Raw genomic sequence first — 142,136 nt, forward strand, 5'->3', positions numbered from 1 at the left:
TTGCTGTACATAGTACCGAGTGAATTAAGATTTCAGTTTTTTTGTTATAAGAGTGTGGGCTATCAACTGGGCACTAATGCGAGCATTGATTTGCCTCCAATAAGCAAATGAGGTACAAGACAGTTCCAGATCATTAGAATTACCTAACCACACTTAAAAAAAAAATGTGACAGTTACGATGTCAAAGCCTATGATTATTAAAAAAAACGCTGTTTTTACTACCGTCATTGTAAGAGTTAACGGAAGAAGGCTACAACAGGTTTTTATCAAATTTCAAGGCGTTGAGCGTCAGGTGACAAAATGTCCGCAGTAAAGTCACACGAGGCTGCTAAAACATTTGCTTCGAGAAGGAGGATTCCTCTATAGGCTTACCTAGATCAACAAACAATAAATGGTGAAATGGCGGAGAGAGTAGAGATAGCTTTTGCGATGAACGCTACTTGGTAAAAGAAAGAAAGGGATAATTCTGAAAATAACCGAGGTGGAATAGATATACCCCGGCCAAAATCCTGATTCTCCCTCTCTGTCCCACTGTTTTTTTCTTGGTGGCACTACGCTCTAAGAGAACGTCACAAATCGCTTGTTGTTTTTCTTCACGAGTGTTATAAATAGTGGCGTTTGTTTCTCATTGACGCTTAAAGCTACTGCCACCTTCAACAGTTCTGTTCAAGTCTTCGCTGACCCGAACAATCAGACTACACTACGTACAAGCAAAAAGACAGTGCAGAGGGAACATCATTACTATTTTGCATCATGGGGAAACAGCCTTAGTCCGTGAAACAAAGCAACAGGACGAAAATGTAAAAAAAAAAAAAAAAAAAGAAAAGTGCAATGAGAGCAGTGTTGGGTCACGCGAATAACTTTCCAGAAAATTATTTTCAGGGACAGATAAACATTTTATTTGTTATGACGTATCATTTGATGTTTAACTGTGGTCAAACTTCTAAGAACCCTTTCATCGAGCGCATGCTTAAATTCATACCCTAAGGAAAGGGAAACTAAACGAGGGGAACTAAAACTTATTGAAAAGACTCGAAAAATCGAATTTTATTCCTTTCAATTTCGCAGAGGATGTCATAAACAATGATCACCTATAACTGCATCCGACCAGAAAATCACAAAGCATGAGCTTCGAATCCTTCATTTTTCAGGGTTATCCCTAAACAAGATGTTACCGGGCTGAGTTCCATCATCAAGGCCCGGTTGTTCAAATATTGGATAACGCTATCCACTGGATAAATCGTTATCCGGTGGATAGCGCAGTACGTCTTCTTAACAGTTATCCACTGATTTATCCGTTGGATAGCGTTATCCACTCTTTTGAAAAACGGGCCCAAATCTATAACAAAGGACATTCTGTTACTGAATTTTTATTTTCACATGAAAACAAAGTCAAAGAGATTACAATAACTTTCTGAGTCAATACTGTGCCTAACTCGCTACAAAAACTGTCCCTTTAAAAAGGGCTTGGTGAAAGAAAAAATCCAACTCCAGGAAATTTAAAAGACCCAAGGATCTTGACATGATATCAAAACTCTCTTCTAAACACCAAAAACCAAAAACTAAAAACTATAATAAAGATGATGAATATGAAAGCGATCTCCGCTGTAATGAAGTTAACATGAAGTATATATATATACACATATATGATTGTCATATATTCACAGCTATAAACTACAAACTTTAACATTCAATTTGCATAGAAACTCCCTTTGTGCTATTATTAACCGACAAAGGAAATTGCAACTTAAAAATAAATTCAATCTTACGATGAAAATGAAACGTTCATAAGATTCATATTGAAAAACATCACGAACACGATCTCTTGGCGAGATAAACTTCTTCGCTCTACAAAGAAAGAATTGAAGAATTCGCCACAATTTTTTAACTGAGGAAGTGCGCACTACTCCTTGAGTCTTTTGCAATACTTTAACTACTTAAATCGTAATCAGAAAACGGGAATTAATGTTTTAAAATTAAATTGTAAGTCACAAGCACAATCTATCTATTCTGCAACACAGTGACAGACAGTATCGTTACATGCGGAGATAATCAGGACGTTTAAAACCAAGCTATATCGCTGAAAATACTGAGGAAGTTGCCAAAAACCATCAACAAGGATCTTGTCTCTTCTACAAACAAGATAAAAGGTGTCTGAAAAGTAAATAGAAAATATTCATTTTAAAATAGGTTCGAATACACTCTTAAAGTAAGACCTGTTTAACACACCGATATTTGTGTATCAGAAATAGAAGGAGTCATCGCAGAGAACAATTAACATTTTCGATGCAAGCTATGCGTGGCAATAGCACTGACGAGCAAATATTCCTTTCACTCATTTTGTTATACACTGTACACAAACTGAGATTGATATCACGTCATTATGTTTTTCATTACACATCCTTGGGAAGGGTTTGGTTAGTCTTCCTTCAAACCAGGATATCGTTCTTCTGCTCGTTGCAAATCATGCGTTGTTATTGCGTGACTAAAAACAAAAGGCATAAGAGCCGTTGCAGTTAGCTGCTCAGAGCACTAAAATTGAATGGCAGAAACTTATAGCTTGGCATCGATGATCACTTCCCTTTGTGCAAGTATGATCTGGGCTTAATTCGAAACATATCATCAATGAATATTTGCCTACTTACATTTGACAATATCCAAACTATCTTCAATTTAATTCAAGTCTGACGTCATCCCCAATGAGCACAAAGGGTGCCCAGTACTTTACATCGCTGAACTCTTCAGATTCTTTCATGGTCTTCATTGCTTGGTTAAGAGCTTCACTTGAAAGCTTCCCAGTAACCAATTCTTCATAGAAATGTTTCATAAACACAAGAGTAGCCTCGTCATCAATCGCCCACAGAGACATGAGAACAGAGCGAGCACCGGCACCCAAAAACGCTCTTGCAATTCCAACAACTCCCTCAGCCTTAATCTCTCCACGACCACTGTGGCAACAACTTAACACAACCAGCCTTGCCCGTATCCGAATATCCAGCACATCTTTCATTGTTAGAATAAAATCCTCTTCAACAAAGGGCTGTAATGAGCAAGTACCTCGTGGCGCTAAGGCAATTTCGCCTGTTTCCATTCGGCCATGTGCAGCAAAGTGCACCAAGGCAACAGAAGGAAGTCGCCTCAACACTTCATCTTTTTTTGCTTCTTCACCTATAAGCGGATCAGCACCAAGGATTCTGCCGATTATCACCACTTCTTTTCTTGCATATGGCAGTGAATCGAGCTTCCTCTCCTCGAAAAGAACCCCCTCCAAACATGGATCACCCACGAGTAAAGCACTTTTCTTATTGTGGAAGTCGTCTGGGTAATCGTTTATCAACTTCAAAGTAGTCAGGGATGGAATCGTTCGAACTCGGAAAGAGTCGCACAAATAATTTGACTCGGAATCCATTAATGCAGCAAAAGGGATTGACCACAATGAACTCTCGGGAACAAAGATAAGTTCATGGCCATTGATGAGATCACCAATCGGCTCAATGATAACGTCGTACAACATTCGTAAAGCAGTTTTCGGGGAGCATTCAGGAGAGAAATCAGCATGACCTGACCTTTTCTTCACCAATTCTTCAGTGCAGGACTCATTAAGAGAGCGATCTTCGCATTTAATAACACCTCTTTTAAACTCTCCTGATACTGTGTTCATTAAGCGTCCAATAAAGGTATCGACGTCTTCGAACGAGCTATAATTACTTATTTCAATACTTCTCAATTGAATGTCTTGGAAGCTGTTAATAAACCAGTGGAATATCTTGCGTTCCTTGTTATCCACAGCCATAAAAACTGTATTTGAAATAGCACCGCTTTGAAGGACCTCAAAATCAGAATCCCCTTGAGTGTGAGGCCGAGGCTGTATTTCTTCCAACCCATACCTATAGCAAATGAGATCATTAAGAGCCTGTGCACGTCCCTGTTCAGCAGATAGAAGCGCATTTAAAATTTGTTTTTGTTGTAAACGAAGACGCCACAAACAAGTATATGCGTTTCTTTGCATGTCGCGGAAGCTAATCTTGCAATCATCTCTGAACCGCAGTTTGGCTCGGATAGCGTCAAAAATTACCACACAAGAACGATACAGGTTGACAGCTCTTTCTAGATCTTCCAGCCCCCAATACACATTGCCGAGATTGCCGTAATTCTTTCCCTCTTCAGCCTTGTTTCCAACTTCTTGGGCAATTTCTAAACTACGTTCATAATACTGAATGGCACTTTTGCAATCTTTTAGGCTATGATAAGCATTGCCGAGATTTCCGTAACTCTTTCCCTCTCCTGCCTTGTCTCCCACTTCTTTGGCAATTTCTAGATGACGTTCATGATACTGGATGGCTCTTTCGAAATCTCCCAGGTTATGATAAGCATTGCCGAGATTGCAGTAACTCTTTCCCTCTCCAGCCTTGTCTTCCACTTCTTTGGTAATTTTTAAATGACGTTCATGATACTGGATGGCGCTTTCGAAATCTGCTAGGCTTTCATAAGCATTGCCGAGATTGCAGTAACTGGTTCCCTCTCCAGCCTTGTCTCCCACTTCCTTGACAATTTTTAGATCAATTTTGTGACACTGGATGGCTCTTTTGAAATCTCCTAGGCTATGATAAACAACGCCGAGATTGCCGTTACTCTTTCCCTCTCCAGCCTTGTCTCCTACTTCTATAGCAATTTTTCGATGACGTTCATGATACCGGATGGCTCTCTCGAAATCTCCTAGGCTATGATAAGCATTGCCGAGATTGCAGTAACCCTTTCCCTCTCCAGCCTTGTCTCCCATTTCTTTAGAAATTTTTAGATGACGTTTATGATACTGGATGGCTCTTTTGAAATCTCCTTGGCTATGATAAGCAATGCCGAGATTGCCGTAACTCCTTCCCTCTTCAGCCTTGTCTCCCACTTCTTTAGCAATTTTTAGATCACGTTCGTGATGCTGCATGGCTCTTTCGAAATCTCCGAGGCAATGATAAGCAATGCCGAGATTGCCGTAACTCCTTCCCTCTCCAGCCTTGTCTCCCACTTCTTTAGCAATTTTTAGATGACGTTCATGAAACTGGATGGCTCTTTTGAAATCTCCTTGGCTACGATAAGCATTGCCGAGATTGCAGTAACTGTTTCCCTCTCCAGCCTTGTCTCCCACTTCTTTAGCAATTTTTAGATCACTTTCGTGATACTGCATGGCTCTTTCGAAATCTCCGAGGCAATGATAAGCATTGCCGAGATTGCAGTAACTGATTCCCTCTGCAACCTTGTCTCCTACCTCTATGGCAATTTTTTGATCAATTTCGTGACACTGGATGGCTCTTTTGAAATCTCCTCGGCTATGATAAACAACGCCGAGATTGCCGTAACTCTTTCCCTCTCCAGCCCTGTCCTTCACTTCTTTGGCAATATCAAGATCACGTTGATGATATTGGAAGGCTCTTTCGAAATTTCCCAGGCTATGATAAGCATTGCCGAGGTTACAGTAACTGATTCCCTCTCCAGCCTTGTCTCCCACTTCTTTGGCAATTTTTAGATCACATTCGTGATAGTGGATGGCTCTTTCGAAGTCTCCCAGGCTATGGTAAGCATTGCCGAGATTGCAGTAACTCTTTTCCTCTCCAGCCTTGTCTCCCACTTCTCTAGCAATTTTTAGATGACGTTCATGGTACTGGATGGCTCTTTTGAAATCTGCTAGGCTATCATAAGCATTGCCGAGATTGCAGTAACTGTTTCCCTCTCCAGCCTTGTCCCCCACTTCTTTGGCAATTTTTAGATGACGTTTATGATACTGGATGGCTTTTTCGAAATCTCCCAGGTTATGATAAGCATTGCCGAGATTGAAGTAACTGTTTCCCTCTCCAGCCTTGTCTCCCACTTCTTTAGAAATTTTTAGATGACGTTCATGACACTGGATGGCTCTTTCGAATTCTTTCGGGATCTTTTGGACAGGTCTTTGAGGTAGCTGTTTGTTGATATGTATTTTCTAAGGTTTAAAGTTAGAAATATTGAAATCGTTCAATCGTAACTTTTTAACCCTTGACTAAACTATCCTTAATTACGTTTCTCGATGGCTTATTATATGAGCCAGACTTGCATATGGTGCTATTCGATTTATCTAACCAAGCTAGCTGGACGTGGACTGAGGATATTTTATGTTTCTGAGCCTCTTGACTAATGAGATGAAAACTGTCTTGACCCAGTGGACGTTGTTCGAGGTTCACAAATGGTAATATATTTGAAGTTAGCAAAACACTTACCTTCGGAGTCTAAGAAAATTGACTAAATGAATTCAATAATGATGAATAGTCAATAAACAATATCAGAGTGAAAGAAAAACATGTCAACAGCGCTCTGGCAACGACTTCTGCGAAACACAACTGGCTAACCGTCTTAGATTTTAGACATACTCCAGGTATCACAACATAACAACTGCCTTCAAATATATATCTATCGCTCCTCCATGCAAGTGTCACTTTCTGTGTTACCTCTTGGTTTTTATTGAATTTTAAAGTCGTAAACGTTCTCTTACCTCGAAATGAATTCTCGTTTCATCTGTGCCATCAGTTAGTTCATTATCACACTCGCTCCACAAATCAAGTAACTTCTTATTGTTACTGTTAACCTTCAAAGGGTCAAGTCAAATAATTTGCCTTCTAAAGAGTTTCGGGTCAGTTCTGTTTACACTAAAATTTCAAAGTCAACCCGGTTAATAGCAGCATTCACTCCGGTGCTACGAAAATTGGCAGTAGCGGCACTATTGGCACCGCCATCACCAACATTATCTCCACTTCCAGCACCACTACCAGCACAAGAAGCACTGCCAGAATTATCATGAGCGCCATTAGCATTTCCATTGCCACCGCTGCTGCAACCTCAAGCACAACTGCCAGAACCACCGCCAACACCAATGCAAGCTTCCCTGCCACAGCCCTCAACACTGCCTGTGCCATTTCGTAGGCAACTCTCAGCACCAATACCAACCACTGTCACCGCCACTGCCGGTGCACTACGAGTGTGTGGAGTCAGCCGCACATTTACATGTATTCAATGTAAGCCCTATTAGACAAATCCTTTACCTGAATGGGCGAGTTTAAAAAATTCTCTGTGTATATGAACTACTCTTCCATTCCTCAATTTTACTTGGGCAAAAAATTAAAGCGACAAACTAGGGTTTATAAACTGACAACCCAGAAGCCCGGGTGTATTTTTGCCCAAAGTGGAATAGGAGGTTAGACAAAAATTGTGTCGAAGATTCTCATGGCCTAGATCAGTTGTGTTGATGAATATATTAGCTTATATGTGAATGTGCGCCCGACTCCACACACTTGCGGTGACTGGAGCTGGCAATGACATTGCCAGTGGTGCAAGCAGTAAGGTTTTAACTCCAAAGATAGGACTTGAAAGCAAAGGGAATACAGAGCTTTGTGTTTAGGCTTGAGGTTCGATAGGAATTTAGAGTTGTTTGGCACATACTGTGTATAGTGGCAAGAGCTGATATGTGGCCGTCCGAGGGATGTCAGGGAATAAGGCTAACGCACGCACACGGCACGTTCTAACACGCTAATGGCATGACAGGCTTACCGTGTTGATATGCGCATAAAAACAATTGATTCTGGAAAGCATGGTCGTAGCAATTTTTCATATCTGGCTGACACCGGTAGATCTTTGTTTTTAAACACGCTAATTTTTTTTTTTTTTTGACACGCTAAGTTCCTTTGTTTCCTTAACACGCTAGCTTTTCTTGTACAACCCAGCTCACTTTGTTGCTTGTGTTTGTCAGCTCCTTAAATGTAAGAATGGCGTTTAATTTGTAACGTATATTACTTATAGAGTGTGGGCGAAAATGAAGATCTTCTTTCCTATTCAAAAGTTGTAATAAAAGGGAAACATTTTCCTCAGGATTTTCATAAAGATTCAGTGAGCACGACGTGTTTCACAGGGTCCAAAGGAGCTCAGTTTGAACAAATAAATTACTTTTTCAAAAAAATTAATTCTTACCTTGTAAAGTATTAATCCCTATCGCTTCAAGCAGTTAGTAAGCCCAGTACAGAATCTCTGTGACTACTTTAGCAACAGATTTCCGGCTCCATGTCTCGTGAACGACGTGGTCGCTTTTCGTCACTTTATGCAAATCGGCATTTTTTTGAATAAATAACCGCTAGTTAGCCGGCGCAAAACGAAGGCTCCCGAACGAAGCCGCGTATTATTTACTGTACGCCGTTCTTGGCATCTTACCAGCTCTTAGTCTTTAGCACTGCTCTATATACCTTGCGTAACGTAACTGTAACGCGAGGATAATTAAAATTAAAGTTGTCGAAGGTATGAACGAGTTTTTTAGTTCGTAAACTGAGCAAATTTCAAGTTTCAAACTCCTCTGGACCCTGTGCGTGCATTCAGTTGCTTTTGGTTTCCATAGTTACGTCATTTACACTATAGAACGTTTACACTTCGTAGTCGTTCATTATCACGATTCAAAATGCAATCACAAAGTCATGAATTCTCATACTTTCTGACCGGCGAAAAAGATTCAGAATCCCTGGCAGAAGATTATTTTAGCCCCAGACCAGTAGAAGAGGAAGATGATCAACTGGACGAGTACGGATGAAACAGATTAGGAGATTGACTCCGATGTTGACTCTGACTTTCCGGAGTATGATGCATCTGAGTGATCGAAAATGCGTTCATTTTCGGCTAAAAGATGTGGATGTGTACTTGGAGATCACGGAGATCTATGCAGCTCTACTATTAAAAATTGAAGGCATCGTCGATTGCCGAAACAACAATATAAATAAATAATGCCTCGGAGACTAATAGAACAGACAAACACGGTGAGAACACAATTTACCATCAACGAAGTAGCCATTTGCTTTGCATCATATAGGTTGCTCTTATCATTTTAAAAAGCTTGTGCTTGCTACCGTCAAAAGTTCATGCACGATTTCAAGAGCAGAGAACTTTGCTCGTTCGGCCCGTGTTTTGCAAGCTGTTTTAAGAAAATGAACACAGTTTTAGATGATGGACAACAAGTTATGTTTGGCGATTTAGCGACCGAAGTTGCACTGGATATTAAGTATCGTATCGGTGAGCTAAAAAGCCTTACAGCTTAGGACGTATTTCTTGTATAAATCGAAAGCAACTTTTACTTTGAGAGGCGTGTTATAAAATTGACATGGTCACCGTGTTATATTGTGCAAAGTTGCAAACAAGATCTTAACAAGTTCCTTTGTGTCTACCGTGCGAAACAAGACAATTGCTGGAAATTAATGAGGCAAGTAACCAACACGCAGCTAACGTGTTAAAAGCTAGTTCTTTTGTTTTAGCGTGCGAGCGTGCTGTGCTTATGCGTTCACCTTATTCCCTGACATCCCGTGGAGGGTCATATATAATTAAGGGTATCATTCAGATAAACGTTTGAACCCAGTACTGTTTAAGATGATTTTTGTTGTTATTGGCCGTCTTCATGACAAAGTCGTCCGGTTTCTCGAATTCGTTTATTTATCAGAGTCAACAGCATATGGGAACCACCTACTTTCCGCTTTTTTACGTGAGTAATTAAATGAAAGGAGTTTCCAAAGCAGTATTGGCTTTTTCTACATTCGTCAAAGGATACTGCCAATCCTTCCTGACACCAGGTAATGGCCTCTTGATACAGGTGTTGCTCTACACATGCGCTGGCCCCTAAAAAACAATTTTATCAAGGAAGATCATTTTTCCCATTGCGGATACTAAAACACCTCAACTTGTACTTCTGTTTTAATCTTACAAATCGTAATTTAAGGCATTACCCAGACCTTGAAATCCTTGTGAAACATCGCAGTTTAGATAATAGATGTGATGATACAGCAGCTTTTTTTATTAAATTATCAGAACTTACAACTTTATCTGAAACACTCTAAAAGTAAGAGGATTACTTTTCAAACTGAGAAATTTGGAATTTTCATTTTGCTTTTGGAAGAGGGTCTGTCAAAAGCAAAGTCAAAAATTAAGCCATTACAATTAAATTGTTAAACGATCCAAGAAGATCAGTCAACGTCGAACCCCAAGCAAAAGCTGTTTGCTTGAATGGTCAACTGGTCAAGAGTCCAACCTTTTGGTCATTCTCGGAGACTATTTCTGCGTGTCTCAGGAAATGCATAGAACTTACCGATTTCTATTGCTTCGATGAAAGTTGGTGCCAATTGAACAGACACTGTAGCATCATCCAAAGCTTCTTGAAAATTTCCTAAAAAAATAATTTCATGTGAGTACGGAAGTGCAAATTCTCAACTTTCAGAATTGGATTCTACTTTAAACGTAGCAGCTAATAATGTTTTCTCAGTGCTGGGTAAGTTGCCAAATTAGCGAGAAAGTCTTGCAAGAGCATCTGAATTTCGTTCTGTTTGTTTTTCATATATCTGATTGGCTAGTTTGAGGTTCACAATTTTGTGTGTCAGGTGTTATTCCATCTTTCAATTAGCCAGTGGGCGAATAGAAAATCGGCCAGAACGCGTGATATTGATGACGGGGCCGTGCTTGAGCCCGTCAGAGTCATGTCAGTACTACCTTCCTATATTACCTTGATTGGTAAGCAACAAAATTTTTCCTTCACGCACACGATTCAAACTGTAAACGACTGCATTAAATCTCTGTCAAATGAATACAAAACTGGTCAAAAACGATTGATAAATTCTTACCAAGAAGAAGCTGAGCCGCTGCTCTTTTGCTATAGAGTTCGGCGTTTAGTTTGATATCTTTGCAGTACACTTGCAGTCCCTTCGAGTAAAAGTGTACTGCATCGTTGGTTTTTCCTTTGCTGTACTTGTTGTCACCTTCTTTCAAGTACACCTCCGCCATTGCTAACGGAAAAGTAGAAAACATCCATGATATAGAACATAACTCAATAGGGATGCACAAATTAGTAGCCAGACATATACAGTTGTGCAAAATACCTAGGAGAGCGAAGTTGAACTGGCTTTCAAACGTTGAAGTCATTTTGTTGACTTGAAAAATATGTCTGCATTTTTCCTGTTACATGATCGCCAGGCGGCACAGATTCCTTTGTGTGCCTCTCTTCAAAGGATAGCGTAACCCTAATTGACTCGATAACCATACCTCATTGAATAAGTTGTGCTTATGTTAGTCGTTATTCTTACCTTTTAAGGTTGCATCATCAAATTGCGATGTACCATCTGACGGTGAAACGGCCAAAACGTCTATAACGAGAGAAAAATGATCAGACAAGTATACGGAGGATAAGGATCTTTCTGATCTCTCTGTTGGCCTCCAATCATTGAGGCATGATAGCTCAGCCACTGAACAGTTTCAAACCTAAATTGTACCAAACCAGCGGTGCTGTAAAAAATCAAATACGTTGCAACATTTTGCTAACATAGACAAACACTGATAAGTTATTCAAAACAACGTGTATCGGGGTATTTGGAGAAATAGTCAAACTCGATCTCCAGTGTTTGATATATCTTTTTCATCAGAACTAAAATAAGATGTAGAAGTGGCGAAATAAGATTTTGAATAAGTCAGCCGTTTAAAGAAGATTCCCGACCACGCACCACGGTACTGACATGCTATGTTATCAAACACTGATTAACGAGTTTAACGAACAGATATATATTGATCTTATCGACAAAATCAGCAAAAACATCAGGTGCTGGACTCTAATCGAGGCGTGAGTGAGAGGAAAAACGATAGAGACCCGAAGATGAACAACAGAAAAGTAGATGAAGAGGAACTTATTTACCTGGAGAGAGGTACTGGGGACACTGGAAGCGAAAAAAGATCGCTCTGGTGGTCCCTTTTGATAACTTTAGGTAGCCAATTGAAAGGCACGAAAAGGACAATATTTTTAAGTTTTTGTTTTTGTTTTTTTTTTGCTTTTATGTTCCTTACGAGATCACATTCAATATTCTATATACTCTGAGAAATATGCTATCCTAAAAGTTGGGTTATGACAAGCAGCTGATAACTTGATACTTCCAGATTTTTCTCTCAGCATGAGAGTTTTAGTGTGGAACTGAGTTTGCCTTTAATTAAAAAAATGGCATCTGAAACAAGAGAATAAATCACACAATAAATTTGTGTTGTAACTATGACTTGTAAGAATACTTTCCTCACCTGCCTGAATATCATCAGCTAAATTCAGTTTTTGGTCACCGGATCTGACCTGACGTTCCTCTGCAACTGGAAAACAAAGCATCACGTCCATGGTGAAAGCTGATTACTCTTAAAAAACAAGACCTTTCACGAGCATTTCCCAACTGGTTTTAATTTTATTTTCAATCACGCTCGAGCGAAACTGTCAAATATTGTGTTTTGTCAATCAAGCCTCAAACTGGAAATGATGATCATGGGACATTTTCTAAAACAGAAAGTTAACTGTAATTAACCTGTTTTTCTTTCTTACCGTCTGTAAATTTTTCATCATCAAGGCTCACCTCACCACCTTCCGCCATCACTGCAAGAGAACCAAAGACTCTAAAACTTCGTGATATCAATCTTAGCGGCTTTGGTTGTATTAAGCTTAAATCGAAAAGGAAGGGTTTTCAACATTTACGCCTGCTTTGATTTGCAGAGCATACCTTAGTCCACAACCAAGCCATAGCCATGATTCCTGATTAGTTTAACTATTAGCCCTTTTAGCCGAAAATCCAACACAATCATTTCTTAGTTCACCCGTCGTTGGTCGATTTTTCATATTAATTTTTCTGATAATGATATAATTGGGCGAAAACAATAAAGACATTTTAGCCGGATTCCACAGTTATTTCTTGAAGAAACTTCAAGGTTTTCACTGAATATGAAACTCCCAGAGAGTATATCGAGTCGCACTGTAATTGGAAAGTTAAATTAACTGGAAATTTAATCAAATTAACTCCTCTCATCATTGTATTACAGCTATGTATACAAGAGTGGATGTGGATCGGCGCATTGGGAATTATCACCTCTAAAGTGTAAAATCGATAATTCTAGGGGCTTGAAGGCTCCCCTAACTAACATCCAAACGCAGACCACACGACGTCAGGTGTTCACCATAAGGATCTTTTGAGCGAGGCTAAATATAATTCAACAGCCAATTCTCTCAATTTGACACCATTGCTCAACGTCGGAATATAATTACAGTGCAAAAGAATATGTATTTCAAAAAACTGCTGAGAAACCCTTTGGCCAAATTAACACGCGTTACTAGAATCGCTTAAAGATAAATGCGTGGACAGCTGTATTTGTGACAACGATAAAGATCATCTGAGCTCGAAGGTAATAAACACTTCTGCTACAACCAAATCCTCGCCTTTCAAGTTGAACCATGTCGTAATCAAAAGTGTTCTTATCACAGCCTAACAAAAGTGAATATGATGTGTCCACGATGAAACTTCCCCTAAAAAGATCCAGTTTCAAGCACTACTATAGTGGGCCTTCTCATACACTCCGGAATTTTTTTAAAACATCTCAAGGGTAACAGGGAAATTACCCCGAAATTGAGGAAATGGGGGATCCCCTCCATTAGAAACTGAAACCGGAACTCACGAAATTCGACTTTGGTTTATCATCCAGATATTTGGAAATTTCGTCCTAGAAACCTTATTGCCCTTTTTTTTTTAATATAAATAAATAAAATGTAAACGCAGTATTTGGTTTCCCCCTACGGACTAGCTAAGAGTTATTTCTGCGATATTGGCAAGGAAAAATTTGCAGTATGGTTTTGCTGACAGGTAATGATCGACAATGTGTCAATACTGGCAGTTTTCCATTAATTCTACCCAAATCCAGAATCTAACAGTCAGTTTTGGTGAATAACAAATATATCATCAGCATCTGGAATTGTTTATTCTTTTGTTAGATCCACGGTAATCGGTGAAATACCCGCGAACGATTTATCCAAGGATTTACGTAGGTAAAGGTGCAATGAACATATGGTTTGATGTGTTAGGGCTGATGACTACAGGAGATGTAACTAAATTTGTTATTCATCTGCAGTTTTCCTCGCTCTAAAGACGATTGCTATTAACGTGACCTTGCGTAAATTAAAATGTATCCCGACTAAGATACAGTAATGAACGCGATCAATGTCCTCGACTCTTCACCGAATAATTAATATTTAATGTAAACCTATACTGCTAAGCAAACACCAACATTTTAGGACTTCAAGACTTCAAGAATTCAAGAGAATTCCACTATCTTAGTGGTCTTCATTGAAAGAGGTGTTTCACTAAACGAGGTAATATTATAAATTTGCGGACACGTGTAACTGCAACCAGGTGTATGTCGCTGAGTTTTAGGGGAATCCTACCACACCCAAAAATTCTTACCCCAGAGTTTCCGAGTTCTTTTTTAGTTACCTTCATGCAGGATTCTGGAAATATCTAACTGCAATTATGGACTTGCCTCGAGGTACCTACGTTTGCGTCGCCAAGTCAGGACGGCGACATCATTCATTACATCTGCAAAATCTTACCTCGGCGTTTCCGACCTTCTTTTAAGTTTTCTTACCAGCCTTACCAAAGAGTCAGAGAGAAAAGCTAATGTAATAAACCCACAGCAACAGTTCCGCTTGTGAGACAATGCACATATCCACAGTTAACCGTTGGAAGTGAGCAAACAATCTAACCAACCATTTACGTAGAGAAAATTTAGAATGAAGACATGGGATGTAATTACATTTAAATAAATGAGAACTTTACTCTGTAAAGTGATAATCTATCGTCTGTACAACCCTCGACATGTTAACTCAGGTCTCTTTCCAATTAGTAAGTTCATCGACCAGATTTATGCCCATTTAGTAAAAATTTAATGTGGCATTGTGGATCTGAATAAACTTAACGAAGCCAATTTCACATCTCCGCCGCCTAAGAATTTTGACAATGACTATTTGCCGAGAAACAAAATATTGTGGGTAAAATTACAATGCTAAAAAAAAAAAATTAAAAGCCGCGCTGATATTGTGAGCTGACAAAATTCACCTATTTCTCAATTCATTCAAAGAAGGATTTTTCAAAACAAGAAAAAATATCTACACTAGCGGACATCTGTAATTGCACCTACGTTTGTGTCTCTGAGTTATCAAGAGGGCGATATTATTCACATATACCACAACCAAAATCTTACCTCGGCGTTTCCGACCTGTCTAGTTATCTTCACTAGTCTTTACAGCAAGACTTTGGAAATATCCCACTGAAGCTATCAAAATGTACTTGCCTAGAAAGCATATTCAAGAGGGAAATTTCCCAATATTTTAAGGGGGCTCCCCTATTTTTAGAAACTGAAAGGGGAAATCTTCGTCACAAAAAGCATAACTCTATTAGTAAGCTCATTTTATTTTTTCCGCAAATTTACATAGTGAAAAGAAGTTTCAATTTTGTTGTATGGTTTGCTTTATTGATATCAGGTTTGCACGTAACTAATAAAATAAATACCAATGGACGGATTCAATTTGTTGAAGTTTCTAAGTTTTAAAAGCGAAATCGAATGTTAATAAGTGAAATGGGGACTACAGCGGAAAACTTGACGTCACTGTCATGAATTGTTGTAATTTGAATTCGCTTCTGAGCTTTTGAAACCAATTAATAATTTATTTCTAATCATGTTTGGGTTTTATCTTAAAGAATAGCTTTCTTGTGTTTCTTGTCCGTTGAGTGTGGTTTTTTTAAAGATTCATAGAGATTGAAACGAGGTCAGCCATTTTGTTTTTGTTAGTCAAACCTTGGACCGATTTTCTAGTCTTACAAACTTTTTCCCTTTTGAGTTACAAACAATTTTGAGTCACTAATTGAAAGCAAAAGAAGAGAACAGACACAGAGGAAATTATCAGTTATGATATCATTTGCTGTCTTTTCGTGTAAAGCTTTAATAGGTCATGAGTTTAAAACTTCGCCTGCGATTAACGACCCCAGACCGCGTGCGTTATTTTAAATATCTTCAGCTGACCGACTTTAGGCCCACAGTAAACCGTTTAATATGAGCAAACAATCGAACCAACCGTTTATGTAGAGAAAATTTGGAATTAAGATGTGGTTTGCAGCGTTACGATTGCGGACCTGAGATGTAATTACATATAAATAAATGAGAACTTTACTCTGTAAAGTGATAATTTATATCTGTAGAATCCTTTACATGTTAACTCAGGGCTCTTTCCAATGAGTAAGTTCATCGACTAGATTTACGCCCATGTAATATAAATTTAATGTAGCATTGTGGATCTGAATAAACCTAATGAAGCCAATTTCACATCGCCGTCTGAGAATTTTGACAATGACTCTTCGCCGAGAAATAAAATATTGTGGGTAGAATTACAATGCTGAAAAAAATTAAAAGCCGCGCTGATATTGCGAGCTGACAAAATTCACCTAGTCTTCAATTTATTCAAAGAATGATTTTGCTAAAGAAGAAAAAATATCTTCATTAGTGGACATCTGTAATTGCACCTACGTTTGTGTCACTGAGTTATCAGGAGGGTAAGATTATTCACATATATCACAGCCAAAATCTTACCTCGGCGTTTCCGACCTGTCTAGTTATCTTCACTAGTCTCTACAGTAATACTTTGGAAATACCCCACTGCAGCTATCAAAATATACTTGCCTAGAAAGTATGTTTGAAAGGGAAACTTCCCTATATTTTTAGGGAGCTCCCCTATTTTTAGAAACTGAAAGGTGATATCTTTGTCACAAAAAGCAAAACGCTATCAGTAAGCTCATTTTATTTTGTCCGCAAACTTACATAGTGAAAAGAAGTTTCAATTTTGTTGTATGGTTTGCCTGATCGACGGATTGTTGAAGTTTCTAAGTTTTGAAAGCGAAATCGAATGCTACTAAGTGAAATGGGGACTACAGCGGAAAACTTGACGTCACTGTCATGAATTGTTGTAATTTGAATTCGCTTCTGAGCTTTTGAAACCAATTAATAATTTATTTCTAATCATGTTTGGTTTTTATCTTAAGGAATAGCTTTCTTATGTTATATTCAAAAGGGACATTTCCCAATTTTTTTAAGGGGGCTCCCCTAGTTTTAGAAACTGAAAGGGGGAATCTTGTGTCGCCGAGTTATCAGGAGGGCGAAATTATTCACATATACCACAACCAAAATCTTACCTCGGCGTTTCCGACTCGTCTTGTTTTGTTCACTAGTCTTTACAGAAAAAAACTCGACGTCACTGTTATAAATTGCTGTAATTTTAATTCGCTTCTGAGCTTTTCAAACCAATCGATAATTTATTTCTAATCATGTTTGGATTTTATCTTAAAGAATAGCTTTCTTGTGTTTCTTGCCAGTTAGGCGTGTTTTTCTAGAGATTCATAGCAATGGAAACGAGATCAGCCATTTTGATTTTGTTAGTCAAACCTTGGACCGATTTTTCTAGTCTTACAAACTTTTTGCCTTTTGAGTTACAAATAATTTTGAGTCACTAAATGAAAGCAAAAGTAGAGAACAGACACAGGGGAAATCATCAGTTATGATATCATTTGCTGTCTTTTCGTGTAAGGCTTAAATACGTCATGAGTTTAAATAAATTTCCCAATATTATTAGGGAGCTCCCCTAATTTTTTAACTCGTGAATTGCGCATGTGCAACATGAGTTTATAGCGGGTAGTGTGAAAATGAGGTCGCTCGATCGCTCTTTGGGCTGTAAACATTATGCAAATGAGCTACGCTCGTTAGCTACTTTTAAATTGCTGTCCATGTTTTTTAAAGCTCCTTGAACTCGTATAAGACCCTCCTAAAACAGTCTTATTTTGTGGACAGAAAAATTTGAAAGCTCAGCTATTCACAGATTTTCTGTGCAAAATTGCAGACCAGACCAGATTTATGCCTGTTTATATTTAATGTGGCATTGGGATCTGAAAAAACCTAACGAAGCCATCTGAGTCGCCGTCTGAGAGTTTTGACAATGACTCTTCGCCGAGAAATATACTATTCTGAGTGATATTACACTGCTAAATAAAGTTAAAAGCCGCGCTTATAGTGTGAGCTGACAAAATTCACCTACTTCTCAATTCATTTAAAGAAGGATTTTGCTAAACAAGACAAAAAAACACACACATGAGCGGACATTGCACCTACGTTTGTTTTATCAGGAGGGCGTGATTATTCACATATACCACAACCAAAATCTTACCTCGGCGTTTCCGACCTGTCTAGTTTGCTTCACTAGTCTTTACAGCAAGAATTTGGAAATATCCCACTGCAGCTATCGAAGTATACTAGCCTGGAAAGAACGTTTCAACCTTTTAAAAACACGTCAAAAGGGAAGTCACATTATAATTAGTGGGTTTCCCTACTTTTAGAAACTGAAAGCGGAAATCTTTGGGATCAATATTTGTTTCTGGGCAACCGAGCTCGATATCGATTTGTCGTACTCGATTACCATTCCTGCTCGATAAGCAAATGGACCACATTAGAGCAGATTGAGTTCGTCGAGCTCGTCTTTTTAATCGAGCACGATATAGTTGAATCGAACTCGAATAGAATTGACTGCATTTCGAGCTCGTTGAACCGAGGTTGGTTTGAAATGGTACTCGAATTGCTATTCGAGTACGGTGAACATGAATCGAGCTCGGTTGCCCAGATACTAAATGTGGTCCTCGTTTGCTTATCGAGCAGGAATGGTAATCGAGTACGACAAATCGATATCGAGCTCGGTTGCCCAGAAACAAATATTGTGTTTTGTGTTCTTGTAGAAAACGCGGATATCTTCCTCAACTCTATGCTTCGTCTGTATTCATCTAAAAAATAATTGAAGTAAATATATTAAAAATGAGTTAATAACATTGAAATAGGGTACGCTGATTTTTTTCCCCGTCAGCCATCAAATTTGAACACGTTGAATGAGCAAGTTTGGGCACATCAAATCAACTTTAGCATACACGGTCTGTGCGGTTACGAAAGAGGTAACTTTCATCTCAGAAAATCTTAGGGGAAGACTAACGGCGGAAATAAAAGACTCGAGTGTATGCCTGTGTTTCAGAAAGTAAATACTATTTCTATCTAATCAAACGTGATGGACACTCGAAACGTTTGAGAGTCAGTCGCCTTCGGCTCGTGATTTGGAAGACCTTCTGACTCAGGGACGTTCTTTCAACATCCTTTGTGGGTCGTTACACCCGTAGACCGATAACCCAAGAGCGGTCTAGTAGACTAAGGTGGACTCAAACTATAGCGATAAATGGCATTTTTTTTTTACCTGTCAAGTACAATTTCTCGCCCAACCACCATTTCACGCGTTTGCAACAGCTTTTTGCGACAAAATTTTCAAACTGATCAGCTTTTCTCACACAACAAGAAGAGTTTATCAACGATCCTTAGTAATTAAAATTTTGTTCTTTCAATATTTTCTTATATTATTACAGTGAGGTTGTTGCATGTTCTTCTTGCTCAGAATTTCGTTTCACCATCCGCGGAAACGTTGACGAATCGCTACATCTTGCATTTTTGGGTGATCAATTGATGACGCCAATTAGCCGGTTGAGACAAAAAATATTACAGGAAATATAAACCACAAATTTTGCAATTTCTGGCAATTTCTGTCGGCTGGAAGAAGAAAATTTTTCACATCGACTATAGATATAATTTCAGTTATTGAATGAAAATCTTACCCGCAGCCGTACACAAGCTCGTCAAAATTACCCTTTATAAATAATTATCAAGAATGGAACGTAACAAATACAAAACAATACAACAATCACGAAAGTTAATCGTGCAAATCCTCCTTGTTGCCTGTCAACTTTCTCGATGCCAGCTCCTCGCCGCTGCTGTTCGGAGAGCAAACTGCTTACTCTTCGCTTCCTCTTTACAAAACACAAGATAGTGGCACAGAAATACGACACAGCCAAAGTGACTAGGCTTCCTTCCACAACCGTAGAATCTTATTATTTGGTTCCTCTGTTGTTAAATCGGGAGCACAGTACAGTCCTTTACTGTATAAACGAAACTTTCTGAGGCCCGCAGCAGGAAGAATAAGGTGAGCGCAAGGCCATAACGGACCGACTATCAGAGTCTTCCGCACTCTCACATATGTAACTTGGTTTCTGTAGTACAAAGGCCTTGTAACTGCCAGAAAACGAAGCAGGCACATTATAAACACTATAACAAAAGACCAGCTTAGAAAAGTGGTGGAAATGAACACAGTTACTGAGCACAAAGTCTCGCCTCCAATCCACGAACAGGTTGCATAGGAGATGTTAGAGAATGCAAGCGTTGTGATTGGGATCAGGAGGTCGCTGACAACCAGAGTTCTGACAACAAGATGATACTTGTTTTCTTCTAGGCCTGGAAGCCTCGATGTTGCTATTGCTGCCACCCAATTTGCAAGGAATGATAAGAATTACACAGTGGCCATCGAGACAAGTTCTGCTTCATTGCTGCAAATCATTCCTGATGTCAAAGGAGCAGTTTGATTCCCGGTTGAATTCATTTGTTTAGCAAGGCTCTGTTGACCTTCTCTTCAAAGCAAACAAGAATTTAACGATTATGAAGTATCAAGAAAAGAAACCCCTCGAAGAAGTTTCCTCGCTATCTGATGACTTTCACTTCAAACATGTTCAAAACTAAATGAACTCCACGTCCAAGTTTGAGTTGGCCAATGAGAAGAACGTGATCCGACCTTTGCAGTTTAACACAGATAACAATTACGCAGCATTATCTTTAATTTCTTTGTTTACCTGCCGACTAATCATTAGTCTGCTTGCGACCTTTCTTGAATAAAAAATGAGAAAAGCTTTGAACATTGTTTGTTTAAGATCGTCCCACTGACGTGCCTTGTTTTCGACTCAGATATTACCAACCCATACAAGTCTGCCTGCTTTTATACATTATCCATAGAGTTTACTTTATGAAAGTAAAATTTTGTTTAGTTGATGATGAGAAATTTAAAGTTCTGGAGATGTTATTGCGTTTAAAGAGGCGTCGAATGGAAGACTTCGACTAAAACAAACACCTTTGTGAAAAATGACAAGCTTGTTAATTATTTCTTTGATCTGAAAGGCTTGGTTATTTGAGACAAACAATGCATTAATCTGTATTTTTCCACCACGAAAATGCCCCTTTCAGCGGAGTAAATTATCAGTTTTCAGCTCGAGAAAGGGAAGTACGAGGCTCAGGGTCTTAGCGATACTTAAAAAAAATCTCTAATAGATTCCTTTCAAGTAAAACATAATATAATTTGCTCTTTTCTTCAAAACCTGAATTCTATCAAACAATTTTTTTCTACCTGTCTCTCCAAAATAAAAGATTTACCACAACAAATATTGCAAGAATGAATCTCATGGCAAAAACAATATTTTCACCTGCCCAAATAATTCGAAGAACAAGTTTCTTGACGAAGAGGGAAATCACGTTTTCGAATTATCACTTCAGATCTCAATACACGATTTTCACGCGAAGTAAATATCCCAGAATATCCTAGAGGAGGTTATCAGATAACAAATAAACACTGGAACGTTGAAATCGAAAGAAAATGATGTTTCAGGGTAAATGTGAATTTTCAAGGTTGATTCCGAGAACGCCTGATTAAAGTCATTGACAACTTTTACAACGGTCAATGTGTGTAAGAAATAAATTTTAAGCGTGAACGCCAAAGATATTGTATTCTATCAACAGTCAGTTACAGCTTTACTGGAAGCTTTTTTTCACCTTCGTTAACTTTCTGTACTTGATCTGGTTTTTCTTCTACGCTAGCATATTAGGAACCAGTCTTTATCGGATCCGATCCTTTTTCCTCCAGGAGATAATCAGTGGGAGAGAAATTTAAAAAGGATCGAAGCTGAAACGATTTAGACGAAAGAGGCTCGATTGCAGAAGATTTCCTGATGTGGATGGAGAGAGATATCCCAGGTCTCCTCAACGCCCTCATTTTGGCCTGACACATAATACGTGACAAGCCAATATTACGTGACAAGCCAATACATAATTGCGTGACGAGCCCAACAGCAGCTGCGAGACAATTCCCCTCACATGAACAAACATGGCGTCTCTGAAGGACTCTAACTTTCGCCTTTATCAAATAACTCGATGGATGGTTTACATTGCACTATTTTTAGGTCACTCCTTCTATTATTTCTCGTGGAAGTCTTACACCTCCGCCATACCGGCTTTAATACAAGACCTTAACTTGAAAAAGAATGAACTCAGTGTAGTAACGAGAGGTTCGCAGCGATGTATATGTCGGAAAATTTACGGGCGGCTTTATTATCAGATACTCGGAGTCCTAGAACGATGTCTACGACGGGAATGTTATTAACTGAGATGATAAACATTCTTATTGGATTCACTGGGAACGTCTGGCCTTTGACGTTTCTCTGGAGCATGAATGGTCTGGCTCAGGGTTGTGGTTGGCCGCCTTGTACTAAATTACTTAGAGAATGGTTCTCTCCTTATGAGGTGGGTAATCACGTAAGAAACTTGTGGATCGAAATTTTAAAGAAGTAATTGGAAACATCTATCTGTATTTTTTGTATTTAAACACAGTAGCTTCAACAGAAAATTTTAAACTTGTTTAATTATCACGGGTAACAATCACCAAGCTACCGTAGTCAAGTTTTTAGCGAAAAAGTTTGATGTATACTTATTGATAATTTTTTTGATATGATTTCAGTGCAGTTTATTGTAAGAATTATGATCACCGTGTTAATATCAGAACTCCTCCAAATCTGACAGAAACACAAAACTAAACATTGAATTAAGCCACATACATGCATGTATAAATCACAAATTTAAAGAAGAATGTTATAAAGAAGCAGTAAATGGTTTGAACCCAGAGGTAAAAGTTGATAAAGTATTCTGATCGTCTGAGTGAGAGTGATCTTGATCAATGTAATTAGCAATCTAATTAGCAATGGCAGACATTCCAACAACATTCCTCACAAGTGCAGTGGGTACTCACTAAACAGTGTTTTGTGAAATTTTTTTGTTTTTTTGGTTATTTTGTTTGTTTCACTTGTTTAAAATTTATTTAGACATTTCAGTTTGTAATAAGACACTCTGTATATCAAAAACACATTAAATACCTAATATTCCTTGGGCTTTTATAAGCAAACTAGAAATTTTGTAGGCTTCAATTTAAATGTACAAAAGGCTTTATTGCATTTAACTCCTTCAAACCTCATGATTCTCCTTTTCAATTAGCTTTTATATTATAAAGTGTGATACTTTATCCCTTTGTCCCTAAAGTGATTAGAAACCAAGTTCTCCTCACAGTAACACCCTGAATCAAGCAATCACCAATTAAAGAAGCTTGTGATTGTTAAACAAATTCTCCTCATCAGTGCAATAGATATATAGAGAACAGTAATATGCATATGATGGTATAAATTAGTTATTTAAAGCCAATTTCCGTGGAGACTCACACAGTCATATAAACTATTCTGACTTTTGCTTTCCAGATCCACCAAGCTCCCCACGGAATTTAAACCTCAAAATCTATGGTGTTTATCCATTTACAGATGTCTGGATACTGTGGTCATCTTCCAACTATACTGGTGGTTTACCTGTGAACTACTCCATCAAATTGTGCAATGACAATCCTGACAACTCATGTCAGAAAACTGCCTGCAGGTTGATCAACATAAAAGAATGCCAGCCTGTAAACATTCTCAGCACTACAATGAATTTCAAGTGTATTCTGAAAACTTTCTTAGATGCCTGTGTCTATAATATTTCTGTTATGGCCACAAATGCTGTTGGAAGTGCACAAAGTCTAATTTACCTGCCATTTATGTCTATAAGTTCAGGTATTTTTTTCAAAGTGCTTCTTCATTAATTTAGGACAATTTTAGTATTGCTAATAATATCACAATCCCCATGATAATGATTTCAGTCATTAAACCTTCAACTCCTAGAATCTGATTGTTAATTGTCTCATCCAGCTCAGTGTTACACATTTCTTGGTGAATTAGTTACAAGAATTTGGTGTTAGATCAAGATGACAGCTTCTGCCTGATAATTTTGAGTAAATTATCTCATTACCTGTTTGCTGGATTAAATATTTTGATAATTTAACAAGACGTTACATGTTATTGTCACTGCTGGAAAATTAAAAGGTTAATGTTTGTCTTTCAGTTACACCCAAGCCTCCTGAAAATTTTAGTGTTGAGCGCACAGATAAAGAGGGTGAATTACGTGTGCGTTGGAAAGCCAGACTATCTTGGGATCTAGCCTACCAAAATTATACAGTGCTCTATCATGCCAAAGGGGAGATTAAAAATAGGGTATGTTTAGGTAAACATTTTCTGACTAATTTTTCACACATCACCCATTGTAAATGAAATGTTACTGACTAAGAGAACTGTCCTCAAAGCTTTAATAAAATTAAATGAACAAATCCAATTTACATGTCAAGATAAAAAACTGCATCAGTAATTTGTGAAGAAAGAGAGGGGGGAGGAGAGGAGTGGGAGAAGTTATAGCTCAAGACAGGTGAATGAAAATTGGCAGAAAGAGTGGGAGAATGAAAATTGGTAGAGAGAGTGGGAAAATGGAACGAAAACTTGTGGTCTCCTGGTCTGAGAAACCTATGTCAGTAGCATAAAAAATTATTTAAAAATTGTTTTTTATGTATTGATTTATTTTTCATGTTTCAAAATGGCTATTCACTGTTTTTATTGTATGCACAAGTCAAACTATTTATTCATTCAGGTGGACTTTTATTTCTTTAATCATCAGGGCCAATTTTATCATGATTACTAAATTAGTTAATGTCATTATTATTCAATTAAGAGAATACCAAAGTAATTTTTTAATTTAATATTAATGCACATACTTTTTAAATGTTTGTTTCATTTCAGACAAGCACTAGATCCAATAAAGAATTTACACTGCTTACTGGACTGAAAGACTTTACAGAGTATTATGTTTATGTTGTGGTCAGATTAGATGAATCAGCCTGGAGTGAAGCCATTGGGCCAAAAATTGTCAGGACAAAAGCAGGCTGTATGTCTTTTTAATAGTTGTTGCCCTTGTATCTATGTAGTCCAGGCCATAATTTCTCATTTCTTCTACAACCCACACTGGGTTACAGAAATGTTCCCTGTTATTTGCAAACTGTTGAGTCACCTTGCACATTGTCTAAATATGAATCATTTTCATGGGTGTATTTCTTGGTTCATGGTTTTTCTTGAGAGTATAAAGTGCCATGTACCTATCATTATGCTCATTTTTCTCTTTTGCCATTGGTCACTCTGACTGTTCTTTTCTAAGGACTTCCTTATCACCTTCTCCCTCTTGTCTTCCACCTTCTTGCACACATTGCCTCTTTGTTTCTTTTCTCATCAGCCTAATTGTCTCGTGGGACCTGTTTCTCTAGAGCAAGTTCAAGCACCCTAACCAGTCCATTTTGTTTCTTTAGCTGATAGTTTTGTTTGTATAGTTTTCAAAACTTTTGAAACTCCCGTCTGGAATGAAAACAGAACAGCCATAGGGGCCCATAAAGTACAAGGACCTTTGAGAAACAGGCCCCTGGCAGGTCACTTCCCTAAACTATACCCCCATTTACTGACCTTTTCTTGATCTTGCCTCCTTTCCCTTCACTCTAATTCCATCCTTTCCTTTTACAATCTATTTCTCTCTCTTTTCCTTAACTTCACTTTAACTCTCCTCCCTTCATCCTTTGCTCCAATTTTTTTCTGTCTTGATTAACCCTCTCTCCAATCTCGCAATCCTTTACCATATTCTTCCATTCCCTCCACCCCTCTACAGCTGTAGATGACATCAATCATTTTGATTACAGATCCAGTCAATCTACCAAAGGTGATAAGAGATTATTCGTTATCCTTTCCGGGCAATTCTGGTCTCAGGAATGTATCAGTGGAATGGGAGGTGGGTTTTAAACCTTAATTCTTGATACCTAAAATTTCTTTTTAGAACACAATCATGTCTGGGTGTGTACACTTCAAACTGGATTTTTTTCAATTTGAAAATTGTTCATCATTGAGTTTGCTATACTTCAATTTGAAAATCATTCAGGCACAAAACTTGTGGTCTAAGGCTAAAGAATCGTGGTAAACTCATAGTTTACAGGCTTTATATTTTTCTCTAATGATTGAGATAATCTGAGCGATTTTTTCTTTTGGGAAAGGCTTTTCTGAAAAAAAATTCAATATATTGTCTGAAGTAAAGCAAGAGTTCATGGGTTTTGTTTTATCTATCCACTGTGATTAGTCCAGAAAAAATTATGCCATTTTCTTTACTATTCAGATGCAAAACTAGAAACCAATGGTGCCTTGGCTACACGCATTTCCAAGGCTTTTAACACTTTAATTGTTTTTACTTTGAGTTCTGATTTGCTCCTTGTGATTTTTTGTTCCATGATTGGGAAATTTAATTGTTATCACTGGTACTTGGTTTTGGTTTTTACCACACTCAGATGAGATGGGGCCCTCTTGGCTGCCTCGTGAAATAACTTGTTTGTTTGTTCTTTGCTATTATTCATCATTCAATCTCTTTGGGAGGGGAGTGCTTCTCATAGTGATGTCTGGTAGTAGAGATTTGATCTAATGCCACCATGATGATGACAAAAGGTAATTGTCTCTCAGCCGGCAGATACCTCATCATGGCGGGGCAATCCTGGTCAGTATGTGATTTCATGCGCATACCATGTTGGCCAGAGGAAAGTTAAAGGTTGTAGTTATACTACTGATGCCAAAGCAACCAACATTACTTTACCAAGATTGGAAAATGCACACAGCTATGATGTCTTCATGATCATGCGTAATATGGAAGGAAAGTCCAGCACACGCAGATTGTTTCATGTCATTAAGAAAGTGCAAGGTGAGTGATGAAAAAGAGCAGAATGTCATGTAGGGCAAATGCAAATAAAGTGCAAAGCATGAATCTTCATTGCCACTCACCCCTTGATATGATCCTTCTTTGCATAAATGTGGTATTACCTGCCTGAGTGTGATTTTTATGAGTTCATTGTTTTGGCACTGGTGACTTTACTCAGGATTATGAACCCTGGAATGTAGAAAAGTCAGCATATTTAACCCTTTACACCCTAACTGGATCATTATGCATATTCTCCATTCTGTTTTCTATACATTACCTAAGTTCTAACAAGGAGAATTTGTAAAACCATCAAGAGCTTCGTTAGTTGCTGATCATTTCCTTTATTCTTGTGACTTAAACATTTGTTTCAGGGGTGATATTGTAAGGAGAAATTAGAACCTTGTCACTCTTAGGGATTAAAGGGTTAAACCTGATGGGTGACAACCTTGAAAACTATGAACCAAACAAAAGGAACCTGGACAATAAAATAACAAAACTACAGCTCAAAGGATTACAAATATTTTGCTGAAAATACCCACAATAATAATTACCTACGCCTATCAGAAAAAACAAAGAAACTTATAATAATAATGAATGTTCTATAAGCACAAATACAATGACGAAAAATTAGAAGACATGACAATTACAGTTTTTCAAGTTTCTAGACACATCACCTCCTGTATATACAGTAACATTAACCTACACGCATGTGTTCTTAATATAACTGGGAAAACACAATCAGAAAACATTTGTAACTTTTCATGTTGTGAAAATACATCTTACCCAAAGTTTTGATCAGTGATTGTGATAATTTTTTATTATTGGTTTAGTTGTGTGAAAGTTTTTTTTTGAAATAGACTCCTCAATCACTGCTCTCTCTTTTATTCCTCAGAGACCCAAACGACAACGACCCAAGAAAGAAAATTAAGTAGCGTAGAAATTGCCGGGCTTACTATTTCAGTTCTCGTAGGATGTACGATAGCTGGAGTTGCTGTTTACTTTGTAAGGTATGAAGATGAATTTCTGTTGGTTTTTAGGGTGGAAGGAAGGGAAGGGGGGGGTAAGACAGTAAGGGATGACAGTGTGAGAGGGCAGGGAGCTCAGGAACCAATCAATCCCCTATCCCTGGCGGGATGGAAGTTTTTTTTTTGAGGGGGTGGGTGGGGGGGAAGAGATCACACGGAATTTAAAGGAAACAGAGGGGACATCAGTCGTCGTCGCCAACAGAGTATGAAGTGGGGGGTAGGATAGGTATAGAAAACTGACTACTAATTAACTGCCAATGATGAGGGTGTAGATCATAAGAATATTACAGAACCTTAAGGAAGGATCACGTAAGTCTTACCGTGACACAATCAAAATCCTCCAGAGAGGGTGGCAGAAAAGTATTGGGAGTGAAGGATAAGGAAACAGATGCAGATATGGAGAAAGAAACTGACAAAGGTGTTTGATTTTGATAAAGGAATAATGAGAAAAGAGACAGAGATGGAGAGGGAGAAATAGATGAGAAGGAAGGAAGGAAGGAAGGAAGAGAGAAACGAAGGAATGGAAAGAAGAGAGCAAAAGAATAAGAAGGAATGTGAGAGCAAGGGATTGAGAGGGCGAGGGTAGAAGGGACTTGTTTGGAAGGAAGCTGAAATAGAAATGAGGGTAGGCTGTGTGGGACAATGAGAAAGTATTGGTAACAGCACAGTATTCCAAAATATTCCAGTAATTATCTCACAGGACTTTATCATTATCTTTATCCAACGTTTTTTTTTTTCCTAATGGTAGAAAATGGGGACGCCGGCAAACACCTCTGATGCCCTTGCAGGACATTCAGCTAGAGGTAAGTATTTTTTAGAAGGTGGGGGGAGGGTTTTCCTTTGGTGTCTACGTGTGGTTAATAGAGGCAGAATTGAATGGCTATATGAAAACATCCTTCAAGGTACAAAAATAGTCATAATAGCACTTTTTTCTTAGATGTTTAGTCGAAATATTTGCTCAAACGGTTCATGCGTCTTGTTTTACTTTTTTCGTTTATTTATGCGCTTATTGATATATTAATTTCTTCCTTATACTCATGAGAAGCATTTGCGGATTTGTAGAAGGAAGTTCGTTTTTACGTCGGAAAATTGTCTTCAATAGTTGCGTCGGTGTATTCGTTTCTGTTCACCAATAGCTTAGACCATGTGGATTTAGTATCGGCGAAGTAGCGCGGTTTGTTCATTTCTTCCGCATACTTCTATGATAAAACCGTTGAGTTCCCACACAAGCGCGTTTAATATCGTGTTTTTGTAGCACAATTCCGCTCAAAAGCATTTGTCTTATTCACATTCGTTTTTGTGTCATGAGCTGGGACTGTCTGTGTTTCTAATTACAAACTAAGCAGTGTCAACTTCAATGATAGTCCGTGTTGATTATCACCAAGTCACTTTTGGATCCTTTTTATTTTCCAGCCGCCGCCGGTAGAGTATGACTACATCGCTGAAGCGGACAGCAAAGACGCTAATGGGGACTACAGTCAACTCTATGACAAGTAGTATTGGTGTGATTGATATCGGGTGACTGTCACACGCGAATAAGTGTTTTGAAATAATAACTGTTGATCCTTTCTCTCCCAAAATAAGATTCCTAATGCTCAGTTGGATATAAAGAGTTAAAAAAATACCAGAAGACTGGTTAGCAGAGGTGACTGGTTAACAAAAATGACTGACAAGGATTAGTGGACGAGCAATCCCTGCTTTTAGGCGAACTCTGGGTCCGTCAGTGGAAAACAAATTGATGTCAGTGCGCCGCGCGGAACTCTGGGAGTCAGACGCCCTAGCATCCATTTTTTTCCTCTAGTTGTGTTTTATCCGCACGACGAACTTCTCCGTAATGCAGGGATTGCTCTTAGTCTAGGCAACAAGTGAAGATTAAAAAAAATAGCGAAAAACAGAAAATAAAACGGCGATGCAATATATGTTGGAGGCTTTCGTGGAGAATCAGTGGAACGCTTATATTGATCTGTTGGTTCAAAATGATTGGAATAGTTTTAAATGCTGTGCTTGGACTGTGAAGCGAAAAAGCTAGCAGTCACATTGAAACAAAGAATCTGTTGGCTTTACGAAGCAGTCACCTCTGCCACCCAGGGGGAAGATCAATTAATGAATCTTCTCTGTGAAAACTTGAAGCTTCCGTTTGAAATAGTTTTATAGCGATTCCAGAAGAATTAAGAAAAATTTTAAAAGGAAAAATTCGTGGCACTTAAGATAATCTTTGTTCCTCTAAATTACCTCAAGAATTAAGGTAAGCAGAGAAAAAAGAGATTAACGAAAAGTTTCGGTTCGTTCTAAACGAATGAAAAGTCTAATTTTTATATATCTTTAACTATCTGAAAAATTGCGTATAATCAGTTCATGAAGTTATATAGTTTCTAATTGAGAAGCTTCCTGAAGTTTTTACTACAACTCATTTCTATGCTAAAATTCACTCGTAAAATCTTAGAAAAAATGAATTGCACATTCGTATGTGTCGGAAAAAAGATTTTTCATAAATGTTCAGATTGATTTGCGAAACGATGCTTTTCTCTGTATTTGCTCTTTATAAAAAATTCAACCACGTTAGGCATTTTTCCAACCCTCTTCAGTGCATTCTATGTTATTTCGCGATTCAAAGAGAAGAACACTGGCTCTAGATCTTATTTCGAACGGCTGTTTTTATAGATCCTTAAATTATTGTAGTAGTTTTTTTTATCTCATATTATAATTTTTATAGCGATTAGAATCTTATTATATAAGAAAAGTTAATTAGAGTCAATTTCAATTGAGTGTCTTAAAGTAATCCGAAAATGCATTAGTTTTGCTTTAATTCGGTCTATGTTTGGTCCAAAAAACTTGCGTCACTCTCAACCAATCAGATGCAAAACTGAAGTTAATCATGACTACGTCGCCCACGTTTTCCCGCGCTTTGGCAGTTTGCCTCGTTTAGTTTGAGTCCTCTGTTCTAATTAGTCATTTGGTTTTGCGACACTCAATCGAGAAGCTCTCTGAAAGTTACTTTTCGTAATGTATATACTTAGAAATAGTTATAAGCCCGTAGTTTAAGATCCATGATTTGGTGGAATTCCTCAATCTCCTACCCCAGGGGTCTCCTGGTCCCGCATTATCTTTTCCCTTTGATATGTTCGACCTCCGCTACCTCAGAACTCCATTCAAGATGAAGTTTAATTAGCAGGATCGTACCGACTTATACGAATTACATTTGTACTGGCACAGTTTGTGCATAGAGGCTTTGTAAACTTCTTTTTTTTCTTTAATAAGTTAAATTTTCGAGTTACTTTTCTCTGCTCTGCTTTGCTTTTGTCGACATCAAAGGAAAGAAAGATGAAAATGAACAAAGAAGCTGGAGAAAAAGCGTTTGATTCAAAATAATATTTTTTGTGAATAAATTTTTTTAATCATCAGTTGCTGTTGCTGTGTGTAAGTCTCCTAATTGACGTTAACTCCCAGAAGTGATTCACATGAAACTTCTCTCTACAGTATCCTTACATTGTTTAACAAACAGGTATAATGAAAATGCTCAAAGTCATCAGGAAAAAGTTGTTGTCTGATCTGTCTTCAAATTCTCGTAACTAATTTACAAGGAAATGTGTAGCAGCTAAAGGGGAGAAGTCACAATCAGATCTTAAAGAGTTGAATTACTGCTCTGAGCAAAACCATATACTTTAAAAGCGAAAAAGCTTATGGTCCCATCCACCCTGTTAGCAGGTTGCAACCTGGGATAATTTAGCATGTTGCGTTGGTCTCGCGTAACGCGGTGAACAAGTTCTAAGGATTAAGAATCATATAGTGCGCTCGTAAGTGACCATGCGCCCCTCCCAAGAAAATCATCTTCAGTATAGAGGATTCCACCCTGCAAATGTTTAAGCCACTGGAGATTTCAACCACATCTGCAAGGGCCTTTGCTTTATTAATCCGTTATAAATCTCCCATTTTCCATTTGAGAAATCATCTTACGGACTTCCCATAAACTACAAATCTTAAAAAGAGAGTATTTTCTGGAGAATACTCTTTTATTATATCTGGCGACCATGGTATTCGATATACTGGGATAAGAAAGACACTCAGGGGGAAATTAAGGAGAGACTTCCGTTTATGTCCACTATAGTATTAAGGTGGTTTACTGAGAAGTATCCATATCTATACAAGAATTTTATCCATAATTCCAAAGTGCTGACCACATTGTTTGACGTGTGCGCTACACTGCGTCACATCCCGTTGTATTTAAATCATACCAGTGATACAATAACTGGTCAAAGTCTCTTTACTAAAATTTACAAGCGGTCACCTCTATCAATAAAGCGGTCGGGGTCACTCTTTACCAAGTCCCAACGGCCTGTTTGCATTGTTCCCCACCCGTATCCAAAGGTCACTTACAGCACAACCACTCATATGAACTAAAAATAATCTTTTAAGTAAAATGTAATCCATGTTTATCTACAAAATCAATGTCAGTAGTAGTTTTGAGGGAGTTTTTGGAAATTAGTAATCAATGATGGTCATTTTTGTTGTTTTAATAATACACACTTACATCGTTCTAATGTCACAAAAACTTGATCTTGATTGATTTATACATGTTCGTGATATTTCACGTAAGGAAATTCGGAAAAGTTCCGTGATGACATACCAAGATAAACGGAACTAACTTCAAATTAAGGGCCGGGAAATATCATTGTAAAAACCAAAATAGATAACCCTATTTGGCTCAGCTGTAGTTCCTCATCCATATAAGGAGCTGGTCTCAAACTTCCCCATAACGTTAGCAAAGTAATGACGATTGAATGCGCGCACACGATTTTAAACTTGAACCCTTAGGTCGACGCGTGTGTGAAAACGTTCGAATGCAAGAATGGAAAGTTCTATTTTGAGAGCTCAAAATGTACCCGGTTATAGCATAGGAAAACTTGATCCAGCCACGCAGTCTCGTGCGTTTGTCTACGGGTACTTTTTTTCGGGTTAAGGCAAGCTTTGGGAGAATGCCTTACTGGTAGCTGTGCATGCCATATTATAACGGCAGTTGTACTGTTAAAAAAAGTGTTAAAAGGGCAACGAGTACATCTTACACTCTCAAACCGAATGCAGTTACGTTGCCTCTGCTTCACTTTTAAACGCCTATATTGAAGTCATCCGTTGCTTTGTTCCTATTAGTACGAGGTTTGTTCAAGATAAACGTATAACCAGTAACAGGTCCGTTCTGCGCAAGTTACACAAACAGCAAAACGAGACAATTTAGTTACTTTGTTTCTCTATTTCTTTCTTAGACAAAAATAAACATTTCAGCTCGGCCACCTTGAAAAAAGCAAAAACAAAACAGGCCACTAACCTTCCTGAACACCAAGATCTTTGATAGGAAGAACTCAATGGGGTGATACCTTTTACTGCAAACAGTTAATTTTTTTTCTCATTTTAAAAGTACCGCTTAACCCAGAATGACACAAAATAACGCATTCTATCGAAATGAAAAACATCTACGGTGATTTTTCTCGCGAACAACGCTTAAAGTTTGTCAATTTTTTCGCCCGATGTTTTTTTATACCGATAAGGACCGGTTAACCCCATTGAAACCCTTTGTTAATTGTTGATGAAATAACTTTAAGCCTGTGTCTTTTACCAGCAGTAAATTTCAAAATAATTGACCGAGGACTTTTCACTATTAAAGACCTTTATCATTATAAAAAGAAACACGCCCATCAGCTCCAACCACAAATCAACCAGGAGCCCATTAGCTCCTGCTACTCTATGTAAATAAGAATTTTTTGGGGCCACGGTTTTAGCTAGAACCGTGGTTCTTGTTTTATAACTGCTGTTCGCAGAGTGCGGCTGCTCACTAGTTTAGTTTTAAAAAAAAATACGTTAATGGAGCAAAGTCATTTATCTTCAGCGTTCGGTTTTTGAACTTTCACTGCTCTGCAGAGTTCATTAATGTGACACTTAAACTAAAATCAATACATTTACCAATGTTCTCCGAGGTCAACTTACTAAGATGTTAAGCTATAAATATGACTATCAGACAATTTGTTACCCTTGTCACTTCATTGTTAAATGTCCAGTACAACAATAATTACGCCTTTTTTGTAGGATGTAACAGCTCAAGAAAGAACCTTTTTTAGACCCTTTTAATGTATCTAACACTTCGTCTTCATCTTTCCACACTGATAATTAGGAATGTCTGTTATTTTCGAAACTTCCCGAGACCTTCTAACGCTTTTATTCATTTTCAGGGACTTCGACACTCATCCGGTATTCCAGGCCCTACCGGTCTACCAGGGAGCTGCATGAGGTCAGCGTCATCCAACACCACTACCCCCACAGTATTTTGCGCACCAGGTAAACAAGGTCTTAAAGCAATGAAAGGGGACAACGGAAGCCGTTGATTACCGGGCCACCCTGAACCACGAGGAAACAGAGGCCCACGAGGAAATAGGGGAAACAAAGACCCCATAGGAAAAAGGGTGACATCTGGAATGTGTCCCTCAGTGCACCAGTTGGGTGAATAGAAGTGAGTGGTTCGATTAATATCCCCAGGTCCATTGTGATAGGAGAGAATTCTCACAAGTCTTCAGTGTGGAAGAAAGCGATGCTCGCGGGCAGAGAAGATACAAATACACTTGTTGTACACTTGGACTGACCAATGGTCCTTGGAAAGCTCAGCAAATGAGCTGAATGAAGACCAAAATAAACAGCCAACAAGCAATGACTCGACTCTCAACAAACGATGGACGGAAATTTTGATCGATGACAAATTTGAAGATAGTATCTCTGAAGAAATATGAGATACGACAAAAGGGTTTTTTATGCATTGAAGAGAAGACACGTACAGTTAACTACTTTTGGGATAACAGTTCTTGACTATCCGTGCTATACATACATACACTTTCTGTCAACTCGAATTTTCAGAGTAGCTCTGTTAAGCTAATGTCTTCGAGGAAGAAAAATATTTAAATCAATTGAATCATTAAAGTACACTGATTAAAATTACCACTAAAAGTTCGTTTTCTTTTTCTTTATGTCTGTCTTAAAATCTTTAAACGATATCATTGCTCTCATACTGTTTGGGAGCGAATTCCATATGTTTGCTGCTTGATATCGGATGCATTCAAGTCCGTAATTTGTTGTTCTAGGTATAGGTAAGGTCAGAATATTCTTTCCTCTAAATGAATAACTGGAGTTACGAAGAACGAATAGTTCTTTCAGATATCCAGGATACCTAGAAACAAATAAGCTCTTGAAAACTACCTAAGAATTTTGTGAAGTCTTCCAGTGAATAGGGATGCTATCTTTGCTTCCTTTAGTAGTTCATCATAACTAGACATTGAATCATTGAAAATAAATCGTAAAATATGTTTGTTCAAAGACTCCAATCAATCACAATTTCTAGTGCCACAAAAATACCAAATAAGAGAGTAACATTGAAGGTGTGGAAGGATAAAAGCCTTGTATAAACCGTATGATGACATTTCTGGTAATGATATTTTTAAATCTCTTGAGAACACTTGATTGTTTGTTAACCTTCTCACATATCTGTGAGATGTGACGATTAAAACTCAAATTCTTGTCAGTAGTTACACCCAATAAATCGATTGAATTCTTAACGGAAAAAGAGAATTCATAACTACTGTACGCGCTAAGCACCATTGCTTGGTGCTTGTGCGGATTTACAATCATTCTATTGCGCTAGCGCTCATACCAACTGTTAGCAATTTCAAGTTCGCGTTCCAGCTGTGTGTTTAGTGTTTCTAGGTCCTTGTCAGACGAGTACAACCGTTGATCATCGGCTCAAGCATTCAGGTTTGCCTGCTTAATATGGTAGAGTAAATCATTGATGTGAACATTGAAAAATATGGGACCAAGGACACTTCCCTGGGGGACTCCTTTTCTCACCAGTTCCCATTCAGAAAACATGTCTCCAGTTTTTACACGTTGTATTCTTGTGGAAAGGTAGCTCCTCAAGATTTTCTCGTTTCGCTTAGACTATAAGCTTTGAGTTTGGCCAAAAAAGAGCGTGAGGGATGCTACCGAAAGCTTTTGAAAAGTCCATGGAAACAATTGCTACAGTTTCTTTACTATTACGACTTCTTCTTCAGTCTCCTGTCTTTTTGTAATTTGGTCTGTATGCAGAGATGAAATCTGATAAGATATCTTGATAAAGGCTCAAGTTCTTTTGCTAGGATTCGTTCAAAAATGTTATTAGGGCCGGAAGAGCAGTTACGGGTCTGTAGTGCTTTGACAGGGGTTCATCATCCTTTTTAAATAAAGGGGTCACTTGTCCCATTTTCCAGCGTGAAGGATAATGACCTAGACTAATTGAACAGTTCAATAGTTTTGCAAGAGGCTCCAATATTACAGATGCAGACTCTTTCAATAATCGTGGAGGTATCACGGTCACAAGATTTACGCGTATTCATTTCTTACAAAAACTTCTCCACTTGCTTTGAATTAGTATGTGCAAAATCGAAATTTAGTATTATTTCCGAAGAATGGTAAGTTAGTATAGAATGAACGCTTGGATAAGTACTGAAATCAGTTCCGAAGTCCTCCTCATTTATCTATGCTGCTGCATCAGCGACATGAATAAAATAGCTGTTGAAAATATTTGCTATCTCATTTTTTTCTTTGATAAATGCCTCGTTTTCTTCCAGTGAGATGTCGTTTGCTTGCCTTGATTTCTTTGACTGAAGAAAAGGACGATAAGAGTTCCAAAATTCATTCAGATTTTCAGTTTCGGATTTATTAAGAAAATATGACCTGATCACTTTCCGTCTTGAGGAAGTACACTTATTCCTTTGCTTTTGGTAGAGAGCATAATCTGCATCTGTGCGATCATGTGGATGGATTTGCGCCATTGTTCGTAGAAAAACTCATCAACAAGTTAGAAATTATTGCTTCTGGCGTAGACATTACGTTTGATATAATCTTCCGTAGAAATTATAGATAAACAGTCATACAGAAACCAAACTGACGCGCAGTCGGCTTTGTAGAAGCATTGCACTAAGAGATAGGCGGGAAAATATTTGCCTCCAAATCACGTTATCTTAATTTTTAAGAAATAAGAACATGTATCATGATGCCATATTTACCATAATGACGATTAACTGTACATAATAGGCAGTGAATTAAAATTTCAGTTTTTTTTGTTACAAGGATGTGGGCTATCAGCAGGGCACTAATGCAAGTATTGATTTGTCTCCAATAAGCAATTGAGGCAGAAGGCAGTTTCAGATCATTAGATTTACTTAATCACACTCTCAAAAAATGTGACAGTTACAATGTCAAAGCCTTCGACTATAAAAAAAAAAAAACGCTGCTCTTACTACCGTCACTGTAAGAATTAACGAAAGAAGGCTATAGAAGCTTGAGCAGCACTCACACTTGAGTGTTTGGAAAGAGAACACCCCGAGTTGCCGAATTCTGGACCATTCATTCCAGCGCCGATGTTTCTAGGCTTTCAATTTCAAAGCTTTGGGCGTCAGGTGACAAAATGTACTAGTAAAGTCACAGGAGAGGGGAGGTGGCTTCTAGTCTGACCCTTAGGATCTATCAATTTCACCTAAGTTATTTTTAGACAGTCAATCAAAATGGAATTTAATTTTCCGAGAATTCCTTAACAGGCTTACCTTACCATGCTTATCATATTTATTTTGTTGCATTATGGGAAAACAGTCTCAGCCCGTGAAACAGAGCAACGGGACGAAAAAATAAAAAAAAATTCACTACCAGCGGTGTTGGGTTACGCGAACAACTTCCAAGATAATTATTTCCAAGGACGGATACTGACATTCTATTTGTTATGACGTATCATTTGATGTTTAATTGTAGTCAAACTTCTACGAACCCTTTTATCGAGCGCACACTTAAAGTCATACCCTAAGGGAAAGGAAACTAAACGAGGGGAACTAAAACTTATTGAAAAGATTCAAATTCCCCTCGAGAAATCGAATCTCATTCCATCCAATTTCGCTGAGGGTGTTGTTAACAATGATCACCTACGACTGCTTCCAACCAAAAAATCACAATGCATGAGCTTTGCATCCTTCATTGTTCGGAGTTATCCCTATACAAGATGTTACAGGGCTGAGTTCCATCATCAGGACCTGGTTGTTCAAAGGTTGGATAACGCTATCCACTGGATAAATCGCTCTACGGTGGATAGCGCAGTACGTTTTCTTAACAGTTATCCGCTGCATATTGATTTATGTTTTGGATAGCGTCATATCCACTCTTTGAACAGCTGGGCCCAGATCTGTAACAAAAGGACATTGTGTTAGAGAGTTTTTATATTCACATGATAACAAAGTCAAAGAGATTACAATAACTTTTCGAGTCAATCACTGTTCCTAATTCGTTACAAAAACTGTCCCTTTAGAAAGAGCATGGTGAAAGAAGAATCCAACCCGAGGAAATTTGAAAGAACGAAGGATCTTGACATGATATCAAAACTCTCTTCTAAGCACCAAAAACAAAAAACTAAAAACTATAATAAAGATAATGAATATGAAAGCGATCTTCGCTGTAATGAAGTTAATATGGAGTATATATACATATATGATTGTCATATATTCACAGTTATAAACTATAAACTTTAACGTTCAATTTGCATAGAAACTGCCTCGGTGCTGTAATTAACCAAGAAAGGAAATTGCAACTTAAAAATGAATTAAATTTTACAATGAAAATGAAACATTCGTAAGATTCAAATTGAAAAACATCACGAACACGTGAGCGAGATAACTGCTTCGCTCTACAAATAAAGTACATAATCCTTTGAAATAAATTACGTGAACAAATCTTCGAAGTTTAACTTCTGTCAACTCATTCCAGAAAGAATAAAAGAATTCGCCACAATTTTTTTTAACTGAGGAAGTGTGCACCACTTCTTGAGTCTTTTGAAATACTTCAACTACTTCAATCGTAATCAGTAAACCAATTAATTTTTTAAAATTCAATTGTAAGTCACAAGCACAATCTACCATAGTTCACCTCCTATTCTGCAACGCATTGTTGTGTCTTTCATACTCTGTATCAAGGAATTAAAATAAGGTTATTGATACAAAAGTTTCAAACTTAGATTTCGCCTTAAAGACCTAACTCAGCAACTCGTTCAGTTTTTTTTTCTACTGACAGACAATACCATTACATCCCGAGATAATTAGGATCTTTGAAAACTGAGACATTTTGTAAGCTATATCGCTGAAAATACTGAGGAAATTCTTGTCGTCGGAGAACTTGGTTTCAAATCGTTGCCAAAAACCATCAGCAAGGATCTTGTCTCTTCTAGAAACAGGATAAGAGGTGTCTGAAAGGTAAATAGAAAATATTCATTTTAACATAAGTTTGAATACGCTCCTAAAGTAAGACTTGTTTAACACACCGATATTTGTAGAAGTATCAGAAATCGGAGGAGTCAGCGCAGAGAACAATTAACATTTTCGATGCAAGCTATGCGTGGCAACAGCACCGATGATATACATTGTACATTTTGATATACATTGTACACAAACTGAGATTAACATCACGTCATTATGTTTATCATTACATATCCTAGTTTTGGTTAAAGTCTTCCTGCAAACCAGGATATCATGTTGCTGCTCACTGCAAATCATACGTTGTTAATGCGTGACTAAGAACAAATCATCTTTAAAGGCATAAGGGCCGTTGCAGTCAGCTACTCAGAGCACTAAAATTGAATGGCAGAACTTGTAGCTTGGCATGATAACTTCCCTTCACGCAAATATGATGTGGCTTCATTCAAAATATATCATCAATTAATAATTGCCTACTTACATTTGACAATATCCAAAATGCTATCTTCAATTTAATTCCAGTCTGACGTCATCCCCAATGAGTACAAAGGGTGCCCAGTACTTCACATCGCTGAACTCTTCAGACTCTTTCATGCTCTTCATAGCTTGGTTAAGAGCTTCACTTGCAAGCTTCCCAGTAACCAGTTTTTCATAGAAATGTTTCATAAACACAAGAGTAGCCTCGTCATCAATCGCCCACAGCGACACGAGAACAGAGCGAGCACCGGCACCCAAAAACGCTCTTGCAATTCCAACAACTCCCTCAGCCTTAATCTCTCCACGACCACTGTGACAACAACTTTTAAGTTAAAACACAACCAGCCTTGCTCGTATCCGGATATCCAACACATCTTTCATTGTTAGAAGAAAATCCTCCGTAACAAAGGGCTTTGATGGACAAGTACTTCGTGGCGCTAAGGCAATTTCGCCCGTTTCCATTCGGCCATGTGCAGCAAAGTGCACCAAAGCAACAAAGGGAAGTCGCCTCAATACTTCATCTTTCTTTGCTTCTTCACCAATAAGCGGATCAGCACCAAGGATTCTCCCGATTATCACCACTTCTTCTCTTGCACATGGCAGTGAATTGAGCGTCCTCTCCTGGAAAAGAACCCCCTCCAAACATGGATCACCCACGAGTAAAGCACTTTTCTTATTGTGGAAGTCGTCTGGGTAATCGTTTATCAACCTCAAAGTAGTCAGGGATGGAATCGTTCGAACTCGGAAAGAGTCACACAAATAATTTGACTCGGAATCCATCAATGCAGCAAAAGGGACTGACCACAATGAACTCTCGAGAACAAAGATAAGTTAATTGCCATTGACGAGATCACCAATCGGCTTAATGATAACGTCATACAACATCCGTAAAGCAGTTTTCGGTGAGCATTCATTAGAGAAATAAGCATGACCTGACCTTTTCTTCACCAATTCTTCAGTACAGGGCTCATCAAGAGAGCGATCTTCGCATTTAATAACACCTCTTTTAAACTCTCTTGATGCTGTGTTCATTAAGCTTCCAATAAAGGTATTGACATCTTCGAACGAGCCATAATTACTTATTTCAATACTTCTCTATTGAATATCTTGAAAGCTGTTAATAAACCAGTAGAATATCTTGCGTTCCTTATTATCTACAGGCATAAAGACTGTATTTGAAACAGCACCGCTTACAAGAACGTCGAAATCAAAATTCCCCAGGGTGTGAGACCGAGGTTGTATTTCTTTCAACTCATATCTAAGACAAATCAGATCACTAAGAGCCTGTGCACGTCCTTGTTCAGCAGATAGAAACGCATCCAAAATTTGATTTTGTTCTAAATGAAGACGCCACAAACAAGTATATGCGTTTCTTTGCATGTCGCGGAAGCTAATCTTGCAATCATCTCTGAAACGCAGATTGGCTCGGATACCATCAAAAATTATCACACAAGAACGATACAGGTTAACAGCTCTTTCTAGATCTCCCAACCCCTAATAAACATTGTCCAGATTACCGGAACTCTTTCCCTCTCCAGCCTTGTCTCCCTCTTCTTTGGAAATTTTCAGATCACTTTCATGATACTGGATGGCTCTCTCGAAATCTCCTAGGCTATGATAAGCATTGCTGAGATTTCCGTAACTCCTTCCTTCTCCAGCCTTGTCTCCCACTTCTTTGGCAATTTTCAGATGACTTTCATGATACTGGATGGCTCTCTCGAAATCTCCTAGGCTATGATAAACATTGCCAAGATTTCCGTAACTCTTTCCCTCTCCAGCCTTGTCTCCCACTTCTTTGGCAATTTTCAGATCAATTTCATAATACTGGATGGCTCTCTCGAAATCTCCTAGTCTATGATAAGCATTGCCGAGATTGCAGTAACTCATTCCCTCTCCAGCCTTGTCTCCCACCTCTTTGGCAATTTTCAGATGACTTTCATGATACTGCATGGCTCTCTCGAAATCCCCTAGGCCATGATAAGCATTGCCGAGATTGCAGTAACAGATTCCCTCTCCAGCCTTGTCTCGCACTTCTTTGGCAATTTTCAGATGACTTTCATGATACTGGATGGCTCTTTTGTAATCTCCTAGGCTATTATAAACTATGCCAAGATTGCCATAACTCCTTCCCTTTCCAGCCTTGTCTCCCACTTCTTTGGCAATTTTCAGATCACTTTCATGATACTGGATGGCTCTCTCGAAATCTCCTAGGCTATCATAAGCATTGCCGAGATTTCCGTAACTCGCTCCCTCTCCAGCCTTGTCTCCCACCTCTTTGGCAATTTTCAGATCACTTTCATGATACTGGATGGCTCTTTTGAAATCTCCTAGGCTATAATAAGCATTGCCGAGATTTCCGTAACTCTTTCCCTCTCCAGCCTTGTCTCCCACTTCTTTTGCAATTTTCAGATGACTTTCATGATACTGGATGGCTCTTTTGAAATCTCCTAGGCTTTGATAAGCATTGCCGAGATTTCCGTAACTCGCTCCCTCTCCAGCCTTGTCTCCCACTTCTTTGGCAATTTTCAGATGACTTTCATGATACTGGATGGCTCTTTTGTAATCTCCTAGGCTATTATAAACTATGCCGAGATTGCCATAACTCCTTCCCTCTCCAGCCTTGTCTCCCACCTCTTTGGCAATTTTCAGATGACTTTCATGATACTGGTTGGCTCTCTCGAAATCTCCTAGGCTATGATAAGCATTGCCGAGATTTCCGTAACTCTCTCCCTCTCCAGCCTTGTCTCCCACCTCTTTGGCAACTTTCAGATGACTTTCATGATACTGGATGGCTCTTTTGAAATCTCCTAGGCTATCATAAGCATTACCGAGATTTTCGTAACTCACTCCCTCTCCAGCCTTGTCTCCCACTTCTTTGGCAATTTTCAGATGACTTTCATGATACTGGATGGCTCTTTTGAAATCTCCTAGGCTATCATAAGCATTGCCGAGATTACAGTAACTCTTTCCCTCTCCAGCCTTGTCTCCCACTTCTTTGGCAATTTTGAGTTCACTTTCATGATACTGGATGGCTCTTTTGAAATCTCCTAGTCCATAGTAAGCATTGCCGAGATTGCAGTAACAGATTCCCTCTCCAGCCTTGTCTCCCACTTCTTTGGCAATTTTCAGATGACTATCATGATACTGGATGGCTCTTTTGAAATCTCCTAGGCTATCATAAGCATTACCGAGATTTCCGTAACTCACTCCCTCTCCAGCCTTGTCTCCCACTTCTTTGGCAATTTTCAGATGACTTTCATGGTACTGGATGGCTCTTTCGAATTCTCCTAGGCTATGATAAACATTGCCGAGATTGCCATAACTCCTTCCCTCTCCAGCCTTGTCTGCCACCTCTTTGGCAATTTTCAGATGACTTTCATGATACTGGATGGCTCTTTTGAAATCTTCTAGCCTATAGTAAGCATTGCCGAGATTGCAATAACAGATTCCCTCTCCAGCCTTGTCTCCCACTTCTTTGGCAATTTTCAGTTGACTTTCATAATACTGGATGGCTCTTTTGAAATCTCCTAGGCTATCATAAGCATTACCGAGATGGCAGTAACTCCTTCCCTCTCCAGCCTTGTCTCCCACCTCTTTGGCAATTTTCAGATCACTTTCATGATACTGAATGGCTCTTTTGAAATCTCCTAGGCTATCATAAGCATTGCCGAGATTGCCATAGCTCTTTCCCTCTCCAGCCTTGTCTCCCACTTCTTTGGCAATTTTGAGATCACTTTCATGATACTGGATGGCTCTTTTGAAATCTCCTAGTCCATAGTAAGCATTGCCGAGATTGCAGTAACAGATTCCCTCTCCAGCCTTGTCTCCCACTTCTTTGACAATTTTCAGATGACTTTCATGATACTGGATGGCTCTTTTGAAATCTCCCAGGCTATCATAAGCATTACCGAGATTTCCGTAACTCACTCCCTCTCCAGCCTTGTCTCCCACTTGTTTGGCAATTTTCAGATGACTTTCATGATACTGGATGGCTCTTTTGAAATCTCCTAGGCTATCATAAGCATTACCGAGATTGCAGTAACTCATTCCCTCTCCAGCCTTGTCTCCCATCTCTTTGGCAATTTTCAGATCACTTTCATGATACTGGATGGCTCTTTTGAAATCTCCTTGGCTATCATAAGCATTGCCGAGATTGCCATAGTTCTTTCCCTCTCCAGCCTTGTCTCCCACTTCTTTGGCAATTTTCAGATCACTTTTATGATACTGGATGGCTCTTTTGAAATCTCCTAGGCTATGATAAGCATTGCCGAGATAGCAGTAACTCTTTTCCTCTCCAGCCTTGTCTCCCACTTCTTTGGCAATTTTCAGATGACTTTTATGATACTGGATGGCTCTTTCGAAATCTCCTAGGTTACAATAAGCATTGCCAAGGTTGCCGTAACTCTTTCTCTCTCCAGCCTTGTCTGCCTCCTCTTCGGCAATTTTCAAATGACTTTCATGATACTGGATGGCCCTTTGGAAATCTCCTAGGCTATAATAATAGTTGGGAAGATTGCCGTAACTCATTCTCTCTCCAGCCTTGTCTCCCACCTCTTTGGCAATTTTCAGATGACTTTCATGATACTGGATGGCTCTTTCGAAATCTCCTAGGCTATGATAAGCATTGCCGAGATTGCCGTAACTCTTTCCCTGTCCAGCCTTGTCTCCCACTTCTTTGGCAATTTTCAGATGACTTTCATAATACTGGATGGCTCTTTCGAAATCTCCTAGGCTATGATAAGCATTTCCGAGATTGCCGTAACTCTTTCCCTCTCCAGCCTTGTCTCCCACTTCTTTGGCAATTTTGAGACGACTTTCATGAAACTGGATGGCTCTTTCTAAATCTCCTAGGTGACGATAAGCATTGCCGAGGTTGCCGTAACTCCTTCCCTCTCCAGCCTTGTCTCCCACTTCTTTGGCAATTTTCAGATCACTTTCATGATACTGGATGGCTCTTTCGAAATCTCCTAGGCTATTATAATCATTGCCGAGATTTCCGTAACTATTTCCCTCTCCAACCTTGTCCCCCACCTCTTTGGCAATTTTCAGATGACTTTCATGATACTGGATGGCTCTTTCGAAATCTCCTAAGCTATGATAATCATTGCCGAGATTTCCGTAACTCTTTCCATTTCCAGCCTTGTCTCCCACCTCTTTGGCAATTTTCAGATGACTTTCATGATACTGGATGGCTCTTTCGAAATCTCCTAGGCTATGATAAGCATTGCCGAGATTGCAATAACTCTTTCCCTCTCCAGCCTTGTCTCCCACCTCTTTGGCAATTTTCAGATGACTTTCATGATACTGGATGGCTCTTTTGAAATCTCCTAGGCTATGATAAGCATTGCCGAGATTTCCGTAACTCTTTCCCTCTCCAGCCTTGTCTCCCACCTCTTTTGTAATTTTGAGATGACTTTCATGATACTGGATGGCTCTTTGGAAATTTCCTAGGGTATGATAAGCATTGCCGAGATTTCCGTAACTCTTTCCCTCTCCAGCCTTGTCTCCCACCTCTTTGGCAATTTTCAGATGACTTTCATGATACTGGATGGCTCTTTCTAAATCTCCTAGGCTATGATAATCATTGCCGAGATTTCCGTAACTCTTTCCCTCTCCAGCCTTGTCTCTCACCTCTTTGGCAATTTTCAGATGACTTTCATGATACTGGATGGCTCTTTTGAAATCTCCTAGGCTATGATAAGCATTGCCGAGATTTCCGTAACTCTTTCCATCTCCAGCCTTGTCTCCCACCTCTTTTGCAATTTTGAGATGACTTTCATGATACTGGATGGCTCTTTGGAAATCTCCTAGGCTATGATAAGCATTGCCGAGATTTCCGTAACTCTTTCCCTCTCCAGCCTTGTCTCCCACTTCTTTGGCAACTTTGAGATGACTCTCATGATACTGGATGGCTCTTTGGAAATTTCCTAGGGTATGATAAGCATTGCCGAGATTTCCGTAACTCTTTCCCTCTCCAGCCTTGTCTCCCACCTCTTTGGCAATTTTCAGATGACTTTCATGATACTGGATGGCTTTTTTGAAGTTTCCTAGGCTATGATAAGCATTGCCGAGATTTCCGTAACTCTTTCCCTCTCCAGCCTTGTCTCCCACTTCTTTGGCAATTTTCAGATGACTTTCATGATACTGGATGGCTTTTTTGAAGTCTCCTAGGTTGTCATAAGCATTGCCGAGATTTCCGTAACTCTTTCCCTCTCCAGCCTTGTCTCCCACCTCTTTGGCAATTTTCAGATGACTTTCATGATACTGGATGGCTCTTTTGAAATCTCCTAGGCTGTCATAAGCATTTCCGAGATTGCAGTAACAGATTCCCTCTCCAGCCTTGTCTCCCACCTCTTTGGCAATTTTCAGATGACTTTCATGATACTGGATGGCTCTTTTGAAATCTCCTAGGCTATCATAAGCATTACCGAGATTTTCGTAACTCACTCCCTCTCCAGCCTTGTCTCCCACTTCTTTGGCAATTTTCAGATGACTTTCATGATACTGGATGGCTCTTTTGAAATCTCCTAGGCTATCATAAGCGTTGCCGAGATTGCAGTAACTCTTTCCCTCTCCAGTTTTGTCTTTTACTCCAATAGAAAAACGCAAATTGTTCGCATAGAGGAAGATATTTTGGACAGCTTCTTGAGGTAGTCGTTCGTTGATATTTATATCCTAAGGTTTGAAGTTATAAATATTGAAATCGTTTATATGCCTTTTTACCCCTTGGCTTACTTATCCTAAGTTACGTTTCTTGATCGCTTACCATTTGAACCAGACTTGCCTACAGTGCTACTCAATTTATCCAACCAAGCCAGCCGGGTGTGGACTGCAAACATTTGTAATTGAGCCTCTTCACTAATGAAATGAAAACTGCCTTGACCCAGTGGACGTTGTTTTAGGTTTACATATGATAATATCTTTGAAGTTAGCCAAACACTTACCTTCAGAGTTCAAGAAAATTGAGTAAATAGATTTAATGATAACGAATAGTCAATAAACAATATCAGAGTGAAAAAAACATGTGAACAGCGCTCAGCTAATGATTTCTCTGAAACACAACTGCTCAACTGTCTAAAATGTTAGACATACTCTAGGTATCAAATACATAACAACTACCTTCTTAAGTATATCTATCGCTCTTCCATGCGAGCGTCTCTCTCCGTGTTACCTCTTAATTTTCATTGAACATTCATTAAACATTCTCTTACCTCGATTTTTGCTTTTTTTTTGTCACGGTTAGTGTTAATCTCCTTATGAATTCTCGTTTCATCTATGCCATCAGTTGGTTGATTATCACACTCGGTCCACAAATCAAGTAACTTCTTATTGTTATTGTTAATCTTCAAAGGGTCAAGTCAAATAATTTTCCTTCTAACGAGTTTTGGGTCAGTTCTGTTTACACTAAAATTTCAAACCTAACCCGATTCATGGCAGCATTCACTCCGGTGAAATGAAAATTGGCAGAAGTAGCAGCGGCGGCAGTGGCACTAATTGGCACCACCATCGCCAACATCACCACCACTTCTAGCACCACTGCCAGCGCAAGAAGCACTGTTACTATATTTCCATTGTGATCGCTAGTGCAACCTCAAGGACAACTTTTCACTGCCTATGCCATTTCGTAAGCAACTCTCAACACTAATACCAACAACTGTCACCGCCACCGCTGGTACAATACGAGTGTATGGATTCGGCCGCACATTTACATCTATTCAATGTAAGCCCTATTAGACAAATCCTTTACCTGAATGGGTGAGTTTAAAAAACTCTCCGTGCATATGAACTACTCTTCAATTCCTTCATTTTACTTAGGCATCACATTAAAGGGTTAAACTAGGGTTTATAAGCCGACAACCCAGAAGTACGGGTATATTTTTGTCCAAAGTGGAATAGGAGGTTAGACAAAAATGTGCCGTAAATTCTCATAGCCTTGATCAGTTGTGTTGATGAATATAGAAGCTTATATGTAAACTTGCGCCTGACTCCGCACTCTTGCGGTGACTGGAGCTGGCAATAACATTGCCAGAGGTGCAAGCAATAAGGTTTTAATACCAGTGATAGGACATGAGAGAAAAGAAATCACAGAGCTTTGACTTTAGGATTAAGGTTCGATAGGAATTTGGAGTTGTTTGGCACCTACTGTGTTTTATGGTAAGAGCTGATACAATTAAGGGTATTATTCATGTAAATTTTTGAACCCAGTACTGTTTAAGATGATTTCTGTTGTTGTTGGCCGTCTTCATGACAGGTCGCCCGGTTTCTTTAATTCGTTTATTTATTAGAGTTAACAGCATATGGGAACCGATTACTTTTCGCTTTTAAACATGGGTAATTAAATTAAAGGAATCTCCAACGCGATATTGGCTTTTTCTACATTCGTCAAAGGATACTGCCAATCCTTTCTGACACCAGGTAATGGCTTCTTGATACAGGTGTTGCTGTACGCATGCACTGGCCCCTAAAATAAATTGAAAAAAATTGTATTAAGGAAGGTCATTTTTCCCATTACGGATAATAAAACACCTCAACTTGTACTTCTGTTTTAATCTTACAAATCTTAACTTTGGTGTTGTCTCGCAATGAACGCAAGCAAAGGAAATTTACCAGACTCGAGACACAGTATAAGAGACTGGTGAAGAAATTGAGAGTTGTACATGGGTACGCGTAGATATAGAATTTCTCTCCGAGGGGTCAACGCGATAGCCTATTAGAGAAGACAAGGGAAGAGGTGGGGATATCGGGTTGAACACTCGAGGAGAAGTTTCATATCTGCGAGCAACCACGTATTATTTTGTTTGTTATATAAACATGATAGTCTTTATTGACAATAAAAGTCGACTTCATTGATGAATGAAAAAAAAAAAAAAAAAAAAAAAAGAGGTCCTCGATGCTCGAAAAAAAGTCAAAGTGCGTGGGCAATAAGGCTTCTCGCAATTTTACACGTGTGCTGTTAGGGCATTAAATTGTGAAACGATTTAAGAAGATCAGACAATATTGAACACCAGTACAAGACGTCCAACCTTTCGGTCATCCTCGGAGACAATTCCTGCATGTCTCAGGAAATGCATAAAACTTACCGATTTCTATTGCTTCAATGGAAGTCGGTGCCAATTGAACAGACACTGTAGCATCATCCAAAGCTTCTTGAAAATTTCCTAACAAAATAATTTCATGTGAGTACGGAAGTGCAGTTTCTCAACTTTCAGAATTGGAGTCTACTTTATACGCAGCAGCTAATAATGTTTTCTCAGTCCTGGGTAAGATGCCAAATTAGCGAAAAAGTCTTGCAAGAGCATCTGAATTTCGGTCTGTTTGTTTTCGACCTGTTTTTCTTGTATCCGATTGGCTAGTTTGAGGTTCACAATTTTTAGTGTTAGGTTTTATCTCATGGCTAGAAATCGAGGTCAGTCAGCGGCTGATGTCGCGGACGCAACACGAGCTGCGTTTCACCTTACTGCGTCTGCGCATCCCACTAAAATCAAACATCAAAAGATGTCGGAAATTACCTTTTACAAAAGCGCTCGATAGATAAATCCCCAACTTCCATTTTAAAAATGAATTAAATGGAGGTGTATCAGACATTTTGCAGCGCTGATAACTTCTTTATTATTTTCTTTCCGAGATATTGCTTGAGAAGCTGTTAAAATCTTGTCCAAGTAAGAAGCTTACTATTTTTTTTTGCAAGTCAAATTATTTTCGCGCCAATGCTGCAATCTATGTCAATCTTTGAGCCTTCAGTAGCTGCCCTGTAGCGGTATTGTCCATAACAGGCTAGGTTACTATGTTTTTTACAAAATGGCGATCGAAGAGTTCTTTGATATGTTTTCAGATTTTATAATTTTAGTTTTTAAGTCAACGTCTCTACTGGAAACAAGACCTATAAGAAAAAAATGTTTTTGGACTTTTGGAAGTCGTTTGGCAGCGTGGATTCATACTTTTATGACTTGAAATAGCCTTCAATTAGAAGGTTGGCTTTCGAAGAGATTGAACAGACGTGGGCAATTGATAAAACAGCCCTTGTTGTGGCTGCAGGAGAAGCTTTAGCTGACCAACATAAGCCATTTTAAGACACTTAGGGCACCAAAAAGGTTTAAAGTTTCTTCGACTGGGGCAGATCGTAACGAAATCGTAAGAGTTTGAGAACGGAGGTGAGTGATCTGGACACTCTTCTAATACATTTCAGACGAGGGCATTTTTAGTACACGCTTCCACGCTTACTGTGTCTGATTTTCAAAATTTTCCCATAGAAAGCCTTATGCAGCCGCCATATTTAAACTCCGTAATTTGTCTTTTATGCGCATGCTTAGCCGCCATGATGTCTTCGATTTCTAGCCATGTCATCTTTCAATTAGCTAGCGGACGAATAGAAAATCGGCCAGAACGCGTGACGTTGGTGACGGGGCCGTGCATTGAGCCTTTGACTGAGATTGCTGCAAACGCAACAAAAGGTTTCCTTCACGCACTCGATTCGAACTGTAAATGATTGTAATGAATCCCTATCAAAATGAATACAAAATTGGTTAAGCATGATCGATCAGTTGTTACCCAGAAGGAGCTGAGCCGCTGCTCTACTTCTATAGAGTTTGGCGTTTAGTTCGATATCTTTGCAGAACACTTGCAGTCCCTCCGAGTAAAAGTGTATTGCATTGTTGGTTTCCCCTTTACCGTACTCGTTATCGCCTTCTTTCAAGTACACCTCCGCCATCGCTGGCAGAAAATTAAAAAACATCCATGATATAGAACATAACTGAATAGGGATGCACAAAATAGTAGCCTGACATAAACAGATGTGTAAAATGTCTAAGAGAGCAGCATTCTGAATTGGCTGTCAAACGTTGAAGTCATTTTGTTGACTTGCAAAATATGTTTGCATTTTTCCTGTTACATGATGACTAGGCGGTACAGGTCCTTTTGTATGCCCCTCTTAAAAGGATTGCGTAACCCTAATTGACTCGGTGACCACACCTCGTTGAATAGGTTGTGCTTATTTTAGTTGTTATTGTTACCTTTTAAGGTTGCTTCACCACATTGCGATGTACCATCTGACGGTGAAACGGGCAGAACATCTATAACGAGAGAAAATTAATCAGACAAGTATATAGGAGATAAAGATCTTTCTGATGTCTCTGTTGGCCTCCAATCATTTTGGCGCGATAGTTCAGCCACTGAACAGTTTCAAACCTAAATTGTACCAAACCAACTGAGATGTAAAAAATCAAATACGTTGCAACATTTTGCCAACATAGACAAACACTGAATGAAAGTGATCCTCGCAGTAATTTGCACTACTTAGGCAGTAGTGAAAATAAGGCCTGAAAAAAATTTCACTTTCATTCACTTCTTTATCCGCAGTTCAAATATATGACTTTCATATATTCTTAACCATTTATAGACAAACACTGATAAGTTAATTTAAAACAACGTGTATCGCGGTATTTGGAAAAATACTCAAACTCTATCTCCAGTGTTTGATATATCTTTTCCATCAAAACTAAAATTAAGATCTAGAAGTGGCGAAATAAGATTGTGAAAAAGTACGCCGTTTAAAGAAGATTTCCAATCACACGCTACGGTACCGACAGTGTTATTAAACACTGATTAACGAGTTTAACGAACAGATGTGTGTTGATCTTATCGACAAAATCAGCAAAAACGACAGGTGCTGGACTCTAATCGAGGCGGGAGTGAGAGGAAGAACGATAGAGATCTGAAGATGGACAACAGAAAAGTGCATAAAGGGGAACTGATTTACCAGGAGAGAGGTACTGGGGAAAAATTGTAAAAAAGATTGTTCTGGTGGTCTCTTTTCATAACGTTAGGAACCCGAAGGTACGAAAAGGACAATAGTTTTTCGAAGTTTTTGTTTTGTTTTGCTTTTATGTTCCTTACCAGATCACATTCAATATTTCATATACTCTGAGAAATACGCTATCCTAAAAGTTGGGTTAGGTCAAGCAGTTCATAACTTCATTCTTCTAAATTTTTCTCTCTGTAGAAGAGTTTTGGCGTGGAACTGAGTTTCCCTTTAAATTCAAAAATTGGCATCTGAAACATGATAATAAATCACACCATAAATTCACGTTGTGACTATGACTTATAAGAGTACCTTCCTCGCCTGCTTGAATGTCATCAGCCAAATTCAGTTTTAAGTCAATGGATCTGACCTGACGTTCCTCTGCAACTGGAAAAGAAAGCATCACGTTCATGGTGAGACCATTACCCTTAAAAAACAAGACCTTTCACGAGTATTTCCCTTGTGGTTTTACTTTTATTTATCATCATGCTTGAGAAAAACTGTCAAATAATGTGTTTTGTCAATCAAGCCCCAAACTGGAAATGATTATCATGTGACATTTTCCAAACAGAAAGTTGACTTTAATTAAACTGTTTTTCTTTCTCACCGTATGTAGATTTCCCATCATCAACATTCACCTTACCACCTTCCGCCATCACTGAAAAAAGAACCAATTACTCTAAAACTTCATAATATCAATTTTGGGCACAATCTTACAGGCTTTGGTTGTAAATCGATAAGGAACGGCTTTCAACATTAATGGCTCTTTTAGCCGAAAATTCAACATAATCATTACTTTGTTCACCCGTCATTTGTTGATTTTTCGTAATTATTTTTCTTATAATGATATAAATGAGTGAAAACAATCAGGACCGGATTCCACAATAGTTGCTGAAAGAAACGTCAAGGCTTTCACTGAAAATGAAACTCCTAGAGAGTAAGAGAGGAGGGGTTCATTCGGTGAATTAGGGCTATTATCGCAGGGTTGGTAACATGGATTATGAACTACAACAAACCTCTGTTATTCAGAGTGAACTGAACGAACTTGACGCACTAGCGTTAGATAAGTCACATGACCTGTCAACCTAAAGGAAAAAACACGCTATTTTAGTCCTTAACAGCAAAACTAATGAGCCATGCACAATCAGGCCAATGGTTGAGAAATATGATTGTAAGAGCACAAGATTCAATACTTGGAGACAGAAGAACATTTTTAATGGGTCAACAAAAGTGTAAAGAGCTAACGACATCAGTCATAATGTTCGAAATGTTTGAAAAAAGGTTAAGTAAAGTAAATGTTTCTAATCCAAGGAAGAGTTTTTACGATTCCCCTGGTTAATACGGTTTCTAAGGTTCGCCATAGCACACGCTATGCGTGCGTGTGCGCCCATTGGTACCGAGAGTTTGTCAAGTGAACTTCGGTTGCACGAAGATAACTTTTCAACCGGAAAAAGGAAAAGATCACAAGATTCGCTTCCTGACAAAGCCTTATTTGGAAAGATTGACTCCTTAACCATTTTCGCAAAGAGGATTTCAAGGGACGTCATCCCGTGTACTATGGGTCTATCAAAAGACATCAAGTCGCGCTGTAATTGGGGGTTAATTTAGTTTGAAATGTAATCAAATTTAACTCCTCTCCTCCCTGTACTACAGCTACATATACAAGAGTGTAGGTGGATCGGCGCATTGGGAATTATCACTTCTTGAGCGCAAAAGCGATATACCTCGGGGCTTGAAGGCTCCCTAAACTAACATTCAAACGCAGACCGGGCGACGTCAAGTGTTTATCCTAAGGATCTTTTGAACAAGGCTAATTTAACACATGTTACTGGAATCGCTCAAAGATAAATGCGTGAACAGCTTTATTTGCGACAATGTTTAAAGATCATCTGAATTCGAAGGTAATAAACACTTCTGCTACAACTAGATCCTCGTCTTTCAAGTTGAACCACGTGGTAATCAAAAGTGTTCTTATAAAAGCCTGAGTGAAAGGAACATGCAAACAAGAAAAGACCCATTTTAGAGCACTACTATAGTGGGCTTCTCATACGCTGTGGAAGTTTATTAAAGATGTCAAGCGTAACTGGGAAATTTCCCCGAAAGTTGCGAAAAGGGGGTTCCCCTTCATTAGAAACCAAAACCGGAACTCATGACGTCACGCATTCCTCCACAAAAAAAACTACTAAGGTTTATCATCCAGGTATTTGGAAATTTCGCCTCAGAAAGCTTATTGCCCAGGTTTTCTGAATTTAGTTAAATAAAATGCAAACGCAAATTTTATTTTGGTCCAATGGACTACTAGCTTAGAGTTATTTCTGCGATATTGGCAAGGGAAACTTTGCAGCTTGGTTTCGCTGACAGAAAATGAACGACAATGTGTCAATACTGGCGGTTTTTCTTTAATTCTACCCAAATGAAAAATCTAACTGTCAGTTTTGGTGAACAAAAAATACTCCAACAGCATTTAGAACTAAGGGGTATAAGTTTCTGAAGAAACTGTGGTGCTGCGTCGGTGGGAGAGTATAGCAGGTAATTTAGTGTTGAAAACTGAGTTAAAGACGTAAATTGGCCACCATAAAAAGTAAAAAAGCGGACGTTTCGAGCGTTAGCCCTTCGTCAGAGCAATTGACGAAGGGCTAACGCTCGAAACGTCAGCTTTTTTACTTTTTACGGTGGCCAATTTACGTTTTCAACTCAGTTATTAACACTAAATTACCAGCATTTAGAACTGCTTATTGTGTCAGATCCACGATAATCCGTGAAATATCAGCGGACGATGTATCCAACGATTTACGTAGGTAAAGGTGCAATGAACACCTGCTTTGATGTATTAGGACTGGTGAAAAGAGATGTAACTAAATATTCTATTCATCTGCAGTTTTCCTCGCCCTAAAGACGATTGCGGTAAACGTGACCCTGCATGCGTAAATTAAAATGTATCCTGACCGGGGCACAGTTATGAATGAGATCAATGTCCTCGACTCTTCACCGAATAATTAAAATTCTGTGCAAACCTACACTGCTAAACAAAATTAAAGGCAGCCCCCAGATTGTAAACTGACAGAATTCCACTATTTTTATGGTCTTCAATGAAAGAGGGGTTTGCTAAACGAGGTAATATTATAAATTTGCGGACATCTGTAACTGCAACTACGTATATGTCGCCAAGTTTTCGGGAGGGCGAGTTTAATCACATCTACTAGTCCTCATACTGCAGCCAAAATCTTACTCCGGAGTTCCCGAGTTCTTTTTTTAGTTAACTACATGCAGGATTCTAGAAATATCTCACTGCATCTATGGACTTGCCTAGAGGCACCTATGTTTGCGTTGCCGAGCTATCGAGACGGCAAAATCATTTAATTACATATACAACAACCAAAATCTTACCTCAGCGTTTCCGACTTTCTTTTAAGTTTTTTTTTTACTAGCCTTAACTTAAGAGTCAAAGAGAAAAGCTGATATACTAAACTCACAGCAAGAGTTCCGTTTCAAGACTATGCAAATATCCACAGTAAACCGTTGAATATGAGCGAACAATCAAACCAACCATTTATGCAGGGAAATTTGGAATGAAGATTTGGAGCGTTACGACTGCTGAAATGGGATGTAACTACATTTAAATAAGAACTTTACCCTGTAAAGTGATAATCTATCGTCTGTACAACCCTCGCAATGTTAACTCAGATCTCTTTTCAATAAATTCATCGACCAGGTTTATGCCCGTTTAAATTTAATGTGGCATCGTGGATCTTAATAAACCTAACGAAGCCAATTTCACATCTCTGCCGTCTGAGAATTTTACGGTGACTCTTCGCCGATCATTAAATATTGTGAGTAAAATTAAAATGCTAAAGAAAATTAAAAGCCGCGCTGATATTGTGAGCAGACAGAATTCACTTACTTTTGAATTTATTCAAAGAAGGATTCTGCTAAACAAGAAAAAAGATCTTCACTAGCGGACACCTGTAACTGCACCAACGTTTGTGTCGCTGAGTTATAAGGAGGGCAAGATTATCCACATATACCACAACCAAAATCTTACCTCGGCGTTTCCGACCTGTCTAGTTATCTTCGCTAGTCTTTACAGCAAGACTTTGGAAATATCCACTGCAGCTGTTATGCTGTTATGCTGTTATGCTAATAAGTGAAATGGGGACTACAGCGGAAAACTTGACGTCACTGTTATAAATTGTTCTAATTTGAATTCGCTTCTGAGCTTTTGAAACAAATCAATAATTTTTTTCTAATCATGTTTGGGTTTAATCTTAAAGAATAGCTTTCTTGTGTTTCTTGTCAGTTGGGTGTGTTTTTTTAAAGATTCATGGCAATTGAAACGAGGTCAGCCATTTTGTTTTTGTTAGTTAAACCTTGGACCGATTTTTCTAGTCTTACAAACTTTTTGCCTTTGAAAAGCGCCAAATCCTCGCTTCTACGTCACCTAAAAAGAATGCACGAGTTACGAATAATTTTGGGAGTCACTTAATGAAAGCAAAAGTAGAGAAAAGACACAGCGGAAATCATCAGTTACAATATCATTTGCTGTCTTTTCGTGTAAGGCTTAATAAACCATGAGTTTAAAACTTCGCCTGCGATTAACAACCCCAGACCGCGTGGGTTACTCCAAATATCTTCAGCTGACTGACGTTAGACCCACAGTAAACCGTTGAAACTGAGCAAACAATCGAACCAACCGTTTATGTCGAGAAAATTTGGAATGAAGAAAAGGTTTGCAGCGTTGCGACTTCTGACAAAATACCTCATATATTTTATTGGGAATCACCGAAAGCAAACAAACAGTTTTTAGAGCAACCTACAGACAAACCAAAAATCCTAGATCTTTAACATTAGTTATTGGCTTCACCCGAAATCAACTAGCCCACCCCCGTCAACCAAGGGGCCTACCGTCACTTAAATTGTCAAAACTTCAGCCGACTGGCCCAGATATTGTTGACATGTAGCATTTCCAATATGGAAACTTTATCCTTCAAACAAGTAATGAGAATGAATTAACTCATTAGCTTGATGGTGGCCTGTAGAATCCTCTTTTCATTTTTAGGCGAGCGCAGGCAAGCGCGAGACGAGTGGGAGGGGAGGGTAAGGGGAGGGACCCCTTCCTCTTGCGTGTCTCGTGCGTGTTTGCCTCCGCTCGCCTGAGAGAAAAAATGCAGAAACAAATTGACGCTTGTTCTGCGCGCTAGCTTGATAATGATTTCTTGATATAACACTAAATTGTCTTGACCTATTTTAAGGAATTATATGCTAGCTAGATGGGAGAAATACGATTCAGATCCAAGGGAAACTAAGACCTGTTATTCCAAAACAATACTTTGTGTTCTTGTAGAAAACGCGGACATCTTCCTCAACTCTATGCTTCGTGTATTTTCATCTAAAAAAAATGAAGGAAATATACTAAAAATGAGTTAATAACATTGAAATAGGGTACGCATTACGTTGAATGAGCAAGTCTAGGCACATCAAATCAACTTTAGGATACACGGTCTGTGCGGCTACGAAAGAGGAAACTTTCATCTCAGAAAATCTTAGGGCAAAACTAACTGCGAAAATCAAAGACTTGACTGTGTATGCCTGTGTTTTGGAAAGTGGCTACTTTGTTTATCTAATCAAACATGATGGACACTCGAGACCTTTGAGAGTCACTCGCCTTCGGCTCGTGATTTGGAAGACCTTCTGGCTCAGGGACGTTCTCTCGTGGGTCGTTAAGCCTTGAGACCGATATAGCAAGAGCGGTCTAATCGACTAAGGTGGACTCAAACTGTAGTGATAAACCTCATTTTTTTTTTACCTGTTAAGTAAAATTTCTCGCCCAACCACCATCTCACGCTTTTGCAGTAACTTTTTGTGAAGAGCTCCTTGATAGAAGCACGGTATTGTTTGTTGCAAAGCACGTATACCAGTGGATTTAAAAGAGGGTTGACGTGAGCCAATAGCTCAGAGTAGAAGTAAGTGTGGTTGTCGTATGAGGGTGGGCCTCGTATCAGAATAAACACGCGGTAAGACTGAAAGAATAATGAATTCGGACCACACCATAAGTTTAAAATTACCTTTCAGTTAATTACACTTTCATGTTTATCACACTTTTTTTTTTTTGTGATTGAAAGCTTTGGAATCTGGCACTAAAAGCATTATCAGTGCCGGTAAACTTTTACCCGACTGGTCCCAAATCCTCACGCGGACAGAAAAGCGCGGGTCCTACAGGTCTTCTCATGGCCTATTTCTTGCTAGATCTTTAGTAGAGTTTTGTGCTGATCCTTCGTCGACAAAATTTTCAAACTTCATCATCTTTTCTTACACAACAAGGGAGTTTATCGACGATCCTTAGAAATCAAAATTTTGTTCTCTCAATATGTTCATGTTATTGCTGAAGGTTGTTGTTCGTTCTTCTTACTCAGAATTTCGTTTCACCATCCTCAGAGACGTTGATGAATCGCTACATCTTGCATTTTTGAGTGATTTTAATTGATGACGCCAGCTAGCCGGTTGAAAAAAGTTAATTTTGTTGCAGAAAATATCAAACACAAATTTGGCAATTTCTAACAACTTCTGTCGGCTGGAAGAAAAAATGTCATTACATCGATCGTTTATGGATGTAATTTCAGTAATTGAATGAAAATCTTACCCACGGCCGTACACAGGCTCGTCAAAATTACCCCATTTAAATACTTACCAAGAATGGAACGTAACAAATACAAAACAATGCAACAATCACGAAAGTTAATCGTGCAAATCCTCCTTGTTGCCTGTTAACTTTCTCGATGCCAGCTCCTCGCTGCTGCTGTTCGGAGAGCAAACTGTTTACTCTTCGCTTCCTCTTAACAAAACACAAGATAGTGGTACAGAAATACAACACAGCCAAAGTGACTAGGCTTCCTTCCACAACCGTGGCGTAGAGTAGAATCTTATTATTTGGTTCCTCTGTTGTTAAATCGAGAGCACAGTACAGTCCTTTACTGTACAAACGAAACTTTCCGAAGCCCGTAGCAGGAAGAATAAGGTGAGCGCAAGGCCATAACAGACCGACTATCAGAGTCTTCCGCACTCTCGCATATGTAACTTGGTTTCTGTAGTACAAAGGCCTTGTAACTGCCAGGAAACGGAGCAGGCACATTATAAACACGATAACAAAAGACCAGCTTAGAAACGTGGTGGAGATGAACGCAGTTATGGAGCACAGAGTCTCGCCTCCAATCCACGAACAGGTTGCAAAGGAGATGATGGAGAATGGAAGCGTTGTGATTGGGATTAGGAGGTCGCTGACAACCAGAGTTCTGACAACAAGATGATACTTGTTTTCTTCTAGGCCTGGAAGCCTCCATATTGCTATCGCTGCCACCAAATTTGCAAGGAATGATAAGAATTGCACAGTGGCCATCGAGACAAGCTCTGCTTCATTGCTGCAAATCATTCCTGGTGTCAAAGGAGCAGTTTGATTCCCGGTTGAATTCATTTGTTCAGCAAGGCTCTGTTGACCTTCTCTTCAAAGCAAACAAGAATTTAACGATTATGAAGTATCAAGAAAAGAAACCCCTCGAAGAAGTTTCTTCGCTATCCGATGACTTTCACTTCAAACAAAACTCAATGAACTCCACGTCCAAGTTTGAGTTGGTCAATGAGAAGATCGTGATCCGACCTCTGAAGTTTAACACAGATAACAATTGCGCAGCATTATCTTTAATTTCTTTGTTTACTTGCTGACTAATCATTAGTCTGCTTGCGATCTTTCTTGAATAAAAAATGAGAAAAGCTTTGAACATTGTTTGTTTAAGGTTCGTCCCACTAACGCGCCTTGTTTTCAACTCAGATATTACCAACTCATACAAGTGTGCCTGCTTTTACACATTGTCCATAGAGTTTATTTCATCAAAGTAAAATTTTGTTTAGTGATGAGATAGTTAAAGTTCTGGAGATGTTATTGCGTTTAAAGAGGCGTCGAATGGAAGACTTCGACTAAAACAAATACCTTTGTGAAAAATGACAAGCTTGTTAATAATTTCTTTGATCTGAAAGGTTTGGTTATTTCAGACAAACAATGCATCAATCTGTATTTTTCCATCAGGAAAATGCACCTTTCAGCTGAGTAAATTTTCGGTTATGCAGCTCGAAAAAGCGAATTACAAGGCTCAGGGTCTTAGCAATACAAATCTGCAAGAGTCAAGTAAAACACAACATAATTTGCTCTTTTCTTCAAAACCTGAATCCTATCAAACAATTTTTTTCTACCTGTCTCTCCAAAATAAAAAATTTACCATAACAAATATTACAAGAATGAAGCTCATGGCAAAAACAATGATTTCACCTGCCCAAATAATTCGAAGGACAAGTTTCTTGACAAAGGGGGAAATCACGTTTTCGAATTATCACTTCAGATCTCAATACACGATTTCACGCAAAGTAAATACCCCAGAATACCCTAGAGGAAGCTATATTTCAGATAACAAATAATCGCTGGAACGTTGAAATTGAAAGAAAAATGATGTTTCAGGGTAAATGTGAATTTTCAAGGTTGATTCCGAGAACACTTGATGAAAGTCATTGACAACTTTTACAACGATCAGTGTGAGTAAGAAATAAATTTTAAGCGTGTGCGCCAAAGATATTGTATTCCATGAACAGTCAGGTTACAGCTTGACTGGAAGCTTTTTTTTCACCTTCGTTAACTTTCTGTACTTGATCTGGTTTTTCTTCTATGCTGGCATATTAGGGACCAGTCTTTATCAGATCCGATCCCCTTTCCCCAGGAGATAATCAACGGGAGGGAAATTTAAAAAGGATTGAAGCTGAAACGATTCAGACGAAAGAGGCTCGACAGAGGAAGATTACCTGATATAGATGAAGAGAGAGTTCCCAGGTCTCCTCAACGCTCTCATTTTGGCCTGACACATAATACGTGACAAGCCAATACGTAGTTGCGTGACGAGCCCAAAACAGCTGCGAGACAAAAATAACACTGTCACATGAAAAAACATGGCGACTCTGAAGGACTCTAACTTTCGCCGTTATTAAATAATTCCATGGATGGTTTACATCTCACTAGTTTTAGGTTACTCCTTCTATTATTTTTATAGAAAGTCTTACACATTCGCCATACCGGCCTTAATACGAAACCTTTACTTGAAGAAGAATGAACTTGGTGTAATAACGAGTGGTTTCGCAGCGATGTATAGTGTCGGAAAATTTTCGGGCGGCTTATTATCAGATACTCTGAGTCCTTGAACGATGTTTACGACAGGAATTTTATGAACTGGGATAATAAAAATTCTTATTGGATTCACTGGGAACGTCTAGCTTTCGACGTTTCTCTGGAGTATGAATAGTCTGGCTCAAGGTTGTGGTTGACCGCCTTGCACTAAATGACCCGGAGTGGTTCTTTCCTAATGAGGTGGGTAATCACATAAGAAACTTGTAAATCGAAATTTTGAAAAGGTAATTGGCAAAATCTGTCTGTATTTTTTGTATTTAAACACAGTAGTTTCAACAGAAAATTATATACTGGTCACAGTAAATAGAACTGAACATGAAATATTTTTTTTACTGCAAGAAAACACTAGTTTATCAAGTGCAACAACTACCTAGTTACCGTAGTCGACTTAAATTACTTTGACCAAACTATGAATTTAAGTTGGGAGGAGGAAATTTGCGATATCGATATCGATAACAATTTTAAATCAGGATCAAGAAAATAAGTATCAAGTTGTGGTATACCGGTGTAGGTACATCCTTAAATGTTGTTAACACTCTGTACCGTTCCAAAACAAGCTCACTTAAAACCTTCTTCTCACGAATTTTAAACATTGTTAATAGAGGTTGAGCTCTTCGCAACCTAAAACTATACTCAAAATTTATGAATAGGAGAAAGGCGAGGTGCACAATCTATTACTACTGATCTTTAACAGAATACATCATAGCCAGGATGTCCATTTCCTCTTTCTAATTAAATAATCAGTAGAGAGAGGCTTCTATCATGCACAAAAATGGAGAGCGAACAATCTTAATGTTTAAGTTTTCCACTGGTCTATCAGAATACTAACAAGAGGGGCTCATGTTTGAGTTTTTTCTTTTGTCTATCCTAGAATAGATACTGTTGGTAGCCAAAAGCATAACCAATGAAATTACAGTATTTGTGATACAATAATGATTCCCTTTACATCCAGTACGTATTTGGCTAATGCAGTTGAAACCCTATATTTATCTGTGTATGTCTATAGCTAAGCTGTGTTCATGGCTCTTCTATTCTAGTTGGGTACTGTGGAGTCTAATCTTACAGCTGGCTTAAAAGCATTTCTGATTTCAAACTTTGGTTGGTCGGCAGCATCCTTTACTTCTAGAACCAGTACTGCTGCAATGTCTGTTTTAGCTTTTACCTCATTTGTGATTCTCCATCAGAAATAGGCCTGATGCTATGCGGTCAAAACCTCCCTCTTACTTTCAGCCCTAGTTACCAGAGTAACAGCAATGTGTAAGTTAACTGAAGGCTTAACATTCCTTTAAAGGAAGTTGGATCAAAACAAATGATCCAGTATTACTGAGATCAAAGGATAAAAGTTAGTTATATTAGTTAAAGTCTCATAGCTTGAAACTTGCTGTATTTTTATCAAACAAAAATCTTACTTTTAGGGAAAATATTATATTGCTCTCGGGAGGATTTAGATTCAGACTTTTGAACCACTTTGCTTCACTTCAAAATGCTAACCATGAATTCTCTACTCTGTGTTGTACTTGGCTGACTCATGAATTTAACTCAATACCAAATATCAAACAGTAACTTTTCAACTCCAAATGAAGCAAGAGTTTTCTGGTTGTTTCACTCAACTTGTAGAGCTGAAAAAAGCTTCAAAGATCCAAATCTTCAGGATTTGATGAAATTTAATTTAAAAATTATTTGCCATCTCATGTCCAATATGCACTCATGGAATAATATTATTATCAAATATTCTTATTATATATGATAAGTTAAATTATACAGTCAGGCATTCTAAATGTTTTTTTTACTTATGATCTATACGAGGACAGACAGGTCTATGACATCACCAATAGCAACATTTTGCTATATTATTACAGAAAACAGTTAGATTTCATGTTGCAATGGATCTGTGCAATAATAGATCACAGAAAATGTCAAAATGTGGTGAGAACATCAGTGACACACTCAGCTGTGCCTCGTGTGCCACTTATTTGTTCTGACCACATTTTGATATTATCTGTGATCTACTTCTGAACAGACCCACAGCAACATGGAATTTATTCCCTGTGTTAGTAAATTAGGATTATCATACTGAGGTGTGTACCTTTTTGTCCTTTCAAACACTTGTGTAAAACGTATCAAACTTGACTTTTACCAGTTAATGGAAATTTACTAAGTTGACTAAAAAAATTTTTTTCCTCATTTAAGTTAACCTTAACTTTTCATTTTCAGTCCAATATTGCAAGTTAAGAGTTAAAGAATAAATTCAAATATATTTTAAAAAGGAGTAAGAAACATTTTATAGTAGTAAGAAGAAAGTAATTGTCAGTAAGGTTAAAATATTCACTTATTTTAAAATTATACGTTACTTCATTATTTTATTAAATAGTATGAAAATTATTTTACCAACTAAAGATATTTATTTTAATAAACAATTATTCATCAAAGTGGAGGTGAATATTGGTAGATATTCACCATGCCCCAAAGCGGTAAGATAAATATTCACTTTCACCAATGCTGAGGTGAAAAATTGTTTTAGTATATTCCACACATACACTGTATACCAGAAATTAGTTTATTTCTCTAGTATACCAAAAAATGGTCAGAAATTAAATTCTTGATGTGCAATTTTGTCTCATTGGTCACTTGGTGCTAAATAGTACTTGCTGTTCTTTTCCAAACTAGCCAATCAGTGGGTGAGAAAACCACTTTTTACTTGCATGTTATATACTATTTAATACAACACATTTGTATATAAAAAATAGGTACTAACTTAGAGCAATGCAAAATTTGTCAATAAATTTTTGTACATTCATCCATTTGTTAACACTTAATTTCTGCTCAAATAGTCATTTCCATTAGCAGCAAAGGGAAGAACATCTAACACCTCTTTTCCTTGGTTGGGTAGTTTCTGCAGCTGGTTTCCATTGCTGTCATTCCATATCAAAGTCTAGGAGAAAAAAAATAAACAAGAGACAAACATTTTGCATGCTAAGGTGGGGTTCATCCAAATAACCACACACAAAGGTAGACAATTTTTTCATTGCTGGATTCATGTAGCTGCTTAAGAATGTCTTTCTTTTGGACAGGATGTTTAATCTTATGGCTGAGAGGTACACTAATGTTAAGATCATGACAAGCACATACTTCTGTTCTCTTGGCATCATGTTCAAACAAACTCTTGCATATTTTACAGCAATTTTGCATGAAGATAAGGTTAATGATTTCGGTTATACATGTACTTTAATTTCAAAAACCTTTCTTAGCATACATGTAGCCCTTTCACTTTTAGAAGAGGCCAAACAATACTCAAATTACTAAGACAGCAGGCAGGTAATCAGAATAACAAAAACTATCGAGCAGCTGATAGTTGACAATAAATTCTAAGACTTTCCATCATAAGAAGCTGTTGATGAATGTGGGAAGGAGTATTAATCTCATTATCTTAAAGTGAAAGGGTTAAATTGATCATCACTCTTTTAGACTATTTAACAGACACACAAATGGCGAAGGTAAGTTTCTGAAGAAACTGTGGTGCTGCATCATTGGGGAGAATTGCAAGATATGTAATTTGCATGGTTTTATCAACTGAGTTGATAATGTGAATTGGCCACCTAAAGAGTTTCTAGCACTTTCCCCACCAGTTTTGCCTGTTTATTCAGTCATGTATCTTTGAATGAGGGAGACACTATCAACAAAGACTTTATTTACTCTCACTGGCTAAACTTTTATCTAACACATAAACATAATTACATCAGAGTTTAGCCTTCAGATTAAGCCAAAAATCAACATATGGTAAACATTCATTTGACAAATGAACTGCACAAGATAAAAAAGTCCTACCAAATGTCTTGTTTGAGAGAATTTCTTGAAGGAGCGAAGTGAAAACATACAATTATGAGTTGATAAAAGGATAAACTGGTGCAAGACACCAAACAGTATGAAACAAAAGAGAATGAAAGCCATGATGATGTGTTATAAATTGTCTGTGCAAATAGGGTCTGGCTGAATGTGTTTGTTGCAAAGAGAACTTACACCATGTACATGTTAACCACCTACAGGAATTAAGGGCCTAAACTTAGAGTCACATTTAAAAAAAAAAAATTTAACTGCCCACATATGTGAACACTGTACATAACATAATTATGTCCCTCACAACGGTGATGGCATTAATTTGTCATTCTGGGATTGGTTTTGTTAGAATATAGTCAATGCACAAAAGTGATAACTATACCAGTCAATTAAACCCCCTCAAAAAATTTAGGAAATTCGCATTCGACTTTTTCCCTGAGTAAAGATGATTAAGAAAATAACATTACAGTTTACCCTCTACGGATCTGTCATTTTCTCTAATACAGTCATTACAATTACCTTCAGGAAGAGTAAAACAATGAGAGACAAAATAAGCTCCAGGTGTTTTTTCCCAGTTCCTTCAAGTTTGCAAACAAGAATTTCACCAGTCCTGCAAAAAGAAAAAGCAACCCCAAGTAAATTTGAGTGTCCATTCAACCTCTCTCTTCAAGCAACTAGGCATTTCCCTTCTACATTAGTAACATGCATCAACTGCAAGATAACAATGCCCCAGAATTGTAAGAAATATTTTAAAAAAATACATCATGTGATAACTTTGAAACAAATGCATTTATTTTGATTCTTCCTTTCCTACATGCATGCCTTTAATAATTACATTTTCACATGGATGCAATTGCTAAGGAAATTTGTCTTTCCTTTAATGTTCACCTAATACAGTGTTAGATGCCCATAACATTGAAACTGTGTGGAAAGGCTACAAATTACTATTACTAATAAAGGGGTTAGTTTCTAAAGAAACTGTGGGGGAGTTTAACAAGATAATTTTGATTTTATCAACTGAGTTGATAATGTAAATTGGCCACTGCTAAGAGTTTTAAAGCTGACATTTCAAGTAGTTTTGACTTTTAAAGTTAATATTTTTTAGTGCAGATTTCCCTCACTTGACTTGGAGAGGCAGCTTTTTGTTCATTCTACAGCAATTAAATGACAAAAAATCTTTGTCACAAGAAAGTCTAACATTAACCATTTTTTTTTTTCATTGACTGATGACACAAAACAAGACAGCTTTCAGAATGTTACAAACAATTATTGTACAACTTATATGAGGCAAAACACATTTTTCTTTCCTACAAGTGTTCCATCTACACTACTGTATAAGCAGGTCCACACCACACCCACTTCAATATGAGTGTTTCTTCACAAACAAATAAATTTAAGGCCTTGAGCCAAACCAGTCAGCCACACCCACAGCACACCTCTTTCAATCTCTTCTTAAATCTTCCCACAGGTGGAGAAACACTCCAGCAGAGCCAACAACGAGGCTGTTTTCCTGTTTCCTGTCTCCATAATCCCAGCATAGCTCCATGTTCTGCATATAAACCTACACACAGCCCACAATTCCTCTAATTGCTCTGATGAAGGGCTGATGCTCGAAATGTCAGCATTCTGGTGACCAATTTACTTTATCAATTTAGTACATAATACTAAATTACAAAAGTTACATCAGTCAAGGTACAAAACTTAACAAGCCATGATGATTAAATATTTAACAATTACTCCATAAGAGCACATTGGATATGAACCTGTTATTAAATCCTTAATTTTTGGATATCTGGAACTTTATAAAGTCAAATTTTTTAGCTTCACAAAACTTGGCACAATGTATTTCCATATAAGGTGATTCTATTATCAGAATATGAGCTGAATATAACTGTATTAAGAAGTGGCAAATACAATTTTCAAGCTGTACCTGTGAATCTTGAAAAGATGTTTGTAGAATATATGATTTCCATGATAATAACCTCTGACTAGAGGTGCTTTGCCCAAATTTTCTCACAGCTGTTGATGGCCCCCTCAGATTCTGAGCTGCACTGAGAACATGATAAGCTGAACCTGGAGGTGTAATAATTGGACATTACTTTTAAATTCCAAGAGTGACTAGCATCTAATTTCTCCTTCTCCACCCCTGAACCACACATTGAGGTCACAAGAGTAAAGGTAATGATCACCAACTTAACATTGGTTTTCAGTTACAACAGAGTCGGAGTCAATAACAGAAGTGCAGAGCGATGCGATCAAGAGAAAACTTTGTTTCGATTCCAAATTGGACAACTTTGGGACTAAAAGAAAAATAGGTACCCAATGGGTACTTGTGTCTGCTGCAGTGGAATGGAATCCGCTGTAGGTGCCAATTTTTTTTAATACTGTTAAACTGGCTAGAAACATCTCCCGAAAGGCAGTGCCATGGAATGCTCAAGGCATCACAAAGATGGGGAACTGAAGTGGTGAATGTCCAATGCTCCAGTTGGAGGTAAGGGATCATCAATATCAATCATCAATATCATGATTGTGATTACATCTTCATCACTGTTTAAATAACTTTTATTGTGTTATGGTACTGCAAAGAATCTAACATTAAAGTGAACGTTTCTTTTATTTTGTGTTCAAGTTTTTCTTCTATTTATTTTGTGTTCAAGTAACCAATAGGTGAATATACTTTTAAAAGTATTTTGAAGTGTTTGTCTTTTAATTGAAATGAAATGTATCAGAAATGTAACGCAACAGAAATATTATCCCAAAAAAAGCAGCACGTGTACTTGTAAATAATGTTTATCAGTCAGAGAAACAATCATTTCACTTAAAACCAGTGTCTACAAAATGTTTGTTGCAAACTGTAACAAAACAGGTATTATTAACGTTTGGTATTCAGTAGTAATTTCCACTGATGTGTGACAGGAAATTGTTCATTTTATTCAGATTTGCACTGACTCCACTATTTTTGCTTGTTGTTGAATGTTATGCTGGTTATAGTTGGTAACTCTAGAAGAAAGGTAGTTATGGTTTCTTCAGTGATCGGAAGAGTGCTCTTTCCTTGTGACGCTAGCATATCATGCAGGATGTCGTTGAACAGGGTCACTGTGATCTTTGATTCTTTAATTTGTACCAGTAGTTGTCCATAACATTGTTGAATGGTGGACTTCATATTCTGCTTGAGCACACAAGTTGAACAGGTTAGTATGGGAGACGTCTCTATTACCAGCTTTTTGTTACAGTTGCAGCAGGCTTGATATGCCGTGACACTTCGCACTCCAAGTATTTCTGCTGCTGCTGTTGTATTGGTAAAGTTCTGAGGTAGCTCAGCAGGATTAATGAGATCCACAGAATTGTTCCCAAAGTGTCACCTTAATGGCTCCATGTGGGTCCACAAGATAGGCAAACAAATTTTTTTTTTTCACCATACTCTGTCTTCACTTTTTTTGTTGATGACATCTGAATAAGTTTGGCTTTGATGGTGATACTTTGATTTGTGTTTGCAGCTGAAATTGATTGGATATTGTTGGCACTTGGCAACTCAATTCTTGAAAAAGGTATTTCTTTTGTAGGCTCTAAAAGTACATTGTTATTCATCAGTACTGTGGTTGCATCTCCTGCTCTTTCAATTCTAAAATTTCAAAGTTTTATTGGAGATTTCTTTTTGCTCATTTGATCAAAGTGTTCCTGTTTACTTCCGGAGACGCAGACTCCTCTTACTAAGCCATCGGTGGTTTGTATGGACATTCAAAGTAAGATGTCTTACTACTTTTTTTAGTTGGAGACACATTGTGTAAGAAACCAACAATCTCTTCTTTTTGTTCTTCCATTGACTGCAAGTGAAAAAGAACCTTTTGAGTTTGTTTCATAGCAATATAATGTATTTCAAAATTTCTAATAACATAGGGAGCACTGCATCAAAAGACGACGATGACTACGACTACTACTACAAATTTAACTATAGCAAAAAAATGCCAAAAAAAAAAAACTTACCTAGATGAATTATAATTTTTTTATTTGTTTACTTATTCATTATAAATCAATCAACAACAGCAGCCTCTACAGACAGGAAGGAATAACACTAAATGAAGGTTGGGGAGTGCAGTATACTGCAAACTGTTTATTAGATGATACTAATACTGAAAATCAAAGTGAACAAGAAATAGAAAAGAGCAGTGGTTCCAATAAGCAGGATGGAAATGACAGTAATGATAATGATGATCAGTGGACTGAAGATGAAGCAGAAACACCTGCTGGTGTTACTGACACCATGTTGACCAACACACATTATTTTGAAGACAGTCTGCCTCAACGTATTTTAAATGTTGCACCAGGAGAGGGAAACAAACCCTTAAGTATATTCAGAGATCAATATTCTGAAGAGTTAGCATATCCTGGTATATTCCTTGGTCAAAGTCGACCAGAAAATAAAGATAGACTAGCTAATGTTCATTATAGCGACATTTTTAAATCTGAACTAAGACGATCAGATAGGAGAGCTGCTATGTGTTGAAAATATATTCTTCAAAACAAAAAAGCTTCAAATGAAAATTCTCTAAGGAAAATCACAAGTTGCACTTAGGAAGTGCAAAGGAAATAGCAGATCTTCAAATGCTGGACAGTTGAAATGTGAAGGAGCAATTGAGCACTTGATTCATCTTGATGAAGGATTCCAATTTTTGAAAGCATTGATACCTTACAACTGTATGCAAAGATCTGTTCATAGCGATGCTTAGATAGTAATTATCATGAAGAATACTAGTTCTAGGTTTCTCTCCTCTGTATAAAATTGCCACAGCTTTCGCACATGTTTGTCTAGTGATAGATGTTTTCATGTGTGTAGTGAAATACATGTATCTTCTGCCAAATCCATTTCGTAAACAGGGCATATTATATCCCGCATTGGGCTTTGTAATCCCCAAGTGAGACTTAATAATTCCCTTAACGGGCTTTTCATTCCCCAAATGGAGTTCAATTGTTCCCCGAAGGAACTTTGCATTCCCCAAATGGGGCTCATAAAGCTTATTTTGCGTCCTGAGCACTTGCAAAATGGCCGGGCGGTGATCGTGTTGGCGCCGAGAAAGCTTCAGTCGATTTACAAATTCAAAGCATCTTTCAAAACCTTTCACTCGGCCGGAATGACACCCAGTGCGAATGCTGTGGCAAAATGAGAAAACACCTTTTAAGAAATCCATCATAAATATGAAAAGCGAAAAGATCACTCACCTTGCAAGCAATAATACACCCTGGCTTGACGAACGAAATCAGGACAATACGACGCAACCCAAACGTTTTTCGAAAGCACATAGTTTGACGGATTTGACTTTGTCCTTTTCTCAGATTTGATTGGTTCCGAGTCTTCCCGGAAATCGGTAGTTTGCCACGACCTCTTTCCTTTGTCCTTTCCTCGTATCCGATTGGATAGATTATTCCCCTGAGGAACGAAGTTTGCACCCGAAAGTATTACAGGCCGAAAGTATTACAGGCCGAAAGTATTACCCCTCTGTGCATACTTCATGTATCACATCACCAAATGGAATCCGCAGAGAAACGTCAAGAGTAAATCCGAGATCTTGTCGTATATGAAGTAGCTGGTCGCGCGTTTTACAGCTTATCTAAGTGTCTGCATGCATTATAAATGCAGCAGACACAAAAATTACTCTTATACAGTACAAATGATGTCACACACACTTGAGTATATCATATCATATATCATATCAGAAAAAGACAGACCAACCTAGGTAAAAGCTACACTGTAAATTCAAAAATTAATTAAGAATAGTATACAGCCGCATGAAGTTTTTCCAGACAGTTCATGTAAAAATCAGCTTTCTACTAAAATCTGTAGCCATCAAAGATCGGCAGCGCAAGACTAGCATCTATTGATTGCAGCTCAGCCTGAGCAAAACTTACATCGTCATCTTTTCGGGTGATTTAATCGGTGACCTGGTATCTTCATCTTTTGCAGAAATGTCATTAGTGGTTGTTTTCAAGGACTTCTTTTAATAATCGTCTGAGGAATTCACTGCTGACGCTCCAAGAACTTGTACATTTCTGGCGACCGCCAGCGTCACGGCGTCACATGCGCCTCTGATACATCTGGTACGTTATTTTCCTCGCTTGATTGCTGAACGCGTTCGCTTTCTTGTTCACCTCCGCCAGAGTCCACCTCCATCTCTTGTTCCTTGTGTTCCGACTCGTACTCCGACTTCACGACGTTCTCATTTCTGCGATCATTTCGATCATTTACAACAATTTCTACAACTTCAAGGTAATTATTAGCGAGACTTAAAGCCATTAGACCTCTAAAAACCGTGGAATACTCTTATTGTCACACAATTCCGATCAAATGTCCCATTACTCACTGACATCCACAATACCCGCCATTTTCAAAATGACTGATCCGAGCAACTCCAAGAATGTTGTTGGGTCTGGGTCTAGCAAGGCTTAGTCCCCTTCCGCAACGATGCAACTTTCTTAAGATAAATATTATTACAAATTGTTACATTTTGAATTGGAATCTCTATCTTTCAATTGAGAATCAATGGATAAGATGAATTCTTTTCCTTCTCCTCGGCTGTAGGAAATTTGGGGCTCCCTTGTGAAGGTCTTCTTGCAAAATCAGTCACAGGGGCATTTTTCAAGATCTGTGTGCCTATCGGCGCGCTATCAGTACCAAATATAATGAATTCGTCACTCGTTGTCTTGTCTATAGGTCAAATTATGACCTATTTAATGTTTCCAGAATGCGACCAGATCTCTCTAAGGGAAACAAAGAACCCGTTTAAATTCACCCCACCGGCTAACTTGTGGCATCACAGCTCTGTTGGTAGCACAAAGCGTCCATTACTTGGAGCGTTCAACTGCCCTGCATTTTTGTCATGGCTCCTGAATCAACCTAATAAAAGTTATTAGTAAGTAGCTCAAATTTAAACCCCAATTACCCACAGAGCTTTAGTGCCCTACTATGTCGCGTGCACGCGCCTTTTCCGAAAACCTTCCTGCAAACAGCTGTATTCTGATGTGCAAAACAGGCTGCAATCCATAGACGTTAAATCAAACTTTCCTATCGTTGTAATGAAATAATCTCATGTTACCTGTTATCGAGCTCAACCCTTAACATCCTAACATCAGTACTTATCTTCTCCCTGCTTTTATCTACACATTTCCCAAGGTAAGTGACAAGGAGAATTTGTTTGACAATCGAGAGCTTCTTTAGTTGGTCATCACCTCCTTTATTCTCATGACCTTTAATGTTTGATTCAAAGTGATACTGTAAGGAGAGGTTAGACGCTAGTCACTTAGTAGGGGTTTGAAATAAAGGGCCGATCAAGCTTTATAAATCTACTGTTGCTTTTCTTGTCGTTTTCAGTGGTCCTGGCTTTTTCGAAGTAAAGCAGCTGCTTCCAACTCTGGTAAGTATGATGTACACATTTTAATTTTGCGGTACCGTCACAGCTCGTAAATGATGTCATGAAGCTGAGGCTCCTCGTAGCGTTTCGGGTGAAGCTTTACAATTACAATTTATTTAATTATATCTCCCAGTTCGCACGTGCTTTTTATTTTTCCGAATGACTCATTAAACTCATAAGTTTGCTTAAGTTGCACTCAAACAAACTTAACGAACCTCTTTAGAGATCGATATAGTGAATATCTTGTTAACCTCGTTTTCTTGGTCAGTACTGTGAGTCACAGAACGGCGCTTTTTCTACTCGGTCCGCAGCTTACAGAGCGGACTTGGAACTCTGTTAGTAAGAGGCATGTCTGCCATGTTCTAAGCAAGGTGATGGGGGTTGGTACAGTGGATTAAATGACATATGCATTCAAAATTCAATTCACACAATTCGTGCAGGGCAATAATGTGATCAAATGTTTCTTAATGTTTTTCTTTTTTGTTGGGAGGTTTTTGAAAAGCAAAAGTTAAAACCGATTTTGTCCGAGTCGATGTTGTAACGACGTCCGGTGACGTAAAGAGTGATGTACATATGCAGATCATACCTAAAGAGGAAGTCTTATCAAAGCTGGTGAAGACTGGTGGTGTTCCACTTGATATTTCTTTGATCATATTTGATTCCACATCTGCTGCTAACGTCCAGAGAAATATGCCCAACACTTCAAGGTTGGTTATCGTTTTTGTCGTGAACGTTTTTATTTCCTTTGATTGGTTATTCGCTTCGCATTTTTGCTTATAATATCTCTTCAAATTTCTTTTCAACAGGAAAGTCGATAAAAGAAAGAGAGCTACTCTTTTCAAAAATATATATATTGTTTTCACCTCAACAAGCGTTTTCCACGTTTATATCAATGGGCATTTCTGAACAAGTTTGGAAAAGATTTGTTAATTTTCTACGGCAGGGTAACCGGAAGGACATGACACCACTTCTAAACTTGACAAGTCGACGTGTTCAAAACCTGACACACCGAAGGAAGTTCTATAGTGCTTAGGGACCTGTCTTTATCTGTCACCAGGAAGGGAGGGGGGGGGGGAATAGGCTGAAGAATTTGGTTCGGTTACAATATAATTCACTTGATCCCCTAAAGGCTCCGTAATATTCCCATTATTGGAAGTTAATTAACAGTAAATTTTCTAGTCCCAACTTTATACTATAAAGATTATGTGAACTCTTGCGAATTATGAATCCTCCACTGTTCCCCCTAAGAACCATCCAGCCCCCATCCCCCCTCCCATAAAAAAAAGATCCTTAGACCTTTCCACCAAGGTGATAAATAATAAGTGGTATGTCTGGTCCCTTAAGGAAAATTCCACACAAGCAGGTTCTTCTTGACAACTTTCTTTTCTCTCTTACTTCTCCTTCTACTTCTACTTCTACTTGTCTCTCCAGGTGAGACAATTGTTGGTGATGGTACGACGGCTCAGCTTTGTGTATTGCTCACTGGAATTGCTGAAAAGCACCAGCCTGAAGCCAGACGAAGTGAGAGAGACTCCGACATAGTTGATAAGTGGAGGTGGATTTTTAAAGATTTCAAACAACAAGGTTATAACACTTTATTCTCCGAGGATTCTCCACGTTATGCATCATTCAGTTATCGTCTAATTTGTTTCAAAGATCCGCCCACAGATCATTATTCCAGACCATTCTGGACTGAGGCAGAAAATGTCACTAAAAGTTATTACATCGGTGGCCGTGCCTCCCTTAATATCTCACTGGAGTATCTGATGAGCTTCTATCGTGCTTACAAAGACAGGCCAAAATTTTCACTGGTGACACACTCGGTGATCTCATACGATGATAAGAACACTATTGGTTACACCGATGATGACTTAAAAACAATTTTTCAAACCATGGAAAAAGAGTCCTTTCTCAATCGTACCCTCTTGATTATATTCGGAGACCATGGAGCTAGGTTTTCTGACGTGAGAAAATCAATCTAAGGAAAGCTAAAGGAGAGACTTCCCTTCATGTGCATTACAGTACCAAAGTGGTTTACTGAGAAGTATCGAAATTTATACAAGAATTTTATCCATAATTCAAAATTACTGACGACACCGTTTGACGTGTACGCCACCCTGCGTCACATCCTGTCGTATCCAAATAATCCGAGCGGGATAACAACTGGTCAAAGCCTGTTCAACAAGATTGACAAAGACAACCGAACGTGTGAAAATAGCGGTGTCGAGGAACATTCGTGTCCAGGTCTGAACTTAGAAGAAGTCTCAACAAACACACCCTTAGCAGAATTTGTGGTTACGTTTATGAACAATTTAATGTCAAAATACACCGAATTAGAAAATCATCGTCAAAAGCTTGTTTTAAAAGAAGTCATAAGTGTATACATTGACATGCAAGTGTAAAATTGAAACTCTTTGAAATAAGTCGTCGAGATGACGACTGTGATTTTTGTGGGGTGATAATCGGTGAAAAATCCGCCAAAACTATGGCCAAGAACACATTGTATCGGTTGCAATTCATAACGTCTCCCAATGATGGATTTTACGAAGCTACAATCAAAATGAAGAAAGGTTTTCGTTCGCTATAAGGGGATATTAGTCGAATCGACGCTTATCGAAATCAGTCATATTACATCGCAGACAAATTTCCACTTTTACGGAAGTATTGTTACTACCTATAGAAAAAAAAGCTCTTTCGCAGATGTACCGTGAGACCATCTAGACAACAGGTGCCTTTGAACGGGAAATAGAGCGCGCAGTGCTTCATGGTTAAGTGATAAGTTGAACAAGTTCATGACACCGTGGACATTGAGCTGCAAGAAATGAGAGAGGCCTGGACGAGACAAGATAGATGTTAGCTTGTAAAATTTATGCGGCGTACCGAAATAAACAATGTGCACTATGATGCGCTGTGTTGCCAAACAGATTATAAACAGATTATTAAGGTGGTATGTCATGATTGGTCTAGGATTGCGCATTATCTCACTGTAATCACCTCGCGCGAGGTGATTACAGCACGGCTGCTAAATTTAAAATGGCAGCTTCACATTTTGTCAGTTTACGGAGAAAGTGACAAAAACGATAGAAGAAAATAGCAAAAAAGACGCCACTAAGCTTGGCATAACACTTTTCGAAAAAAAGATATGATCTTTCTGCTAATTGAATTAGATGAAACTGTTAAATTCTAGAAGAGACTGGCTACTTATTTCAAGACAAGTAATTAAAACAATTGTAACAGAATGGTTTCAACAAGAAAACGAATTTACAAGAGGAAAGCACCGAGTATTTATACTGAAATAATTATTCGCCTCAGGCTCAGTGAATATAATTGAATAATCCCCTCGATTATTTGTTAATAATCATTTAGTGAATAAACCCTTTCAGGCGGCCATTGTGTCTGCTAATAACGTCTGCGGTTGAGATATTGTCTGAGAAATGTGAAATTTTGAGAACAATCTCTCAACAAAGGACATTATCAGCCTACATACCAGTAAGCCAGAAGGGGGTTTATCTATTCCGTGACCCTCACATTCAATTTCGTATCGCACGTTGGCAGCAAATTTTGTACTTTTCGGAGCAGCACTTGAGACAAGCTTTTTAATATCACTATCACTGGAATCTACAAAACGAGTTCTTTTCCCTTCCATGTAAAGTAATAAAGATGAAAAAGTGGAACTCTTGAGTCTTTTTTTTTTCCGCAAGTTCTGTTTTTTGTTTTTCGTTTTCGTTTTCGTTGTTGTTGTTGTTTTTATGGTAATAGGAGTTCAAATATTGACTTGGATGGGGACTGTTGCGTAATACTTGTCCGGTGATTTTGAACCACGTGACGTTAAGAGACTAACAGAATAGAATTATTCTGGGTATTGTTAATGGTTAATGTGTGGGTTATAATCAACAAAATGCTCTGAGCCTTCGGTGTATAACTTTGAGATATTAGACTATGCGAAGAGTATACATATATTATTTAAATGTTATTTAACCACACTTTCTATCGGTTTACCGGCCGATAAACCACGTGGAATGTTGGGAGAACACGAGATAATATGTCATAAATAGTTATATAGTTAGTCATGAAGATAAACCATCTTGCTAAGTCATTGTTGTTCAGGATAAAAGTGATTCATTCTGCTCTGTCCTGGCGGCTGCTGTACAAATTGGTTCATAGGGATGTTCTGTATCTGCAGATGCTGAGTGATGAAACTCAATGGTTATGATGTAGACAATGGCACCCAGTACTCCCCCTAACGGACATGCTATGACTGGGACCCAGGCCCAATTATTATATGCCCTGAAACGGAATATGGAAATGGTTGTTTTAGCAACAAACGTGATTTCCATCAATCCTACCAAATTCAGATCCTCGGATCGTTGCAGTGTCATATATTAATCGCAAAATTGCAAGTTTAATCGTTTGAACAAGAGGTTGAGGTCGCAGATTGTTAGAATAGACTGAAGCAGTTCTTGAGATCATATGGTCTTTGGTATTACCTCTAGAATAGGAAATTAATTTCGCTAAAAAAGGCCCGTTCTGAACACATGGTTAAAATACAGCCTCGAGAGATCTTTTTGCTTGTTTTTCTGCATACCTAGTTACTATACGACTTCTTACGTGTAACATGCTATTTGACAACTCCATTGATATTTTACTTCATAAACGACTTACGTAAACACTTCAGATCCCCATCCAGCCATTGCAGTGAAAATTCTTGGCCCCAGATCCCTAGCGGGGTTGATGGGGTAACCGCAGTTTAATCCAAAGGTGGTGCCAATCACAAACACGACCAGACCAATCATGACTGGTGCCACTCCCTGGTCGGGGGCATTGTTGTTGCGGTCCAGGATAGCGAATATGCAGCTGACAAGGAGAGCGGTGCCAAAAAACTATAAACAATTAAAGTCATCTGATTTAAGGGGAAAGAAAGCTCCCATAATATATTTCACCTTGCCTTGCGTCTTTAAACAAATACACCATGTTACCGTGTGTCTGTTCAGTAATATAAATCACATACGGTGTCAAAATGTTATCAAAATGCGGAAAGAACAAAAAAAGTGGCGAACTAGGCTTTGCCGACATTATCACTGATCACCTACTGATGTTCTTTCCAAATTTTGACGCCTTCCGTGATGAATTACCGAACAGACCCACCGCAACATAGAATCCAGTGGCCGATCTAGGAGAGGCTCGGGTGACCCGAGAACAAATTGTTACCTGGTCAGCGAATCCATTTGCAGTCGTCACGAAAGGCTTTGGATACGTTGCAAAGACCCCTGCGGTAGCGTTGGGGCCTGTCACTTGACGAATACCACCGTCGAATGCGTCAAGAGCATCTGGTTTCATGCGCAGAAAAAAAAATAATGACAAAAGAATTTCTTTTCCCAGCATCAAATAAGTGCACAAAAATTATTACCAGACGGATATTCCAATTTCAAAGAAATTACGTGAACGCATATGCTTTTCATGATTCTGGACGCGAGTGATACCTGCGACTCATGATCACCCAAACTAAAAACCTTTCATAAAGTCGCATGAGCTCAACAAAGTTACTTTTCTACAGCAAGCAAACAGGCGTCATGTTTTTGCGTTTTTCAGGCCAGTGGAGATAACCGTGATGTGAGCACAAAGTGCGAATCACGCGCGAGAAGAGAAGCATGACTCGTGATTTGCGTTCATCTCGTGCGTGTCCACGATCGCTTGTAAGACGCTCGAAAGTAACAGGCCCCTTTTTCAAGCACTTCTTCCACCATTTAACGATTTGGGAAATGCGTCTAGCTTTCCATTTTAAAAATTCTCTAATTGACTTGGTCCATTCAACTGGATCTTATCCCGGTTTCCCTAGCATGAAGCGAAGTATCACTATTCCCCCTTGAGGTCAACTAACGGTCCCTGGATGGGATGCAAGTCCATCGCAACCCTACCCCCAAGAATTAATTTGATCGGGCTTCCCTGGGTATGAAGAGGCACTGTGAATGTTCACTGTATTCCTCAAGAACACCACACAGAGCCCAGATCCTCGCACACTGAACATCAGGCCACCGTACCTCCTACTAGCTTTCCATTGTAAATATTTTAAATGATAATGATAGCATCGTGATAGTTAAAAATCTTCTAGTTAATGATAAGAAGACAAATTTATTCTCACCACGGTAAATTCCGTAAACAACAGTTGACGCAAAGAAGGCTCCAAGCAGCTGAGCGAGGCAGTATGCAGGAACTTTGGTCCACTTCAATCGCCGCACCACAGCAAGGGCCAGGGTCACAGCGGGATTCATATGTGCACCTTAATCGAGGAAAGATGCAATAAATAGCAGATGTATTTGTATTCATTTACCTTTAGTTCGCATAATGAATTCCCTCCACCCTCTTTCAACCTTTAAAACATTGCTGCGGCGTATCTTCTTTAAATTAATTTGAAAAAACATTAAAAGATAATTTTGGAAACACTATCGGTTCTGTACCGTGAAAACATACTCACCTGATATTCCCCCAGCCCAGTAACAACCCATCGTGACTGCAACTCCCCAGCTAAAATTTACCGAGAAGAAGGTTCCAAGTTGACTGCGACTCAGAGTAAATTGAGCTACGGAGCCAAGGCCAAAGGACTAGGAAATTAGAGAGGATAAAGTTGTCAAAGGAATAAAGTACAATTTACCGTAGTATTTTCTCATAAATTTTCAAATAAAACCAAAACAAACAAGCAAAGAACTTTGGTCTAAATCCTTTCACTTGCAAGATCTCTTTAGTAATTCTCCTTAATGTCTGCTATAAAATTTTTATGATATTAAATCGGAGAATTTGGTATTGGGCTAACTAATAATCCCCAAATTTATATCTTTATTTATCCTCATCACTTGTTTAAATCATATTGTAAGGATAGACTGTCTTGATCACTCATGGAGGTTAAAGAGTTGATACGCAGTACCTGCTGAGGGCGACCTCAGGTTGATTATTACCAATTACTTATTCGCCGATTTGCACCCTTTGAATTTTTTCCCTCACTAGCGTGTTAATTGAAAGGGCACGAGTTAATCACCATTTTGTCACAGTCCACATCAAGGAACGTGGCTGGCAACTAAAGCCCGCGCTTGACTACATTAAGCCCGCGAAAACGACAGTGGTCTTTACTCGTACTTTATCGACCGTTTCAACCCGATCAACAAAATCAGTCTAAAGTGTTTTATTTGCAATACAGCCCAGAAAAACCCAACCAACCTAACAAATTTGATTCCAGAGGAAAACGACCTACTTGCTCTTTAATATAATAACGACAATAATATGACGCGATTTCGTTTTCACTTACATCTAATCGCGCTTTACAATTGTATATCATGATATTACATAAATTCTATTAAAATATAAAACACTGAGGAAAAATTATATTTAGAAGCTTAAAGAAAACGTGTAAAATGTATAATTGATCAATAGAATTATTTAATATACAAATAACGTTGATACGACCAATACTAACCACTAAGATAAATGTTGCCATAAACTCAGCCAGTGCTTCTCTCATTAATGGCGGTAACCGGCCTCTCAATATTTTAGCCATGATGAATCAGTGAGATCTGATAAAGAGAAATCCATGATGTAAGAATTTCTCATAAGAAAACTAAGTAAATGGAGAACGTTCATCTTTATGTCTTCCAGTCTTTCAGTCTGACTGACTGAGTGGTTGACGAACTCTCACTTTCCTCTGGTTCTCCGGCCCGCCAGTCGGTTCATTCATCCACTTTTTTCGTTTGTTCCTTTCTTTGTTTGTTCGTTCTTTCATTTGTTCGTTCCGGCGTTGTTTCATTCGGTATCTAGTTATTTCATTTGTTTCTTTTTTTTTGTTAATTTGTTAATTCTTTTTTTCATTTTTTCATTCCCTCTTTCATTCGTTCGTTCCCCCTTTAATTCGTTTGTTCATTAGACAGTTGCTTGTTATTTCGTTTGTTGGTTTTTTTGGTTGTTCGCTCTTTCTCTCGTTCGTTTCTTTGTTCGCTCGTGTGTTTGCGAGTTTACTCGCTTATTTATTCTTTTGAAAGTCTGTTTTATTTATTCTTACAATGTTGAAAAACTGTTGATTAACTTATTAAAAGTGCTGCTGGAAACAAACGAAAAAAAAGCGAAAACATTTTGTCTCTTACTGCAATCGAACAAAGGTCGCTCATCACACTTGCTGATAGCTAGCCTCCTTGACTTGTCCGGCTTCAATCCGCATGACTCACCCAAGGCATGGAAATTATGCCACTTTAATCAATTAGGCGAAATTGATGGAAAAATTGACCAAGCCCCTCCTCTAACATTTGAAGCTTTTGGTAGAATGCGATCCAATAAAATGACCCATAAAACCACTCGGACAAGGGAAAGAAAACTTAATTTCGGATTCATTGCCTCAACTGAGACGATTCACAACTTAATCATGATCCTGACTGAGCAGTTTCGCTTTAGTGCACTTGCGCCTTTGTTTCCTTTTTCGGTTTCATAGCAGCATTAAAGTGCGATCGAATTGATCACCAATCATTTGTACGTCAAATCTGGTTCATCTCACACGTTACATTTTAGGCCGATGTTTTCCTGTCTCAAAAAAAAACACGACAACAAACTTTTGTCGTACAGGATTGCGTGACCAGAAAAATGAGCCATCACCGCAGCAAACAATTTCAAATTCAGTTGATTTTCAGGCCCTCAAAAAATAAAGAGAAAGAAAGAAACGAGTCCGTTGAAGCAATATTAAGCGACTACATATATATTATTATTGCATTATAGAGGCGTTTTTTCAGGTTTGGAGGATCGCAATTCAAACGATTGAAGAGGAGAGAACAATAATAAATTAACGCGGGTGTTATGCAATCAAAACAATCATTCTCAATCAAGCAAAATTTACACAGCAAATCGTAAAGAAAAACGTCAAATTGTTATTAAAATAATACATTGTTCGCAAAGGGGTCGTTCAATGGTGAGAACAGGCCATCTGCGTTGAATTGACCTCTTAACTATCACTAATTTTGAAGACGAGATGAAAAATATCAGACATTTTTCCTTCGCGAATGAATTTAAATATCAAAGTCGTGTCACGATTGCACATGAAGAGAGAGTCGAATTTGTTTAGCTCGTTACAAATCGATTTTACAAGAAGCTGAGATGGATACAACACAAAATTTGAAAACATCTACTATCAACAACCGTTGTTGTAAGATCTTACCATTTCAGTGCAGGCGTGAAAAACATTTCGTGCGACAAAGTGTGCCCGACGGGTTACGTGTGCCCGAGGATGACTGATCTAAGTGCATAGTCCGCTAAAATTTCGAGCCTATAAAAGATACAGGCAAGATTTCCACACAGCCCCCTATTTATTTCATTGATCTTTAAAACGCATACAGCTCTTAAATAAAGATGGCCTGTTCTCTTAAATAAAGAAAACAATGGCGAAGACGATAGATTTCCTTTCTTACTACGATCTTGTTTTAGAATATCAAGAAATCCTTCGCGTTATTTGTTTTGTGTTTTCTGAAGGCCTGTGTTGAACTTGAGAAATTACACATTCCCAAACAAAAGAACGACCTGCTACTGTGCTGTGCACTGTTACTACGTTGTTGACTTCGGCTAAATCAAGGTAGATAATTGGCATTTCTCCTCATATCTATACAGTACATTAATAAATAAGTGTTCAAAATCCATCGTACCTGAGCAAGCCTCAAACCACACCGTATCGATGCTTCCTTCGTTCTCGGGGAAAGATTTACTGACTCTTTGGCCTCGCTTTGGGGAAAGAACGTGTTGGGATCGATATTGGGATAGTCACGTTTGTCACACTGAGACAGTGACACGTTACCATTGTCATCCAGGAGAGAGTGTTGTGAAAACTTGGAGGGTATTTGCCCGTTTTCAGTGGAGGGTGACTGGGTGGAAGGGGAATGCGTGGAAGGGTAAAAGAAGAAAACGGGGTCTGGGAAGCGGGAGCGGAGCAGGTCACCCCACCTATCACGTAAACTTGATCAAGATGAAATATGAACAAGCGGGTTACCTCATCGAAGCGGGTTACCTCACTAGCGCGCCAACAACCTTACCCCTGGATCCTGGGGTTGTAAGATTGAATGTAGACACGGGCTATTTTCTACCACAGCTGGGTGGGTAACCTTACCTACCTGACGTCCCCCACATCCATGTTAACAGGCCCTAGAACGGGCAAATGCCCTGCAAGTTTTCTCAACAGGCATGGTCGAAAATCCTCTCTCTTGGAGGGGGCAATTATAACGTAATTCTTTCCCCGAGAGCGGCACGTGAGCAGCTTAATTCTTCAGCAATCTAATTGAAACGAGCTAAAAAAATCTGCTCTCTCTCCATGTGCTATCATGACACGTCCTTAATATTTTAATTCATTCCCAATGGAAAAATGTCTGAGTTTTTTTAGTCTCATCTTCAAAACTAGTTATGTAATAGTAGAGATTTCAATTCGAAGCATTTGCCCTGTTCTCACCATTTAACAATGCCTTTACAAACGATATATCATATCGATTACAACTGGACGTTATCCTTAATGATCTTCTGTGTTCATAGTCTGATTTAGAAGGGCAGTTTTGTCTGCATTATGTGCCCAACTTTCACGTTTATTTATTATTGTTCTCTCCGCTTCAGTCGCTTTGATGGCGATTGTTCAAACATGAAAAACTCCTCTATAATGCAACAGTATGGTTTATTTGGACGCTCGTTATTCTGCAAAATGGTCTAAAACGGAATTTTTTTCTTTTTTTTGTTTCTTTTTGGAGAGAGCCTAAATTCATCTTATGTACATATCCCACGTCTCATTTGACTGGTCATGCAATCCTGTCCAACGAAAGCTCGTTGGGTAGTAACGTTTTTCGGGCCAGAAGAACGTTGGCCTAAACTTTTTGTCACGCATAAGATAAATCACAATTGAGACAAAAAAAGGATTAGTGATCTATTCATTCGCACTCGTATGCTGCTATGGAACCAGTACAAGAAAAGATAGTCAAATGCAAATGAAGGTTGCAAAGATCACCAGAGGAGAACCAAGCATTGGCGTAAAATAACAATTGCAGTGGTCAAAATTCTGTAAGGCGTTATTCCTGAGTCACAAGATTTTCCCTTTGTATTTAGCAAAAGAAAACGCGTTACTGACAATAAACAACGTGTGCGTGTCCTTCAAAATCACCGTCAACCAATTGATCAACATGTACAGTTTTCCAGTGTTGGAAGAATGAATTAATAAACGCGCGGACGAAAGCACAAACTGGACGAACAAACAAACGAATAAACGAACAAATCAATCAACGAACAAACAAAGAAAACAAACAAACAAAAAATGAGCGATCGAAGGACCAGATGGACGAAGAACTGCGTGAACGAAGAAACAGGCAAACTGATGAAACAAACAAACGGAAAAAGGATGGTACCGACGGACAAAAACAAATTGGATGAATTCGTGGATGGATGGACAGACGGGCGAGCTGGAGAACCAGAGGAAAGTCAGGCGAAGAATCAGTCAGCTATTTAACCACTCAGTCAGCCCGTTAGTCAGTCAGTCAGTCTGTCAGTCAGTCTGTCAGCTCGTCAGTCAGTCAGTCAGTCAGCCCCCAGGCAGTCAGTCAGTCAGCTAATCTGACCGAAAGACAGACAGATGAGCGTTCTCCATTTATTTAGAATTGGTATGTGAAATTCTAACATTTTTTATTTGTTTGTGATCAGATTTCACTGATTCACCATGGCTAACTTATTGAGAGGCCGATTATCACAATTGATGAGAAGAACTAGCTGAGTTAAGGACACACTTATCTTAGTGGTTAATTTTTTTATCATTACAATTATAATATTATATCATTTTCTGACTTATTAGACATTTTACCTATTAGCAGTTTTCCTTAAGCTTGTAAATTTAATTTTCCCTGATGTTTTACACTTTAATCGGATTTATGTACTGTACATTGTAAAGCGCGATTGGACATCATGGAAATCGCGCCATATTAATATTATTATTATTATCCCCATACTATCCTATTATTATTATATAATTCTTATTATCATTATTAATTATCATTATATAAGTTCAAGTAGGTCGTGCTTGTTTCGAAAGAACCATTGTTGTTGAGAGGAAGCCTCACATTTCCGCCGTTTTCACAGCGGTCGTACGTCAAGCATGCGCGAGGTGATCATTTCTGGCCGGCCGCGCGTCAATTTCCCGCGCAAATTTTCAAAGGAAAACATAAGAAAAACCGTGGTCTCGCAAAATAGGCGAAAGAAGCATGAAACGTTCATAGAAATCAGTAAAAGGAAATAAAAGTGGGAAAAAAGAAAACTGGAGACTTTTCTATCACAAAGGTTATTCAAGTACGAGTATTCTGTTGATTTACCATTCTGTTTTAAGATTTACCAAAAAAGTAACACGCTATTGAAACTTCGTGGTTTGCTGCTCTAATGGAAGGGTTAAGGAATTCATCATTTTCAGCTATTCGAAAAGCTCCCGGGGCTCATTCACATACATATTTTTGGAAGTTTTACGAAGAGGTCTGCAAAAAGTCTGCCTTTGTCCCTCATTGTCATCATCAGGACATCGGTGGAGGTAGGAAAGATGTGTATTATCGTTAATGTTATGACAAATCTGGCAGTATGGAAGGGACACCTATGAGGTCACAGTGACATTCTCAACCCTTTAAAACTCAAGATCAGTATGCACATTCTCCGTAATGTTCTCTGTAAATTTCCTAAGGCGCTGACAAGGAGAATTTCTTTGACAATCGAGAGCTTTTTTAGTTGGTGATCATTCCTTTATTCTCGTGACCTTAATGTAGGATTCAGGGGTGATATTGTAAGGAGAAATTAGATGCTAATTACTCTTAGGGGTTACAGGGTGAAAAGCGCTGTGGATATTCAAACTGGGACTGATAATTCCCTCTCGACCTGGGAGTGAGGCGGAGGGGGGGGGGGGGGCAAGTTTAGGTCACACAAGTAACAACAAATGGGCGATTAAAAAGATGTAATATTTCTCTTCTCTGATGAAAGTTCGCGTCCGTGTGGGCTATAAAAAGTAACAAATTTCAAATCATTTTCTAGAAAAGGGTCAAATCTTTGGAGGCTTCTACGGTTATTTTCCAAACAAGAACGAGAATAAAGAAAAATTTAAATTCCGTTTCTGACAATTCTTTTCAAAACGTGAAGTTGACACCAGCGAGAATTGATCAAAGCCTGTATCACTTCAGCTTGGCTTAATAGTTTTTCGCGCTCGCTTGGCTGGTCTGAGGTAAGGGTTATCGAAGGATTCCGTGTTCTGTGAGCTTGTTGGTAAAACACTACTTGATGGTGCTTCTTTAGCAAGGGATTCATCAAGTTCAAGCAGCTCGGCGTCGTCGAAGTCTCCAAGCGCAGATAAATAAGGCAGACCACTGGACTCGTTCACAAGCACTGAAAGAAAGTAAAACAAAGGTACGTGTAAGTGGTGATACATAAAAAGTCGAGGTAGCTTTCCGGAGAGTGGACGAGACTTGAGATTAGAAATGTTGTGAACCTGTTGGTCGAAATTCACTCTAACTCTGCCGGCTCGACGCCATATTTTAAAGTCTAGTACATATAAGGAGCAGAAGGGTCGATACCAGCTCAACAACCATTATATTCTGCGGTAATTTCTGATATTTTAATTTGACTAAATCTAAAATTACTAATATCCTGATAGAGAATGTGAACGCGGAAATAAACCAAAACAACAACAACAACAACAATATAAAGATAAGATATTTTTCTGAACCAGTCACTACCGGAACTTTCGAGAAACAGGCTTTAGGTTCAAGCCCAAAAGAAGAGTTTTGTGTTGTAATCTTCCACAAGACATTTTCCCTCATGTTCACAGTGCTTTTTAACACCCACGAGTTTAAATGGGTATCGACGAAATGCTGCGAAAACCCAAGGGAGACTACCACTGATAAATCTGCATTCCATTCCGCATAAGTAGTAGAGGTATATACAGCAATACTCTAGCATTGCTATGCGAGTCAATCTTGTATGCAGCCTTCATCTTTCAGTAATAGGCGACTGCATACCGACAGCTGTTGAGTGCGTTAGTTTTGCATGAAAGGTTCTCGCTTACGGACAGAAACGTTTCTGTAGCATTGCAAAGATACAGCCCTTACCATGCGTAGAAACGAAACATGGATGTTCACCCAGCGGTTCACAGTAGAACGCAGTCTAATGAACAAACGTGGTGGAACCGGAAGGGATGAGGAAAAGTTTAAGAACAAAAAGGGGGGATGAATAGATATGAATTAAATGCATCAGGGATAAAAGAGAGCATTTGGCAGGTTACATGATTGTAGCAATAGGTTTGTTACCACTGTCGCTGAATGTTGAGTGACGCGTCCAATTTAACTGAGGTGACTGGGGAAGTGTTACATGTGTAAACTGCTAAATATAAAATTATTAATGGTATATCATACAGCACTTCTACTTTTTCTACAATAACATTGTCATTAGGGCCAAATTGAGAACGAGAAAACATGATCCTCATGAATCGATTTTGACAAAAGTAACGAAATAATTTTTTAATCATTTAATATAGGTTAAGCTTGAAGAATGACAAGAGACAATTTTCTTGTCATCACAACGAGTTAGATCTTCATTTAAATAGCCCAAATGACTACTAGATAAGTAATGATCTGTGCAAGTGTCTTCCCCTTTGATACAAGCAATCACGGCGGGCTCTACATGTGATACTTCAAAAGCTTCCTGTTTAAAAATATCATTGAAGAGGTTCCACTCGCGGCGGAAATACTCGTTAATATTCTGCACCGCGTGAACTAGCGCGTTTATCGCCTGGTTTACAAAGCAAGGCAAGTTACGATCTTCGGTTCTATCTGCGGGTGCGAATTCCCTAGAACTTGGTTCCATCATCGCATCTTTAGCAGCTGAAGCACGACCTAAATTCCCAAAGTAGTACCACCTGCTACCATCATCAGCAAGGGAACTGTTGATAATTTTTCCAGAATTCACCTCATGAAGAACTTCAGTCGATCTTGATGCAGTTTCCCTTGCAGCACTAACATTATAATTTCTCATCACAAGTTCTTCAACTGGTGGAGGCGCCATCGACGACAGCTCTCTTGTATTCATACATAAGCTCCTCTGTTTTACACTCAATGTGCTCATTTGTTCCTCAAAAACCTTGCTCATTTGTTCCCTTAAAACCCTCATGTCATTCATTATGTCGTTCGTTATTTGCACAATTTTTTTGAGTTGGCGGTTTTTTTCTTTTTGTGGTATTCGCTTTGAACACCGTACTCTTGCTTCGAAGCCTTCACCTGAGACGGTTGCTGATTGTGTAAACGAAGGATCCGTGTGCAGTTTACCTCTCTTGCTCTCGGAGTGACGACGGTTGAACTCCTTTATCTCACTCTGAACATGAGCGTACATCATTGGTGTATTTACAACCGAGAGAGAAATAACACATTTACAGAAACAATCGAATCTAACTGATATTTTACGTTGATAGTTCGTTTGTGACGACATGATTTCGCTTATGTCGTCACCAAAAGAAACTTACGCGACCACTTGCGCAATTTGCTGCGCGTGCGCGATTCCTCCGCGTTTTCAATACAAACATCAATAACTCACAAATTCTCACTGACTAAGGATCATCAAAATAGGTTGGGGCATGAAGACAAGGAGTAAATAAGTTGAAGCTTTTAACACTTAACTTTATATATATTGACTTGGTATGTAATTTGAGCATAATAGATGACGTGCTCCACAGAACTGATGAGAAGAAACGAGTTTACTGAGAAAAGCGTGAGCTACAGTAACTATTGAGCATAACATGACTGTTTGCACTTATAGACTTGATTTCAAAAGTAGTGCAGCCGCGTTTATTTGGATATGGCGCAAAGTTTTGAGATGAAACGAAATAGAGTAAATATTGATAGGTAATCAAAATATTACTTTTTGAGCATTTCCACTGTTTAATGAGTAAACAACATTGAGTTATCGAAAACAAAATCGAACCTTCTGGTGCATACTAGATTTCTAATTTATCCATAAGTTTACTCACTGATGTCAGTGATTATCCATTGATTACCCACTCATTTAGTCTTTTACCATGATTTCACCCCTGAAACATTTTTTTCTTTTACAATCAAAGAGGAAAAAAACAGAAATTAAATAGATTCAGTGGTGATATCAACAGGGGGGAACCTTAAAAAAGTGGATTTTGTCAAGGTGACCTGAAGCAGGGATGAAACTATGTGAGTATCCATGAAGAGAAATTCAAAAGTGAGTGAGATGGTTAACAAATAGATCCCTTGTTGTCAAGCTTCTATTAACTAATAGATCACAGATGATGTCAACATGCAGTAAGAAGAAGAAAAAATTGGCACTCCAGGTGAAGCCAAGTGTGTCACTGATGTTCTTACCACATCTTGACCTCTTGTGTAATCTATTACTGAACAGACCCAAAGAACAGAGAATCTGTTTGTTTTATACCATAACAAAGCAAAATGTTGTTAATGGTGACATTATCATGCATCAGAAGTAAGAACTAATCAAACTGTGTGCAGAATTCAGCTTATGATGGCATGTAACAAAAAAAAATGCAAAACTCCATGGAACTCACAAGGATATGTTGGTGGGTCCAATCCTTCACAAATCCCAGAGCTAAGTTCTGCTGTCTTTGCCAAAAACCTGTAGAGCGAAAAAAGAGAGAGGAGCTTATAGCAGAGTGTCAAATGAAAGGAAAAAGAAATAGTTGTTTCCAACTTACTTAGATAACCCTTCTTCAATATCTTTTCTCTGTGCAGCATATTTCTCTCGTACTGCTTGATATTCTTTGCTCGACTGTCTGAAGGCCTGCAAGTCAGCAACACACATCCTACATCAACTGAAGTGTCATTTACGGAACTGATATAAATAAGAAAGGCTATCCACTCAGGGTTTTCATGTTGTTTTCTTGAGGAAGACTAGTTTTAACTTAAAGAATGGCACATGTTACACAGCTTTTGTGTTTATTTAATGATTTTTCATGTCAGCTTTACAACACACTTCTCTGGGGAAGTCAGGGCATGCTCCTCAGAAAAATTTGAAGTTCAAAACTCTCTGAGACGTTATTTTCAGGAGTAGCAGACATATTTGAATACAGGGGGTACCTTTCTAAAGAAACTGTGGTGCTGCATCGGTGAGAGAGTATAACAGAGTAATTTAGTATTATCAACTGAGTTGATAACATAAATTGGCCACTGTAAAGAGTTTCAAAGCTCACGCTCAGAGAATTAGCCCTTTGTCAGCGCAAATCACTCTATTGGAGGGCTAATGCTCTGAGCATGAGCTTTAAAACTCTTTACAGTGGCCCACTTATGTTATCAACTCAGTTGATAAAACTTAATTACCCTGTTATATTCGAGTACAGTCTAAAACTTTTTTAGCCAGACATTGAAGTTAGAATCAGCTCAAAAATAGTTATCTTTTGTCTTTTGTCTTTTTGATTACAAAAACTTTTCTAAAACTTTTTTAGCCAGACATTGAAGTTAGAATCAGCTCAAAAATAGTTATCTTTTGTCTTTTGTCTTTTTGATTACAAAAACTTTTCTAAAACTTTTTTAGCCAGACATTGAAGTTAGAATCAGCTCAAAAATAGTTATCTTTTGTCTTTTGTCTTTTTGATTACAATTCACATAGTAGCTGTTGCAAAATAGTTAATCAACCATTCGGTTTCTGCTGCCTACCAGCCTCTAATGATAATTCTGTGATTTACCCCACACTTATCAGATAAACCTTATCTCACACTTCCTTAACTGAAATTAAAACTTACTGGTGTCTTGATGTAGGAATGAGGATCTGGAAGTGGTGGAAGATGTGCAGGAATATGAGCTGGCCGTGTCTGTTTAGTGCCTGCTGCTAAAGCTTTGGGTGTTGGTGTTATGCGAGACTTCAGAGCTACAAATATATGTGCAAAGAAAATAAAGAAAGCAAAAATATTTCCAATGCTGTTTAATGGTGTCAATAAGAGATCTTCACTATGTTTATCAAGAGAAGGAAAAGACTGAGCTTTTATAATTCATATATGACCTAGAGAAAGATTAATTCACATGCTGAGATACTAGTGAGATACCTGTAACTGTATAATGCATAATAAACAAAACAATATTTTAGAACTACTGCACTCAACTTACGGTTGTTTACATGAGTTCGATTGGTCCGTTTTCCATATAGTGGTAAAGAATCAAGGTCTGCACCTGTATGAAAGAAAATTATAGTAAATCAAGATACAATATCTCTACATGTACGTGTATGTGCACAATAACCAGCAGAGTGTACATAGTCTGTCATCTTCAGCCTGTAGCATGTATGAAATGACATAACTTTGGATGACACAGGACTGTGCCAAGGGCAACTAACTTATATATTTGAGAAATTGCCTAGCTTTCCCTAAATGAAAGCTATGCACCCTGCACCTCTGAGTCAAGAGCCCTCAGGCATCCAGTAATTTGTTGACAAGCACAGCTTTGTATATATGCTACACAGAGATCATAGGAAAAACTGTAAACACACAAATCCCATGGACAACACATCTACCACAACTTGCTTTAGTTTTCATTCATGTCACAGTTATATTTATTTGCAATTAGTGCTATTGGACTAAATGAACCTAGGTTTCATCCCAAAAACTGCAATTTAGTAAATGAAGGCAACCTTTGTTGAAACCCTCCAGAGAATGTTTGAAATCTTTGAAAGGTTTTTGGTAAGCTTCAGCTTTCCTCTCATTTGATCTGCTCCTTCAAGTAATATCCTGCTTTCAGACAAGGGATAGAATCTCCTGCATTCTACTCAAACAATGTCAGCAAGCTTATACTGGTCTCAGTAAAGGTTGACAAAAAAGTTTAAGATTAGAGCCTATAGGTAATTGAAAACTGACAGGGGAAAATGCTCAACGTGATTTAACCCTTTACACCCTGACATCAGCATGCAAGTTCTCCATACTGTGCTCTGTACATTTCCTAAGATACTTACAAGGAGAGTTTGTCTAACAATCAAGAGCTTCTTGAGTATGCAAGCTTTCCCATTATTCTTATGACCTTACTGCTTGATTCAAGGGTGATACTGTTGGGTGTAAAGAGTTAAGATAGTCTGCCGGGTACTGCTTGTGAAAGCTTTATTCCTTACAGCTCCTCAATTGAAAAATTGATGGATCTTTGTGATTTCAACAAACTACATGTACTTTCAGTTGCTAGAATTGGAACACTTATCTCTGATCTCGGGATAATGTCAAGTTCCCGGCATTTTGGGGAATGGTAGCGGTAATACATACCCATATCAATCAGAGCCACTTTTACGTCACTTAGAGTCGGCTTAACTCGGGCGGAAAGTTCGCAGCTCAGCTTGCAACTGTGTCCAAGCTCACCCAGGTCTAAAGTAGAGTGTAACACAAAACAAATACAATTGTGATCAGGGCGATCAGACGCAAAACATTATCGCAGGAGATGCGTTTTCTAACTTTCTTCGGATGTCTCCACGGATCGATCAATCGAAGGATCAATTGATCGAAATGGAAGGCGATATTTAAAAAACCCAGAATAGTATATCGGCAAAATTTCTACGTTTCCTCTGAAAAACACCTCAAAGGACAAACCCAAGACCTCTTATGAGGAGGATCTCTTTCAAAGCAGTGTTCGATTCAGAAACTTGTAACCAAATCAAAACAAAAAAATGGAATGGTTGATCACTCACAGCTTTGAAGCATTTCAGTAAGGGTCTCTAAAGCTATCTTAGAAGCTGATGAAAATCCTTGTTCTCGCAGCAGAGCACATATAGAAATCTCCAAAAGACGCCGGTTCACCGCATTCACGTCCGCCATCTTGAAATACTTTGACCAATAACTACCCACAATCCATGGGGGTGAGAGCGCACCCACAGGGTAGGGTAAGTGAGTTCTGGAGGGTATGGTGAGTAGTCCCTTTGCCCTAAACTCAAGCCGATGCTTGAATGGGTCACATATGTAAGTGGATTACCATAGAGGACCTCTTGAATTCTAAGGGGGGCTAGGGGGGGAAGGGAGGTACAAAAACCATTGATTACTTTTCTTTTCTTTTTTAGAATCAAGTTTAACAGAATCAACTAGTTTCAAGAGAAAAATTCATCACAGTGCTTCTTCCTCCATTGTTTCAATCTCACCACCAATGGACTTCTTTAGCATTGGCTACTTAAAAATATACATCAACAGCTGTTTCATTCTTGTCGTGCCCTTTGAACATGCCACATCCACTTTACATTGCTTGATGAATAGCATGCAGGTGGATAAAAAAAATTGCAGAGGGTAGAAGAAATAAATATATTTGTTATATACCTGGATTTTCACTCAACAAAACGAGCACTGTGATTGGTTGATTCTAGGTAACGTGCCACTGATCACATTCAAACATCCTGACTGGAATACAATTGCGCACTTGTTGCCCGTGCACTGAATACAACAGCACATGACTGTTTAAGGAAAGTCTAAATATATAACAATGCACTTCATGTAAGGTCCCTCAGGAAACTAGTTAGTTTTGTTTTCCCTCGACTTTGTCTCAGGAAACACCAGGACTCTTAGGAAAACAAAACTAACAGTTTCCTTTGGGACCATACATTAAGTGTATAGTATTTTACATGCTGAATAAAAATATATTTGTTCTTAGATAGAAGCTACCAGGCAAACAGTTCACTCTGTGATGTCACACACTGTAATATATTACAAGTCATAATATATATTGATTCTTAATTTACACTATACATTTGCTTGGGAATCTTAATCAAAAACTTTTGAAATGTACAGAGGGGTCAAAAAATAAGCAAAGGCAAATATTTTACACTGTATAATGTCTGTATGATAAAAAAATAATTAAAAGAAAAGTAAATGATATAGAAATTACAACCACCAAAGAGCTTTCACCATGGGAAAAGTGGTAAACAATGCATGTTAACTTAATAGATCCAAAATATATTTCAAAACTTTCTAAAAACAGTAACAAAATAAGAATTTGTGAATGAAAAACAAAACTTCACCAAAAAAATATACCAAAACAACTGGTTAAGGCAAATTTCAGAGTTTGTAGTTTTGCAGTGTGTATGTAAGATACATTTAGCTACTGTAACATTGTTTAGCTGTACGTTTTAAACTTTTGGGATATTTTACAGCTAATACAGAATAAAACTGTAAAATGCAAAAGTTTTGCAACATGTGAAAAAAAGAGTACTAGTACAAAAAATAAAATGAATAATGAATACAAGTAAAGCCTTTTTTCTGAAATTGCACAGTATGGCCTTGAACAGTTGTTGTTGCAGTTTTCTTTCTTACAGTTTCTAAACAAATGAACACATTACAAATAAGAGAACCTATGTTTTCTAACATAAGCTATGTACATGTACAATGTCAGTGCCCAAGTGACTACAAAATGGCAAGAACATAAACTGTACCATAGAATAATCAAGAACAAATACTCCATCATTCTGTGCTTTGGTTCAGAGCCTCAGTCTTTGTGCCACTTATAGTAAATTTTGAGCAAATGTGATACATAGCAGTGGTTTGTTTTCATTTTCTGTTACTGAGTAAAAACCCCTAATTTTGTGGGTTAATACTTGACATTTAAGTAAAACCATTAGTTCTTTTTTACCCTTTCACTGCCAAGATATATACATCATATTCTCCGTACTGTCTACTTCACATTTTAGATCATTTCAGCTCAGAGAACTGTCTCAACCCTTTTGCTCCCAAAATCTCATCTCCTAATTCTAGAGAATTTGGTATTGAATCACATACTGATCTCCTGATTGATATTTTTCATCATTCTCATCACTTGACTGCTTGATATTGTATCAATATTGTAAGGAGAAATTCTGTCTTGATCACTTATGGGAGTTAAAGGATTAAGTCAAAGATTATGTGTTGATTCATATTCAAGAATTTCACTCAGGGCCAGGCACCAAACAAACTAACTGGCTGTGAAGAAAACTTTGCTACACTAATGTATGTTACAATCCCATATCTTCCTCAGGTGTTTTCTCAAACATAAAATATATTTGAACTTGACTGAATAGGTAAAAGATTATGTATTTGCATTAGAAAACTGATTTGTTTGTTGATTAATGCGTCAAATCATGATCAGTTATCTACAGAAATGATATTTTAGTGGAAATGAATCATATTAGTTTCTGCTCCAAAATACAGGAAATTGCACTCTGTAACTGAAGAATTTCAAAATTTTGAGAGAACTCCAGACCAACTTGGGAAGACAAGGCTGTTTGAGCACTACCTCTGTGTATGCCTGTGTGCCAAGAATTTCAAAATTTTGAGAGTACTTCAGACAAGCTTGGGAAGACAAGGCTGTTTGAGCACTACCTCTGTGAATGCCTGTGTACCAAATCCAGATGCCTCCCATGCCACAAGCCTGGACACTCCTTGATATTCTTCTCTGATCTCTTTACACTTCTGCTAAAAATGTTGTCAGATTTTCTAGAAGATCTCTTTTTGCCACTTCTTAGAGTGAAAAGTTTTACAGAACAATTATCACAAGTATTTAAAATAATGGAAACATTCACTTTTTTCAAAAAAATCAGTATTTATATAATTTTTTGTGTTAAAACACATTGCACAATAACCTCCAAAGTTTTAAATACGACATAGTGCCTGCCACAGTAGTAATTTAAATGTATATGACATCTAAAGCTTTAAGGAAAAGTTCACTTTTTCATAAAATCAGTATTTATATAATTTTTCTGTTGAAACACATTGTACAATAATCTCCAAAGCTTTTAATATGACATAGTACCTGCCACAATAGTAATTTAAATGTATATGACATGCAAAGCTTTAAGTTTATAAAATTTTTAATGTATGATTTGTTTTTCTCTTCTATGTTGCGTCCATGTATCATCTGCAAAGAAGGAGCATTCGGCACATGTAAGTTTTTGTCTAAACATGAATGTTGGTATACTGCCATGTTTTAGCAGTTATGATTATCTGATGCTTTTCTTAGAGTGATATCATTAAAGAATACTGAGAGCATAAAAGGGTAAATGTAATGTGTAATTGCACATACAACTAGCTAACTAGCCATTCAGATTGCCAAAGGGGGCAGAGCCTTTACTTCAGGGATGGCACAGGGTACAATGCAAGATTTGTGAGATGCCAAAACTACTGCTTGAAAATGCAAAAATGAGGCAAGAGCATTTTAGCTGCAAAAAAACTCCCTTTGTTTGTCTTAAGTAGAGCAAGGTTTGTACTATCAATGAAAAAACTAGTTGTTTTAGGGCTGTGATATTGTCTTTCACATTGAATTTTGCCATAGATCAGCAGGTACACTTTGTAACATTACACAATCTGAAAACAAGATCTCTGTATTGTATAAGTCATTTATCAGTAAAAGTTTCTCTTACCTTACAATTTTCCAATCAAAATGGCTGTAGAAATCTATTTAGATTTACAGCCCATGATATACCTCCAGCATAACATCCCATAATCCCCCTGGGTGACAGTAGGATGGGATGCAATACATTAGGTGCTCTGGCCTGTGTCTGGATATATTTAAACACACAATTGAATGAAGGAATGAATGAATGGAAAGCACTGTAAATAGGTTGTCAAGAATACAATGAATTCCCTGAGTCTAACATCCAATTTCTCTTAAAATTGTCAAACAGAACGTTAACAGGGTTTAAACCTTTTTTCAGAAACCAATTTCAAAGACTTTACCAGGACTTTTTTACAACTCAGATTGATTTTTCCAGGACACCAAGTTTCATCTTAACCCCAATCATTCCCAAGATTTCCAATTCAATTCTCCTTACAGTCTACAACATTTCTTATAATGTAAATTCTGAAAACTAGCTTGAGTTAGGCAGATTTCCAGGACTTTCCAGGATCTGTAGTCTTTTTGCAAGACTTTCCAGTCCTGGAAAATTTCAAATAAAGTTCCAAGACTTTCCAGATATTCCAGGAGGCATATGAACCATGGGTCAATTTATTGCCTACTAGCCCTGAGAACAATGTATTCATGGCTTGAAAACAACAAAAAATGCATTTTGAACATGTTACCCTTGGGAAATCTTGAATAATTTTCAAAATTTTGCTAAGAAATGAAAGCTTCCTTATAGCTACCACCTTTGCTGACTCCAAGCTTATGCTAACTTCATCTTTTTCCCTCTTCTTTCAATAGTACAGACTCCCAATAACTCTTGAAAGTTTTGGTTTAAGAAGTTTTGTAACATAGCTAGTTAATTTGTCTAATCAAATTCAATTGCACAAGTGTGCTTCATATTCCTATTGTGCATGTTCATGACGTCAGCAAACAAATCCCTCACAAAAAAAAGTTTTCCATTAGGTTGAAAATGTTATAAAACAATTGGTTCATACATCAGCTGTGCATTCATCGAGATATGAAGCACTTTGGAAGTTTGGAGAGCACTCAAGAAGCTAGAGTTGATCAAGCCTTGAGCAACTTTTACTCATCTTTTGTGCTCTCCAAACTTCCCACATGCTTCATATCTCTATGAACATGTAACGCACGCTGACGTATGAACCAGTTGTTAAATGATTCTTGTAGAAAAAAAGCAAATCTTTCCAGATTTTTGTGCAAGATTCCTATACCACAAAGGCACTCAAGCAGTTTGGAGGAAAAACATACAGCAGAATGTAATACTTTTTGCTTGTTTTCAAAGACAAAATCGAGCAAGCTAACTTACATCCTACAGAAAAGTACTCAGAGATCATAATCAACATCAGTGAGTAATTGTCACTCATTACCTAACACCCTCACATCAGTATGTATATGCTCCATATGGTTGCCTATGCATTTCCTAAGGTGCTGACAGGGAGAAAATGTGTAACAATCGAGGGCTTGTTTAGTTGGTGATTATTTCCTTCATTCTCATGACCTATATGTGTGAACTGGGGTGATGTTGTGAGGGTTGACACCTTCATGAAATTGAAAGGTAAGAGCTGGTATGAAATTTAAACCGGTGCAAACAAATTCAGTATAAAGCTATAGACAAACAAGTGTACCGAAAAAAAAAATAATACTAACGTCTGTAGAAATTCCCTTGCCGGTGATCCTTTCGTTGGGGAACTCTCTCGGCCACTTATTTCAACGGAAACATCTCCAACAGCAACGTTGTTGTTCAAATTTGGCGGGCAGGCGGAAGTGACATGTTCTTCCCAGCAAGCAGATCGATTTTGAGCAACTGTTTCGTTTACACAGTCCATTTTAACTTCTTCCCATCCGATCGATGCGTCACACTCTACATTATTATGAAGCAGAGAATCATTTCCCATGATGTTCCTATTGTGAGTAAAACTCTGGCAATTACTATTTTCGTCATTGTTGACGCTCGCGAGACACTCCGTATGGCCGTTGCTGTTGGCTGAAAACCGCTGTCTTTTCTACAAGAAAAATTAAATGGAAAATAGGATAAGCATACCATTCAAAGAAAGGCAAACTGCTGTACGCTTTCTGTGAACAATCATTTCTATCCTCTGCATGTTGGATTAGTAATAACGGTTAACTCTGGAGATCACGAACATCCTGTTCGCAGTATTGGGTCAATTTATTGCACTCAGCAGGTAAATGTTTTTAAACCAGAGTTATCTTACTGCTCCAGTTTTTTTTAAAATTGTCTTACCTCACTGTTGAGATTATATTCCTGCTCAACTGACTCATGGTCTCCCACTGAAGAAAATCCATTACAACCGTTTGCTTCGAGTTTCCTTTTCAAACAGTTACTAGCGAAAATGTGTTCCCGGCCGCTATTGACAGTCAAACCTTCCTCCGAAAACGAAAACTGCGACGCCATCCCTCGCTGTTAACAAAGCTATGGCGAAACCCGGATTTTCAAAGTGCTTTTTAGCCCCTAGATGCCTAGCTGACACCGTAAAATCCCGCTAATGCGTTAAGTGAACGGCGTGCTTTACACAACAATGACTGAGTTATTTCCCGCCATTAACATTCAGAAAATTCTTTGGTGTTCCTTTCAGCGGACCCCTCACGATAATCTTTTTTCTTTTTTTTTTTTTTTACCATCATCTCCCCTGTTGAGTCTTGTTTGTTCTGACGCTCGCCTCGTCTCCAAGTCTTTAGACATTTGAGGCGGGGCGGGGTATGAAAGTATGACAGTTAATTAAAAAGTTTTAACGATTCTCAATTTTCCGTATTCGGTGAAAAAAAAAAAAATGGGTGACAGCTATGCTAACCGAGCAAATATATCGAGAGTCGTGTGTTGACAGCTGTTTGATTAAGAAATTTTTTTTTTACCTCTTTGCATATCAATATACCAACGACCAAACACCATTTGTATGCGTAAATAGAACTGTTGGTCACTTGAGCGGAAAAAAAAACCCACACATAATGAGATTCGCGAAAGAATTATTTACCGCTTCTCGCTCGGATTACCACGGCTGACTCTAGGAAAGAGTACCTGTATTTTGGTAATTTAGTGTTAAAAACTGAGTTGAAAACGTAAATTGACCACTGTAAAGAGTTTAAAGGCCGACGTTTTGAGCGTTAGTCCTTCGTCAGAGCGAATCGCTCTGATGAAGGACTAACGCTCGTTCGTCAGAGCGATTCGCTCTGACGAAGGACTAACGCTCAAAACGTCAGCCTTTAAACTCTTTACGGTGGTCAATTTACGTTTTCAACTCAGTTGTTAACACTAAATCACCTGTTATACTCTCTCACCGAAGCAGCACCACAGGTTCTTTAGAACTTACCCCCTTCATTTACCTGTATTTTGCCTTCTTTTGTCTCATGAAAACAAAGGCGTTTATTGTTCGTCTCATGTCGCCTAATGTAATAAAGGAGATTTCGCGAGTCATCAGCAGCAACAAGTTTCTTTCTAAAATGACTGACTTAAATATTTTCGCTCTAGGGACGCAAAAGTACACGATAGTTCCGTGTCAGTTGCTTGCGTCATCTGACTACATCCGTCATTTGGCGAATAAATATTTGCTATCGGTTTGTTGCTGCTCCAGCACGGAAAAAAAAAATCCGCACCACAGATTTGTGATTGAAACGTTCTTTTTTCTTGTTTGCGCGAGAAATGGAGCAACTGTCTCCTCAACGATTTTTCCTTCATCCAAATAAAAGGGAAAACTATGCTACGCACGTCAACTGAATTAACATACCATTTTACTGCGGTTATCGCTACCAACAAACAGACGCTCAACTAACCCCGTCACGTTTGAAAGCGCGAGCGCCATATCTAAACTCTTTGGCATATCATGTGAGCGAATACCGTGTTCACTTCGGGAGGCGCATATTACAATTTGAAACAAATGCCGTAATCAGGAGTCGGTAAAGAGTATAATCAAATCCTAAACATGATGTCTGAGGCGTGTTGTTTTGTTAAAATGCTTTTTCGTCGAGTGCAATTACGTCGTCGTCGCTTCGCTTCCATATTACTCATCGTTTCCAGTGGAATTGTGTTTGTATTATATTTTGAGGCCTATGGCTTTTTTTTCGGTTTCTCTCAATCCACGTTTCCGAAGACTCGAGTGAAATTTGTGAAACACGTTGGAAACTCTAGTTCTGCTTGTCGTCTGCCGAATTTGGATCCATTCCACCCTAGCTTGATGAAATTTATGAAAGATCTTGGCAAGCTTCAGTGTAGTGGAGAGAGACATTCGAACTTCAGAGATAACGTCTTGGAAGTGAAAGGAGAAGGATTACACTCTGTGCGATACAGTGTGATCGGACGACCACGCGGAGATGATTTCCACGCTGAACTATCCGATCCCATCCATTTGGTGAACGAGGCGCTTCCAGAGCAGAAGCAACGAAAGGCAAATCTGGTAAGAATTATCTGTTTTTTATTTGCTCGTTTATTGGTTCATTCGTTTATAAACAGTGTTTGTTTATTTATGTTTATCTAAGTTTCGAATATTATATGACGATTTCTTAGTGGGACCAAGTGGCCGCGATATGTAATTACAAAATTTACAAACTATAATGTAAGCTTTAAGAACAGCCCCATACTTCCTTAAGCATACAGTCCTTGAACAAGAATTTAAGAAATGGCGGAAACGACACGTTGCCTCTGGATAATATGGGCTTTAAAATATTTGCGAGAGGCCTTCTCGAGGAAGGAAGAGCCTGAGAGAGAACCCTGGGAACAAGGTTGTCGATTTGTTGGACTTGGCTGTGCGAAGCGATAGCGATACAATTATATTTGAGAGCTACATCCATTGGATACTGGGTTACTACTCATCTTTTTTTTTTCCGCTATCTGACGGTTTTGCGATCACTAACTCCCCCTCGAAAGACCTTTAGCTTGAATGTTTTGTTTACCCATTTCAGGGCAGGTGACAATACTCTAGGACTGTTGCTTTCCAATTTTACGAGCATCTGTACACACAATTAACAAGAGGTGTACTGGGAATTCCCTGGAGACCTAAAATAGCTAAACAAGAGGTAGAAGCCAAAGAGGCATATTGTGTTCGGCCTCTGCCTGGCGGGGGGGGGGGGGGTGGGTGACTTAGATTCCCTGTGGTCATACATCCTGGTAACATGGCCTGGTTACATAGTCAAAACTGCGAAGGCGGCCTCCCTTGTCTGCTTTATTTCAATTCTTTCTACTCTTGCCGACTTTATTCCTAACAAAGCAATCATTTTCCTTTTGATATAAAAAACGTAATGACTGATTCTGAGTGAAACGGTGAGCTTTGTTTTTTTCATTGATTTGCACTTTCCCCGGGGGTGAGGCCGGTAGAACCGCTGAGGGTTCGAGGAAGAAACAAACGTTTTCCCTTGGGTAATTTAGTGTTAACAACTGGTTGAAAATGTAAATTAGCCACCGTAAAATGTAAAAAAGCTGACGTTTCGAGCGTTAGCCCTTCGTCAATCGCTCTGACGAAGGGCTAACGCTCGAAACTTCAGCTTTTTTACTCTTTACGGTGGCTAATTTACGTTTTCAACCCAGTTGTTAACACTAAATTACCTGCTATACTCTCCCACCAACGCAGCACCACAGTTTCTTTAGAAACTTACCCCTTTATTCGTTTTTCCTTGGGGCCAGTCCTTAAGCGTTTAAATGGAATTATCATGGGAATTAATCATTAGGTGTTTCTTGAACCCTCCTATTCAAAAATAAAAATAGTTAATAAATAGCATTTAAAAGAAAATCAACTGCAAGCTAGAAAAAATATACAAATATAAGACTCTGCCTCATTCCATGCAGGAGAGGAAAAATTTAAAGGATTAATTCGTGAGGGCTTAACTTTTAAGTACCAAGCGCATCCGACAACACATTTTATCATCATACATTGTTGAAAATCTACATCTCTGTTCTATAAAATTGCCAAATTTAAATTCGCCAGCCGATCGAGTTCGTTTAAACTAAACCCACCTTATTTAAAATATAATTCTCCTCCAGCTGGCCAATGATTCGATAAGTTAACTTTTCCGCACTTGCATATTTTGTTTATTTTAGTGGTCGAGGTTCAAATCATGGCTTCCATTCTCAAGTAATTCCAGTAAGTAGCGCTTATGGTAATTGCTGCGTTGTGTGTAAGAGTATTTCGTGTAACTTTATGTTTTCTGTTGTCTTACTCGTGTTATGTCTATCATCTCATGTCGTGTCAAGTGTATCATTTGACAAAATGTCTTATATCTTTCGTCGTTTTTCCGAAGTCTGTCAAATAACGGCGGTCTGGACTTGTGATGTCAGCGAAGTCGAACCTATCTTGTAAGCCTGCTGTGCAGGCGTCTTATTAGTGCGAGCTAACTTTATAGATCGTTTTCACGTGACGTCACATCATTTCCGGTCGGCCATATTGGTGTACCACTTTCGATTGCGTAATCCCCGTAATTTTTCCACAAGTCAGCCAAGACCAGATCCCCAGGCAACAACTTATTTAAAATTCCACAGTTCTCAGTTAAATATTTGTCTGATGTTCGTCCTCCCCAAGCTTGGGAAACATAGGAGATTGTACCTTGTGGAGTTATCCCAATCAGCACCTTAACAGTGTTATGGTGTTTGTACGATGACCATGTCTGTGCTCTTGCGAGCAGATTTGATGGTCTATTAATAAATACTTCGAAACAATCAATAATCACGGTAGTTTTGTTTCCAAATGAATATTTAAAACACTGTGGCATAGTTCGCCATAAATCCTCAAGTTCAGGCCAGTTGATAAGTGGAGCCAGGCGTACATCTAGCGCTACCATCCAGGATGAAAAAATCCTTGAAACTGTTGAAAGGGAGACATTGAAGCGATATGAAAGATCTTGATGTGGTGCGTCAAGTTTAAGTTTTATCAAAGTCATGACAAACTCTTGAAATGTGGTCAGATTCTGGGACTTGTAAGCAACAAACGGAGAAACATGTTCGAAAACATTTTGCAGGATATCGAAGGAAGGCAATCCAGTGTAGAATTTAACTTTTTCTTCGTTTTGTACAAATTCCCACCGATCAAATGGTTTTCGGTCAATGTTTAGAGAGCTGAATAAATATTCAAACTCTTCAGTTTGTGTGCCAGCTTCAACTGTTAATTTTTTCTCTTCGTCCTCATTTCCTTCAAAGCTGAGGTTTGAAACCTGTTCACCGGGCTCATTAAGTTTCTGTCTCTTCGCCGTTCGCTCTAGTTCTAGCTCTCGTTCTCTCTTTTCAAAAGCCGGCTTCTTCACCAGTTCACGTTCCCTCGCTCTCTCGCTTCGTTTTGCCGCCGCTTCTTTATGATCTGCTCGATCAGTAGCTTTCTTGTGTCCCAAAAGCAATGTCGGAACCCAGTCAATATTAAATTTATCCCAGCTCTTAGCTGCCCTTCCTGAAACAAAATGCTTTTCGCACACACGATCGTTTTCTAAGATCTCTTCGGTCAGATCGTCACGGCTTATCGCTGAAATTCAGCGCGATCTTCTTTCTTCGGATAGTTTCTGTGCCTCTTCGCCTTGATTTGTGACCACAGAAGGCACCCTTGCAAAGTACAACCCTTTATCTCGTCCACTTTTGCTGCCACAGCCAACGATCAGACACAAAACCATGTTCCACGCGAAGGACGCTACTAGTTTGTTTACAATTGAGGTACACCAATATGGCGGCGTAGCAACGGTAGTCAAGGAATTGGTCACGTGAGTGAAAACGATCTATAAGCTCGCGATCGTTTATCCGACCAGCCATGTTTGATTTGCAGTTAGAGTGGACGGTGGGGGTAGGGGGCGAGGGAAGGGCGAAAAGACTCACTCCCCCACCGACCGCCCCCTTGGTACAAATTTGTTTTTTTCCCCAGCCTTCCGCTGCCATTAAAATCAAAGATGGCGGCCATAAGTTTCGTTATGAAATTACTGAGCACTCGCTCGCCAGAATTACGCTAGCTCTGCAGGCTACTATCTTTTTTACAGTAACAACAACATAAACACTTTGTTTTACAAGGGTAAATAATAAAGTGCGTGGTCGTCCGATTTTGTCATCACTGGTTTGATTACAGACCGAATTGGACTCCACTTAGTCCTATCACCAATGAATCATAAAAATTAAAATTCTCGAGAAAAGAAGAAAGCCCCATTTTAGGAGTCTGTACACTGTTTCTATAGTGATGAAAACCAAGGATGTGATTGGTCGATAACAAACTGCTCGATAACAAATTCGCAAGTGAATTAGTGGGGAATAGGTACCTCCTAAAAACCGAGTTCGAGGTCTGTACTGTAAGTTAGGGAGCGAGGTTTTCCCGCTCGGATTCATGAATCGAACGGATCTTATAACTGAGAGATATGATAAGAGTCTTTTAAACCAATCGCTATCAGGGAAATTGTAATTTTCATGATTAAGATTAAAGCAACACAGCAAGAAACGCGTAAAGAGGATCACAGAGGAAATCGAAATGTGGGAAGAACATCAGCTACACACTAGGCTGCTCCTTGAGTGCTATGTTTTTTTTCTTACGTCATCTGTGATTTACCACAGAAAAGACGCATCCAAATGGAATTTAGTCACTGTTATAGCTGTCCTGTCATGTCACGCAATGTCTTTCATGAGATGTCTGTCACGCATAACATTATCATTTGTTTCTTTGATGTTCTCACCAAGATACAAAGTTCTTTTGTGATCAAGGACTGAAGAGAAATATGACAAAATAGTACCTTTTCATTTTAGTCAATGAACAAGAAAGTTCAATTTTTATCTTTGAAGCATTGATGTGCTATCTAGTAAGTAATATCACTGAAGTTGTCGAGAGTGACAACACAATTTTTGTAGGACGCTTGTCACTCTTTTGTACTCTAACAGATCATTATCATTAACCAAACACAGGGCACCCCAAATTCCGTTTATTGTATAAAATAGGATATTGCTATGTTTATTATGTTTTCATTGCTACGTTATGTCTATCATATGTCATATCCCGTCATGCATCTCAGGTGTCATGTCGTTTCATGTCTTATAATCCACCAAATATTTTTGCACGTGCGCCTTTGGTCTTAAAACATCATACGACCGAATATGCACCTGCTAAGACTGGTGAATATCCAAGGATATGTCCACGGACAAATACCTTTGTATATTTGCGCGCCAAATGGAGGCTGTTGTTTATGTATCATGTTTCTATTCTTGCGATAACGAAAATGTTTGTAATTCTCCCTTACTCTAAGGGGCGTTTGTCGGAAAAGCAACAGTTAAAACTGACTTTGTGCGAGTGGATGCGGGCAGAACTTGGGGAAGAACTCAAACGGACATGCTCTTGCAAGTGTCTCCTAAAGAGGAAGTTTTATCAAGACCTCTGAAGCCTGGTGGTATTCCGCTCGATGTCGCTCTGATTATGTTGGACTCCGTTTCTGATGCTCACTTCAGAAGGAAAATGCCTAACACTTTGAAGTATTTGATCGAACACCAGACCACAGTTTTTCTACAAGGTTAAGTTACGGTGTCCTTTTTTATACCAGTATTTATGTTAGCAAACGTTAGTCTCCGACAGAACAGTGAACTCAAGCTCACTGCAAACACTAATATTCTGACTCCAACTAATTTCCAGGCGAGACAATTGTTGGGGATGGAACAACAGCCGCAATGTCGGCTATGCTCACCGGGATAGCTGAAAAGATGCAACCTGAAGCAAGAAGGAGTGAGCCTAATGCTGAGCCGGTGGACAAGTGGAGGTGGATTTTTAAAGATTTCAAAGAAAAGGGATACGCCACTTTATTCTCAGAGGACGATGCAAAGTTTGGCTCGTTTTCCTACCGTCTACACGGGTTTAAAGAGCCACCCTCAGATCATTATAGCAGACCATTTTGGTTAGAGGCCTTAAAAATTAAAGATGATTATTGTTTAGGTAGCCAAGCTGTTCATAACATCTCACTAGAGTATCTTTTAAGCTTTTATCGTGGATACAAAGAAAAACGGAAGTTTGCTATAATAGCAATCAACATATGTCATGACGATCAGAATGCCTTAGGTTATGCTGACGAAGACTTAAAGAGCTTTATAAAAAAGTTTGACGAAGAGTCCTTCTTGAAAAACACTCTTTTAGTTATATTTGGTGATCATGGAGCTCGATTCTCTGTCCAAAGAAAGACAATCCAAGGGAAGCTGGAGGAGAGACTTCCTTATCTGTCGCTTACAGCTCCGAAGTGGTTCACAGAGAAGTACCCAGATTTATACACCAATTTGATCCATAATTCTAAAGTACTAACCACACCCTTTGACGTGTACGCAACCCTGCGTCACATCCTTTCGTATCCAAGTTATCCGAGCGGGATAACAACTGGTCAAAGCCTGCTTAACAGGATTGACAAAGAGAATCGCACATGCGAAAATGCTGGTGTTGAGGAACATTGGTGTCCATGTCTTAACTTTGAAGAAATTTCGATCGATGACCCTTGGATAGAGAAGTCTGCTGAATTTACAATTAGCTATATCAACAATTTGATGTTTCAGAAGCACTCCGGATTGAGAAAACTGTGCCACCAACTTGTTCTAAAAGAAATAACGCACGGTTATCGTGACATGCCAAGCGGGAAAGTGCAGTTCTTGAAGAAGACACATCGCGACGAGAAATGTGATTCTTGTGGGTTGTCGTACGGTAAGAAATCAGTTAATACCCTGGCACAGAACACAATGTATCACCTGCAACTGGAAACATCGCCAAATGATGCATTTTATGAAGCAACGGTTAAAATGAAGGAGGGCGAGCCATCACTTGTAGGAGACATTAGTCGTATCGATGCTTATAGTGATCAGCCGCATTGTATCATGGACAGATTTCCGCTTTTACGGAAGTATTGTTATTGCTTGCGACAGCGGTCGAGATGATTAAATTTGCAATGAGACAGAGACCTGTTTCAATAAATGTTCAACGCCTTTTTATTCGAGTTCAGGTTATTTAAACCCATGGTGAATACCTACAAAGAGTTTTAAAGAAATAATCTTCACTTGAACTCAGGTTTAGGTTTCAGTCGACGATAACTGAAGCACGACAGTAAGAATGAGCATGGAAAAAAAGATAACAAGTAACTTGGAGTCTTGTGAAAAAAAGCGCTTAATCGAAGTAGGCTATTGGTAACTGGTTTAGAAGTAGTTAATAACGTTTGTTTAAAAAAATAACAAAAGAAAAGAGAACAAAGAAAAGGGGACTAAAATTATTGAAGGGGAACAGAAGATCACTTTTATAATAATATCAATAGCGATTCCGTAAAACTTTTGACAATAAAAATGAACTGTAAAATACGACGTTTCGACCAAATTTTTATTATTATTATTTTTTTAATGAGCTTCTAATTATTTCTTCTCTTTGTATGTTCTTACTTTCCGTTTACACTTCTAAAAAATTTTATGCTTCTTACACGCATATATAAATCCATCGTGACATTCTTACTATTCACTTGAATGGTAATGACCGAAGTTTGGTCGAAACGTCGTCTTTTATCGTTCACTTTTATTGTAAAAAGTTATAATAATATAGTACATTTAATAAGAAACTTCTTTAATAGTGAAATAACGGGAATTATTCATCAGTCGCTGGTAGGATTTAGCGTCTATTCAGACCGTAAACTAGTCTAGCTCTACATTCATAAGAGACTTTTAATCCACAGCTTATTTTTTTAAAACGCTCTCTGGCTACTGTTAACTGTCAAACATTGACTGGTAAACTTTCTACCAAACGTTTTGGATTAAAGTTGCAATAAAAGGAGACAAGATGATCCCTGCCTCACACTGCACGGTTTTTTTTAATCTAAATGTGCGGAGAAATTAGAGACCGAACGCACTTAGTTGTTAGTGCTAAATACAAAACCTTAGTTGTGAAAGCCAGTGCGAAAAATCAGTTCGTATCATAGGCTTTGCCGGTACTGTTACCTTGTGTTTCCTCGGCCTTAAAAATCAGCATGACTGTGTAGCTCTGTTAATGAATTGAGCTGTTTATAATGAACAATTTTTAGGTCTTTTTATTGTGTGACGAGCGCCATCAGTACTTTTACTACTGTCACATGTAACCCTCTTTAACTAAAGTCTTGGCTTACTAAAGTACTTACGGGTTATTTTTACAGCCATTTCGTTTAGTTTTAGAAAAAATAAAAATGTTTTAAATAACTAGCGGCCTAGGTCGGTCAGCATTGGGAAAAACTGTGCCCTAGGTCCTGGATACTGCCCTCGGCTTACGGCCTTGGACGGCATTCAAGCTCTCGAGCACATTTAGTTTTTCAGGATACAGACCTCCCTACTGGTAAATGATTAAATTCTGATCGATGGTTTTTCGCGCGTAACTTCTTTCAAAAAGTTTTGAGTTCATGAAAGAAGGCTAAGAGTGCTCATATATCACGTGAATGCCATAGTAATCATTCTTTGTTTCCGTGAGTCCTCTCTTTAAACTGCTCTTCATTTAAATGTATAGGGCTCAAGTGGTGGTAAAAGATTTGTCGACTTGTGTATAGTTTCATTAACGAGTGCTTTCCATCTGCTTGGATCGCTGGACATAAACACTACTTCGTCTTTCACTCCTTTGGCTGTGTTGAAAAAATTTATTATCAACGATTCAGGTAGCATCCTAGCCGCTACCTGAAGCAAACCTGCCAACATTAACTGCACGCATGTTTTGAATGTGAATTGCTAGCCGTCTGTTCGCAGGACGAAGGTAATTGAACCAAAGCAAATCTGATGTTAAAACGAGGGCTCCATTTCCTACAAGTTGACGAGAGCCATTAGACCTCAAATATTGAAGGTTGACCGAAAGTATTTCCCTCTCTATGACACCGATATTACCAAATTGCTGTGCGACTCGCACCTCAAGTTCATGAGTCCAACTTGCAAGAGGCAAACAACTATAACAACAGCCCATGTTTTCTAAAAAGAGGAAGAAAAGAAACAGGTTTAAGTGTTGAGAAATAACTCTAAAAGAATATACACTCACAAACACACCCATCTGTAATTTCGATAATGTTAAAGTCCTGCCTCACATTCATGTACGCGTGTGTAGTCATGTAGAGGTATATTTTTTCATATACGAAACAAAGCACGTTGTTTCAAATCGAAGCAAGTCTTCAGGATTATACAGGTGAATTGATTGGCAGATCGCCTTCCTGGCAGGTTTGGAGTGAGAGAAAATAAAATTCTTTTTTTTTACGTACTTTGGAATTAAGTCAGTGAACGTTTGTACTTTAATTTGAGGTCATGTTATCGCAGACTAATCTTCTCAAAGTTAAAATACACAAAAGGCAAAAATTGATTAAACTAAAAACATACGATTTGGCTTCAAATTCGACCACAGAAAGAGACCTTTATGGAAGAAAATTAAATATTACATTCTTGTATCTGTAAATTTTACATTTAACAGGTTCGAGAATGGAAATCAATTTGATCATGCTTTAGTTTGTTGCAACGCGATCAAGAATTATGACGTTAAAACAGTTATTGGTTCTTACAAATTTATTAACAAACTAGAGAATACAATTTTTCGCTCACTCTTCGTTGTGGCAAGAATAAAACTTGTGGCTGTCTTTGCGCTTTTACATCATCAAGAAGCGAGCGAGAGAGTCTTCTCTTCAGTAGAATCTCACACAAAACAGATTGCTCTTTGTTCTTAGCACTTTGAGGTGTAAACTTGACGACAGACCTATATTTCTAATTTGCAGCAACTTACACAACGGCTCTTCACAAAGGATGATTGTGTATAAAGAGTGCGAGTACTTGAAACAGCCTTAGGCCAACAAACCAGTCTGCCCTAACTAGATTACTTGAGAGGAATCTATAAAAAAATGCTTCATTAAAAAGTCAGCTGAGTAGCTTTAAATAAGAAGCATTATTAGGAAAGATCGTTACAAAAACAATATCACTAGGCGGAAATATTACAAATTCACATTTCAGTCGGAATAAGCTGTGTTGTTGTCGTTTTTGGAGGGCGGTATTGAATTCGCTGAATTATAAACGGTTTCTATGATTATTCTTCCCCACATTTGTGCATCTCTCATAGAAAACACAACTTGGTCCTCTATTCCTGTGGTTGTGTCGACAAAATCAAGCATGACTTTCCCCGACCCAACTTTAACTGAACGAATGTTATGAATCCCTATCTCTATCGGTCTGTTCAGGCAAAGATAAGAGAACCAAAGTAAATCTACCGTTAAAACAAGGGCTCCGTTTCCTTTTACTTGACAACAGCCATTAGACCTCAGATATCGAAGGCTAACCCAGAGAATTTCTTTGGCTATGATGGCGCTTGAATTCTGAAAGCGTGCGTTAACTTTTCCCTCCAAATGAACAACGCAGAAACAACTTGAACAACAACCCATGTCTCCTGCGATAAAGAAAGGATTTCAAACACTTTCAAGTACCAAGGAAAACCACTAGAGAAAAATTGTCTTTTCAACTTTGTCTCTATCACTTCAATAGTATACAGTCCCTGTAGCTTCCAAAACCCCGAATTCAAGGAAGTATCATTACATATCGCACGAGCTTAACTGCATCCACGGAAGGCAAAAAAGATCTTGGCAATCCGGCAACAAGAAGAGCCATAGATTTAGGCAGCATAGCACTGTTAGTAAGCTTGTAGATATTATTTCGATCATGCAGTAGAAAGAATTTTCATTCGCCGTCGTGAGTATTCGGCAATTTCAATCTTAAAGCATATCGCACACTGTATTCCAGTCCAACATATCAGCTTTCCATACTGAAAAAATGCGCTCAGTTATCACCCACCTGCCTATATCCTGGCTCTGTGTTTAGGTGTTGAGATTTTTACACTAGAATTTGGTCAAGGTTTTCCCAACACAACCTCTCTTCTCTCTCTACCGGTACCTTTGCTATTTCGCTGTTTACTGAATGAATACCTTTAACAGGCGAAGAAGATGCCGCGTCACCGTGTGGCACGTCACGGAAAACTACTCAGCACAAATAGCTCAATGAAACGATTACTTTACACAAATTAGCTCATTGATATATTTAGGATGTTGTACTGAAGACAAAAGCATGTGCTGCCTTCAGAAAGAATGTTTTTCCTCTTATCACAAGTGCTGAGCACTGAGAAAGTTTTGAGTCGTTATGAAACCATAATCGAAACTGAAAATCTTTAGATTTCGTGCTCCGTTGAGGTATAGAGAACTCTTTGGTGAGGTGGGCCACTACTAGGTACTACTGAAACAAACTAGCTGTTTCCTTAGTGAAATCATCGGAGAATTTTGGGTGCATAAGATATTTAGCCATCAAATATATAGTATGCTGGTCAATAGACATTTGGACATTAGAGGAAGGATAGCCTGGCATAAGTTCAAGATTGGGCATTTTCTACAGTTTTCTTTGGTATGGTTTAATTAGAGCCCGAGAGTTCTTATTTTCTGACAAATAGCCAACTTTGGCCTTTTAAAACAGCTGAAATATCAGCGGAAGAATCAGGTTTACCTTTTCATTTTCTTCCTATCCTCATTATGGCAATCAAGGGAGGGGATAAATCAAAAAAAAAAAATCAGCAAAGAACACCACTGTGGTGTGCTTTGCTGATTTTTATCCATATAAGAATTGTTTTTTTGTTTTTGTTTTTTTTCCATATGTGATCACCAGTGCATAATCTTCACTGTTTAAAGAATTATACCGGCAAGAACGTTTTTCCTTTTAATTCTGTCAAAGCTCATAGTGAGAATTCAGATCTTCTAATTTCAGCCATTCTTTGCTGATTTTTATCCAAATAAGAATTGGTTTTTTTGTTTGTTTTTTTTCATATGTGATAATCAGTGCATAATCTTCACTGTTTAAAGAATTATACTGGCAAGAAAGTTTTCCCATTTTATTCTGTCAAAGCTCAAAGTGAGAATTCAGATCTTCTAATTTCGTAGATCTATAACTAAGGTTGACACTTTTTTTTCCCTGCACAGTAGACGACTTTGACCACGTGTGCCAAACCTTCACTTTGATAAATGATGGACAACTTCCAAGCGCAGACAATTTCAGTAAGAGTTTAGCTTTTTTGGTAATTTAGATGTGAAGCATTAGAAGTTGTCAAATCAGCAGCACATAAAAGAAACCTTCGCTGTTCAAGGAGTTTGGCGCCTCTTGCACAAGAGCGGTCGATAATAACTAATCAGTTATATTGTCTAACAGTTGAACAGTCGAGTGAGATGTTGCATATTCACATTTGAAGGGGGTTGAACACAGACCAATATGAAGGCGGCATAGAATTTTCTGAGGTTTGAACCGTTTCGTTAATCCACTTCTTCCATCTTTTGGGATGCCTGATCGCAAACACCACTTGGTCGTCCTTCCCAGTGGTGGTGTCGACGAAATCGATTATCAAAGCGCGAGATAATCCCCTAGCTCTACCAACTTTAACGGTTCGAATATTTTGAATGTGCATTTCTATCTGCCTTTCTGGGAAAACGTAAGTGAACCAAAGCAGATTCGCCGTCAAAACAAGGGCTCCGTTTCCTCTTATTTGATTGTTAAAGCCATTGGACCTCAGATATTGAAGATTGACCCAGAAAATTTCTTTCGCAATGATGGCGCTTGAATCGTGAAATCGTTGGTTGACTCGTTCTTCTAACAGATCGACCGCCCATGAAAAACAACAACTACTTGCACAACAGCCCATGCTTCCTAGAACGAGAAAAAGTCAACATTTTTGATTGAAGGGGAAGTAGAACCTTCGAAAAAATACTTATCTACTACTTAACCCTCACCAGGCCAATCTCGTTTAGATCTCGTAGTACTACTTAAAAAATTCAGAGCCCTGGTTACAACGGAATATCTGTCAAGTGCATTTCTGTCATCAACTGATCAGAAACGTCAGTGCGAAATTAATGACGCAATGCTTGATTGGAAAGGAGCATGTTTACATTTGGATCGATGGAAGAAGCGGTTTTTACGCTGTAACTGTCTCTATTTTGCATAAATGTTATTACTCCATTGATACTCATTCGATTAGCAACAAAGAGATGATAATTTCTGTCGATCTTCAAATTTCCTTGTCACACGACGAGCTTTGCCCACCGAAAAAAATTATGAAAATTAGGCTAAGAGGAAATTGTGTTAGTCTGGCCTATCATTGAAATGTCTGTCAAGTACATTTCTGTCATCAAGTGTATCAGAAACGTCAGAGCCAAATTAATGAGGAAATGCATGATCGAACAGGTGCATATTTACATCTGGATTGCTGAGAAAACCTCTTCTTATGTAATATTTGTCCATACTTTGCATAAACATCGTCATTGCATTTACTGCCAACTGACTTATTGAATGTCTACCGAGAAGAAAAGATGATTCTATCTATAGGTCTTCAAATTTCCTTGTACCTATCATTTTCGTCTGATGTATGAGTTAACACTGGATTCATAAATTTAAATTCATTTAGATCTTATGGTTTGACTTGCTGCAACTTGAGCGTACTTAATACTAATACTAATCTATATTTCGACAAAAAAAGCTCTTAGTTATCTATAAATAACAAAACTTGTTGTTGTAACCACTCTCTCAGGTCTACCCAAACCTTTCGAAAGTGTCGCCTAAAAGAATTAATGTGCCTCCAATAAACGTATTTGACCGTATCGAGTGTGCGATAAATTTAACGTCAAAGTTCTCTGATGATGATACCTTGTTCTATTACACGTACATTCATCAAAATTAGCTTACTTCTTTGTAGGCTACTGAGTGAATTGGATATTACCCTCCTTTTTGATTCCAGGCTTCTTGTGTGAGGAATGTGATTTTAAGACGACTACGATCAACAACTATTGACTTTGAAAATACACATTGTCATGATAAAGACAGAAGAGAGCACGCGCGCAGAAGATCAAAGTACTGTTTCAGATCGAGGCATATTGGACCAAACATTCCTCATGTAGTACGAAATGGATTGTATCAGAATCTGGCTTCCAATAACATCCAAACGAAGAAACGCCATCAGTAATAAAGCATGTTTTCCACATATTTCCTATAAGAGCTATTAAGACTGAATAGAGCCTGTCGGGGCGTTTAGTTAGTAGATGGCGGTACAATGTAAAAATTGAAAGGAAGCAAAATATGAGAAATAAAGGAAGGAAAAGGGGAGAGAGACACAAGAAGTGGGATTATACCCTGAATATTGCCTTCTCTTCCTTTCTTTTCCTTTTCTTTCTTTCTTTCTTTCTTCTTTTTCTGATTTCAATTTTTCTCGCTTTGATGGCAAAATCGAGCCATTGTTAAAAGTTAAAATGGCATATTGTTAAATTATAATAAAGTTCGGATATAACACGCGCTGTCATTGGTTGAAAGAGCGTGCTCTTTGAGAGTATAGAGCATAGAGCTGAGCTAAAGCTGTCACGCCATCTACCAAATTGTACTATGTTCGACCTTTTCCGGGACTTCTTTTAGCTTTTTTCCGATAATAGAAAGTAAAATTTCGGAACAAGCGAGCCGGCAAGTAGCAACAGAAGAACCAAACAAAGGTTTGTAAACATACCAGGCGCCGTAATTTACGTTATTAAAACGTGAGCAGATACGAAAATCCTCAAAGGAAAAACAAAATAGACATTCCGAGTTTTAAAGATCTTCAGGCTCAGTTAGATTGCAAGCTTACGTACGGTAATAAAAATCAAACACAGCCAACACTCGTATAGTATATAAAGTTCAGAGTTCAAAACAAAACAGAACAAAACATAAATGATGAAAAGTATAACCAAACTGGCATAACTGTTAAAATTCATACTAATCATGACGGTGTCTGAGCAAATATGATCATGCTGAAGTCCATCGCGGTTCGCTTATCGTGGCGATCTCCGGTCATCACAGTAAAGCAAGCCTCAAAAACTACATCGGCCGCCCTTCGAGTGAAAAAATAAGAGTTCGTTCAGATATCCTTTCCGATGTGTTGAGTGGAAAGTCACTTCAGTCACTGCAGCCGAGTTTTGCGGCGCTGTCATCCCGAGCGACCTTCATGTTCCGGTGAATTCGGCTGTCGTTCATTTAAAAAACACTCAAATTGAACAGTTTGTTTTCTACCTTGTCATGTGAAAAAACTCGCGTGTTTTTATGAGCCATAATTCGGCTGAAGTTCACTGAACATTTCACTTCAATATTCTGTATTAAAAACTTCAGGCAAAAGCCTTAAATTCGACCTGCCGAACTATTTTAGTTTGTAAACTATCGCAGATTGTGAACTTTGATGGTTTTCGAACTTCAATGGTTTGACACTTTTGACAGCTTTTGTCTTGTACAGCCAATCAGATTATTTGAACCATTCTAACAAGGATTCTGATTGGCTTGTTGTAGCGTGCTCTATGAGAGTATAGAGCATGCTGACGACACTGTTGTTCGCTTTGGAAATAAAGTTTGTTTTGAAAATTGAAAGTAATGCATGGCGAATTTAACGGATTCTTTATTATAAAACAAATAGAGAAGCCTTGACTGTGCTCTGTTCTGTGCTCTGTTCTCCCCACTCAAGAAGTGGGGAGAAACACTCGACTACGTCTCGTGTTTCTCCCTACACTTCTTTCGTGCTTTAGCCGCTTCCTGCGTGCTTTATAACAGAACAGAGCACAGTCAAGGCTTCTCTATTTGTTAAATCGAAACGAAGGCTTGTGTAACTGTTTTATTTTTACCGCGGTGCAAAGGCTTGCACTTGGATGGAGTTTAATCCAAGTATAATCATTTAAGCAGGATGTTCTGTCAGGATGTGATATATGTGAATTCATTATTTACATCTAATGAAGTTAATTTCATTATAGGTTGCTACAAGAGAACATAAGTTCTATTCGTTGTATAAAATACCAAAGAGAATAGCAATAGAACTTGGAACGATCAGCAGTCATTTATCCCAGATTTAAAATTAAGTGAATATTGGAGAAAGAGATTGCCAAGTTTAGAATATGGAAAGCAGACGCATTAGCCATGAAGGGGAATGAGTACGCAAATCAGCTTTTTAGACGTAGCCGGTCAGTTAGAAATACCACCAGTCATTAAGTCAGTTAGACCGTCTGTGTATCGATCGGTTAGTCACTCCCGGCTGTCTGTCAGTCAGTATCGTCCAGTCTGTTGGTTAGTCGCACAACCTGTCAGTCAGTCAGTCATTAATGCGCTCGGTCATTATATCAGTCAATCATTCATTTTGTCAAGTAATAAATCCGACAAGCAGTCAATTAGTCAAGCGGTCCCTCTAACGGTCAGTCAGCCAGTCAATGAATAGATCCGTCGTGTAGTCTCTGTGTCAAGCAAGCGTTCAGACATTCTGGATTGCGAACTGCAGTACTCATTCAATCAACTAGCCAATGCCAAACAGTTCAACGGTCTTTCATTCAGTCGGCCAGTCTTCATTTATTTTGTAAATTTGGCTGTGGGTGAGTCATTCAGCCAATTCAGCTAGACATTAACCTGAATAGTCACTTTCTCTGATAGTCATACGGTCGGTCTCCCAGTCACTTCTGCATAAATACCATTACCGAATTTACTTTTATTAGATATCTACCTACCTACCTCAGAAAAAATGCCTCTGTCTATCGGCCCTTGAATTTCAAAGTATCTATCATTCACGTCGTAATAACAGAGTATAGCTTGTAACTGCTATCAGGATTTATTCCATTTGATGCAAGCATACTATTGATGCTGATGCCACATGATGTTTGATGCAACCAAATCTGTATTTTGATGAATGAGCTCTCAGTTATCTACAAATAGCCTAGGTCGCCTGAAAAAGTCAGTGTCCTGCAATAGGCTTATTTGACCGTGGCGAGTGAATATTCTACCTCAAAGTTCTTCATGACTAACATCTGTTCATGTAAAAGTTACGCGTTAAGAACTGTGCTTAATCTAGGTAAATCTACTGAGTACAAAGACTGTCTCAGGCTTGCTAGTATGGACACCTTAACCCAAAGACGTCTTACTGCGTCTTTAATCATGTTTTTCAAGGCATACAGGCTACAGGGAGCTTCTTATATCTCTAATTCGTATTCGTATATGTCTACCTTTTTGTTTCCAGGCTTCTTGTGCGAGGAATGTCATTTTAAAACAACTTACGATCGACTAGTATGGACTTAACAAATTCACATTGTCATGGTAGCGAGAAAAAATAGAGAACGCGCGCTAAAGTTCAAAGTACTGTTTCAGATAGAGGCAATTTATTCAAACAAGCGATGGTGTAGAAAGAAATGAATGATATCGGAACTTGGCTTCCAATATTATCTAAAAAAAGAAAGCATCATTGATAATACAGCGCGTTAAAAAATATTAAAGGAATAGAGCCTGTCGGGGCGTTCATTCAATAAATTGATGGTTCGGGGTATTAATGAGAAGGAAGCAAGAGAAAACGAAGAGGAGAGGGAGAGACTGGGCACGAGCGGCACCCCTCTTGATACTACGTCCTTTTTTCTTTTTTTCTTTTTTTCTTCTTTCTTTTTTCATTTCTTTTTCTTCATTCGTTTCTCTTTGCTCTGATGGAAATATCGTATCACTGTTTACAAACTTCACTAGGCTAAGAAAAATACTTTCGAAATCGGAAAGGTAGCAAGGCATATCTGAGTTATTAGGAAATTTCAAAAAATATACTAACATATTGTCAAAATTAAAACGAAGGCATGTAAATGTTTTATCATATTAAGACCGCTGCAAAAGTCTGCCTTTTAAAGATTTTTATCTCAGTGTAATCATTTGATTAGAAAGTTCTGTCAGGATATCAGATATGTACTTTTATTACGTACACCGAATGAAATTTTATTACCAGTTTTTACCATAGTATTAGTAATTGCGATAACTCTTGACAACTGTGCAAAGATATTATCAGTACGGTGCATTTTTCACCGAAAGGTCCTCAATTAAATACCCATGATATATTTCCCTCGAGCATATTTCTGCCGATCAATTATATGATATTCGTGAAGCCAATCATTTAAGTTTATTATCGACTAGTGTTATCCATTTTAGTGCATTGCAAAGCTCTTCGTATCCGAAGCATGCATTTCGGTATCGATGTTGTCTTTTGACACGGTGAAAACCACTCAGATCTACCATTCGATGCTGGTCTAGCTGACCTGAGTTGAATTCTAAGTCAATTTACAGTTCTGAAGGCTGCTGTTTCAGTTACTAAAGGAAACAACCGTAAAGCTCTACCCTCATTGTTTTGTAGCGATTTTTCGTAGTCTTCGGCCAAAACCTTACAAAGCGAGCCCTGATGTGCTGTGACAACACATTGAAAACCACCGTGTCTCGATCCTCATCATTACCTTGAAATACCTAGAAAAATAAGCAAAATTGGTGCATTAGCTAAATGATCAGGCCGTGGATCTTCGGATTGATTCTTAGATTTAATCTTCGGTTGTATACTTCAAAGAATATCGATATGGAAGGATTTATGTTCGTTCAATAGCGCTTCTGTATTAACGCAAAAATTGCATAATATATTTCACGACCCTTTTCGGGTCCAGAATATGGAAATTTCTTTTAAATGCTTAACGTTCTTTGGGTCATCTTAAAAATAAAATTCAATGCTAACACCTGACTAACCTTTTCAACGTTGTCCTCTTTGTACATAACCCAGTCAGTTTCTCCGTCAGCGCGCGATGAAAGCATGTAAGTCTTCGTGTGCTGATAGGCACCACGTTTCCCTTGGGTAGCGATTTTTCTGATCACCACGTCCTTTCCGAGGTCAACTTGAACCCACGGCTCTTTGTCACTAGTGCTTGCACTCCAAGCCGTGGCAGAGTTCAGGCGAAGGCGTTCGGGTACAGTATCCTGTCTCTCGACAGATGAAGCACTAAAAGCTGAGTCTGGAATCCTTCCATCTTCAAGACCTAAAGCCTCATTCACGCATGCTTTTAAAAGAAAAGCAAGTTCTTATTATCTGATAATACGATTATCACAACTACAAAATTAAGTCATTCGGTTGATAGAGCAGGTCCCTGTCATCTTAAGTTGAAAAAGCGGCAAACATTTCATTCTAATTTTTCCCTCGACCCACCCCTTTTACCACCGAGAATAAGGAGTCATGTGATTACAGCTACATCGAGAAGTACCCAAAATGTAGCAAAGAACCAGTTTCGTCTCTTATACCTTTCCTTTCTCCATTACTGCTGTAACTATATCAATAGGTCTTGCCAAGAATACAAGGAAAAAACGAAACAGCAGATAAAAATAGGGGCCGGTTTGCATTAGAGCGAATTCAAATATTTTCCAATTTTCGGCAAACCAAAATGTGGCAAAATTTTCGCACTTTCCAAATTCTGGCGGCGGTTGCATCAAGCTAATATCCTTTGATCAAACCTTCACCAATTGACTCATACGTCAGTCATAAATGCATCTCCTAAAAAGAGATAGAAAAATATCCCACGCGAATTGCTACCGAGGAACGATCCTTTTTTCCTACTTATCTTTTGCGTTTTGGTTGACACTTGCGCTACTTCTACCTGTACTGGCTTCACTACTTTCAACGGAAGGACAATTTCTCGTAGAAGCCATAGTTTTTCAAATTGTTACAAGTACAAACGTAGCTAGGGTACGAGTCACAGACATTTGAATAAAAGCGGCGCTTAAGTTAGTTTCTCTCAAAAGAAAAAGGGGCAGACCCTGCCGTCCGACGCTAAAACTAGACTAGCGTGCCTGAATTTTTTTTCCTGATGAAATTTCATCCCGAAATATCTTGCATATCATGACAGCTAAATGGTTAATAAGCAGGAATGTTTGTTTTGCCAAAACTTGGCAGCCTCGATCTGAGGCAGGACATCAGGTCCTTGAAAATTGGCGAAGATATGGCGATTTTCAAAAATTTGAAATTTTTTTCAAACTGGGAGTCGCACTTACTTTACACTTCTTATAGACAGATTTTTCATTAAAAGAAAACAACAACAAAAAAAAGCTCTAGCATAACCTGGGCCTAATTGCAGGTTGAGATAAACCTTCTTCCAAAATATAATTTCCTTCAGCATTGTCTCGATTCAACAATTTTAAGCATTCCACAGGGAGGTGTAGTCCTTATAATCACACATCTTTTCGTCTTTCCTTTAGATTTTACGTTTACAGTTTGTCGTAAAACTTTCTTTATTTTTTAATATATTTAGCAGTCATGTTTGCAGCCATTCAATCAACTAACATTAGCAACAAAAACAGCATCAACAATATCAGTGACTAATGGACCTGCTTCGTCTATGATCTCGGAACTTTTTTCACAATTCTCTGGGTAAACCTTTGTGAAAGAGTGAATGAATGGTGTCCTCCTATTTCAAGACTGTTGTTATCCATTCTGATACAAATATAGTTATTGTCATAGCTATAAGAGCCTCCGAGAAGATTTTTCGAATAAAGTCGGCAAAGGTAGAAAAATATGAACGTTACCTTTACATTTGCGTCCGCCCTCTTGGACCAGACATATCTCCTCTTGACTTCTACATTCCTTGTCATAGTAACAAGGGGCAATCGTCATGTAAACGGCTGTTTTAAAGTCCATCATATTCTCTGGGGACAACTCTGCGTTCATGGTATTCATCTCACAAGTCTCTGTTGTTTGGTAATAGTTTATGCTTTTACATTTGGGCCTCTCTTTGCAGAATATCACGCAAGATTTGATGGTTGCGAATGGTTCGGTGGCGAACGCGTGATTTGTCAAGACGCGATTTTGAGAGGAGTAGGTAACGTTTTGGCATTGCGCGCCTGAAGAGAATGACACACGTACTTGCCAAAAAATAATCACAACGTAAGTTGCTATGACGTCTTTAGTGAGGGATGCAGTCATTTTCCTAAAACAAACAAACAAAAAAAAAAGATTAAGAAAAACGAAAAGGACTTGAGATTATCATCAATTTTTTTCCTTTTCTTGTTAAGAAAACGAAAAGTGCTTTTACTTAAGTCCTTTCAAGCACAATTTTCTATAAAGGACGTTTGGTTTGGTGATTTTCTATTGAAGATAAAGCTCCTGGTATTTCATACAGCTGAAGACTTGATTAAGTCAGAGGAGAGTGGAATTGAGCACAGGAAAGCGGTAAGAAATACTTTTCATCTCTCCTTTTACAAAATAATTTAAACAAGTATCAGGGCAAAGCCTTATTTAGGGGTTTTGTCAGCTAACGTTGACAGAAAAAGGGAATACATTCTTCATCAATCATGCAATAGTAGCTCCTTTTCCTATTCCCGCCTCAAAGCAAAGACCGTTGCCCTTACACGTTGTAACTAAAGATTCGAAATATCTCCCCGTAGCGGTTTCATATCCGTCACCAAATACTATGTAATTTAAATTCAAAGTCGCAAAAGTTAAGTAAAATCTAATGACAGGAAACATATGACTTACCGCTGGTGAGTTTTCCTTTTGCAACCTCACTTGTCATTAATTCTCTGCAAGAAGTCTCTGGGCTAGCAAGAGAAAACAGAAAGTTCTTGAGAAAAATTCTAACTGCCGAATCAAATTGAAACACAACGGGTTGTCTTTCCACGAAGAATACATATACAAACCACGCATTGTTAAGTGTGGGAGCGCACTAAAAATTCCATATCTCGTTCATTATTCAACACATCTAACAGTGCAGACAGACGGTAGGATGCCAGCGACGTCTTCAGAGAGCCAGCAAGCTTTAGCGCACGATACTAGCAGGTTTTTATTCTTGAACTCTTTTCTCTGCAAGGTTGAGCAAACTCGCTGGTTTTAAGAAGATAAACATTTTCCCGAGGTTGCACATGATAAAGTAAACTAAATCAGAGGATAAGATAATTTTTTCCGATTTTTACTGTCATGCAAACATGAGATTTCTACTTTGTTTAGTTATATTATATCGAGTCCAAAATTATCAATTTGTTCACACAATATGAAATACATTAAGAACAAAGGTTAAGTTAAAAAGGTATAGAGAATGAAAATGAGGCATGAAAATGTGGCTCCTTACTGAACGAAATCCTGTTATTTATTGATAATAAAAGATTCAAAGCTCTGACATGATAAAAATCATTATGACAGTTACGGTACAATTTCACTTAGCAGTTGTTGTTTACACGCGAAGTCAGTCGTTCGCTGAGTTACAGAGTCATTACTTGACTGACCAGCTGGGAGACAACTAGATAAAAAAGAGTTTTAAATTTGAAAAAATGAGCGTTTTTCTCATCATTGGTCGATATGGCTAGATTACCAACAGAACGAAGTTGTAGAAAAAACCGTAAAAGGACCTGTATCACGTTCGAAGCACCAAATAGTGGTCCTATTGATGGGGTTGTTCCCAAAGCAGAGTTCAGCGGTATGAGATGCTTATCCGCATTTTAATTTTTCTTAATTTGTTGGTTGCAAAACTGCAAATTTGAATGTCAAATTTTTAATTGAAGTTTTGGCTAAAACTGCATATCAGGCGAAGGGACTTACTAGATGTGTTACAAAGTTTCGCTTCAACAAACAATGTTAATTCCCTCGCAGCAGAACTAATTAACATCAAACATTTTGAATAGATTACTCAGGTGGCGCCCGAGGTATATGACCATGTTTTGTTAACATCAAAATTAAGGTTATTGTCTAGATTGTTCCACTCATTGATGCTTCAAAAAACAAAATATTGCGTTGTTGATGGGCTCTCTGGAAGGATGTTAATAATTTATGTTGCGCCTCAAAACACTCGTTAACTTATTCTTCTGATCGCCTGGCTCACAGGATATATTGATGATATGGAAACCTAAAAGCTAAAAGCAAATTTCCACTAAGCTTATGTGGAATATCGCTGATATGACGTATCTAGTTTTCAATCTTCAAGCGTGTAGATAAAATTATTGGGCATTAAAAAGATATTTAAAGTCCCTATGACAAAGCATATGTTCACAATATTTGGGCTTATAAAAACAACAATTTAACTTTTGATGTATTATGCGATAATAAAACCCTGTCTTGCTCTCCTATGACGCAAAGAGGGAGAAGAACTGTTGTGGCCAATTGTTTTTAGTTTGATTGATGTTTGATGCTTAAATTTAAATTTCCATTTTCTAGATTGCTTTCTTAGTGCTTTAAAGTTGACAGCTAACTCAGAGTCTTACGTCAGTCTCCCAGTCAAATAACAACCCAATTCCTTGAAGCCATGGCTTCACAACCATGAATACTTTCGGTTGGTCAGAACCCTATGTAGGCCAGTTTATTTCGTATTCTATGAAGTATCGCCTTTGTCAAAAAGATATGTTAAAATAAGTCAGGGACTTAAAAAATTGGAATAGTCGTACCTATGCCGGAAAATTTGACATAATACTCATTCCGTCTTGAACGGCAGTTGAATATCAGATCTCACAGATCATTAAGATCCGGCCCGAATTCATACGCAATTAGCACCTCTTCTTTTCTCTGTCTCACTTACATACATCAAATTTACCTCAAATTTACTTCAAATTTACTTTGATTCTTAGTCTTCCTTCTTCTCTCTAACTTCCAAGTAAACTATAAAATACATGCTTATATATTCACCATCGGTAGGCATGACTGGGGCTTGCTGGTAAGCTGACTTGAAAGATTAAACGTTTGTTGTCATAACACTAACCCAAACACAGACACAGTGCGCACTTATTTAAATGCAAATTACTCTTCAATGTATCTTAGCCTACCCATGATATTGTGACGGCCCTATTTTTTTTTTCATCGATTTAAGTTCAAGAATATACTATGATTTTTATCGCGAATGGCAACTACACGTGATTTCCATAAAATCTAGTTTTTTATAAGTCCCTTCATGACAGCTTCATCCAGTAACCCATGACACAAATACATCCCGCCTGTATTTTCACTCTATTTCACAGACATCCAAAGACAATTTCCTCTTTCAATAATTTACCTTAAATTATAATAACGAACGATAAAGTCGAATTATAACGTGGATACTTACTTAGTTCTTCGAAAAGCAATGAAACCTGGAAAAGACAAGGAAGACTTTCCACTTGCCATAGGAGGCTAAAAAAAAAAATGATTACGACATCGGATTGTGTGTGCGTCGCAACATGCCATATGAATTGAGTGGGAGTATTTGTAATCGTTTTTTAACTCGTGGGATGAGTGATAAAGGTATTTGATATTCAAATTTCGAGGTACTGATATTTGCAACTGAAGACACTGGGAAGAGCAGGCATCTTATTAAAGATGGCGGACCGATTTTTTAACATGGCGGATCAAAATTTTGGCAGACTTTTGTGGGGTTGACGGCTTAATCTTCTTCTTGGAATCACATGATTATTAGCGGAAAGATTTCCGTATAATCCATTGAACACTCCTCTAAAAGGTAAACTATCGTTTCTGCTTAATGTAAGTTTTCTTTATAAAATATTTGTATGCATACTGAAGTATCGTACAAATCTTGCCTCATTGCATCTAAGTAACATCGCTATATATCCCAACCACACCCTGCTTAGCATATATGTTCACCATCGCGTTACTTCGAGTTCCGAATTGCTGCTTGAACACTGCAATTGTGGGCACCTGCAAAATTGCCATCTATGAATGATCATTTCATCGCTGGGTTCAACTTTTTTTTTTGCACATTTTTTAATCATATGAGTCGTTTGTTGAAATTACTATGTCAAGTAGCATCAAAACAACTTTTAAGCTTCCCTTGTCGTAATTATTGATCCATGATCAATTGTTCATGCAAGTTATATGATCTTGGCTTCAACGCCTTAGTTTTGCAATAACCATGAATACCCAAGTCCTTTTTGCCTTAAGTATATAAGTTCAATGACAATCTCAGCAGGAGCATATTTGCTAGAAATCTTTACAAATAATAATCCTAGTAACAAATTAATAAAAGTTTATGTCCAATTGTACAAATTGTGAATTGTTTAACTCTCGTAAAGAACCCGCAGTCTTTTGAAACCGATTACAACAGCTAAATTCTGTGACCTCCAACTGCAAATCTAATTAGTACGAGTCTGATACCTAGGTCAAGATAAAGTTTGAAAGTTGCTATTCCAACCGAACTGGGGCTGAAGCAGTTATTGAAGGAAACAGCCGCACAACTCTGCCCTAATGGCTCTGTATTGATAGACCCGACAATAGACCCAGGGCCTGACAAAGCGGGCCCTGATGTGCTGTGGCAACACATTTTTTTTTATTTAATAAACATTTATTGAAGAAACATTTGTACAGAACTAAACTTACATTTCATTACTCTACTTACATTACTCGACATAGCTCTACTCATTACATTACTGTGCTTATTGGATTGATCACCAGTACTTATTTCTTACTTATACTAACAGTCTCGTACTAACGGTGACATAAAGCGTAATGTTACTTACATTACACTACTAAACAGAATATGATTTACAATACATTACAAAACAAAACTCGCAGTTCGCTAATTAAGCTCACTTGCCTACTTATAATTACTTGAATACTTTACAAAACGGCACGTACTAACTACTTGTGGTTTGAATTCATTTCCTGGTCAATTGAAAGTTACGAATTTGCCTTTCTAACCGTATTGGAACTGAAGCAGTTACTGAAGGAAACAGCCGTACACCTCTGCCCTCATGGCTCTGTATATATAGGTCCAAGTCTTAGGCCAGAACCTGACGAAACGAGCCCTGATGTGCTGTGGCAGTACATGGGAAATTACTGTTGTCTGATCATTGTTACCTTGAAATACCTGGAAATATTATAGATGTTTATAAGTATCACTTTACCGAGTTCTTATCGGAATCATTGAAAGATTTCTCTCTTCACTTCTTTCCAAAGTGCGTAGCAAGGAAATTGGACCACTTGAAAAAAAATCTCATCCTCGAAAGAAGAGCCGAATGTTTCAACAAAACTTGACGAGGGTTGTAGCTATAAATGTTTCATTTTCAGATCGCTCGATAAACTCATTGATTCATTCATCGATTCAATTAAATCAGAGAAAAAAGAAAAAGAGGACTTCAAATTCCTTCACAAGCTCAATAATAAATATTATTACACAAACACCGCAGAACAATTTTTATGTCTTCTCTTCGGGTCCAGAATATAGAAAAATGTGACCTTTTAATGATAATTTTTCCAAATAATTGATTTTATTAGATATATCAAATGCCAGACAAATGACTCACCTTTACATCGTCCTTCTCTTTATACGTCACCCAGTCAGTGTCTCCATTGGCACGTGATGAAAGCGTATAAGTCCTTACCCACTGATAGGCACCAAGCTTCCCCTGAGTAGCGATTTTCTTGATCACCGCGTCCTTTCCGAGGTCAACTTGAATCCAGGGCTCAGGGTCACTGTGGTCCGCAACCCAAGCAGAAGGTGAGTTGAGACGAAAGAGACTGGCTTGTGCTCCCGATGAAGCAGTTATAGATGAATCTGGGATTATTTTATCTTCCAGGCCAAGGGCCTCCATACATACTTACAAAAGAAGAGAAGATAAAAATTCTTTGTAAAGCTTCCTTTCAATAATTAATATCAGTCAAACGATATGTCCTAATCATTCTTTACATTTGGAGGAGCAAACAATTCCTGGTGATCATCCACTCTCTACCCCTCCCCTCCCCTCCCCTCCCATCCCCTCCCATCCCCTCCCCTCCCCTTCCTTACCACCATCATGGTAAGCATCAGGTTGCATGTTTCATTCCATTTTTCGAGACCACAAAATTGAACAACTGGGGCTGTTGCCTACGATATTTGCGCTTCAAATCAGTTGCGTGCGCAATTTATAGACACCAATGAATTAAATATACTTTTCTACTTCTATTTCTATTTCTAGGCATTGTTGTAAAAATAGAGATTATCTTCCAAATATGATACTGACCTGCGCTAGTTAATTTACACGACATTTCCAATTTAAAAGGAAATTTTTGAAAAGATGTTAGCTTTACTTATGTATTTGCTTTTGTGCATCACAAGCTGGCTGATCTTTCCTTGCTGTTCACATTCATTGTCAAAATAACAAGAGACTAAAAACAAAATCCCAATATTACCTTTACAGTAGCTCCAGCCCTCCATCACCTGACATATCCTCCCTTGTCCTTCACATTCAAAGTCAAGGTGACAGGGTGAAAAGGCATTGGTCATGTACATTGACAATTCAAAGTCCACCATGCTCTCACGAGACACTACAGCACTGACGTTATTCAACTCACAAGTCTTTGTTTTTCGATAATAATTTATGCTTTTACAATTGGGATCCTCGCCGCAGAGTATCACGCAACATTCCATGGTTGCACATGGCTTGGTGCGAAATGCGTGACCTGTCAAGACGCGATTTTGAATGGAGTAGGTTGCCCCTTGGCATTGCGTGACTGAAGATAACGTGTCACGCACTTGCCAATAGATGAGCACAGACCATGTTGCAATGGCGCCTTTACTGAGAGGCATAATCACTTTCCTAGAAGGAAATAAAGAATTAAGTAAAATAGAAAAGTTATGAATGACAATTAAATAACCTTTCCCTGAAGAAAATCGGTTAGACCTTTCAGAAGAAACGTACAATCGTTTGTCTCACGATGCGGAAATGAATCGTGTCGTTTCGACTGCATACTCTTAGTCTTCTTCAGACGATGAGGTCGATTGAGTACGCGTCATCCTTACACCTTGCGTAGAAGAAAGCGGGCTGTGAGAACGATTTTAATTTATCCTAACAGGTTTGATGTGATGATATTCCATTCTTTAGCAAATTATTCTTGGTGTTTCAAATGGTAGACGAGAAATCACATCACAAAATGGAGTAAATTTACAGAAATTCTGTAAGAACACATGTCAAACACAATGAATTTCTTTTACATTTCCGTTTTTTACAAGTAAAAATAAAATGGGTATTGAGGATGTCTTATTGGACGTTTCCTTGACCTTACTATGACAGAAAAAAAAAAGAATTGCGGTTCCACTTTGAGCAATATAAAACCTTTATTATTTGAGTATAACTTATAGCATTGAGAAGGGAAATTGACATCTCCCAAGTAAAACAAACAAAAAAGAGAAATGGAAATCTTCGCTGGAAACTTCGTTCATTAAATAGTTCATCGTTCCATCTGGAGTTTTACAGGATGCTTTCATTGAAAGCGCTTCGAGGAACTCTTTGCGAAGGCCGAGGTGAAAACAACGCTGAAGTTTAAGACTGGGGTAGTCATGCTTAATCTAAAATAAAGATTTAGCGAAGCCTGGATGTGGAGCTCCAGTTTCTTTATTTGCTATCTCTTTAATTTCTTAGAGCTCCTTACTGGCTGTTGAAGAGTTTATTCACTGGAAGAAGATCGGTTACTACCATCTTTTTATAAGTATAGGGCCTCGCTGCGTGCTAGCTTCGCGCGCTCTAAAATCTGCTATTAAATAAAGGCAGCCTTATTTTTGTTCACACCCATAAAGTTTACAATGTTTCTAACTGAGATGTGGGAAGGTTCTGCGATCCTCGTCCCACGCCATCCATACTAAAAAAGTTTCTTTCAATTATTTTTTTAGCCTATTTTCTCCGAGTGTAGTGTTCAACTCTCCTGTCAAACTTTCATTCTGTGTTTTCCTTCAGGGCAAAGTTATTTTTTAACCGTGATGTACAACTTAATATTTCCCTAGAGCTTCTTAATCAGTGATGGGATAAAAATATTTAAATTCAGAAGCCGCCCACAAGTTACGTCAAATCTAATGAAAGGGAAATTAAAACTCACCGTAGCTGAGTCTTTTTCGTTACGTTTCACTTGTGTACGATTCTCAAGTAAGAAATACCCTGTTTAGCTGGGTAAGAAAGAAAGTGCGTAGGCTTATGAATAAAACCAAATCAAAATTGAAACTTAATAGCATATCTCTCTAAGTAAAATACAAACAAAGCGTTGTTAAGTGTGGGAGTGCAATAAAGACTTCCAGATTACCTTTCATCACCAAACACAATGAACACAGAATGGAAAATGCTCAGCAACGCCAACAGCTAATAAGCTAACTCTACATTAGGTTCCATGTTTTCATTCTCTCACAGTGGAACGAAATATCTTGAAAATTTTAGAATAGATAAACAGCATGCTTTTAATAACAAGCTCTCAAAGGGGATGTGAATAATTTAAGTGACGCTTTCAAACACTCGGTAGCTCAGTCATCTGTTCACCTGGTAGCTAGGATGGCTATCTATATGATGTACGGAAAGGCAAAAATTTCATTACTAATTCACATTCATAGTTTTCATAAGAATCCATTTGCAGAACAGTATTTCAGCCGTCTATCGGACGAGTGGGCTCTCAACGAGAAAAACTTGCGGAAAGAGAAAAACACACCATTATTATTATTCTTTTATCTTTCTCTTTAAGTGGGGCAAATTACAGAGTAAATTTCTCACCCTCATACATCTTTAATCGTGCGTTGATTCAGAAATAAGCACTTCTGAAATTCAGAAAAGTGAGGTTTACGAAGCCTTGAGGGCCAATTTTGGCCCATTCTTCCCTCATTTAATTAAGGCTCTTCAAAGCAAGATCGCGTTCAAATTTGCTGCTTTATCAGTTATGGATAAATGATGTCCACGCATTCTGCCCCATGTAATAAATTACTTTGCGAAGCTTTAACGTTTTGCCTCGAAAATAGACGATGTTTTTTCCACAAATTGAACTTTACTACTCAATATAATAGAAACTATAAAAAACGAATTTCGCTCACTGAAGCGAAAGGTCTAACTGTCTCTAAGGGGAAATCGACTTTCCTTTGAAAAGCACCAACCACTCTTTGCCATCGCAGCGTGGACGGCAAAAGAGTGAAAAAGAAAGTTCCGAGACAGATACGTGATTATTATTATTAAGCGATCTATGATCGTATTCACTTAAAGCAGAGAATGGATAAATCACGGCACCCAGTTCAATATTCAGGGTTCTTTTCCCATTAATAACTATAGTGATCAACTCGACTTCATAAAAAAACGTTCGAACATAATTATTAGCGAGCAAACCAAGGACGCATTAAGCCATGCAAACGTCAAGGCTAGAAATTAATGCTGATATGCGGGAAAGAGCGAAGCATGCACTCCGACACTACGAGCGTTTTTCTTCGTCTTGTTTTAAGAGAGGGACAAGGAAATAAAATCATAAGTTTATGTTTGGTGGCCATTTTAAAAATAAGATTAACCTTCTCGGGTGTCCTTTGCGGAAAATTGTAAACATGTTACTCGAAGCAGAACCAATGTAGCAACTAGAATTTACATAACAGTCTTATTACCTGATCACCATGTGTTTGATTCATTCCCAAGTTATACGTTGACATCAACTCAAATCGTTTTTGTTATCGTCATCTACGTTAGTTTTTGTTACTGCGACCGAGTTACTTATCCATTCTCTTAGAGTTTTATTGACATAATATCAGAACGCCACAGATTGTAAGTTTGTTGAGTCTTTTGGTTATATTTTTTAGTCAGGTATTTGCATTAATCTGTTTTAAGTTGAATCACCTCTTTATGCACATCTATCTGGTTAATTTAATATCTGTGCATTCGACATCTTGACGTAGAACACGTAGAATTTAACTTAAACCACCATAAAAGATATATCAAAGGAGAGATTATGAAATACGCTTTCGATCCAGCAAATATGGAACCGTTTTAGCTTTATGTAATCGTAAACCGACTGCTCGAGGCAAATTAAAACAGACGATAATTCTTTGAGCGCATTAAATGTGATCACATATGATCGCACAAATAACACTTCAGCACAGTTTCAATCTTGAAGGTTGGTCTTCAAAACCGTGAGAAGATTTTTTGATATTCTGTTTGGTTACTTTGCAGTTTTTCTGTCGAGTTGCTTATCGAAATTTTTCTGTCGGCCATTGCAGGAGATCATATTCAAAAAAGTGAAATCCTTTAATTTGATTTTTGGGTTAGTATCCTGAGAGTGTTCGGATCAAATTTCAAGGCACCTATAGTTTTCCTATAAAACTCGTTCAAAGACGACACAGGAGTAAGGAAGGGTTTATTTTTTTTGCTTCAAAATTTCTGCCGACACTGATTTCACGCCTTTGCGTGACCTCGATCGTATCGAGTAATGTCAACACTGAAATATGGAAATGTTGACCGCAAATAGAAACACAAATGAGCCTGAAGAGACTCAGAAGCAGCTTGTTAGCTAGCACGTCACAGCAAAACTCGTTAATGGTTGCTGGTCGGCTGCGAGCAGCTAAGATTGCTCAGACCACAAGGCCTTATCCGTTTCGGTGAGATCTTTCGCCTTTCTTCGCTGAATTTCTTTTAAGTCTTGCGGGAACAGTCAAACTTCTTTTTTAATTTTACCAAAGGACTCTTCTCCTTTTTGTCCTTCCCAAATTCACATTCTTATTCTTTCTGGAACTTTAGTAAAGATACTAATGCTTAGTTTCACTTGAAAGACTGTATCTTTAAAAACCCTAATGTGATTATCATATTTCTTATCATGTGTCAAAACATCTTGCTTCCGCTAGATATCAGAGGCTGCAGTTCAACTATCATGATCTCATCACTTCCCCTTTTAGTATCTGTACTGGATTTAGGTGCGATATTCTTCACTGTACGAATGATGCAGAGATGTTTCAGAGACAAAAAGAAGCAAAGGTTTATTAAAAAGTGTAAAATATTGGGCTCTTTTCAGTGCGTTTGTCAAGTCACAATTCTTTTCTCGGATGTCACAGAATCATGGAATGGTTTCAGTGTTCAAGGCAAAGATTCCTGCAATGTCTTCAGGGTGTTGTCCCTTTCTATGACGTTCTTCCAAACTGGCAACTTAACGGCGATCTTAACAGTCTATCACGAACACTCTGTAGGATACGAGAACCGGGATTTAAATTCAAATCTCCGAATGTTTGCAGTGCTCATTTTGGGTTTCGCTGGCTCTTTAATGATATGGTGGCACAATTGTTTCGCTAAAGCAGCCGTTTCTCAAGCAGCCCTCGAAGTTGCTTTGTTTCTGACGATGTTACTGATTTTTTTGCTACTTGTTGTGGCTCTGGTTAAAAACAATGATGAAGATAACTTGAAAACCACTTCACCAGAATCAGACATGGCGACACATTCGTGCTCTCTGCTATGGAAGTTACTTAGAGTTAACAAGAAGCCTCTCTTCTTCATAGTTTTAATATTTTCTTGTTTAGGTGCATTGATACGCAGGCTTCCCTGTTCGATACCACTTCTTTGCCAGGACTTTGACCGAGGAATATTATTGGACGCAGTCCTTTATTCCTTGATTACCAAGTTTGTTGTGGGAATAGTTTTACCCATAATACTGCATGATTTGATTAATTCGAGCGATCTAGACTGAGAGATAAAGGGATAGACAATGTTACTTAAAGACAAACTCAAAACTTGACGATGAGCAGTGTTACTGAAGCAGAAGTTCGTTATATGGAGCTCGCGTTCTTGAACTGACCCTGTCATAGAGTTTTAAGTTTCCCTTGGAAATGTGACAGGTTGATTACAAAAATTGAATACGTCCCTAATTTAATTCGTATTCACATAGTTGTAAAAACTGAAAAACCATCCAATGTTTTTTCTCCACATTTTTATTTCAATTAATAGATACAAATACACATTGTAACACATGTCAATGGCTATTTCTTATTTAATACAAACGAAAGTTGTGTAACGAATCATATTCTAATGGAAGGGAGCCCATGATTAATGAATAATTTTCATTTAGCCTAATATTTCTCATCTGCATTGTTTTTAAAGCATTATATCGTGCAGTCTTATATTTCACATTTATCAATCCCTAAAATAAGTCAATGTTTGGGTTGACACTTCGTCAACGTCTTGTCCCATGGGATATGACACTTTGCAAATCAACATGTGATTTGATAAATCACTTTCCTCATCCAATTTACCCAGTAGAATATCCTGAAGAGTGATTTCGACATTCCTATCAGAAAGCCAAAAAAAAGGTAATGTCTGCTCCGATGAAATTTGATGATCGTTAAGATCTCCAGGATCCAGTGTGTGCTTTAATGATCACGTTTGTTTTTCGAAGCTGACTAGCAGACTGTTGAACGTGTGTAGAAAATAACTGAAGCACTTGGTTAGCTTTTCAAAAGACTAGTAAAAAACTTTTTATCAGTTGCGCACATTGCCCTTTTTTCTTTTCTTTTTACATCAGGGGTTTTCATTTTCTTAAAAAAATGAGTAGTCCTTTTGCAGAGCTGACACTACCTAGATTCACTACTTACTATTATACCGTCTAGCTATAGTTAATTTCTAGGTCAATTGAGGCTTTGAAGTTGCTGTTCCAGTTGTTTTGGTGCTAAAGCAGTCACTGAATAAACAGCCGTACAGCTCTGCCCTTATCGATTTGCATACACTTATCCAAGTCATCGGCCAGAACCTTACGAAACGAGCAATGACGTGAAAGGCTTCGAAAGGAGCAGGCTGGATTTAGACCGAATAGAAGTACAGTTGAACAGATCTTAATATAAAGAAACATCTTAGAGCAGGCAAACGAATGGAGGGCGAGTCTGTTATGCACTTTGTGATAAAGCCTTCGATTCGGTACACTGAGAAAGCTTGTGGTACATTATGAGGAGCTATGAAATAAGCGATAGGCATATAAGAAGGGTTTGAACGCGCAGTAATCGACAGATGCGAGATATCAGACTGGTTCAAGTAGGAAGTAAAGCAGGGATATGCAATGTCAGGATTCTTATTCTTACTGGCCACGGATTGGATCATGAGGAAGATAACAACAGACAGGAGAAGAGGGATACGATGGAATTTAGCAACAGTGTTGGAGCATCTTGATTTTGCGGACGACATCGCACTACTTTCATCCAACTTTAATAACTTGTGTGAGAAGCCTAGGAGATTGACGGAGGAAGCAGCCAAAGTAGGCCTTTAACTTAATGCGAGAAAGTGCAAGACACTGAGGACTGATTTTGCTGGGAAAAGGGAGAAATTTGGGGTGAATTGTGAAGAGGTGCAAGATGAAGAGGCGCTATGCGTATCTTGGAGCTACTGTAGACAAGGAAGGTTGAGGCAGTAAAGATATTAGGAACAGACTGCAGAAGGTACGAGGTGCATTCCAGAGACTACGGAAGGTGAGGAAAGTCAGAGGAGTAGGAAGGAGAACCAAGATACGCCTTTTTAAGACTTAAGTCCGACCGGTCCTGCTATATGTTTGTGAAACATGGAAGATCACAGAGACCGATGAAAGAAAACTGAACAGTTTCCAATGCCAATGCCCAAGACGAATACCGAGGATTAGATGACAACAAAGAATGACAAACAAGAGGGTAATTGAAATGGCAGAGATAAATGAAATACGCTGCGAGGTGTACCCTCAGGAGAGAGGGTGTGAACGACTGTTTTACGGCATTGGGGTGGACACCAGAAGGTTGAAGGGCGAGAGGGAGACCAAAGACCACTTGAAGAAGGACTGTCTAAAGAGAGAGAGGCAAGGCGGGGTGGAAGAGCTGGAATGTGGCCAAGGTGGTGGCACGCCACAGATGGTAGGGCGGAGAATGTGACGGCCTTATGCGCCTACTGGCGCAACGGGCGATGATGATGAGAATGATCTCCTGGTCAGATGAAGAGGTGAAGAAGTTATTTGGTCGCTTCTCGCTCTGATTTTACTTAGTCACGCTGTTATTGTTTTGTTGCCCTCAGTCTGTATTGTATATCTCTGAATGAAAACATTTAAAAAGTACAGAATGATTATCCTGGCTTGTCCTAACTCAGCAGGTTGCATTGTAAGGCATGAAAATAAGCTCCTACTAAGCGAAGTGTAATCATGCTATTATAAGGAACTTTAATAATTTTAACGGCCATAGGGGTTGAGTTACAAGATGTACGAAATTACAGAATATGGAAAGGACTAAGTCTCGTTCAAAGCCAGATATACATGTGGTTATTCTACTCCATAACAAGCCGTTTAATAGGAGAAGTTCCGTTGATCGATCTACCCTTTGTTATGATCATTTTGCAGGCCTACAACCCAATCGCCCACCAAGGGAAACGAGTGTCCCGGACACTTTTACGAAAACATTCGGTATCGTTATTTGTCTTTCTCTGTCTCTCTCTCTCTCTCTCAGTAAAACAAACAAGAAAGTGCAGTTTTTGCTTGAAGAAAGGCATGGTTTGTTAAGAGAGGATCCTCTCTTGGTCTTGTTAATCTTTATCTCATGGCATAAAATTTTCCAATTCGCTGAAAGCTTGAAAAATACAAATCGGGAAAGAAGTGAATAATTTATGTTACACAAACGATCGAACTTTGCCTAAAGTTGTGAGTTTTAAGAGGAGATGCGGGTGTTTTCCACATTGCAACTTAAGCATGCATGCATGCCTTAAACTTAAGAATCTCTTATGGATGTGATCTGTTTTGTTTCCTCCCTCCGAACAGTCTTTTTCTTTCTGCTACTTAACCGTTGGAGTAAAGTTTTGTCCGCATTCTGTTCTAACAGAGACTAGGAAATGGCTGTATAAAAAAGATTCTTATCTTAACTTTATTTCACATTCTGCAAAGTTACAGAATACTCTTACTTAACTCCAGCCCTGAATACCATCCGAGATAGACGTTTATTGCACAACGAGAGTTTTTGATGAAGGAGAGAGGTTTAACTAGTTTTGCATTTGTAACGAGATTTATGTTTGCCTGCAGTTCAATCGATAGAGCCATTACTTTCTTCTGGACTTTGTACTCCTAAGAAGGTGCACTTTCACTTTACAGACCAAAGTGAATTTAGTAGGTCAATAAGTAATTCAGTCATTCAGACATTCCTTCAGATACTCAGTTAAGCAGTTTGTTACCTTACCAGTCAATTCATTAATCAATAAGACAGTCAATTAGCGAGCTAGTCAGTAATTATATAAGTTAGTCAATCTCCCACTTAGTCAGTCAGCCACTTAGTCCTTTATTTAGTCGGCCAGTCGCGGTCACTCATGATCAGTCAGTCACAAACACCTTCATTAGCTAGATAGTCCAACAGTCCCTATTGTTTTCGATTGAGGACAAACATCTGGTATGAAGTACGGAAAAAATATATCTGAAATTGACTTGACAAACACAACCGAAATAACTAGCAAACCACATTTTCCACATTTTACGTTACGAAATGAAGCAAGGCGAAATGAAGCAACAGAAGAGGAGAAAGATCTAGGAAGAGCGAAAACGGCTCTTCTTCCACACTCTTTTTTCTTTTCATTTGTCCTCTTTGATGGTGCTATTGTGCCACTGTTTCCCAGTTGGAGCAGGCAGGCTAAAAAGATGATTCAGGTTCCAAATAGTTGCGGGTTGTAACTTGCCATTTGAATGATATGAAAACATCTGGAAACTACAAAGACATGTAGAATTTGCGGTCTCGGCTTGAATGCTTTCTTCTTGCCTCAACATTGCATTACTACCGCTAATTATTTTAAAAGATATTCATGATAGTCCCTACAAGCATAATTCTACCAATAAAGTATGAATAATGTTTCTATAAACGGTTATCAAACTCCAATTTTTTCCGTAAAACTATAGATGTCCATATGTGCAGATTTTAAAATGTTTTTATAGCAGTGGCATTCATTATGGTATAAATATTGTCTTTTGACATGGCTTTCACTACTCAGATTCACCGCGTGCTACTGATCTAACTACTTGTGGCTTGAATTAATTTCCTGGTGAATTGAAAGTTACGAATTTGCCTCTCTAATCGTATTAGGGCCGGAGCAGTTACTGAAGAAAACAGCCGTGCAGCTCTGCCCTCATGGCTCTGTATTTATAAGTCCAAGTCTTGGGCCAGAACCTGAAAAAACGAGCCCTGATGTGTTGCGGTAACACATGGGATACCACCGTTTCCTGATTATTGTTACCTTGAAATACCTGAAAATGTCATAAAATTTAATAAGAATCACAGTACAATTTTCGTCAGAATTATTGAAATATTTCTTTTTAAATCCATTTTGATTATGGATGACGAGAAAATTGGACCATACTCTTTAAAAAACCCAACCTTGAAAGAGGAGCGCGATGTTACAACAAAAAATTGAAGGGTTTGTATCTGATTGATTGATTTTCAGAGATCAATCGATTAATATCCCACGTCATTCAATTTTTTTTTTTATACTTAAGGATAACGCGTAAAAAAGGGAATTCAAGCTCTTTCACATAAGTGTTGATAATTAAACAAAAACTGCAGCGGGAAACTTTCCATGAACTCTCTCCGGGTCCGGAACAGAGAGAAATGTGACATTCAGGGAAGTATCTTCTCAAATAATAGATTTTAATAGACAAGTCAAATTCCAAACAGAGGACTCGCCTTCACATCTTCGTTCTCTTTATACGTCGACCGATCAGTCTCTTCGTTGGCACGTGATGAAAGCGTGTAAGTCTTTACCCAGTGATAGACACCGCGCTTCCCCTGGGTAGCGATTTTCTTGATCACTGCGTCCTTTCCGAGGTCAACTTGAAGCCAGGGCTTAGGGTCATGGTGGTCTGCAACCCATCCAGAAGGTGAGTTGAGACGAACCAGCCTAGGATGTGTACCCTCGTTCACAAACGATGAAGCACTTATAGCTGAATCTGGAATTCTTCCATCTTCCATACCAAGGGCCTCCATACATGCTTTTAAAAGAAGAGCAAGTAACAATTCTTTGATAAAAGTTGCTATCCTTACTGACATCGTTTAATCAATAGGAGTATGTCCCTCATTTACATCTGTAGAAGCAAACACCTCATTCTTCCCTCCTTCCCTGCCACTCTCCCCACAATGCAGAAAGAAAAAAAGAGACATGCTGGTAAAGCTACATCTTGACGCATACAAATGGCCCAAAAAAAGTGTATGGTCACCCGTACCATTCCACCATGCAATACTTTTTTCAAATAAATGCACCGGTCGCACCGAGAATAGAACTACAATGGAAATTGAACTAACAAGGAGGAAACAATGGAAGATTTAAAATATCATTTCTTTCTAAAAGACAAATGTTCCCAGTTTCCTGTCGATTCAGTAGTTTTACAATTTCAGTGCATACAGAAATTTTTATTTCTCGCCTTATTTGTTTCATAATTTGCATTAAAGCTTGCAATGGAACAGTCAGCAATTTGCTAATATTTCGAATTCCTCTTTGCGGAATAACTCAACAACAAAAAATAGCACCAAAAATGATAATAATTCAAAAAAAAAAAAAACAGGAGCAGCAACATTGCTCTCAAAATATATAGAAATTATCTTCCAAAAATGATTTCCCACTTTCATGTTTAAAGGAAAAGGGAATTGTTTCGAAAATATATTAAGATTACCTATACATTTGCATAACATCAATATCAGTGCTTCATGGACCGCCTTCCTATTCGTTCCCAGAATGTTCGTGCACATTTCTTTGGGGCAAACAGTTGAGACCATATCGCACTTTTCCAAAATCATTGTGAAAATGCATTTGCGCCACGACCACGACCACGACCACGACCACGACCACGACCACGACCACGACCACGACCACGACCACGACCACGACCACGACCACGACCACGACCACGACCAGACAAAAATCATCTTTCTTTAGGTCGGAAATTATATATTAAAAGTAGCTATGAACATTACCTTTACATTTTCTGTCGCCCTCCACAAGCTCACATATTTCCCCTGGCAGTTTGCATTCAGCGTCATAGAGGCAAGGAATTGGAAAGGCGTTGGTCATGTACATTGCCAGTTCAAAGTCCACCATACTCTCTGGGGACGTCTCCGCACTCATGTTATTCAACTCACAAGTCTTTGCCTTTCGGTAAAAGTTTATGCTTTTACAATTGAGATCCTTACTGCAGAATATCACGCAAGATTCCATAGTTGAAGATGGTTTGGTGGTGAATGCGTGACCTGTTAGAATGCGATTTGCAATGGAGTAGGTTGCGTCTTGGCATTGCGTGACTGATGATAACGTATCACGTAATTGCCAAAAGACCATCACAAAGGAAGTTGCTATGACGCCTTTGGGAAGCATAGTCGTTGTTCTAGAGTCAAAATATACGAATGAAACCATTTAAAAGAAGTTAAACTGACGATTCATTAATATTTTTGCTCAGAAAAAATGTTTTAAATTTTCACCGAACCCCTTTGTAATGCTAGAGAAAAAATGCTGTCTTAAGAATCAAAATCATTTAATTTTAGGAAAAGATGTTTTTACAGTGATATTTTTATGGTGATATTCCATGTCTTCGCGGACGAAGCTCTTAGTATTGCACTTATAAGGGGAAGTATAACATGGTTAATTCGAGACATTTTCATGCGAACAGATTCTGTATTTTTACGCGCGAAAACTGATAAAAGCAAACATAAAAAAAATGTAAAGTTTTTAGTTTTCCCCTTTCAAAGTAACTGGATTAAAATAATAACTAAAGAAAAGCATCACTTGTGGGATTGAATACCGAACAATTAAATTAAAGGATTCTTTCTTGAGGACTTCAAAATCAACACCTAGGTATGAACATGAAGCGACTGAAGATAGATCTGTCCAAACTCAGAAATAAACTTTTTTGAATTGTATGTAAGTCTCAGGTAAAAATTTGCAAATCTTATTTGAAAACTTCGCCAATTGAATGTGTTATTCTTTCAAGTCTTTTAAAGAAATGCGCAAGTTTAATGCTGCTGCAGAAGTTCTTCCATAAACTATTTGTTAAACGTGGATGGCTTAAGATTTTTTTTTCTTTTTTGCTGTTTTCACTATTCTTTCTTTGATAGCAGATTATTTTCGCACTCCAATGCTCAAGAGATACTTCGAGAAGGCTTGGTCCATTACGTAACTGGTCACACATATTTTTCTTTATGGAACTCATTTTCAAAAGGAACTACGCTAAGGTTCACACAATCCCCGTCAATCTTTTTATCCTTTATCAAAGAAATTCTTTTTCTTCTTACTTAAAAAAAAGTAATAATAAAATAAGGACAAAAGAAAAAACTCCACAAATTTACACGCAGCCCCTCAATCAGTCATACGATTAAATGGAGTTTCAGATTTACAGTAACTTGTGTAATTATAAAATCACGTCTAATAGAAAGGGAAACCCGGCTTTACCTTCGCTGTATCTTTTCCTTTCCAACTTTATTTGCGAGTGACTATCATGCCGATCATTCAAGGGATCTCCTGGTCAGATAAAGAAGTCAAGAAGTTATTTGGGACACTTATTAAACTTAATAAAGGTAAAGCGCTTAAGGGTATCTTTCATTAAAGAATGCAAACAAAGCATTATCAGGTGTTGAATCCTACTGAGGACTATTTGATGATTATTCATAATTTAACACAGCTGACAAAGCAAAAGAATGAATACAGCTAATTACACTTTGTTTTTTACATCAAAGGTGACGATAGCTTGGGTTCTTCCACTCAAAATTAAGATGATACAAATAAAACCTGAGTAAAAAAAATCTTAAACTTAAAGATAACGTTGAACCTATTACGATCATGGAACCTTCCTGTGTTTGTGCAAGAATTCCTGTTTGATCCGAGCTCGCTTGTTGTTTTGACTTTATTCGGTCACGCTATTATTATTTGTCGCTCTCAGTCTGTAAATTAAAGGACAAGCCAGAATAAAATGATTATTCTGGCTTGTCCTAGCTCAGCAGGTTGTAAGGCATAAAAATAAGGTCTCAATGAATTACAGGAAACTTTAATAACTTCAACGGTCGTAGGCGTTGAGTTACAAGACGAACGAAATTGCAGAATAAGGAAAGGACCGAGGTTCAGAGCCAGATATACATGAAGTTATTCTACTCTATAACAAGCTGTGTAATAGGAGAAGTTCCTTTTGATCGACCTACCCTTTGTTATGATCATTTTGCAGGCCTATAACCGAATCGCCCACCAGGGGGAATGGGTTTCCCGGACACTTTTATCAAAACATTTTGTATCGTCATTAATCTTTCGTTCTCTCTCTTAGTGAAACATTTGCATTTCAAAACAGATTTCTTTAAAAACTTTTCAGTTTTGCGCGAAAAAAGGCATGGTATTGTCAAGAGAGAATCCCCTCTTGATCTTGTTAATCTTTATCGTATGGCATAAAATCTTCCATCAACTGAAAGCTTGAAAAATACAATTCGGGAACGATGTAAATAATTTGTGTTATACAAACGTGTAAACTTTACCCAAAGTTATGACTTTTAAGAAGAAATGCAAGTGTTTTTCGTCCTACAACTCAAGCATGCATGCCTTAAACTAGAAGACCTGTTGTGGATGTGAGCCGTTTTGTTTCCTCCCTCCTCTTTCTTTCTGCTACTTGATCGCTAGAGTAAACTTTTGTGTGCATTCTGTTACAATAGAGACTAAGAAATGGCTGTATAAAAGAACTTCTTATCTTAAGTTTTATTCCCATTCCGTAAAAATGCTGATAGGAAAATGCTCTTACTTAACTCCAGCCCTGAATACTATCCGAGATGGACGTTCATGGCACAACGGGAGAGTTTAATGAAGGAGACAGGTTTAACTAGTTTTGTTAGAAAATTTATATTTGTCTGTAGTTCAATCAACAGAAACACTATTTTCTTCTGGACGTTGAACTCCTACATGGGTCCATTCCTCCAATACGGACCAAAGTGAAGTCCCCCCCTCCCCCCCCCCCCAACACACCACACACTCCCAAAGGAAAAGAAAACAAAAAGAAAGAAAGGGTGTTGATGGGGGCCTAAACATGTTGTTTTTGCTTGAACGTCATAACTTTGTGTACTTCAATAATGTCACAATTAACCACTCATCTCCTTATCATAATCTCAGTGAAAAATGACTGATAACTATCGGCGTCTGCACGCAAAGGTTAGCTTTAGGCTATCTCCACACATTTTCTCCAGGAGAAAGTTACAGCGATATTGGACTTTTTCAAGACCATTGTAATTATGCCCTTGTTCCACACTCGTGACAACATAGGAAACAGTTAAAAAATAGTTATGAAAGATATCAGCGTTACCTTTACAGTTTTCCCAGCTCTCCACAAGGTGGTATATCTCCTCTGGCTGTCCACATTCAAAGTCAAGGGAAAAAGAAACTCGGAGAACGTTTGTCAAGGCAGGCATATGGTGAATTCAAAGTCCAAAATGTTCTTTAGGGACGTCACTCTGGTCGTGTTATTCAACTCACAAGTTTTCGTCTTCGATAGTAGTTTATGCTTTTACAATCGAGTCAGACAGTCAGACAGTCAGAGAGTCAAACAGTCAGAGAGTCAGACCGTCAGACAGTCAGACAGTCAGACAGTCAGACAGTCAGACAGTCAGACAGTCAAACAGTCAGACAGTCAGGCAGTCCGACGGTCAGACAGTCACTCAGTCACGCAGTCAGAAGGTCAGAGAGTCAGACTGTCAGGCAGTCAGTTAGTCTATAACTTTTCCGGTAATTAATTATTCGGTTAGCCATTTGATTGGCAAGCCAGTCAGTAAATTAGTCAATCAGCCACGTTCTCAGTCGGTCAGCCAGTCAAACAATCAGTCAGTCAGTAGGTCGATAAGTCAGTCAGTTAGCTAGTCAGTTGGTCTTCTGCAGGTTAGTCAGTAAGTAAGTAAGTTAGTCAGTCAGTCAGACATTCAGTCAGATAGTCAGTTAAGCATTCAATTCATTACTCAGTAAGTCAGTCAATTAGCAAGCTAGCCAGTCGTAATATAAGGTAGTCAATCAGCCACGTAGTCAGTCAGTCACTCAGTCCTTTATTTATTCGGTCAGTCAGTCACTCACGATCAATCAGTCACATACACCTTCATTTAGTAAGATAGTCTGACGATCACTATTGTTTTTGATTGCAGCAATAATTTGGAAAAACATCCGTTACGAAGTACGGAATGGAATTTATATCTGAAAGCGACTTGAAAAACACAAGCGAAATTAGATGACTAACAAACCACATTTTTACGTTATGAAATGATGCCAGCCGAAATGAAGCGACGAAGAGAGGAGAGAGACCTAGGAAGAGCAAAAAAGGCTCTTCTTCCACACTCTTTTTTCGTTTTTCTTTTCATTTGCCCTCTTTGGTGGTGCTATTGTGCCACTGTTTCCCAGTTGGAGCAGGCGGGTTAAAAGATGATTCAGATACCAAAATAGTCGCGGAATGCAGCTTGCCATTTGAAAGAGAAGAAAACATTTGCAAACTACCAAGACATGTTTCAAAAAAATAGCACCATGGTTTGTATGCGTTTTGTTCTCGATGTTATATTTAGGATATCT

At 38.3% G+C, this 142,136-nt stretch overlaps 11 protein-coding genes, 2 long non-coding RNA genes and 2 pseudogenes across 14 annotated transcripts; 3 read left to right on the top strand and 12 right to left on the bottom strand.

Moving 5' to 3' along the window:
* Positions 1 to 1,435: 1,435 nt before the first annotated feature.
* Positions 1,436 to 18,155, bottom strand: LOC131790489 (tetratricopeptide repeat protein 28-like). Of its 2 annotated transcripts, none has more exons than XM_066164026.1 (10): positions 18,089 to 18,155; positions 12,383 to 12,433; positions 12,094 to 12,159; positions 11,118 to 11,177; positions 10,659 to 10,820; positions 10,130 to 10,207; positions 9,596 to 9,663; positions 6,515 to 6,607; positions 2,646 to 5,968; positions 1,436 to 2,154 (listed from the first exon to the last, which is right to left on the bottom strand). In XM_066164026.1, exons 2-9 carry the CDS (start codon positions 12,429 to 12,431, stop codon positions 2,669 to 2,671), a joined length of 3,876 nt encoding a protein of 1,291 aa, XP_066020123.1. In that variant the 5' UTR covers positions 12,432 to 12,433; positions 18,089 to 18,155; the 3' UTR covers positions 1,436 to 2,154; positions 2,646 to 2,668. The 2 variants fall into 2 exon arrangements, with proteins under 2 accessions (XP_066020123.1, XP_066020124.1); XM_066164027.1 differs by lacking the exon at positions 18,089 to 18,155 and adding an exon at positions 14,432 to 14,441.
* A 4,646-nt stretch (positions 18,156 to 22,801) lies between these two features.
* LOC131790487 (uncharacterized) lies at positions 22,802 to 31,242 on the top strand. The gene is made up of 9 exons (XM_059107701.2): positions 22,802 to 22,841; positions 23,349 to 23,696; positions 24,025 to 24,173; positions 24,750 to 24,894; positions 25,691 to 25,779; positions 26,496 to 26,730; positions 27,620 to 27,734; positions 28,501 to 28,555; positions 29,166 to 31,242. The coding sequence occupies exons 1-9, from the start codon at positions 22,802 to 22,804 to the stop codon at positions 29,247 to 29,249; spliced, it is 1,260 nt and encodes a 419-aa protein (XP_058963684.2). The 3' UTR covers positions 29,250 to 31,242.
* A 6,763-nt stretch (positions 31,243 to 38,005) lies between these two features.
* On the bottom strand, positions 38,006 to 55,455 carry LOC131780283 (tetratricopeptide repeat protein 28-like; annotated as a pseudogene).
* A 670-nt stretch (positions 55,456 to 56,125) lies between these two features.
* On the bottom strand, positions 56,126 to 58,970 carry LOC131780285 (histamine H2 receptor-like). The gene is made up of 3 exons (XM_059096904.2): positions 58,009 to 58,970; positions 57,127 to 57,340; positions 56,126 to 56,709 (listed from the first exon to the last, which is right to left on the bottom strand). Exons 1-3 carry the CDS (start codon positions 58,786 to 58,788, stop codon positions 56,633 to 56,635), a joined length of 1,071 nt encoding a protein of 356 aa, XP_058952887.2. The 5' UTR covers positions 58,789 to 58,970; the 3' UTR covers positions 56,126 to 56,632.
* Positions 58,971 to 62,911: 3,941 nt separating this feature from the next.
* LOC131790495 (uncharacterized) lies at positions 62,912 to 70,758 on the bottom strand. The gene is made up of 3 exons (XR_010717109.1): positions 70,279 to 70,758; positions 66,305 to 66,447; positions 62,912 to 64,984 (listed from the first exon to the last, which is right to left on the bottom strand). It is a non-coding gene; the product is annotated as an uncharacterized lncRNA (long non-coding RNA).
* A 330-nt stretch (positions 70,759 to 71,088) lies between these two features.
* On the top strand, positions 71,089 to 75,377 carry LOC131780286 (uncharacterized; annotated as a pseudogene).
* Positions 75,378 to 75,389: 12 nt separating this feature from the next.
* On the bottom strand, positions 75,390 to 81,590 carry LOC131790494 (aquaporin-3-like). Its single transcript, XM_066163907.1, has 7 exons — positions 81,443 to 81,590; positions 79,243 to 79,339; positions 78,250 to 78,376; positions 77,917 to 78,054; positions 76,986 to 77,104; positions 76,440 to 76,657; positions 75,390 to 76,064 (listed from the first exon to the last, which is right to left on the bottom strand). Exons 2-7 carry the CDS (start codon positions 79,321 to 79,323, stop codon positions 75,881 to 75,883), a joined length of 867 nt encoding a protein of 288 aa, XP_066020004.1. The 5' UTR covers positions 79,324 to 79,339; positions 81,443 to 81,590; the 3' UTR covers positions 75,390 to 75,880.
* Positions 81,591 to 84,611: 3,021 nt separating this feature from the next.
* On the bottom strand, positions 84,612 to 91,612 carry LOC131780265 (transcription initiation factor TFIID subunit 8). Its single transcript, XM_059096885.2, has 7 exons — positions 91,476 to 91,612; positions 91,057 to 91,155; positions 89,921 to 89,983; positions 89,560 to 89,684; positions 88,516 to 88,601; positions 88,369 to 88,436; positions 84,612 to 85,175 (listed from the first exon to the last, which is right to left on the bottom strand). Exons 1-7 carry the CDS (start codon positions 91,600 to 91,602, stop codon positions 84,970 to 84,972), a joined length of 774 nt encoding a protein of 257 aa, XP_058952868.1. The 5' UTR covers positions 91,603 to 91,612; the 3' UTR covers positions 84,612 to 84,969.
* A 464-nt stretch (positions 91,613 to 92,076) lies between these two features.
* On the bottom strand, positions 92,077 to 97,769 carry LOC131780269 (uncharacterized). Its single transcript, XM_059096890.2, has 4 exons — positions 97,401 to 97,769; positions 96,806 to 97,161; positions 95,160 to 95,297; positions 92,077 to 94,657 (listed from the first exon to the last, which is right to left on the bottom strand). Exons 1-3 carry the CDS (start codon positions 97,569 to 97,571, stop codon positions 95,204 to 95,206), a joined length of 621 nt encoding a protein of 206 aa, XP_058952873.1. The 5' UTR covers positions 97,572 to 97,769; the 3' UTR covers positions 92,077 to 94,657; positions 95,160 to 95,203.
* A 1,099-nt stretch (positions 97,770 to 98,868) lies between these two features.
* Positions 98,869 to 107,501, top strand: LOC131780250 (uncharacterized). The gene is made up of 4 exons (XM_059096872.2): positions 98,869 to 99,564; positions 101,202 to 101,244; positions 104,357 to 104,617; positions 104,737 to 107,501. Exons 1-4 carry the CDS (start codon positions 99,094 to 99,096, stop codon positions 106,011 to 106,013), a joined length of 2,052 nt encoding a protein of 683 aa, XP_058952855.2. The 5' UTR covers positions 98,869 to 99,093; the 3' UTR covers positions 106,014 to 107,501.
* On the bottom strand, positions 100,706 to 102,890 carry LOC131783403 (uncharacterized). Its single transcript, XM_066164558.1, has 2 exons — positions 102,788 to 102,890; positions 100,706 to 102,609 (listed from the first exon to the last, which is right to left on the bottom strand). Exons 1-2 carry the CDS (start codon positions 102,888 to 102,890, stop codon positions 101,498 to 101,500), a joined length of 1,215 nt encoding a protein of 404 aa, XP_066020655.1. The 3' UTR covers positions 100,706 to 101,497.
* A 3,455-nt stretch (positions 107,502 to 110,956) lies between the features above and the next one.
* Positions 110,957 to 112,955, bottom strand: LOC136279503 (uncharacterized). Its single transcript, XR_010716916.1, has 2 exons — positions 112,809 to 112,955; positions 110,957 to 111,776 (listed from the first exon to the last, which is right to left on the bottom strand). It is a non-coding gene; the product is annotated as an uncharacterized lncRNA (long non-coding RNA).
* A 4,009-nt stretch (positions 112,956 to 116,964) lies between these two features.
* Positions 116,965 to 119,682, bottom strand: LOC131780287 (EGF-like repeat and discoidin I-like domain-containing protein 3; the record flags this gene model as incomplete). Its single annotated transcript, XM_059096905.2, has 3 exons — positions 116,965 to 117,377; positions 117,648 to 117,955; positions 119,472 to 119,682. Coding segments are annotated over 3 exons (669 nt in total), but the record flags the coding sequence as incomplete, so codon positions are not given.
* Positions 119,683 to 124,252: 4,570 nt separating this feature from the next.
* On the bottom strand, positions 124,253 to 127,310 carry LOC131780288 (lactadherin-like). The gene is made up of 4 exons (XM_059096908.2): positions 127,264 to 127,310; positions 126,025 to 126,431; positions 125,160 to 125,452; positions 124,253 to 124,723 (listed from the first exon to the last, which is right to left on the bottom strand). The coding sequence occupies exons 1-4, from the start codon at positions 127,308 to 127,310 to the stop codon at positions 124,574 to 124,576; spliced, it is 897 nt and encodes a 298-aa protein (XP_058952891.2). The 3' UTR covers positions 124,253 to 124,573.
* An 8,145-nt stretch (positions 127,311 to 135,455) lies between these two features.
* LOC131780263 (lactadherin-like) lies at positions 135,456 to 137,992 on the bottom strand. Its single transcript, XM_066163826.1, has 3 exons — positions 137,543 to 137,992; positions 136,259 to 136,563; positions 135,456 to 135,822 (listed from the first exon to the last, which is right to left on the bottom strand). Exons 1-3 carry the CDS (start codon positions 137,976 to 137,978, stop codon positions 135,673 to 135,675), a joined length of 891 nt encoding a protein of 296 aa, XP_066019923.1. The 5' UTR covers positions 137,979 to 137,992; the 3' UTR covers positions 135,456 to 135,672.
* Between the last annotated feature and the right edge of the window lie 4,144 nt (positions 137,993 to 142,136).

This window comes from Pocillopora verrucosa, chromosome 3 (genome assembly GCF_036669915.1).
Source record: "Pocillopora verrucosa isolate sample1 chromosome 3, ASM3666991v2, whole genome shotgun sequence".
NCBI lineage: Eukaryota > Metazoa > Cnidaria > Anthozoa > Scleractinia > Pocilloporidae > Pocillopora > Pocillopora verrucosa.

Excerpts from the sequence above, each read along its gene's own strand:
- LOC131790489 (XM_066164026.1), bottom strand. The coding sequence starts at position 12,431 with ATGGCGGAAGGTGGTGAGGTGAGCCTTGATGATGAAAAATTTACAGAC. Across the intron at positions 10,821-11,117 it reads TGATGATGCAACCTTAAAAG|CAATGGCGGAGGTGTACTTG; the intron begins GTAAGAATAACG and ends CTTTTCCGTTAG. Across the intron at positions 9,664-10,129 it reads CATCGAAGCAATAGAAATCG|GGGCCAGCGCATGTGTAGAG; the intron begins GTAAGTTCTATG and ends ATTGTTTTTTAG.
- LOC131790487 (XM_059107701.2), top strand. The coding sequence starts at position 22,802 with ATGGCAGACATTCCAACAACATTCCTCACAAGTGCAGTGG. Across the intron at positions 22,842-23,348 it reads ATTCCTCACAAGTGCAGTGG|ATCCACCAAGCTCCCCACGG; the intron begins GTACTCACTAAA and ends TTTGCTTTCCAG. Across the intron at positions 24,174-24,749 it reads AAGGGGAGATTAAAAATAGG|ACAAGCACTAGATCCAATAA; the intron begins GTATGTTTAGGT and ends GTTTCATTTCAG.
- LOC131780285 (XM_059096904.2), bottom strand. The coding sequence starts at position 58,788 with ATGAATTCAACCGGGAATCAAACTGCTCCTTTGACACCAGGAATGATT. Across the intron at positions 57,341-58,008 it reads TTTGTTACGTTCCATTCTTG|TCTTACCGCGTGTTTATTCT; the intron begins GTAAGTATTTAA and ends TTATTCTTTCAG. Across the intron at positions 56,710-57,126 it reads CGAGAAATTTTACTTAACAG|ATGAAAATACACGAAGCATA; the intron begins GTAAAAAAAAAA and ends CATTTTTTTTAG.
- LOC131790494 (XM_066163907.1), bottom strand. The coding sequence starts at position 79,323 with ATGGCTAAAATATTGAGAGGCCGGTTACCGCCATTAATGAGAGAAGCA. Across the intron at positions 78,377-79,242 it reads TGGCAACATTTATCTTAGTG|TCCTTTGGCCTTGGCTCCGT; the intron begins GTTAGTATTGGT and ends CTAATTTCCTAG. Across the intron at positions 76,658-76,985 it reads CAAATGGATTCGCTGACCAG|TTTTTTGGCACCGCTCTCCT; the intron begins GTAACAATTTGT and ends AATTGTTTATAG.
- LOC131780265 (XM_059096885.2), bottom strand. The coding sequence starts at position 91,602 with ATGGCGGACGTGAATGCGGTGAACCGGCGTCTTTTGGAGATTTCTATA. Across the intron at positions 89,685-89,920 it reads TCGAACTCATGTAAACAACC|CTCTGAAGTCTCGCATAACA; the intron begins GTAAGTTGAGTG and ends ATATATTTGTAG. Across the intron at positions 88,437-88,515 it reads ATTGAAGAAGGGTTATCTAA|GTTTTTGGCAAAGACAGCAG; the intron begins GTAAGTTGGAAA and ends TTCGCTCTACAG.
- LOC131780269 (XM_059096890.2), bottom strand. The coding sequence starts at position 97,571 with ATGGCGTCGCAGTTTTCGTTTTCGGAGGAAGGTTTGACTGTCAATAGC. Across the intron at positions 97,162-97,400 it reads AATATAATCTCAACAGTGAG|AAAAGACAGCGGTTTTCAGC; the intron begins GTAAGACAATTT and ends TTTTTCTTGTAG. Across the intron at positions 95,298-96,805 it reads GCAAGGGAATTTCTACAGAC|ACACAGGCCAGAGCACCTAA; the intron begins GTTAGTATTATT and ends AAATATATCCAG.
- LOC131780250 (XM_059096872.2), top strand. The coding sequence starts at position 99,094 with ATGATGTCTGAGGCGTGTTGTTTTGTTAAAATGCTTTTTCGTCGAGTG. Across the intron at positions 99,565-101,201 it reads AGCAACGAAAGGCAAATCTG|TGGTCGAGGTTCAAATCATG; the intron begins GTAAGAATTATC and ends TGTTTATTTTAG. Across the intron at positions 104,618-104,736 it reads GACCACAGTTTTTCTACAAG|GCGAGACAATTGTTGGGGAT; the intron begins GTTAAGTTACGG and ends ACTAATTTCCAG.
- LOC131783403 (XM_066164558.1), bottom strand. The coding sequence starts at position 102,890 with ATGGCTGGTCGGATAAACGATCGCGAGCTTATAGATCGTTTTCACTCA. Across the intron at positions 102,610-102,787 it reads CATATTGGTGTACCTCAATT|CGATAAGCCGTGACGATCTG; the intron begins GTAAACAAACTA and ends GCTGAATTTCAG.
- LOC131780288 (XM_059096908.2), bottom strand. The coding sequence starts at position 127,310 with ATGGTAGTAACCGATCTTCTTCCAGTGAATAAACTCTTCAACAGCCA. Across the intron at positions 126,432-127,263 it reads AATAAACTCTTCAACAGCCA|GAAAGTGATTATGCCTCTCA; the intron begins GTAAGGAGCTCT and ends ATTTCCTTCTAG. Across the intron at positions 124,724-125,159 it reads AAGAGAAGGACGATGTAAAG|GTATTTCAAGGTAACAATGA; the intron begins GTGAGTCATTTG and ends TAATATTTCCAG.
- LOC131780263 (XM_066163826.1), bottom strand. The coding sequence starts at position 137,978 with ATGGTTTCATTCGTATATTTTGACTCTAGAACAACGACTATGCTTCCC. Across the intron at positions 136,564-137,542 it reads GGGCGACAGAAAATGTAAAG|CATGTATGGAGGCCCTTGGT; the intron begins GTAATGTTCATA and ends TTCTTTTAAAAG. Across the intron at positions 135,823-136,258 it reads AAGAGAACGAAGATGTGAAG|GTATTTCAAGGTAACAATAA; the intron begins GCGAGTCCTCTG and ends TGACATTTTCAG.